Source organism: Medicago sativa, chromosome 6, assembly GCF_051527215.1.
Source record: "Medicago sativa cultivar Bolivia chromosome 6, Bolivia_mono, whole genome shotgun sequence".
Classification (NCBI taxonomy): domain Eukaryota; kingdom Viridiplantae; phylum Streptophyta; class Magnoliopsida; order Fabales; family Fabaceae; genus Medicago; species Medicago sativa.
Window position 1 is genome coordinate 57,069,582 of NC_140754.1, and position 144,179 is coordinate 57,213,760.

Consider the following 144,179-nt stretch of genomic DNA (forward strand, 5'->3'; position numbering starts at 1 on the left):
ACTCTTGCACTACCTGCGAATCGCCAACTCCTTTCTCACTACTTTCCTTCAACGATGCAAACATCATGAACACACTAGCTTCACCGTCCAAAGACTTCTTCACCTGCTCCGCGGTTAAATACTTCCCACCTACCTCAGCTACTGGCTTAGAAAACGTTATACTCTTGGTTAAACAATTAATGCTAACACCAAAAGACAACATCCAGTCCATACCAAAAATCACGTCCATATGCTTCAACGGAAGACACACAAGATCCAACCCAAAATAAACATTACCAAAGTTAACGGGACACTTAGCACACACCAAGGAAGTAGTCACCGAGCCACTAACGGGGGTGTCGATGACCACCCCTCGCAACAACGGAGTTGCAACCAGATTCAAAAATTCAACACAAATAAACGAGATAAAAAAATGAGTAGCACCGATATCAATAATTGCAATCAAAGGAGTACTATTGATAAAACACATATCTCGGACGAGATTATCCGGCTGCTCCACGTCCTCTGCATTCAAAGCAAACACCTTACCCGTCGCCTTCTTCGGCTTGGTACACTTAGTACTGACATGACCCACTTCACCACAGTCGTAACGAGTAATATCATTATTGCACTCAAAAGACTTGTGACCTTTCTTCCCACAATTGTAGAAACTCTCTTCCTTCTTACAATCATTAGCAAAATGACCCAAAGTTCCACATTTGTAGCATCTCACCTCAACAACATTCGGCTTAGAGCCTCCACCAGATTCTTTCTTCTTTCCCTTGTCCTTGTTGTACGATTTTCCAAATCCATGACCCTTTCCTTTCTTATCATTCATCGCCATGTAATGGTTCACCTTGGCCTTTCCGGCATCATCAAATATGCGACACTTATGCACCAAAGTATTGAAATCTCTGATCTCCTGAACACACATGTACTGGTAAATCTCTGGCCTCAGACCACTCTCAAACTTCACACACTTCGAGACCATCGTATCTTCGGCGTTGATGTATGGATAAAACCTCGAAAGCTCCTTAAACTTAACAGCATACTCAGCAACAGACAAGTTCTCCTGCTTCAAGTTCGAGAACTCTACTTTCTTCTTGGTCCTCAAATCCTCTGGAAAACACTTCCTCAAAAATTCACTCTTGAACCTTGCCCAAGTCACGACCTCTCCACCAGCTTCAAGTCTCCCCTTAACATTCGTCCACCAGTACTCAGCTTCCTCAGCAAGCATGTGGGTAGTCAACCTAACCTTCTGATCATCACTAGTCACCATAGCACGGAAGATCCTCTCCATGCCATGCATCCAGGTTTGAGCTCCCTCCGGGTCAAACTACCCTTGAACATCAGCGGATTGTTTCCCAAGAAAAGATAGAGCTTCCGCTCGTCAGTTTCTCCATGATCCCGATGACCAGCCGTCGCTTGCTCGTTGGCTTGAGCCAACACCTGTGCCATTGCAGCTAAAGCCTCTGCAATCGCAACATCATCTCTACCACCAGTCATCTTGGTTCTACACAAACCAACCAACATATAAGAACAACAGCACAACAAAGCGAGTATCAAAGGTAACTCAATACCATTCGCATACAAATAGGAAAAATCACTCGGTTTTGGTTTGGACAAGACTGACATGGCTTTGATACCAACTTATAACGCCCTACATCTAATACAGTGATAAAACACGCGAATAATATAAATATTCAAGAAATAGACGTCACGTCTCCAAAACTGATGATGACTGTTTTTATGGGGAAAGATGAATTTGGTACGGTAAAGGGAGGAGAGAGAAAAAAGTAGCAGGAGGGAAAGAGAAAAGGCGGAGTTGACATTTTTAACATTGCCTTGCAGTTAATAGCGAAACAAAACCACTTTTAGGTTAGCATTAAATTCTAGAGATATGGAAGGATCCTAATAGAAGTAAATAATCATTTTATAAATGAATTATTTAATTCATAGAGAATGAAAGTTCTGAACACCTTTATCAGATGCAAACATTCTGAACTTTGCAAACATTCTGAATTTTGTTGAACTTTCTGATTTTAGATCAGAGAGCATCAAGGGGGTTGGTCTAAGGCCCTTAGTGTTACAGTGATCAACCTTTGTTGGGATTTTTCATGATTAACAATTTCTCTTTAATAAAATTGAATCTATCCTCAACTAATGGTTTTGTAAAAACGTCAGCTAATTGATTTTCAGTATCAACAAAGCTTAATGCAATATCCTTTTTCTGAACATGGTCTCTAATGAAATAATGCTTAATTTCAATATTCTTAGACCTAGAATGTTGAATTGGATTTTTAGAAAGATTTATAGCACTTATGTTATCACATATAATAGGAATATTTGTGTACCTTAGTGAATAATCTTCCTTCTGATTTCTGATCCACAAAACTTGAGAGCAACAACTAGCTGCAGAGACATACCCAGCTTCAGTTTTGGAGAGTGCAAAGTTGTTTTGCTTTCTGAAAGACCATCCAATCAATGCTTGTGCCAAGAATTGACAGGTTCCACTTGTACTCTTTCTCTCAACTTTGTCTCCAGCATAATCAGCATCACAATAGGCTACAAGTTCAAAACTAGAACCTTTTCTATACCAAAGACCAAGATCAATAGTACCTACTAGATATCTAAAAATCTTTTTAACTGCGGTTAAGTGTGATTCTTTTGCACATGTTTGAAATCTAGCACATAAACCTACTGCAAACACTATGTCAGGTCTGCTACTAGTTAAATACAATAATGGTCCTATCATGCCTCTATATTCCTTTTCAGAAATAGATTTTCCATTTTCATCCCTATCTAAACTTGCAGATGGATGCATGGGGGTGACCATGATTTTTGCCTCATTCATTTTGTATTTTTTAAGAATGTCTTTAACATACTTTTCTTGACTGATGAAAATTCCATTTGGATGTTGCTTGATTTGTAAACCAAGGAAAAAACCAAGTTCACCCATCATGCTCATCTCAAATTCACTATGCATGAGGTTGGAGAAATCTTCACACAATTTTATTTTGGTATCACCAAAAATGATATCATCTACATACACTTGGACAATAAGTAAGTCTGAGTTATGAGTTTTTCTAAAAAGTGTGGTATCTATTTTTCCTCTTGAAAAACCATTTTTAATTAAAAATGTGCTAAGTCTGTCATACCAAGCTCTAGGAGCTTGTTTAAGACCATAAAGTGCTTTAGTTAGTTTAAAAACATGATTAGGTTTTTCTTCATTTACGAAGCCAGAAGGTTGACTCACATAAACTTCCTCATTTAAAAAAACCATTTAAAAATGCACTCTGAAATTCTGGCACGTTAGACTTAATATGTTCTAAGAGATGTTTCAACACGAAACACAGAAAAACAGATGTTGTATATGATGTTTAGAACATTAAGCTAACCAACATAATAAAACAAAATAACAGACAAGAAATAAAAGAGGCACAAAGAAATTGTTAACCCAGTTCGGTGCAACGTCACCTACTCTGGGGGCTACCAAGCCAGGAAGGAAATCTACTAGTGCAGTCCGTATTCAAAAGCTCTCAGCAAACCACGTTTGCACTTATGACCTAGGACCTACCCCAACAAGACTTCAACCTAGGAACTCCTAGATCTTAGATCCCATCTCACTCCCTTACAATCTGATCACAAACCCCTGTGATACCCAAATTACAGACTCAAGTAAAATGAGGTTACCCTGAAAAATAACAACATGCAACCTTGCTTAAAAGCTTGAATGCAGTTCAAAATCTACCTAGCTCATTGCTTAAAAGCTTCGGAGTAGTGCACAATTTACAACTCAAAGTACAATCCTAAACATGCATCAAGATGATACACGAAAGGCTCACAATCAAAAGACTCATAACCTAAATAAACTCTGTTTTTTAGAATGATGTCTTGAATGATTCTTTAGGTCTTGCAACCTCCTTTTTATACTGAAGCAAACACGTCATCAACTCCATCAATCAGGCTTCAGATCACACCAGTGACTTATTACACAATCAACATGGCCGGATAAGGAAACTCCTAGAAAGTAGGCACATTAAAAGTCACATTATCATCACCTTAAAAACTTTCCTAAGTCATTAACATTCCCTTAGGAAATCACATCGTTCTGATCTTCTCATAACTGCACACGGTTTAGACCAACACATGCTGGCGTGGATTCCTTCAATCAAGCGAACGCGTGCATAAACATAGGCAAGGCACAGAACGTACATAATAGGCCTGGATGTTGGAACATTGCGTTCCACATCAGAAGTGAATATTTGTTTTAGGCAAAAGTGAAGCCAACATACAAATATCCAACACACTCTTCACATCCATTTGAAAAAGGTTAATGCTTTTATGTGCAGCACATGCAAGAAGAATTCTGATAGCTTCTAACCTTGCTACTGGTGCAAAGGTTTCATGATAGTCAATACCTTCTTGTTGGATGTATCCTTGAGCAACTAACCTTGCTTTGTTTTTGACAACTTTGCCATCTTCATCAAGCTTGTTTTTGAAAACTCGTCATGTTCCAATTATGGTTTTACTTTGATTATTTGGAACTAGATTCCAAACTTTGTTTCTTTCAAACTGAGAAAGTTCATCTTTCATGGCCTCAATCATTGGTTGACTTAGGTTCCATTTGAGAAATCATTGTCATGTTGTTTCCTTGAAAGGACATTCTGGTTCTAACACCATCAGTTGTGCTTTCAATGATTTGATCTCTAGGGTGATCTCCTACCATTCTCCAACTTTTAGGTGGACTTTGGAGTGATAGATCTTGATCATTTTGATCATCTTCTTTCTCTACTGTACTTACAGTATTTTGATTGGTAACATTATGAAGTGTTGGTACTTTAGGATCTTTACTTTCTTGAGGTTGAGGATGTTCGTCATATTCATCAAATATGACATGCATACTAATTTCAACTGTCTAGGTTTTTAGATTGTACAATCTATAACCTTTAGAAGTTGTAGAGTATCCAAAAAAGATAGCTTTATCTAATTTAGGATCAAACTTATCCAATTTTTCTTTATTATTCAGAATGTAGCAATAGCAGTCAAATATGTGAAAATAAGATATGCTAGGTTTGATATTTTTCCAGAGTTCATATGGGGTTTTATTAAGAACCTTTCTTATTGAAACTCTATTCAAAATGTAACAAGATGTGTTTATGGCTTCTACCCAAAAATAATCTTCAACATTTGATGCATTTAACATTGTTCTAGCCATTTCTTGTAAAGTTCTATTTTTTCTTTCAACAACTCCATTTTGTAGTGGAGTTCTTGCATAAGAGAAATTATGTTTAATACCATTTTCATCAAAGAATGTTTTGAAGAATGCATTTTCAAATTCACCTCCATGGTCACTCCTTACTGTGATGATATTAGAACTTTTTTCATTTTGAACTCTTTTACAAAAGTTTTGATATGCTTCAAAAGATTCATCTTTATGTTTTAGAAATATAACCCATGTAAATCTGGAAATGTCATCAACAATAACAAAACCATATCTTTTTCCTGTTAGACTTGCAGTTTGAACTGGACCTAAAAGGTCAATGTGAAGAAGCTCTAAAGGTTTCTGAGTTGAAATAAATTCAATTATTTTAAAACTGCTTTTGACTTGTTTTCCTTTAACACAAGCTTCACAAATCTTATCCTTTTCAAAGATAATCTTAGGCAAACCACTAACTAGATCAAGTTGAGAAAGTTTAGCAATAGTTTTCATGCTTATATGACCAGGTCTTTTGTGCCAAATCCATTTCTCTTTTTAAAGAGACATAAAACATGATTTAGCTGGCATATCATTTAGATCTAATACATATAAGTTCTTTTTCTTTGATCCAGAGAAATATAATTTGTTAGAGGAGGTTTGTCTTACTTCACATATGTTATGTTTAAAAATAACTTCAAATCCACTATCACACAATTGACTTATGCTAAGTAGATTGTGTTTTAAACCTTCTACATACTGAACATTTTCTATCTTCGCAAAGTTAAGTTTACCTATAGTACCTTTACCTCTGATTTTACCTTTGTCATTGTTTCCAAAAGTCACTAGTCCTCCACCATTCTTTTCAAAGGTTAGAAAACAGTTCCTGTCACCTGTCATGTGTCTAGAACAACCACTATCCAAGTACATGGCTCTATTTTTGCACCCTGAGGCCGGACCTACATTTGATAAGACAAAAATTTTAGGTACCCATGCAATGTAGGGTCCTTGAGGGTTAGTTCTTCTAAGAGATCTTTTCTTATTGTAACATTCTATCTTGGTTTTTCGGGTGTCAAACATTGATTAAGTTTGAACCTTTTTAACCTTTGATATCTCATTTTTTCTTGGGAAGGAAAAAATAAGAAAAAAACCCTTGAGAATCGAGGTCCGGGAGTTGTTTTCGTCATGGGAAGGTGTTAGGCACCCATAACGACTATAGTATCCTATAGGAACCGTCTTTACTTTCTACGCATGCGCTTTATTTTTAAATGCTATTTGAAAATGTTATTTACACCTAAGGGTTTGCTAGGTTAAGAATTAGAGGGAGAAGAATGTGTTTGAATTTTTGTTTTATTGGAATTGGAGAAGTTTTGACTTCTTGCCTACATACCCTTTTAAAGGATCAAAATCCATGTAGTTCTCTTCCAAAAATGTTTTTGTTTTTGTTGGTTGATTTTAAGTTTGAAAAATGGAATTTTTGAAGAATAGAAAGAGGCCTCAAGGGCATGAGATTGGAAAAGAGTGAGGTTGGTCAACTTATTTAAAAACTTTAGTCAAAGTATTTAGCAATTGTTTTATCATTTATTAAGAAAATAAAAGGGAAAATTCAATGGGATTTTGATCCCAAGGTTTCTTTGGAAAATTATTTGAGTGAAGTTGTTCACATTTTTTGGAAAAGAGAATTTTCTAAGTATCGTGATTCCTAAGAATACATCTAAAGCATACATCCCTTAAGCATACATGTGATGTGTGTGCATGTGTCGGTGAGTGTCGGTGTACATCTTTAGTGTCCATTGTCCGTTTACATCATTGGCCTAGATACACAATACTATCCTTGCGAGAACTTAATCTCGCATAAAAATGAACCATAACGAAAGGTGCAAGAAATTAAAGTGAAGAAGGGGATGAGATATGGAATGCTTATGGTGTATGAAACATGAAAAAAAAGGGTTAGTAGCACATGATAATATCAAGAAATAAAAGCAAGGAAACATCACTATAGAAAAATTAAGAAAAAATACCACAAAACATGGCAAAAATAGTGCAAAATAGGTCTAAAGATTCATCAGCAATGCAAGGCTTGAACAAGACCTATAATCCTCATGTTTTAACAAGTTCCCAAAGAGTGTCAAATCAGTTTTTACAAGGAGGATTAAAGGAGTGTAACATGTCAAGCATTTAGGACAAAAGTTAAGCTTATTTCACATTATTTATTCACGCACAAAACTGGTAAAACAAGTAGTAAAGCACACAAATATTCACATGCAGTAGCATACACATTTAAACAGTAGACAAAAAATACAAAGTCACACATCATGGATCACAACTCTTCTCCTTATAGACCTCAGATGAATGGTGCAGTTGAGGCCGCTAACAAGAACATCAAGAAGATTGTTCAGAAGACAGTCACTACTTACAAAGACTGGCATGAGATGCTACCTTTTGCATTGCATGGTTATCGTACTACAGTGCGCAGTTCAACCGGGGCAACACCTTTTTCTCTTGTATATGGTATGGAAGCAGTTCTCCCTCTGGAAGTGGAGATTCCATCTCTTCGAGTGATCATCGAAGCAAAGTTGACTGAGGCTAAATGGTGTCAAAGTCGGTATGATCAGTTGAATTTGATTGAAGAGAAACACATGGGCGCTATGGCTCATGGACAGTTGTATCAAGTGTGAATGAAGAATGCTTTTGACAAGAAAGTTCGACCTCGTGAGTTCAGGGAAGGTGAACTTGTATTGAAAAGGAGGATAAGCCAGCAACCCGACCCATAGGGCAAGTGGACACCTAACTATGAAGGTCCTTATGTTGTCAAGAAGGCTTTCTCTGGTGGTGCTATGATTCTTACACACATGGATGGTGTTGAACTTCCGAATCCTGTAAATGCCGATATAGTCAAGAAATACTTTGTCTAAATATGAAAAGAACAGTGTGGTAGGTCGAAAACCCGAAAGGGCGGCCTAGGCAAAAATGCGCTTCCCGGTGGATCGAAAACCCGAAAGGGCGATCCAGGCAAAAGTTAGGGACAAAAAAAATGAATATGAAAAAGCTCGCTGAGATTGTACACAACTCAGGCAAGAATGAGCGTCTCGATGAGCCGAAAACCCAAAAGGGCGGTTCATGCAAAAATGAGATTGATAGCGAAAGACAAGTAACTATATCTGGCAAATCACCATCACCCCTTGGGGCATCTGCAGCTGTCAATGATCGTCTTCATCAGAAGCTTCTGTACTTGTGAATCCAAAACTTCTATGAAATGTAGCGGTCATCGTGTTCAATGTACCATCAACCAATAAAATTACCATTTTCCAAACTTTGTGAATCCGTGGAGTTATGCCTTTGGCTGACTTTCACTCTTCTACATCAATTTGAGCTTGTGCTTTTGTTTGAAGTTCTATTTTCTTTCTATTTTCAATGCTATATACAAAATATTTTCTTTCTATTTGATAATGTCAATGTCTGAAACAAACATCTTTGAAAATTGAAAAACCTTTTTTCTGTCTATTTTTTGAAAGCAAACCTGAGCAATATGGTACATTCCAGTGAAACATGCATGAATAAATGTGTGTCAATGTCCATTTCAATACATGTTACAAGCAGATTGTTCCCCAGGATGATCTGTGGTCAATGGCAAGAATGAAAAACATAATGAAAATGAAAAAAATGAAAAATGCAAATGAAAAGCTCGCTAAGTCAAAAACCCAAAAGGGAGGCTTAGGCAAAAATGAGCACCCCGCTGATTGACAACCTATGAAGGCAATTCAGGCAAAAATGGGGCAATGAAAAGAATGTATTCCCGGTGGATTGAAAACCCGAAAGGGCGGTTCAGGCAAAAATGGGATTGAAAATGAAAGAATGAAAAATGAAAATGATATGAAAAGCATTGACCACAGATGCGAACATCCAATGTTTACCCAGCACTGACACGCCTAGCAACAGCGACATGTATCAAAGATTCTTCCAGGGTTCCCTCTTCTGCAAGTTTGGTATATGTGATGTGATATATGGCCCTCAGCCATGGTTTCGATACGTCTCTCAACGACGGTCTCTCTAGGGAGGATTTCCATGTGTATATGTTATAGCACGAGCCACTGCGTGCCCAATCTTCCAATGTTTTGTCTGTCTCTGTGAAACTTTCTCGCCAAGTTGAAAACCAATCATGCATCTCCAAGCATTCATACATGCATAATCATGCATTCTATGTGCTCATGCATTTGTAAAACTGTTATACCATACATACATGTTGCATTTCCAATCTCAATTCAACTCAATCCTATCCCAACTCCCAATACAATTCAATCTCAATTCAATGTCTATGTCTATGTCTATGTCTATGTCTATGTCTATGCCTATGTCTATGTTTGATTCTATGTCTATGTCTATATTTGTGTCTCTGATTATCTTCAACTTCAATGTCTCTTTCAATATCAACTTTCAATTCAATTCAAAGTCTCCGTCAATGTTGATCCACACTCAATTTGCTTTTGGGCCAATGATAATGGTCATGTCTATCCTCAAATCAAGTCGATGTCGATTTACCCTCAATTTGTATCTTGCTAAATTCGGCTTCCCATGTATCTTGCTATATGTTTTGTTATTGGTCAAGTGGCTAGTTCGATCCAAAGAACAGCTTGTACCTGCTTATATGCATGTGTTTTCGGTCAAACGACAAGTTCGATCCAAAGAACAGTTTGTGCCCGGCTTATGTTTTGTTAATCGCTCAAACAGCAAGTTCGATCCAAAGAACAGTTTGCACCTGCCTGCATGTTGTGTTATTGATCAAGTAGCAAGTTCGATCCAAAGAACAGCTTGTATCTGCCTATATGTCTATGTTTCCGGTCAAGTGACAAGTTCGATCCAAAGAACAGCTTGTACCCATCTTTTGTTTGTATTACCCGGTCAAGTAGCAAGTTCGATCCGAAGAACAGCTTGTACCCACCTTTTGTTTGTATTACTTGGTCAAGTGGCTAGTTCACTCCAAAGAACAGCTTGAACCCACCTTTTGTCCCCTGGCTTGTCTACCCTGTTAATGTCTACCTAGATCCCCAGTGATATGACATGCTCCGTAGACTCCAGTTGTTTGTCTTGCATTCATAACGAAAATGTTGCATGGCATGCATGGTTTTGAAAATGTGAAAGCGTATTTTTATGTCCAAAAACAGTGTAATGTTAATGTTTAAGTATCTTCGTCCCGTCAAATCAAAGACTTCGTCTCGTGACCCTCCGGACAAAGAAACTTAAATAGGGGCAGCTGTTATACGCTAATTTTGGACCTAAAAATACTTGCTCAAAAATGTTTTTTCATCTCTGATAAAGTGCCAATTTGCTATTGTTTTACCCTGATATTTTACCTTGCTTTATTTGCAATTTTTACTGTCTTTGTTTTGAAGATATTTTGTCTGTGTTTTCTTGCATTTAAAACCATCCAAAGGTCTTTTCTTGCATCTCAAGTCATTTGAAATTGTCTCTAACCAACTGCATATTTCTCTGCATTTTATTTCAATCTTATTTGCAAAAATCATGAAAAAGGGCATTTTAGTCATTTCATGCATTCAAACTCATTTTAATCCCTGAAAATTCTCTCTGAGTCTTTTCATCTAGTTTGTATAAATCCTTGCTTTAATTCTATGATAAAATTCATTTCAAGAATTGCATTTGAGTCATTTCGAGTCAATTTAGTCCCTAGGGGCATTTTGGTCATTTCACATAAAATTTTGACAGAGAGAGGTTACTTTAAAGTACCTCATGTTGTAGTTGGTTCATTTTAGTCCTTTTGTTGATTTTATTTTTGTTTCACTTTACGTTATCTTCATTTTACCAATTTTAATTCATTTTTATTATTTGTCATTTTTGTCCTTTTCTTTTTAGTCCTTTTAGTTTTGAAAATTGCATTTTGGTCCTCTTTGTCCATTTTGCACTTTGTCCTTTATTTTCAATAATTGCAGAATAGTCCTTCTAGTTCATTATTTGTAGAGAGGTCCCTAAATCAATTTTAGGCCAAGGCCGAGCCATTTCAGTCCCAATCCAAGTGTCAACATATCATTGGGTCACAAGTACACATGTCAGCCTATAAAAGGCCACCTAATCAATGCAATAGTGACAATCACCATTCACACAGTGCCAACTCACAAACACTTTCACATTTCTCTCTCCCGAATCAAAGAATCAAAATCCAGAAAAATCTCAAGAACACGATGAAGGTTTGAAGAATCTTCAAACCGTAACCGTTTCCAGAACCTCAAATTCACATCAAATCCTCACCAATTCAACACTGAAACCACCAATTCACAACTATCTCCATCTCAATTCATCACAAAACAACGAAAACAACAACAAATTCATAGAATTTCACGAAAGTCGCGAAGAAGAAGAAGAGTGAAAAGATCGATTTATTTTCGGTCTTTGAAGCTGCGAATTCACCAAAAGCAAGGAACGAAACTCTATTTCAAGCTTCTCTGTTCGAATCTGCAAATTTACAACGAGGTAATACCTCAATCTCTTCCTCTTTTCGTAATCTTTCCTGCATGCGTGTTCATCTTTGCAAACCGACGTAGATCTAGGTTTTTGAAAAGTTTCACTTCGAGTTTTTGTTCGAAAAGTTTTGAAAGATTGAAAACCGAGAAGATTGAAGCTAGATCTACGCTGTTTTGCAAGGTTTTTGTGGATTTTGTTTGAGAATTCGTGTTTAGGGTTAAAAAACGAGCAATATAGGCTTTAGATCGGAGCGTTTTGAGGATTCCGGTGCCGGAATCTTCATCGGCGGCGGTGTAACCCGCCGGAGAAGACGACCGGAGATTTAGAGAGAAGGGAGAGAGGTCTGTGATGTAGAGAGAGAAAGTGTCATACCCTAATTTTGGACCTAAAAATACTTGTTCAAAATGTTTTCCATCTTTGATATATGTCTATTACTCTTGAGAGATTGCCAATTTGATATTGTTTTACCCTGATATTTTACCATGCTTTATCTGCATATGTTACTGTCTTTGTTTTGAAAATATTTTCAACTGTGATTTTGTCTGTGGTTTTCTTGCATTTCAAGCCATCCAAAAGGGTTTTCTTGCATTCCAAGTCATTTGAAGTTGTCTCTGATCAATTGCATATTTCTCTGCATTTTATTTCAGCTTTATTTGCAAAAATCATGAAAAAGGGCATTTTAGTCATTTCCTATATTAAAACCCATTTTAGTCCTTGGAAATTGTCTCTGAGTCTTTTCAATTAGTTTGTATAAATCCTTGCTTTAATTCCATGTTCAAATCCATTTCAAAAATTGCATTAGAGTCATTCTGAGTCAGTTTAGTCCATAGGGGCATTTTGGTCTTTTCACATGAAATTTTGACAGAGAGAGGTTACTTTAAAGTACCTCATTTTGTAGTTGGTTCATTTTAGTCCTTTTGTTGATTTTATTTTTGTTTCACTTTACGTTATTTTCAAATTACCAATTTTAACAAATTTTATTGTAATTTTCATTTTAGTCCCTATTTTCTGTTATTTTCATTTTAGTCCTCCAAGTTGTTAAAATTGCATTTTTTAGTCCTTTTTCTTAATTGGAGTTTAGTCCTTCAATTTTTCTATTTTGCAGAAAGGTCCCTAAGTCCAAATCAGTCCAAGGCCGAGTTTGTTAAGGTCTAAGCACAGGTGGCATCTCCTGATTGGTCCAATGGTACACATGTCAGCTATATAAAGGCCAAGTCACTGATTACACAGTAACCACACCCATTCATTCAGTGCCACATCACAACCACAATCAGAAACACAAATCCACATTTCTCTCTCTTCCAAAACCGATCAAAATCCAGGAAATGGTGAAGAACATGATGAATCTTCATCAAGTTCATCATCAAGCTCATCTCCAGAAAATACAGTAACTGAATCAATCAAGAAACATTCAACAAAATCAAATGAAACTCAACAGAGATTCGAAGCAAGTTCATCAAGATCGAACTGATTTCGCCAGAATCAATCAAGAAACATTCAACAAAATCAAAGCGAAGTCCAATTTGAGCCAATCCAAAACCCTAGTGTTTCGAATCAAACATCGAATCAGAAGTTCAGCAACGAAAGAGTTTCAAACCTGCAAAGGAAGGAAACGGTTAGAGTTTGAACTTTCTTCAGAGAATCAAAGGAAGAAGAAGAAACCGCTCGATTTTCGTCAAGAACTCATCGTCGCAAACTAATTCGGTATCATTCCTTCCTTTCTCAACTTGATATGTGCGTGTTTGCGTAGTTTTGCATCTGTTACTGTGTTTTTGCCTCTTTTATGTTCGAAGGACCGAATCTATGTATTTTAAGATCTAGCAAAACCTGAGAGGTTCTTGAGTGTTTGAACGTCAGAAACTGGAATAGGAGAGGAAGACGATCCTTTCTATGAAATTAGTTTTGAAAACGGCGTCAGGTCGTCGGAGAAGATGAAGATTCCGATGAATCTTCATCTTCCTCCGCCGTCTACCACCGTCCTCCGCCTCCATTCCCAGTTTCTGACGAGGGTTCTAAGGTTAGAGAGAGGGAAGAACGTTTTAAGGTTAGAGAGAGAAAGAGTGTTTGCAAATGAAGAAAACCGGTCCTTGTGCCTTATATAGACGCCTGAACCAGACCGGTTCACAAGAACCAGTCCGGTTCAGGCTCCCTAGCGCTCTCAACCATCAGATCTAGGGTTGATCCATCTGGATCAATCCTGTGGCTCTGGTTCCATACGCCGTGGACCTGGATCTTGTATGTATGGGCCTGGATCTGTCTCGTCTCTTCTTTCTTCTTTCCCTTCACTTTTTGCTATGCACACCACTGGATCTTGCTTTTTATACCCTCTGCATGTTAAAATTTTGTGCAAAAATTCCTATCAAATTTCTATGAATTCTTGATAATTTTATTGGTGTTTTATGATATTTTTGCATGATAAAATTTGATAAGCAAATATGTGTGTTGTTTCTTGCTATTTGTTTACTTTCTTGTTAATTTTTGAGAAATTTTACTATGTCTTTGATCATGATGCCTTGATGCATGATATTGGTACTTGATGTGATCTTGTGATGTGCCTATCACTGATTTTTGTATTCACTCCACTGTTTTGGAGTTGATTTGGTAGTTTCTTGTTTTACAAGTCATGTTAATACTTGAAATAAATGTAAAATAGGTCAAAAATGCATTCATAATTGTATAGATTGATACTTTCCTCTAAACCTCATTGTTAAAACTGAATCGAAACCTTTGAAAATTTGTTGAAATGGGAGGATTAGGAGTCATGTATTAGCTTTGCTTTTGTGATTAATTTTTAGGTATATTTTACCTTTGTTTTTGGTATATTTTGAAGTCTTTTTTGTGATGTTTACTTGCTTATATTTTTCACCATACTACACCTTGTGCTACTAATCTTCTACTTCTTGTTTCATACACTCCATAAGCATCTCATCCTCCATCTTATATTCTTAGATTTTATTTCTTACACTTTAAATTTTGCCAAGACTTAGCATGTGAAGACTTAGGGATTTTGAAATTTCCTTTATGCTTTTAATTTCTTGCAAGGAGTAGTATGTAAACTAGGACCCGATGTAAAGGACAATGGACTCCAATGATGTACACCGACACAAGCACCGACACAAGCACCGACACATGCACACACATCATATGGATACTTTAGATGTATGCTTAGGGAATGTATGCTTTAGATGTATGCTTAGGAATCAAAATACTTAGAAAAATTCTCTTTTCCAAAAAACATGAACAACTTCACTCAAATAATTTTCCAAAGAAACCTTGGGATCAAAATCCCATTGAATTTCCCTTTATTTTCTTAAACAAAAACCTTAATGAATTTTAATCATGCTTAGACTTTCTTTTTGCAAAATGACTAATCCACCTCACATTTTCCAAATCTTATGCCCTTGAGGCCTCTCTCTTTATTCTTCAAAATTCGATTTTCAAAATTAAAATCAACCAACAAAAACAAAAACATTTTTTGGAAGAGAACTACATGGAGTTTGATCCCTTAAAAGGGTATGTAGGCAAGAAGTCAAAAACTTCTCCAAGTCCAATAAAATAAAAATCCAATCACATTCTTCTCCCTCCAATTCTTAACCTAGCAAACCCTTAGGTGTAAATAACACTTTCAAATAGCATTTAAAAATAAAGCACGCGCGTAGAAAGTAAAGACGGTTCCTATAGGATACTATAGTCGTTGTGGGTGCCTAACACCTTCCCATGACGAAAACAACTCCCGAACATCGATTCTCAAGGGTTTTTCTTATTTTTCCCTTCCCAAGAAAAAATGAGATATCGAAGGTTAAAAGGGTTCAAACTTAATCAATGTTTGACACCTGAAAAACCAAGATAAAACAGCTGGCGACTCCACTGGGGAATTCGAGAGTTACGCCTAGTCTTTATTTTCACGCTTGCGCTTTTTGTTTTTACTTACTTCTTTTATTTGCTTTCTTATGTGAATAAATGTTTAAATTCATGCAAAACGTGTGGGGGTGAGAATATTAAAGCCCTACACCCGGGCAGAGTGAATTTAGGATTTAGGGGGGATATAATCGACAATTCAATCCGGGGGTTGCCTCGTGTATTAGATTATGCGATCAATCCCACATAGCTGAGGCATTTTGGGGGTAATGTTGTCGGTGCGTGTTTGTCGCGTTTAGGCACTTTGCTTCCAATTGTTTTATGACGCTATGGACCGTAGATAACCGAACCCATCCATGGCCATTTTCTAGGATGTAGTGCGGAGGCTAAACCGAGTGTTTGTCTCAAGTTTTAGTTGTCACGCGATACTACACTCAAGTTAGACCTTCTTACGAATAATCATGGAGCGAGTGTTTGTCTCGTGGCACCATGGTATACGTGGGAGAGGTTGCGACTTGGGGACCTTTTAGAACCCGGTTAATATTACCCAAAGCCTTAGTTTCACCGGACACCGTGTCCACCCATGACTCCTTGACTTTAAACTTTAACCCGCCATGTTCTCTCCGTACTTGAATGTGATCATGCATACATGCATAAACCTTTTTTTCACGCATTTATCGAAGGGCTTAGACAAATTGAATTTGTAAACATTGTAGGAATGGGGAAGACTAAGTCCTACAAATTCATGGAGGTTGATTTGGCTAGTTTGAGAGATTTGGCACTCAAGGTCAAGGATCCGACCGGTCTCCGTCGTCGTTACGGGGACTTGCTTACTCTTCTCCGGACTAATGTGGATGAGAAGCTTGTACACACTCTAGTGCAGTTTTATGATCGGGACTATCGGTGCTTCACTTTTCCCGACTTTCAGTTGGTGCCCACACTGGAGGCTTATTCTTGCTTGATGGATCTATCTATTGCCAAGGGGACACCTTTCACGGGTCTCGAGCATCCCCCTACTCCTTTGGTTATTGCCCGTGATCTCTATCTCAAGACCTCCGATGTTTCCACGAATCTTGTCACTAAGGCTCACATCCGAGGGTTCACTTTGAAGTATCTACTTGAGAAAGCCAATCTCAAAACCACTTGTCAAGACACTCTTGAGGCTATTCTTGCACTACTCATCTATGGGCTTATCCTCTTTCCAAATCTTGATGACTTCGTGGATATGAATGCTATTATGATCTTTCGCTCCAAGAATTCGGTTCCTACTTTGCTGGCTGACACATACCATGCTATCCACGATCGATCTGGCAAGGGTCGTGGATACATTCTGTGCTTAGTACCTCTCCTCTACAGGTGGTTTATTTCGCACCTTCCGAAGTCTTTCCATGATAATCCAGAGAATTGGACTATTTCACAACGAATTACGGCTCTCACCCCTAACGAAGTGGTTTGGCTCACTCCCGCCGCTAGAGTCAAAGAAATTATCTTCGGTGGTGGAAAGTTTCTTAATGTGCCTCTTCTTGGTACTCGGGGTGGAATCAACTATAACCCGGAGCTCGCCTTGCGATAATTTGGTTTCCCGATGAAAGAGAAGCCCATCTATCTTGCTACATCTCCTTATTTCTTCCATTACTTTAATGCTCGTACAGGAATAGGAGAAGATTTCATAGAGGCTTGGTCCAAGATTCGGAAGAAAGATGTGAAGCATATGGGTGTGAGGTCCGGTATTGCTCATGAGGCCAATACTCAATGGGTAATAAACCAGGTTGAGAATATTGGCATGCCTTACCCCGCCATGAGATATGTGTCCGCATCTATTCCAACCATGCCTTTACCTCTACCTCCGCCTACTCAGGAGATGTATCAGGAGCATCTAGCTATGGAGAGCCAAGAGAAGCATCGGTGGAAGACTAGATACTATGAGGCTGAGAATCTAATCATGACTTTGGATGGAAAAGATGAACAGAAGACTCATGAGGTTTTGATGTTGAAGAGGGAGTTGGCTAAGGCTAGAAAAGAAATTGAAGAAAAGGATAAGTTGCTTATGAGGGATTCCAAGAGGGCTAGGGGTGCCAGTGACTTCTATGCCTGATATTGCAGCTACGAGTCTGAGTCTGAGGATGATCCTTCCACTTCCTACGCTTGAGGATTTCTGTTTCTTGTTGTTTCCAGTTGTTGTTTATGTTGTTTTACATTCCAAAGTCTATCCCTTGGCTTAGTATTTCAAAGGGAATTATCTTGTAAGACCTTGTGATGGTTGAATGTTTCGTCTGGTTATGATGTTTCAGTTGTTTAGTAATGTTTACAAATTTCTAATTTGTCTAAAACCCTTCGATAACACAAAAAAGAGTCTTTTTTGCATATGCATTTACACATCTCATGCATCATATGCATTCATTGGTCACAAAAAAAAACTTCCCTCGTGCTCATTGCCTCCTAGTTTTTCCGCTGCAGTCTGAAAGGTGGCTCGTGCATGCAAGATTCACCAACCAGCTAGAGTTCATCAGACAAGATTGTACAAGAGAAGAAACATGGCTAACTTTGAAGAAGAGAATGCTCAGCTCCGCGCCGAATTGGCTGCTATGAAAGAAGACTTGGCTAAGGCTCATGACACTATGTCTACTCTGATGGCTGCACAAGAACAACCAGCCACGTCTGTTCCAGTTACTACCGTAATGATTCCATCCATCCCATTATCCACTGTGGCTTCTGATGCTCGGTTTGTTAGGCTCAATGGACGCCCTTATGGACTCTCAGCTTTCTATGCTCCTAACGCTGCAGCTGGTATTCCTGGTATTGGCAATCAAGGACAGATTCCTGCAACAGCTTTTGCTTCTACATCTACCTCTATGCCTTAAGTGACTACTGTTGTTACCGATCCTGTTGTGCATACTGTGCAACAGGTAATCGATGTTGACACTCTGCGTGGATAGGACCCCATAATGGAGGCCATGAGAGAATAGTTAAGAGAGCTAGCTGCAGAGCTCCGCGAGGTCAAAGCTAGCAGTGGGAACGGTGTTTCTGCTAAGGCTCGTGATCTATGCCTGATATCCCGATTTGAGGTTCCTAAGAAGTTCAAAGTGACAGATTTTGACAAATACAATGGATCTTCTTGTCCACATAGCCACGTCATTCGGTACGTCTGAAAGATGGCCAACTACGCAGATAATGATGCGCTAATGATCCACTGCTTCCAGGATAGCCTGACAGAAGATGCGGCAGACTGGTACACTGGCTTGAGTAAAGACAATATCCATACTTTTGAGGAACTCGCTGCTGCTTTTGAGAATCATTATGAGTTCAACACCTGTTTGAAGCCGAATAGGGATTCTCTTAAGTCTTTGTCTCAGAAGTCAAACGAAATCTTCCGTGAATATGCTCAGAGATGGAGAGGGGCAGCCGCCCGTATTTCTCCTCGGCTTGATGAGGAAGAACTGACACAGACATTTCTGAAAACTTTGAAGAAAGAATATGTTGAAAGGATGATAGTCTCTGCACCAAATAATTTCTCCGACATGGTTACTATGGGAACTCGTCTAGAGGATGCTGTCAGAGAAGGCATCATTATTCTTGAAAAAGGTGAGTCCTCAGCTAGTGTACCAAAGAAGTATGGTAACGGCCACCATAAGAAGAAGGAATCTGAAGTAGGGATGGTATCCGGTAACCAGTCCACAGCTGCTGTCGCTCCTATTAATGCTGCTCAGTTACCCCTACCCTACCAATATATGCAGTACTCTCAACATCCTTTCTTCCCACCATTCTACCAGCAATATCCTCGGCCACCGGGTCAACCACCAGTACCCATTAATGCCAATGCTCAGCAGGTACAACAGCAGCCTCCTGCTCAACAGCAACAACTGCAACAACAGGGTCCTCGGTCGAGGCCTTATTTTCCACCAATACCAATGCGGTATGCTGATCTGCTCCCAACTCTACTTGCTAAAGGACATTGCGTCACCAGACCAGGCAATCCTCCGCCTACGCCTTTGCCACCCAGGTTTCGACAGGATCTCAGATGTGAATTCCATGAGGGCGCTCAGGGCCACGATTGACTTTTGAAAATAGTGTTCCACACGTTCTTGACAATCCACTTCCATACCATGCAGCTCTTAACATGATTGGGGCTTTTGATAAAGTTGAAACATCTCGGGTTCCTCGAAAGGCTCCCGTTTTAGATCTCCATAATGTTGCTACTCCTCTGGTCCCGCTACATGTCAAGCTCTACCAAGCTTTCTTGTTCAGTCATGATCATGCTTCCTGTTCTGAGTGTCTCCAAGATCCTATGGGCTGTTGTACGGTGCAGGGTGACATACAGAGCTTAATGGATAATAAGCATTTGGTTGCTAGTGACGTTTGTGTGATTGTGCCAGTGTTTCATGATTTCCCTACCAAAAGTGTACCTCAGACAAGGAAAGACGAACCCTTGGGGATCAGGCTACCTGGTCCGGTATCTTATGCCTCTACTAAGGCAATCACTTACAAGTATGATGCAACTATGATTGAGAATGGAGTGGAAGTGCCTCTGGTATCCCCAGCCGCGGTTGATAACATTGCTGAAGAAACTACAACTCTGAGGAGTGGAAGGGTCCGTCCACCCTTGTTCCAGAAGAAGGTTGTTACACCTGCTGCCACAGTAACTCCACCGGTTGCTCCTCCTGTTGACAAGAATGCCAGCCCATCGGGCCAGTCTATTGAAGAATCCTATCTGGATGAGATTTTGAGGCTTATTAAAAAGAGTGATTATAAGATTGTAGACCAGCTGCTGCAAACTCCGTCAAAAATATCCATCTTGTCTTTGCTCCTGAGCTCGGAAGCGCACAGGAAAGCGCTGATGAAGGTGCTGGAACAGGCCTATGTTGATCATGAAGTCTCCGTGGATCAGTTCGATGGAATAGTGGGTAACATTACTGCTTGTAATAACTTGTGGTTTGGTGACGATGAACTCCCCGAAGCAGGGAAATACCACAACTTAGCTTTGCATATCTCAGTGCATTGTAAGTCTGACATGATATCCAATGTGTTGGTGGACACTTGATCATCCTTAAATGTAATGCCTGAGTCTACACTGAGACAGTTGAGTCATCGTGGAATTTCTCTAAGGGGAAGCAGTTATTTGGTTAAGGCTTTTGACGGATCTCGTAAAGATGTTCTTGGAGAGGTAGATCTGCCAATTACCATTGGACCGGAGACGTTCCAGGTCACTTTTCAAATCATGGACATCAACGCCTCTTACAGTTGCCTCCTCGGAAGACCGTGGATTCACGATGCTGGGGCAGTAACTTCCACTCTGCATCAAAAGCTCAAGTTTGTGACGAATGGTAAGCTTGTCACTGTGCATGGTGAAGAAGCGTATCTGGTTAGCCAAGTGTCATCTTTCTCTTGTGTTGAAGCAGGGTCCGCTGAAGGGACGTCATTTCAAGGCTTGACTGTTGAAGGTGCGGAACCCCGGAGAGCTAGTGCTACTATGGCTTCATTGAAAGACGCTCAGAAAGCTGTTCAAGAAGGGCAAGCTGTTGGCTGGGGCAAAGTGATACAGATTTTGGAGAATAAGCGCAGAGAAGGCCTTGGCTTCTCCCCGACCTCGGGCGTTTCAACATGAACTTTCTATAGTGCTGGGTTTGTCAACGCTATTGCCGAGGATGCTGCTGAGAATAGTTATGTGCATGTGTTTGTTGTACTAGGAGGCACCGTGAGAAATTGGGAGGCCATTGATATTCCTTAAGTCATGCATACTTCCATGTAATGTGTCTTGGTGCTCACGCTTTTCTTTGTTTTCAAAATAACAATCCTTTCGCTCTGCCCAAGGCGAAAGTGAAGTCTTTGTAAGGGCATGTTTATTTCGGCATTGCCGTTGTCAATATAAGTTGTCGTCTTTTCCGCGACTCTTTGTTTTTTTACTTTTTAGTGCCTTTTTTCTTGGAAATAATGGTAATGCCAGAAAAAACCAAAACATCTGTGTCTTCTTATTAATTTCAAAAATCTGCATAAAAAAACATTTTTCTAAAATCATCCCAATCATATTATGCAGATTGAACCATAATAATAAACCCGTTGAACACAGTGACCCTACGGTTCCTCCAAATTTTGAATTCCCTGTATATGAAGCCGAAGATGAGGATGGTGATGAAGAGATACTGTATGAGATCACTCTACTGCTTGAGCAAGAAAGAAGAGCCATTCAGCCTCACCAGGAAGAAATTGAGCTCGTCAACCTGGGCACTGAAGAGAACAAGCGAGAGATCAGAATTGGTGCTGCACTTGAGCCATAAGTAAAAAAGAAGATTACTCAGCTTCTCTGTGATTATCCAGATGTCTTTGCAAGGTCCTATGAAGATATGTTGGGTCTGGATCCCAAGATTGTGGAGCATCGGATACCGACAAGAACTAAATGCCCTCCCGTCAAGCAGAAATTGAGGAGGTCTCGTCCAGACATGGCTCTTAAGATTAAGGCTGAGGTGCAAAAGCAAATTGATGCGGGTTTTCTCATGACGGCTGAATATCCTGAGTGGATCGCCAACATTGTACCAGTGCCAAAGAAAGATGGGAAAGTGCGAATGTGTGTTGATTACAGAGATTTGAACAAAGTCAGTCCAAAAGATAACTTCCCATTGCCTCATATTGATGTACTCGTTGACAGTACTGCTCAATCCAAAGTGTTCTCCTTTATGGATGGTTTCTCTGGCTATAACCAGATACGGATGTCACCTGAAGATAGAGAAAAAACTTCTTTCGTTACTCCATGGGGAACATTCTGTTATAAAGTGATGCCTTTCAGCTTGATAAATGCTGGTGCTACCTATCAAAGGGGTATGACTACTCTGTTTCATGATATGATTCACAAAGAGATTGAAGTATATGTTGATGACATGATTGTGAAGTCAAGTGATGAAGAGCAGCATGTTGTGTATTTGAAAAAGATGTTTGAAAGATTAAGAAAGTACAAACTGCGGTTGAATCCCAACAAATGTACATTCGGTGTAAGATCTGGAAAGCTGCTAGGCTTCATTGTCAGCCAAAGAGGCATTGAAGTTGATCTTGACAAAGTCCGAGCCATCAGAGAGATGCCGGTCCCTCAAACTGAAAAGCAAGTCAGAGGCTTCCTCGGACGCCTGAATTACATTTCAAGATTTTTATCTCACATGACTGCTACCTGTGGACCAATCTTCAAATTGCTCATAAAGAACCAGCCTGTTGTATGGAATGATGAATGCTAGGAAGCTTTTGATAGCATCAAAGAATACCTGTTGGAATCACCCATCCTTGTCCCGCCAGTGGAAGGAAGACCTTTGATTATGTATCTGTCAGTGTTAGATGAATCCATGGGTTGTGTTCTCAGTCAACAAGACGAGACTGGAAGGAAAGTACATGCTATCTACTATCTGAGCAAGAAATTCACTGACTGTGAGACTTGGTATACAATGCTTGAAAAGACTTGTTGTGCTTTAGCTTGGGCTGCCAAACGCCTGCGCCATTATATGGTGAATCATATAACTTGGTTGATATCCCGAATGGATCCGATCAAGACTCGCTACTATGACAGGGCGGTACGCTCTGCTCTCTCGCGACCACTACTCTAACAAGTAAACAAGTAAACTACCTTTTGTCTTTGAAAAGCATGATGTTACTAGAAAGGTTGCGCGTTGGCAAATGTGGTTGTCTGAATATGATATTGTGTATAAAGCTCAAAAAGCAATCAAAGGAAGTATCCTTGCTAAGCATCTTGCCTGTCAACCTCTTGATGATTACCAGCCGATTAAATTTGAGTTCCCTGATGAAGAGATTATGTATCTGAAAGCAAAAGACTGTGAGGAACCATTGATTGATGAAGGGCCGGACCCCAACAGTAAATGGGGGTTGGTATTTTATGGCGCTGTCAATGCTTATGGTAAAGGGATTGGGGCCATTATTGTAACTCCGCAGGGGCACCACATTCCTTTCACTGCTCGAATAACTTTTGAATGCACGAACAATATGTCTTAATATGTAGCGTGTATCTTGGGAATTGAAGAAGCCATTGACATGAGAATCAAGCATCTTGACATCTACGGTGATTCTGCGCTTGTTATTAATCGGATAAAAGGTGAATGGGAGACTCATCATGAGAATCTGATCCCTTACCGTGACTATGCAAGACGTCTGTTGACATACTTTACGATGGTTGAGCTACACCACATCCCTCGGGATGAAAATCAGATGGTTGATGCCCTTGCTACTTTGTCTTCCATGTTTCGTGTGAACCACTGGAATGACATGCCCATAATCAAAGTGCAGCTTCTTGATAGACCCGCTCATGTGTTTACTATTGAAAAAGTACCTAGTCAGACTGATGAAGATGTGAATGATGGAAAACCTTAGTATTATAATATCAAACAGTTCTTGCAGAATCATGAATATCCACTGGTGCTTCCAATAGGGATAAAAAGACCCTGATGAGATGGGCTAGTAGGTTCCTTCTGGACGGAGAAATATTATACAAGAGGAACTATGATATGGTCTTGTTGAGATGTGTTGATGAACAAGAAGCTGAGAAATTGATGCATGATGTACATGACGGTACTTTTGGGACCCATGCTACGGGTCACACTATGTCAAGAAAACTGTTAAGAGCCGGCTATTACTGGATGACCATGGAGCGTGACTGCTACAAACATGCCAAGAGATGCCACAAATGTCAAATCTATGCTGACAAAATTCATGTGCCTCCACATGCCCTCAATGTTATCTCTTCCCCATGGCCTTTCTCTATGTGGGACATCGACGTGATCGGAAGAATTGAACCAAAAGCTTCCAATGGTCATCGTTTCATTTTAGTGACAATTGACTATTTCACCAAGTGGGTTGAAGCTGCTTCCTATGCTAATGTGACCAAGCAAGTGGTAGTGAAGTTTATCAAGAATAACATTATCTGCGATACGGCGTTCCCAGCAAGATCATCACTGACAATGGTTCCAATCTGAACAATAACTTGATGCGAGCTTTATATGAAGAATTCAAGATTGAACATCACAACTCTTCTCCTTACAGACCTCAGATGAATGGTGCAGTTGAGGCTGCTAACAAGAACATCAAGAAAATTGTTTAGAAGATGGTCACTACTTACAAAGACTGGCATGAGATGTGTTGGATATTTGTATGTTGGCTTCAGTTTTGCCTAAAACAAATATTCACTTCAGATGTGGAACACAATGTTCCAACATCAAGAGTTGTTCTGTACGTTCTGGGCCTGACCTATGTTTACGCACGCGCATGCTTGATTGAAGGAATCCACACCAGCATGTGTTGGTATGAACCGTGTGCAATTATGAAGAGATCAGAACATATGTGATTTCTTAAGGAATTGATGAAATGACCTAGGAAAGTATTTTTATGTGACTTTTAATAAGCCTATTTTATAGGAGTTTCTATATCCGTCCATTGCTTAATGAAGAAGTCACTGATCCGATCTGAAGCATGATTGAAGGAATGACACGCCTTGCTTCAGTATATAAAAGGCTGCAAGACCTGAAGATATTCACTCAAGACATTGGTTTACAAATAGAGTTTTGTTTAGGTTTTGAGTCATACATATTGTGAGCCTTTCGTGTATCATCTTGATACATGTTTAGGATTGTGCTTTGAGTTGTAATATTGTACACTACTCCGAAGCTTTTAAGCAAGGAGCTAAGTAGATTGTGGACTACATCTAAGCTTTTAAGCAAGGTTGCAAGTTGTTGTTTTTCGAGGGTAACCTCATTTGGATTGAGTCTGTAATTTGGGAATCACAGGGGATTGTGATCTGTTGTAAGGGAGTGAAATGGGATCTCAAATCTAGGAGTTCCTAGGTTGAAGTCTAGTTGGGGTATGTCCTAGGTCTTAAGTGCAAACATGGTTTGCTGAGAGCTTTTGAATACGGACTGCACTAGTGGATTTCCTTCCTGGCTTGCTAGCTTAATGTTCTAAACATCATATACAACATCTGCTTTTCTGTGTTCTGTGTTGGAACATCGTTTGGAACATCGTAAGTCTAACGTGCCAGAATAACAATTGGCATCAGAGCGGGCACCCTGTCTGTTATTGGGTGAGATCCAGAGGAGATCTATTCTGGCCATATGGAAAAAGAAGGAGGTTTCGTTAACAGGCAACCGTTACTAGATGAAACAAACTATGACTACTGGAAGTCACGCATGAGTGCCTATCTCAAGTCTATTGACAACAAGACTTGGAAGGCTGTGATGAAAGGTTGGGAACATCCAGTTGTTCTTGACAAAGATGGCAATAAAACCACGGTTTTGAAACCAGAAGATGACTGGACACTGCCTGAAGATGAACTGCTCTTGCAAACTCCAAGGCCCTAAATGCCCTTTTCAATGGAGTGGACAAAAATATGCTCAGACTAATTAAAAAATGTGATGTTGCCAAAGATGCTTGGGACATCCTAAAGACCGCTCATGAAGGTACCTCCAAGGTGAAGAGCTCAAGGATTCAACTCCTGACAACCAAATTTGAAAGCCTAAGAATGCAATAGGATGAGACTATACAGGATTACTACATGAATGTCCTTGACATTGCCAATTCATTTGATTCTCTTGGAGAAAAACTATCAGATGAAAAGTTGGTAAGGAAAATTCTCAGATCTCTACCAAAGAGATTTGACATGAAGGTCACGGCCATTGAGGAAGCCCAAGATGTATCCAACATGCAGGTGGAAGAGCTCATAGGTTCTCTTCAAAACTTTGAGCTTGTGGTTGATAACAGATCTGAGAAGAAGGGAAAAGGCATAGCCTTCATAGCAAACACTGCTGATGATGAAGGACTGGAAGAAGGCATGGAGGATGAGAATCTGCCAGAGGACTTTGTGATGCTAGGAAGACAGTTTAACGAAATTCTCAAACAAGTAAATAGCAGATCCAGAGGGAATGGGCGGAACATCAGATGGAACACTGACAGGCAACAAGCTAATCAAAAGTATGAGAAAAATGATGAGAAAAACAGTCGATACAAAGGCGTGCAATGCCATGAGTGCGAAGGTTATGGTCACATCAGAACTGAATGTACAACTTTCTCAAGAAGCAAAAGAAAAGAATGATTGTGTCCTGGTCTGATGATGAAGGAACAGATGGAGATGTTGATAGTGATGCTGCTAAACGTGTCAGTGCTATGACTGGGAGAGTGGAACCTGAATCTGAAAATGAAGATTCTGATTCTGAGAAAGTAACTGTGTCTTGTGGTCAAGACATTCATGAGCACAGCACTTCCAGGCGTATGATGAAGCAGGAAGAAATCATTGTTCATCTCCAGGAAGAAAGGATTGGTCATCTGACTAAAATCTCTGACCTAAACAAAGAGGTAATGTTACTAAATACTCAACTTGATAATGTCCTCAAACAAGTTAGAATGATGACCACTGGAACTGATGTTCTAGATAGGATGTTAGAAGGTCAAGTGATAGGTAAACCAAATGGCATAGGCTTTACACATGAACACCTGAAACAGGAACAACAAAATAGTAGCTATATTCAGGCCTTAGAACACTATCATAAGGCCAAGAAGGGAAAGCCTGTTAAGAAAATTAAGTTTGTAGCCTCAGTTAAAGTAGATACCATCACTGATAGAGGTCCAATGTTTGAACATGTGGTACAACATCCTAAAACTGACTCTGTAAAAGAGAATCTCCCTTGGAAGTGTCATTTTTGTCATAGACAGGGTCATAAAACATCTGTTTGTTTTGATCTGTATGGTGTACCTAGACACTTTCAACCTAGTTCAACCTGGAAAGGGGTCAAGAAAGAGTGGAAACCTAAATGCGTAGGTCTAATAGCCCATACCTCCTTGAGCGCATCCTCCAGTGAAGATTGATACTTTGATAGTGGGTGTTCTCGTCACATGACATGAATGGACAATTTTCTAGGAAATGTCAGACCTTATTCCAAAAGTTATGTCACATTTAGAGATGGTGCTAAAGGAAAAATTGTGGGGATTGGAGATTTAGTTAGTAAAGGATCACCAAGACTGAATAATGTCTTGTTGGTCAAAGGGGTGGCTGCAAATCTGATTAGTATTAGTCAACTATGTGATCAGGGCCTAAGTGTAAATTTTAGTAAAACTGAGTGTCAGATCATAGATGAAAAAGGTAAGGTGAGTATGAATGGTACTAGGTCTAAGGACAACTGCTATTTATGGACTTCTCAAGAACAGGCTCTCATATCTTCATGCATGCTGAGCAAAGCTGAAGAGGTAACACTGTGGCATCAAAAACTAGGTCACTTGAATATGCAAGGAATAAAGAAAGCTATCTCTCTAGAAGCAATCAGAGGTATACCCAAACTGGAAATCACTGATGGAAATATTTGTGGTGAATGTCAAGTTGGTAAACAGACTCGGATGTCCCATCCTAGGTTGGAACATCATTGAACCACAAAAACGCTTGAGCTTCTTCATATTGATTTAATGGGACCCATGCAAGTAGCTAGCATTGGTGGAAAGAAGTATGTTCTGGTGGTTGTTGATGACTTTTCAATATTTACCTGGATGAACTTCATCAGAGAAAAATCTGATACCTTTGACTCACTCAAGGAACTCTGTATCCAACTACAAAGAGAGAAAATAGAGGTATTGTCAGGATAAAAAGTGATCATGGAACAGAATTTGAAAACTCCAGGTTTCATGAATTTTGTACAGAAGAAGGAATCAGACATGAATTCTCATCTCCCATAACACCTCAACAGAATGGAGTGGTGGAAAGGAAGAATAGGACTCTACAAGAATCTGCTAGAGTCATGTTACATGCTAAACACCTACCTCTTTATTTCTGGGCTGAAGCTATGAATACAGCTTGTCATGTTCATAACAGAGTCACACTAAGAACAGGTACTACAACTACCTTGTATGAGCTATGGAAGGAGAGAAAGCCTACTGTAAATTACTTTCATGTCTTTGGTAGCAAATGTTACATTCTAGCAGACAGAGACTACAGAAGGAAAATGGATCCAAAGAGTGATGTAGGAGTTTTTCTTGGTTACTCTACTAACAGCAGAGCCTATAGAGTGTTTAATAACAGAACTCAAGTTGTTATGGAATCCATCAATGTAGTGGTAGATGATATGGTTAAAGAACCAATGCTTGAAGTTGTACCTGGTGTTGAAGCATATCCTGAAACATCTGTTCAAGAGAAAGTAAGGCCTGAAGCTGATGAAGAACCTCAGACTAACTCTGAAGATATAGATCTAGAGAATGCAGAATCAAGTAAAGGACCTTCAATCAGAGTTCAGAAGAATCATCCTCAAGAGCTCATTATTGGAGATCCAGATCAGGGAATCAGAACCAGGAGATCTAATGAGGTTGTCTCCAATTCTTGATTTGTGTCAAAATTTGAACCGAAAAATGTTAAGGAAGCTCTCACTGATGATTGCTGGATTGAAGCCATGCAAGAGGAACTCAACCAGTTTAAAAGAAGTGAAGTATGGGATCTGGTGCCTAGACCAAATGACATAAATGTCATTGGGACAAAATGGATCTACAAAAACAAGTCAGATGAAAATGGGACTGTTACCAGAAACAAGGCAAAACTGGTAGCACAAGGTTACACACAAGTAGAAGGGTTAGACTTTGATTAAACATTTGCACCTGTGGTCAGATTGGAATCTATTAGACTACTTTTGGGAGTGGCGTGTATCCTGAAGTTCAAATTGTTTCAGATGGATGTGAAGAGTGCTTTTTTAAATGGATATCTCCATGAATATTATGAAGCAAGTATGCCAAGAATATTAAAGCAAGTATGCCAAGAATATTATGAAGAAGTTCGGGCTAGATAATGCCAGTCATAAAAGAACACCAGCAGCCACTCATGTAAAGCTATCCAAAGATGAAAATGGTGTAGATGTTGATCAAAGCCTGTACAGAAGCATGATTGGAAGTCTCCTATATCTTACAGCGAGCAGACCTGACATAACTTTTGTTGTAGGGGTTTGTGCTAGATATCAAGCAGATCCTAAAATGAGTCATCTTGTTCAAGTTAAAAGGATTCTGAAGTACATAAACGACACCACATACTATGGGATTCTCTATTCTCACGGTGGAAGTTGCAGGTTGATTGCCTATTGTGATGCAGATTGGGCAGGTAGTGCAGATGACAGAAAAAGTACTTCAGGAGGTTGTTTCTTCCTTGGAAACAATTTGGTGTCTTGGTTCAGCAAGAAACAAAATTCAGTGTCTCTATCAACCGCAGAGGCAGAATATATTGCTGCAGGTAGTAGCTGCTCTCAGTTAGTCTGGATGAAGCAAATGCTGGAAGAGTATGATGTTCAACAAAATGTTCTAACATTGTACTGTGACAATCTAAGTGCTATCAACATTTCCAAAAATCCTATACAACATAGCAGAACAAAGCACATTGACATCCGGCATCACTTCATTAGGGATCTTGTTGAAGACAAAATTGTAACTCTGGAGCATGTAACAACTGATGAACAATTGGCTGACATCTTCACAAAAGCCTTAGATATCAAGTAATTTGAGAATCTACGAAGCAAGTTGGGTGTTTGCATCCATGAGGAATAGCAACCACTGTTCAAAATGTCAGGTACTTTTAGCTGTAATTTATGCTTTTATCACATCTCAATTTGGCATATTTTATGGCTGAAAAGGGGGAGTAGGTATATCCTTGCTGTATGTTACCTGACTATGTGCTTGAGGATGTTGAGACATCCGATTCTGGCCTTCTGGTTATTTTATTTTTCTTGTATTCGTGCTGGTTTAAAAAAAAAAAATTTGTGCATATATTCACGGGGAGTAAAGAATATATGTTTGTACTCCTTGAGGGGGAGTAAGCCTCTGTGTCCCTGAATGTTCCTGTGGATGTTGGAACATCCTGATGATTTGAGCTACTGAGTACTATATTCCTATTTATCTAAGTAGCGTGTTGTGACAGTTGACTGTCTGTTTAGGATGTACAGGAATTTATTTTTCCTTATACGTCCTCTGTTGCAAGACTCTGATTTTCTCTCTGATACCTTATAATTCTCTTGTCTGCTTAATTCCATATGTTAATTGTTGTGTGAAAATAATGGAAGCAGTATCTGAGACCTGTAATATAATTCTTCTAGTCCTGAAGATCATGTGTGAAGACTGAAGAACTATATTTTTGGTATCTTTTGGAAGTCTGAGAATGTGAACCTTTCTTCAAGGAAGATTGAAGGAAAGGTTGCGTGTGCTATCTCTCTATTTTTAACAGGTGTGGGCTGAATTTGTTTTAGCCAAAAATTTACCAAAGGGGGAGATTGTTGGATATTTGTATGTTGGGTTCACTTTTGCCTAAAACAAATATTAACTTCAGATGTGGAACACAATGTTCCAACATCAAGAGTTGTTCTGTACGTTCTGGGCCTGACCTATGTTTACGCACGCGCATGCTTGATTGAAGGAATCCACACCAGCATGTGTTGGTATGAACCGTGTGCAATTTTATAGGAGTTTCTATATCCGTCCATTGCTTAATGAAGAAGTCACTGATCCGATCTGAAGCATGATTGAAGGAATGACACGCCTTGCTTCAGTATATAAAAGGCTGCAAGACCTGAAGATATTCACTCAAGACATTGGTTTACAAATAGAGTTTTGTTTAGGTTTTGAGTCATACATATTGTGAGCCTTTCGTGTATCATCTTGATACATGTTTAGAACTGTGCTTTAAGTTGTAATCTTGTGCACTACTACGAAGCTTTTAAGCAAGGAGCTAGGTAGATTGTGGACTGCATCTAAGCTTTTAAGAAAGGTTGCAAGTTGTTGTTTTTCGAGGGTAACCTCATTTGGATTGAGTCTGTAATTTGGGAATCACAGGGGATTGTGATCTGCTGTAAGGGAGTGAGATGGGATCTCAAATCTAGGAGTTCCTAGGTTGAAGTCTAGTTGGGGTAGGTCCTAGGTCTTAAGTGCAAACGTGGTTTGCTGAGAGCTTTTGAATACGGACTGCACTAGTGGATTTCCTTCCTGGCTTGGTAGCCCCCAAATGTAGGTGATGTTGCACCGAACTGGGTTAACAATTTCTCTGTGCCTCTTTTCTTTCCTGTTTATTATTTGCATTGTATCTGTTAGCTTAATGTTCTAAACATCATATACAACATCTTCTTTTCTGTGTTCTGTGTTGGAACATCGTTTGGATCATCGTAAGTCTAACGTGCCAGAATAACAAGATGCTACCTTTTGCCTTGCATGGTTACCGTACTACAGTGCGCAGTTCAACCGAGGCAACTCCCTTTTCTCTGGTATATGGTATGGAAGCAGTTCTCCCCCTGGAAGTGGAGATTCCATCTCTTCGAGTGATCATGGACGCAAAGTTGACTAAGGCTGAATGGTGTCAAAGTCGGTATGATCAGTTGAATTTGATTGAAGAGAAACGCATGGATGCTATGGCTCATGGACAATTGTATCAAGTGTGAATGAAGAATGCTTTTGACAAGAAAGTCCGGCCTCATGAATTCAAGGAAGGCAAACTTGTATTGAAAAGAAGGATAAGTCAGCAACCCGACCCAAGGGGCAAGTGGACACCTAACTATGAAGGTCCTTATGTTGTCAAGAAGGCCTTCTCTGGTGGTGCTTTGATCCTTACACACATGGATGGTGTTGAACTTCCGAATCTTGTAAATGCCGATATAGTCAAGAAATACTTTGTCTAAAAATATGAAAAGAACAGCATGGTAGGTCGAAAACCCGAAAGGGCGGCCTAGGCAAAAATGCGCTTCCCGGTGGATCGAAAACCCGAAAGGGCGATCCAGGCAAAAGTTAGGGACGAAAAAATGAATGTGAAAAAGCTCACTAAGATTGTAGGCAACTCAGGCAAAAATGTGAAGGAAAATCGAATGGAAGAATGGAGTAGAAGCAGCGGAAAATTTTCGATTTTCATTCCTTGGATCATTACGAAATTCAAACATGAATCAGTGATTCGATTGTTACCTTGAACTGTGGAATCTGAAAGCTGGAACTGGAAACTGGAATCTCGATCACATCCAAGCAAGCAGCAAGCAGCAAAGCCTCTAGCAAGTCCACACGAACAGTTCTCCTCCAAAACTCGGTGCTAGCCAATGAATTGGAAGTGCAGAGAAGAAAGGGGTTGCTTCAAAACTTGTAACCAAAAACTTCAGCACCAGAGTTCTATTTATAGAACTTCTAGTGTGCTCTGCAAGTTCTAAGTCACTATTGGGCTTCAGTAAGCCCAACAACGAGTTTAGTAATTTTGCTAACTAATTAGCGTTATTTACTAAACGCACTCCTTATATAAGTCATACTTACATATTTCTCTTTTGACTGTTCTTTGTGTGTGACCCTATAGGTTCTAGTCACGTTGGCAATAATATTAAATCTAATATTAAATATTATAAACAATGAGCGGTATCTAGCAACACATCATTGCTACCCAAGTGACAAGAATGTCAAGTGATCTGACGAAACCTTTCCATGATAATACTCATGTGTACACTTACTCCTTTGTCTCGATATCTTTATTGATCCCAAGGCATAGATATTGTCACCCTTGTATAGATCAATGTTTATATTCCTTGATTCCGAAATATACTGAATAACGAATAAGTCTAATATCTTATATTGACTTAGTTCGGCATGGCCATGCAATTTTACAGTCATATTTCATCAAGAGGCCTAAAGATATATCTCCTGTTTATGAGGAGGGACACATCCCATCTAGGACACTCATGTCCCTCAGCATGATTCATCAAGTACCCATCAACCAACGTTATGGTTATCCTTTTACAGACAACGTTAGAATGGCAACAAAGCACTTGAGTCCACATCTAGGGATCATAGTGGTTTCAGGTCTAAGAGCGATATACACTATTATCATTGTGAGAATATCTTATGACATTTTCATAACATACTATGTAGTATTCTCACGGTGGGTCAATCCAGTATAAATATTACTCCTAATATTTATACCTATGTATAGACTTAATATCTCAATATCAATGACCCATGAGATGCGGTCATCAGTCTACATACATAATAGTCTTTATGCTTTATTATTATCCCAATTCATATTAAAGATTGACAATGGATATGTTTAAGAATAGCGTTCTTTACGTAATGTAATCTCATGATTAAGTCACACTTAATATTCCATTACATGAAGTATCTATTCTAGGGACTTTATTATTTTGAAACATAACAAAATCAATAAAGAAATGCCTTATTATTATATATATTCACAATATATATTTATATCAATATCATGATACAAAGCCAAACTCAATCAATATAGATTGGCTATTAGGGCTTACTCCAACAATCTCCCACTAGCACTAAAAGCCAATCAATATTAACTCAATATCTATTGGTCAAGTGTTAGCATCAAGCACGCTATGGACAAGATACTCTACTAGCAGATAAGGAACTCTTTCCTATGTTGGTGGGTCAAACTTTTTTCAATTTCCACTTTCGATCTTCTATCGAAAAAAAATTGAAGTGTCAAAATATACATTTGGATCATTGGTGAGATAAAGTTTTCATTGCTCGCAAGATTTAAACCAATTTTACCTCAGACGAGATCAATGGAATCCGCAATGCATGAAACACATGCTTTCACTCAATTATGAGCTAAACAATCCAAATCATATATATTTGACATCTGTAATAGAAACAACAACTATATGAAGCTTGTACTTTTACAAATTTCATAGGTTATATCCTAGCATATATTGTACACTGATATGAAAGTCAACAGCATTGTAACTCATTTACAACGTTTCTTTCATCCGTGTTCAAGAAACAATCAAATATCCTTTAAGACATCCAAGGATATTCTTGAAGGTATTCTAGTGTCGAACACTATAATCAATTTTGGTACATATTAGAAATAATTTTCTAACCATGTCTTACATGTGTAGATGAATTGTTTTGGTGACTAGTATGTCATCTACATACTCCACCAAACTAATATAAATGCTCCCACTAATTTACTTGTGTGCACAAGATTTCTTTATTAATCATAGTTTTCATAAAACTTCATTAATAAAATAAACAATTCAACTTCGAGAAGTTTTCTCTAATTCATAAATGAATTTGATAATACATCTACCTTTCTAGTATCCTTTGGATTAACGAAATCCTACATATGTCAAATACATATATAAGGTTATTCCAATTAAGGAATACAATCTCGTTATCCATCTTCTAGAACATGTATTATACAACAACGGGAATTTGGGATCGATAGATTTAAGCATTACAATGATGTAATAGTTTCGTCATGATTTGCATCACGAGTTGCAAGAAACCTTCTACAATCAATCACATCTTAAAGGTATTTATAATACCATCCATGTCAGTTTTCTAAAAGAAAACTCACATTCCAATATCCATATATGGTCTGTGTACGTAGATTCTTTATAAGATCGCATGGCATATAGCCACTTCTCAAAGTTCATGCCATTTAGATCTTGTGCTACTCAAACTGGTGATTTAACAACAACCCTTTGTTGAATCAACTCGTGTTCCATTCTTAGAGAGATGTGTATTTTGTGTTACTTGACTTAATTCAAGTTCTACATCACTCCCACTGGCTCTTGCAAAGCTATATTCCTTGAAAAGGAATACTTCAGTTCTAGCGACAAACAACTTTTGTCAAGGGAGAAGATGTAGAAATAGTATCCTCTAGTTTCCTAAGAGAACCTCCACAAGTATACATTCATTTAATTTTAAGTTTAGTTTATCTAGTAAACCATATAACCTCAAATTATCATAAAGTCAAGACTAGGTACTCTTACCTCCATATCTAATAGGGTGCCTTTATGATTACTCAATTAGAACTAGTTGTGGGTGAAGAATAACTGTAATTTAATTAATTTCAAGAGTCTTTGAGCTATAATCTAATTATTTTAGATCAAGTCCTGTCAAACATGAAACGATATAAATAATTATACTCATTAATCAAGCATTTACCATCACGACTTACTCGTATAGTCTTTATACTTTTCAAACTTATTCCTTTTACTGCATTGTTAAAATCTTTGAACAATTTCAAAGTCTTCTTGAATCGTGTCAAATACACTTTTCTTCTCTACTAAATGATTTAGTAATGCTAGATGAAGTAATAGAAACAATATCTAGCAAATATGTTTAGTTCTCCATATACATCTCATATGTATATAAACTCAAATAAATTACGTGCCCTTTCACCTTTGTTGGTGACCAGTGTACTAATCTATTTTTGAAAAGTGGGGCTCACATCCTTCAAATGATATTAAATCAAATGACTCAAATAGTCCATATCCATGGATTTTGGAAATGTGAATCACACTTGTTTGTACTAAACGTTGATGCCAAAAATCTACAAAAGGTTCAAATCTCATTTGATCCTCTTTTCACATAAGTTATAGACCAGCTTATCAAGATCATGGAACTCAATTCCATTACTTGATTAACACACTTGTATAGAAAACATTATTTGGATAATAGGACAACATTTGTCTTTTTATTCAACTACACAATCATTCACTTGTCAATGCAAGATATATGATTTGATGCTTCTATTTTATATGGAATTTAATAACAATTATTTGGTTCCATATCAAGTTAAATTTAAGTCCAAGCATTAGCTCCTATGTCAATAAAACAATTTGTTTCATTCTAGACGTAAGTGGACTTCACTTATAGTTAATCTCCCGCTTCTTTAGAACTCTCTATATTTCAACAAATATGAGACTAATCATCAAATATCATATACTTATGATGCAGAAGTAGAAATTTAACTTTCTATAACTATATGGGTAGATAAGAAGTCTTACTTCTATCTTATATTTTGACCCTTTCAAAACTACGAGCAATTTTTGTTTTTCAACTTTTGAAATAATTGCTTCCCCTTTTTGCAACCGTGTTTAACCTTTCAAAGGTAGAAAAACAGAATTTGAATTTTATTCTTATCCATGTACATCTACTTGATAGGCTTAAACTATTCATCTTATAACATTGAGGTTGAATGATCATATCATTCTCCATCGTCGTTACCACTATGAGATATCCTATATCTACTCATTTGACCCAATGCTTCTGATAAGCGTTGTTTTTCAAATATAGACATAGAAAGTTGCTAGGAAATAACTGCTCGAGAATATACAGTTTTTCTCATTCTTAAGAACAATTCTTAAATTTTGTACCAATTCAGAAACTCTTTTCTGAAAATTTTATTCTTCATAAGAACTTTTAACAGTATAATAAAATTTATATGCTAAAGAAATTCTAAATACAGAAAATAAATAAAATAAATGTATCATGATTTAAAACATATTTAAATAGGTCTTTAATTAAATACGCTCCCACTATTTTACTCAAAACAAATGACCTTCAACATTTGAATCGGAAAATCACATTGGAAGATTTTCTAGTGGGTTGAAATCCATATTTCACCTTGCTTTAAGTCAACGGGGGCTGTACTCAAAACTCAGTTATTTAGGTAGGAACTCCTTCCAATTGTATCTCATACAACTTTCAAATCATTTGAGTGAATAACTCCTTACTCTAATCTATCATATAGATGTTCCCAAACATTGCATCTAAATTTATTTTAATCTTATTAAAATTAATTTAGTTAAGTTAAACCCAAAAGAATAACACTTGGGTAAATTGGATTACCGCACCGCAACTTACTAGTATAGAAAGTGCACCTCGCGGAGGCGAAACCTACACATTTCGATATTAGTCTTGAAGGGTGTTAAACTTTTGGAAAGCATTAAACTTAATATTTTGAATTGAAGGATTTTCATTAAGTTTGATCTCACCTCACCACGGCTTATATATCATATATATTCGCACTCCAATCATAACATGCATAACGATTATACAATAATAAAAGTGACATGATTATGACCATCCTAACGCTATGACTCTCTCAAGCCAATGAGAGAATCTAAACTAATCCTAGAAACGACCTTGCTTCTCCAAGCTTGACCTCCAGGACTATCCTAACGTCATGAGCCCTATTACTTCTTTGCATTCTATTTACATTACATATGAAAGAAACTCGTTTTACATAAGAGGGAGTGGATGAGAAGAGAATGTACAATAGAGATATAAGAGAGTGACACGACACGCAGGCCGTATTTTAATATCCAAAAGAAATAAAATAAGAGGACTAAGGCCATAATCATTCACATGATAATAATAACAAACACACTTTTATTATTATTAATTATACCGTATAATTAAATAAATTAAATTAAAATTTGACATATGATCACCCTATGCAGATTAGCTGGGGGTTTAATTGAGTACCAAAATATATTATATTGAGTACAAAAATATATTATATTAAGTACAAAAATATCTCAAATTATGTACCAAAATATATTTTATTGAGTACCAAAATATATTATATTATGTACCAAAATATATTTCAGATCAAGTACTAAAATATATTAGATTGCATACCAAAATGTCTCAGATTGTGTTCCAAAATATTCTAGATTGTGTATTTCGCATCAACACTTGACACGTTTATGAACACCCAAATCGTTTCGGCAAATATTATGATCAAATCCAAAAGATCATATATGATATTGAAACTCTTTCAAATCATTTTCATACCCTAATTTTGGACCTAAAAATACTAATCAATTTTTCTTTTCTTGCATTTTAAGTCATTTGATATGTCTCTGATCAATGGCATCTTTCTCTGCATTTTATTTCAATGTTATTTGCAAAATTTACATGCAAGGGTATTTTAGTCGTTTCCTATGACAAGTGTCTCTCAGTCTTTCAAAATTTTGTTTGAAGTCCTTTTAAATAGTTTGAATAAGTCTTCATTTCATTCTATGTCAAAATCCATTTTAAAAAAATTGCCTTTGAAGTCATTTTGAGTCAGTTTTGCCCCTAGGGACATTTTAGTCCTTTCAAGTGTCAAAACTCTGTTTAAACTCTTAAAATTGTCTCTGAGTCTTTCAAGTTGGTTTAAATAAACTGTTGTTTCATTTCTCTGTTAAAAATCCATTTTAAAGTTTGCATCTGAGTCATTTTCAGTCGTTTTAGCCCTAGGGGCATTTTAGTCATTTCACACGAAATTTCGGCAGAGAGGTACTTTAAAGTACCTCATTTAGGCCATTTGTTCGTTTTAGTCCGTTTTTGTGTTTTTTATCGGTTTCACTTTACGTTTAGTCAAAATTACCAATTTTATGCCAATTTTATTATTCTTTTTTCTTTTGTTTCATTTTTGGTCCTTTTATTTTTTTTACTATTGCATTTTAGTCCTTTTTGTCCAAGTCATCAGGTCTGTACACATGTCAGTTTCTCATTTGTCCATTTGTCCAAGAGTTTGTTACAAAGTTGTGCCACAGGTCATTTTTTTATTCGTCCAGATTGCACAAGTCATCACTTATAAAAAGCCAACTCATCACAGAGACCCACACACACAGTGCCACATCACAACAGAATCAAAAACAGAAATTCCATTCCTCTCTCCACCACAGAAAGATCAAAACGCAGAATAGCTCAAGAACATGATGAACAAACTCATCATCTTCAAACCCTAACCGTTTCTCAACAACACAATCCACACAAATTCGCTTAGAATTCCTCATCCACTACACCATTCAACAACAAATTTCACCAAAAAAACGAATCAAACAGTCTCAAATTCGCAATCAATTGCAACAGAATCCAACGATTTCAACAAGTTTGAAGCAGGTTCTCAGAGATTTCTTACGAAATCATCATCATCGAATCCATAAGCTCTGCAATTCAAGCGCAATTTCGCCATTAGATTAACGAATTACACGATCACAGAGCAGTTTGGGAGAGAAGGAGAAGGAACAAAGAAGATTCGAATCAGAGAAAGAGAAGAGGAAGTTCATTGATTCAGTTCAACAAATCATTCACCAGAAGCTCAAAGGAAGTATTCACGAAGATCCTCGTCACATCATCGCTTGAATCTCCAGGTAAATTCTCAAAAACCTTCTCGTTTTGGTTTCGAATCATCATCGAAGGTTCATAAGCATGTATAAACGGTGAATCAAAGCGGAATTTCCAAAAGATTCGAAAAGATTTGAAACCGAAACCCTAGAAATGCAATCTGTGAAGATCCACCGTTTATTTCGCAAATTCAAGTGCATAATCGTAATCAGTGAGGAAAATAGTATAGATTAGGGTTTCAGTTCAAAGTGTTTCGAAAATCTTTAAAAATCTGAAGAACCGTAGGATTCGAACCTAGATCTACTCCGATCTAAACCTTCCTTGCGAAAAATAGTTTCAAAACCGTAAAGAGGAGGAGAAGACGAGTTCAAGGATGTAAAAAGCTTTGAAAAACTCCACCGGTACGGCGGCGCCACCGGCGGACCACCGTACCGGCATGTTTGAACTCGCCGGAAGAAGATCGGAGAAGAAGACTCATTGTTGCAGAGCTTCTCTCTCTAACTTATGTTAGAGAGAGAAAGGTATGTGTATTGTGTCTCTCTCTTTCTGCAAACCGCTTATATACCCTGCTTTTGATCCCACGCGCTCGCGTGTTGTGTTCGTTCTGTGCTCCTTCATGTTAAGACCGTTAGATCCGTCTTGTTATGAGTTGTATGGTCCTGATGCGTGCCTGATTTGATCCCCTTTGTCTTGTGCGTCTTCAGCCCTTGGATCTTGGTCAAGATTGGACCTGGATCAATCTAAAGGCTGTAGAGCCAATGGATGATCCAGGATCCATCAAGGACCATGGGCCTGGGTCTCTGTTGCTGAATTTCGCTTTCTTGCTAATTTATTGCTATTTTACACACTGTTTCCACTTTTTACACCTCCTGCATGATAAAAATTTCTTCAAGAAATTCCAAATAATTTTCCACATTTTTTTGTTAATTTTCTTGATGCTTCATAACCTTGTTTCACAATAAAACTTGATAAAAAAAATATGTGTGACTTTTTCACCATTCTTGATTAAAACTAGCAATTTCCTTATATTTATAGCTTAAAAAACCTTTAAAAAATTCCAAAAAATTCATGTAGGCTTCTTGATATTTTTGTAGCATTTTGTGATGATTTTCATATGTTAAAATTGGTTAAAAAATAAGGTGTTAATTTTCTTGCTATTTTTGTCATATTTTGTGCTAAAAATGAATGAAACTTTGCTTGATTTCAATCCTATTGCTTGATGAACACTTGTGACCTATGCCACTTGATTTGAGGGAGTTTTAACTGCTGTTTGTGTTGATATTAATGCATGAGTATGAATCTTGATTAGTTACTTAGCTTACAAGTTAATTGTGTAGTTAAATAATGTAAATATGCTTAAAATTTGTTCCAAAATGCCAAGTAACTCATGTTGCCTTAATTTCCATTCCAAGACTTGTCTCTAAACCTTTAAAAATGCATTGGAATGTGAGAATTATAGGTCATATGGTTCTTGCATTCTATGAACAAATTTTAGCCATGTTTGCACTCATTTTCTATCCTTTATGTTCTAATGTTTCTCTTGCTTTATTTCCTTTGATATTGTCATGTGCTACTAACTCTTTTCATTTCATGTTTCATCATTTCATAAGCATCTCCATTTCATCCCATATTCATCTCTATTTCTTTCTTGCAATTGAATTAGTATCAAAATTAGAATGTAAACACTTAGGAGTTTTGTAATATTTTTCCTTTGTGCACTTTTAATTTTCTTGGCAAAGAGGCCATAGAATGTATCTAGGGTATGATGTGAAGGACAACGGACTCTAATGATGTACACCGACACAAGCACCGACACATGCACACACATCACTTTAGGTATATAGCTAGAATATGCATGTTTAGATGTATGTCTAGGATTGTATGCTTAGATGTATGCCTAGGATTTATACTTAGAAAAAAATCATTTTCCAAAAAATATGAACAAACTTCACCCAAATCTTTTTCACAATAAACTTTGGGGTCAAGACCCCATTGATTTTTCTTTTCATTTTCTTAATCAAATTTCAACAAACTTTAATCATACTTTGACTTGTTTTTGCAAATGACTAATCCAACCTCACAATTTCCCAATCTCATGCCCTTGAGGCCTCTTTCTATTCTTCAAACTCCAATTTTCAAACTTAAAATCAACCAACAAAAACAAAAAACATTTTTTGAGAGAGAACTACGGTGGATTTGATCCCTTAATCGGGTACGTAGGCAAGGAACAAAATTCCTTCAATTCAACTAAAATAAAAATCCAAAAACATTCTTCTCCCTCCAATTCTTCACTTAGAACGTTCTTAGGTCTAATAAACACTTTCAAATAGCATTTAAAAATAAAGCGCGCGCGTAGAAATTAAAGACGGTTCCTATAGGATACTATAGTCGTTATGGGTGCCTAACACCTTCCCGTAGCGAAAACAACTCCCGGACCTCGATTCTCAAGGGTTTTGCTTACTTTTTCCCTTCCCAAGAAAAAATAAGATATCACCGGTTTAAAAGGTTCAAACGTAATCAATGTTTGACACCCGAAAACCAAGATAAAACAATCATGATTCTTTTAAATTATAAACAAATCAAGTTAAAGTCATGCAAATCGATTAAATAATTTTAAAAGATCATATATGACATTGAAACTATTTCAAATCATGATCTTTTAAATTAACTATCAATTCAAGATCGTTTATTACCTTTCAAACAACTTTTGAAAAACAATCCAAAAGGTAGAATTTTTATTTACTTAATTATAGTAATATTGACACTCAATAATTATTATAATTAAATCTGCTTTATTTAGGCAATCAATTTGTTTCCAAAACAAATTACAGGGCTAAAATTAAGCAAATATTTTATTACCAAATTCAAAAATCATATCTGATATTGAAACTCTTTCAAAATCATGATCTTTTAAATTTACTACCTTTCTCCAATTAAATAAATTAATTAAACATAAATATTTTCAAGGATTGTTTGTTTAGCATGAACAACCGGATCTATGATGCTTCACCAGATTCGGATATTGAAGCTCACTCTCAGGAATTGTTCAAATTCACAACAATCTCTTTGAAAACAATTGATCGAATGATACAACCATAATAATACAACGCTTGTATAGTTAGGTATCCTAATACAACAATCAAACATCAATAGTTTTAACAATTGTTTGTTCAGTATGGACAACCGGATCTTTGATGCTTCACTAGAATCGGTATTCGAAGCTCAATCTCACGAGTTGACTGCAAATTCACAATCAATTATATAAAACCTATTGAACGAATGATATCATCAATATATCACATATAATGATGTTGTATTAAAATCATATATCACATATATGATATTGATCAATCAATTTTAATTAATATTTAAATTTAAATAATAAAATATTAACACTTAATATTCTATTTTATTAACAGATTTGCATTCCAAATTAATTCCTTATAGAATATCAAAATATTAGCAAATCAAATATTTGCGAAAATATTATTATCTCTTAAAACAATTTTAAAAGATAATCTAATTTGATTTGTTTCCAATCATGTTCCCATCGATATGTATAATCGATATGTCGATACTTCACCAGAAACGGTTTCTGAAACATCAAACAAATCGAAAAGCCATGCACAGAAAACATGATACGATGCCAATTTTAATTCTCTTTATTATTTAATTCCGATTCAAAATGTTTAATCATATTAAAACATAAAGCAGTAACAAAGCAATCCGATTCATGGTTTCGTAATTGGCTATGATACCTCTGAAGGAAAATCGAATAGAAGAATGGAGTAGAAGTAGCGGAAAATTTTCGATTTTCATTCCTTGGATCATTACGAAATTCAAACATGAATCAGTGATTCGATTGTTACCTTGAACTGTGGAATCTGAAAGCTGGAACTGGAAACTGGAATCTCGATCACAGCCAAGCAAGCAGCAAGCAGCAAAGCCTCTAGCAAGTCCACACGAACAGTGCTCCTCCAAAACTCGGTGCTAGCCAATGAATTGGAAGTGCAGAGAAGAAAGGGGTTGCTTCAAAACGTGTAACCAAAAACTTCAGCACCAGAGTTCTATTTATAGAACTTCTAGTGTGCTCTGCAAGTCATAAGACACTATTGGGCTTCAGTAAGCCCAACAACGAGTTTAGTAATTTTGCTAACTAATTAGCGTTATTTACTAAATGCACCCCTTATATAAGTCATACTTATATATTTCTCTTTTGACTGTTCTTTGTGTGTGACCCTATAGGTTCTAGTCACGTTGGCAATAATATTAAATCTAATATTTAATATTATAAACAATGAGCGGTATCTAGCAACACATCATTGCTACCCAAGTGACAAGAATGTCAAGTGATCTGACGAAACCTTTCCATGATAATACTCATGTGTACACTTACTCCTTTGTCTCGATATCTTTATTGATCCCAAGGCATAGATATTGTCACCCTTGTATAGATCAATGTTTATATTCCTTGATTCTGAAATATACTGAATAACGAATAAGTCCAATATCTTATATTGACTTAGTTCCGCATGGCCATGCAATTTTACAGTCATATTTCATCAAGAGGCCTAAAGATATATCTCCTGTTTATGAGGAGGGACACATCCCATCTAGGACACTCATGTCCCTCAGCATGATTCATCAAGTACCCATCAACCAACGTTATGGTTATCCTTTTACAGACAACGTTAGAATGGCAACAAAGCACTTGAGTCCACATCTAGGGATCATAGTGGTTTCAGGTCTAAGAGCGATATACACTATTATCATTGTGAGAATATCTTATGACATTTTCATAACATACTATGTAGTATTCTCACGGTGGGTCAATCCAGTATAAATATTACTCCTAATATTTATACCTATGTATAGACTTAATATCTCAATATCAATGACCCATGAGATGCGGTCATCAGTCTACATACATAATAGTCGTTATGCTTTATTATTATCCCAATTCATATTAAAGCTTGACTATGGATATGTTTAAGAATAGCGTTCTTTACGTAATGTAATCTCATGATTAAGTCACACTTAATATTCCATTACATGAACTATCTATTCTAGGGACTTTATTATTTTGAAACATAACAAAATCAATAAAGAAATGCCTTATTATTATATATATTCACAATATATATTTATATCAATATCATGATACAAAGCCAAACCCAATCAATATAGATTTGCTATTAGGGCTTACTCCAACAAAATGAGCGTCTCGATGAGCCGAAAACCCGAAAGGGCGGTTCATGCAAAAATGAGATTGATAATGAAAGACAAGTAACTATATTCGGCAAATCACCATCACCCCTTGGGGCATCTGCAACTGTCAATGATCGTCTTCATCAGAAGCTTCTGTACTTGTGAATTTAAAATTTCTATGAAATGTAGTGGTCATCGTGTTCAATGTACCACCAACCAATAAAATTACCATTTTCCAAGCTTTGTAAATCTGTGGAGTTATGTCTTTGGCTGACTTTCACTCTTCTGCATCAATTTGAGCCTGTGCTTTTGTTTAATTTCTATTTTCTTTCTATTTTCAACGCTATATACAAAATATTTTCTTTCTATTTGACAATGCCAATGTCTGAAACAAACATCTTTGAAAATTGAAAATCCTTTTTCTGTCTATTTTGAAAGCAAACCTGAGCAATAGGGTACATTTCAGTCAAACATGCATGAATAAATGTGTGTCAATGTCTATTTCAATACATGTTACAAGCAGGTTGTTCCCTAGGATGATCTGTCGTCAATGGCAAGAATGAAAAAACAGAATAAAAAATGAAAAATGGAAAATGGGAAAATGCAAATAGAAAGCTCGCTAAGTCGAAAACCCGAAAGGGCGGCTTAGTCAAAAATGAGCACCCCGCTGATTGACAACCTGTGAAGGCAATTCAGGCAAAAATGGGGCAATGAAAAGAATTTATTCCCGGTGAATCGAAAACCCGAAAGGGCGGTTCAGGCAAAAATGGGATTGAAAAATGAAAGAATGAAAAATGAAAGAATGAAAAATGATATGAAAAGCATTGACCACAGATGCGAACATCCAATGTTTACCCAGCACTGACACGCCTAGCAATGGCGACCTGTATCAAAGAATCTTCCAAGGTTCCCTCTTCTGCAAGTTTTGTGTATGTGATATGATATATTGCCCTCAGCCATGGTTTCGATACGTCTCTCAACAACGGTCTCTCCAAGGAGGATTTCTATGTTTATATGTTATAGCACGAGCCACCATGTGCCCAATCTTCCAATGTTTTGTCTGTCTCTTTGAAACTTCTCTGCCAAATTGTAAACCAATCATGCATTTCCAAGCATTCATACATGCATAATCATGCATTCTATGTGCTCATGCATTTGTAAAATTGTTACACTATACATACATGTTGCATCTTTTATCTCAATTTTCAAATCAATTCAATGTCTATGTCTATTTCAATCTCAATTTTCAATTCATTGTCTCTGTTAATGCCTCTGTTATTGTCTCTGTTAAAGTCTCTGTTTATGTCTGTGAAAACTCTTGTGAAATCTCTGTGAGCCAACGTTACTTGGCCATATCTCTACCTGCAAATTTGATGTCTATGATTAAATCCCTGTGAAAGTTCCTTCTGGGCCAATGATAATGGTCATGTCAATCTTCAAATCAAGTCAAGGTCGATCTACTCTCAATGTGTATCTTGCTAAATCAAGTTTCCCATGTATCCTGCTATATGTTTTGTTATTGGTCAAGTGGCTAGTTCGATCCAAAGAACAGCTTGTACCTGCTTATATGCCTGTGTTTCCGGTCAGACGACAAGTTCGATCCAAAGAACAGTTTGTACCCTGCTTATGTTTTGTTATCGGTCAAACAGCAAGTTCGATCCAAAGAACAGTTTGTACCTGCCTGCATGTTGTGATATTGATCAAGTAGCAAGTTCGATCCGAAGAACAGCTTGTATCTGCCTATATGTCTATGTTTCCGGTCAAGTTACAAGTTCGATCCAAAGAACAGCTTGTACCTGTCTTGTACTTCTATCCCCAGTCAAGTAGCAAGTTCGATCCAAAGAATAGCTTGTACCCACCTTTTGTTCGTATTACTTGGTCAAGTGGCTAGTTTGCTCCAAAGAACAGCTTGTACCTACCTTTTGTCTCCTGGATTGTCTACCCTGTTAATGTCTACCTTGATCCCCATTGATATGACATGCTCTGTAGACTCCAGTTGTCTGTCTTGCATTCATAATCAAAATGTTGTATGGCATTCATGTTTTTGAAAATGTAAGAGTGTATTTTTATGTCCAAAAACAGTGCAAACGTTAATATTTAAGTATCTTCGTCCCGTCAAATCAAAGACTTCGTCTCTTGACCCTCGGGACGAAGAAACTTAAATAGGGGCAGCTGTCATACCCTAATTTTGGACCTAAAAATACTTGTTCAAAAAGTTTTCCATCTTTGATATATGTCTATTACTCTTGAGAGATTGCCAATTTGATATTGTTTTACCCTGATATTTCACCATGCTTTATCTGCATATGTTACTGTCTTTGTTTTGAAAATATTTTCAACTGTGATTTTGTCTGTGGTTTTCTTGCATTTCAAGCCATCCAAAAGGGTTTCCTTGCATTCCAAGTCATTTGAAGTTGTCTTTGATCAATTGCATATTTCTCTGCATTTTATTTCAGCTTTATTTGCAAAAATCATGAAAAAGGGCATTTTAGTCATTTCCTGTATTAAAACCCATTTTAGTCCTTGGAAATTGGCTCTGAGTCTTTTCAATTAGTTTGTATAAATCCTTGCTTTAATTCCATGTTCAAATCCATTTCAAAAATTGCATTAGAGTCATTCTGAGTCAGTTTAGTCCCTAGGGGCATTTTGGTCTTTTCACATGAAATTTTGACAGAGAGAGGTTACTTTAAAGTACCTCATTTTGTAGTTGGTTCATTTTAGTCCTTTTGTTGATTTTATTTTTGTTTCACTTTACGTTATTTTCAAATTACCAATTTTAACAAATTTTATTGTTATTTTCATTTTAGTCCCTATTTTCTGTTATTTTCATTTTAGTCCTCCAAGTTGTTAAAATTGCATTTTTAGTACTTTTTCTTAATTGCAGTTTAGTCCTTCAATTTTTCTATTTTGCAGAAAGGTCCCTAAGTCCAAATCAGTCCAAGGCCGAGTTTGTTAAGGTCTAAGCACAGGTGGCATCTCCTGATTGGTCCAATGGTACACATGTCAGCTATATAAAGGCCAAGTCACTGATTACACAGTAACCACACCCATTCATTCAGTGCCACATCACAACCACAATCAGAAACACAAATCCACATTTCTCTCTCTTCCAAAACCGATCAAAATCAAGGAAATGGTGAAGAACATGATGAATCTTCATCAAGTTCATCATCAAGCTCATCTCCAGAAAATACAGTAACTGAATCAATCAAGAAACATTCAACAAAATCAAATCAAACTCAATAGAGATTCGAAGCAAGTTCATCAAGATCGAACTAATTTCGCCAGAATCAATCAAGAAACATTCAACAAAATCAAAGTGAAGTCCAATTCGAGCCAATCCAAAACCTTAGGGTTTCGAATCAAACATCGAATCAGAAGTTCAGCAACGAAAGAGTTTTAAACCTGCAAAGGAAGGAAACGGTTAGAGTTTGAACTTTCTTCAGAGAATCAAAGGACGAAGAAGAAACCGCTCGATTTTCGTCAAGAACTCATCGTCGCAAACTAATTCGGTATCATTCCTTCCTTTCTCAACTTGATATGTGCGTGTTTGCGTAGTTTTGCATCTGTTACTGTGTTTTTGCCTCTTTTATGTTCGAAGGACCGAATCTATGTATTTTAAGATCTAGCAAAACCTGAGAGGTTCTTGAGTGTTTGAACGTCAAAAACGGGAATAGGAGAGGAAGACGATCCTTTCTATGTAATTAGTTTTGAAAACGGCGTCAGGTCGTCGGAGAAGATGAAGATTCCGATGAATCTTCATCTTCCTCCGCCGTCTACCACCGTCCTCCGCCTCCATTCCCAGTTTCCGACGAGGCTTCTAAGGTTAGAGAGAGGGAAGAACGTTTTAAGGTTAGAGAGAGAAAGAGTGTTTTCAAATGAAGAAAACCGGTCCCTGTGCCTTATATAGACGCCTGAACCAGACCAGTTCACAAGAACCAGTCCGGTTCAGGCTCCCTAGCGCTCTCAACCATCAGATCTAGGGTTGATCCATCTGGATCAATCATGTGGCTCTGGTTCCATACGCCCTGGACCTGGATCTTGTATGTATGGGCCTGGATCTGTCTCGTCTCTTCTTTCTTCTTTCCCTTCACTTTTTGCTATGCACACCACTGGATCTTGCTTTTTATACCCTCTGCATGTTAAAATTTTGTGCAAAAATTCCTATCAAATTTCTATGAATTCTTGATAATTTTATTGGTGTTTTATGATATTTTTGCATGATAAAATTTGATAAGCAAATATGTGTGTTGTTTCTTGCTATTTGTTTACTTTCTTGTTAATTTTTGAGAAATTTTACAATGTCTTTGATCATGATGCCTTGATGCATGATATTGGTACTTGATGTGATTTTGTGATGTGCCTATCACTGATTTTTGTATTCACTCCACTGTTTTGGAGTTGATTTGGTAGTTTCTTGTTTTACAAGTCATGTTAATACTTGAAATAAATGTAAAATAGGTCAAAAATGCATTCATAATTGTGTAGATTGATACTTTCCTCTAATCCTCATTGTTAAAACTGAATCGAAACCTTTGAAAATTTGTTGAAATGGGAGGATTAGGAGTCATGTATTGGCTTTGCTTTTGTGATTAATTTTTAGGTATATTTTACCTTTGTTTTTGGTATATTTTGAAGTCTTTTTTGTGATGTTTACTTGCTTATATTTTTCACCATATTACACCTTGTGCTACTAATCTTCTACTTCTTGTTTCATACACTCCATAAGCATCTCATCCTCCATCTTATATTCTTAGATTTTATTTCTTGCACTTTAAATTTCGCCAAGACTTAGCATGTGAAGACTTAGGGATTTTGTAATTTTCTTTATGCTTTTAATTTCTTGCAAGGAGTAGTATGTAAACTAGGACCCGATGTAAAGGACAATGGACTCCAATGATGTACACCGACACAAGCACCGACACATGCACACACATCATATGGATACTTTAGATGTATGCTTAGGGAATGTATGCTTTAGATGTATGCTTAGGAATCACGATACTTAGAAAAATTCTCTTTTCCAAAAAACATGAACAACTTCACTCAAATAATTTTCCAAAGAAACCTTGGGATTAAAATCCCATTGAATTTCCCTTTATTTTCTTAAACAAAAACCTTAATGAATTTTAATCATGCTTAGACTTTCTTTTTGCAAAATGACTAATTCCACCTCACATTTTCCAAATCTTATGCCCTTGAGGCCTCTCTCTTTATTCTTCAAAATTCCATTTTCAAAATTAAAATCAACCAACAAAAACAAAAACATTTTTTGGAAGAGAACTACATGGAGTTTGATCCCTTAAAAGGGTATGTAGGCAAGAAGTCAAAAACTTCTCCAAGTCCAATAAAATAAAAATCCAATCACATTCTTCTCCCTCCAATTCTTAACCTAGCAAACCCTTAGGTGTAAATAACACTTTCAAATAGCATTTAAAAATAAAGCGCGCGCGTAGAAAGTAAAGACGGTTCCTATAGGATACTATAGTCGTTGTGGGTGCCTAACACCTTCCCGTGACGAAAACAACTCCCGAACCTCGATTCTCAAGGGTTTTTCTTATTTTTCCCTTCCCAAGAAAAAATGAGATATCAAAGGTTAAAAGGGTTCAAACTTAATCAATGTTTGACACCCGAAAAACCAAGATAAAACAGAAAGGAGATGGAATAATGAAAAGAAAACCGGCTCACACTCTTTTATACAGCGTGAACCGGACCGGTTCGTACGAACCAGTTCGGTTCACACTTGGTTCGGTTTCCTTTTCATTTTCCACCGTTAGATTCAATTTGTCATGATGTGTACGCCCAGGATCTGTTGTTACCATGTGTTAGCCTTGTCTTATGGTGCGCCTGTTGTTTTTAGCCGTGAGATTTAGGGTTTTGATGAAACCGGATCCATCCAACGCCTCTGAGGCGTTTGGATTATCCGGATCCATCAAGATCCTAGGCTTGGGCTTTGGCTTCTGATTTTCTTTTGTTCGGAGTGTTTTTCTTGCTATTTTGAAATGCTATTTTGCTATTTCCACCCCTGCCATGCCTAAAACGTTTTAGAAAATTCCATAAAGATTCATAGTTCTTCCTTGATAATTTTGTGATGTTTTATGATAATCTTGTACTGAAAAACTTGATAAAAAAATAATGTGTTAGTTTCTTGTGTTAATTTTGAAGTTTTATGTTAAAAAACTTGTGAAAATTGCTTGATTTCAATTCCAATGCTTGATATGTGTTTGTGATCCATGATGTGTGACTTTGTGATATTTTTTTTCTACTGTTTAAATGTGTATGCTACTGCATGTGAATATTTGTGTGCTTTACTACTTGTTTTACCAGTTTTGTGCGTGAATAAATAATGTGAAATAAGCCTAAATTTTGTCCTAAATGCTTGACATGTTACACTCCTTTAATCCTCCTTGTGAAAACTGATTTGACACTCTTTGGGAACTTGTTAAAACATGAGGATTATAGGTCTTGTTCAAGCCTTGCATTGATGATGAATCTTTAGGCCTATTTTGCACTATTTTTGCCATGTTTTGTGGTATTTTTTCTTACTTTTGCTATAGTGATGTTTCCTTGCTTTTATTTCTTGATATTATCATGTGCTACTAACCCTTTTTTTTCATGTTTCATACACCATAAGCATTCCATATCTCATCCCCTTCTTCACTTTAATTTCTTGCACCTTTCTTTATGGTTCATTTTTATGCGAGATTAAGTTCTCGTAAGGATAGTAGTGTGTATCTAGGCCAATGATGTAAACGGACAATGGACTCTAAAGATGTACACCGACACTCAGCGACACATGCACACACATCACATGTATGCTTTAGATGTATGCTTAAGGGATGTATGCTTTAGATGTATTCTTAGGAATCACGATACTTAGAAAATTCTCTTTTCCAAAAAATGTGAACAACTTCACTCAAATAATTTTCCAAAGAAACCTTGGGATCAAAATCCCATTGAATTTTCCCTTTTATTTTCTTAATAAATAATAAAACAATCGCTAAATACTTTGACTAAAGTTTTTAAATAAGTTGACCAACCTCACTCTTTTCCAATCTCATGCCTTTGAGGCCTCTTTCTATTCTTCAAAAATTCCATTTTTCAAACTTAAAATCAACCAACAAAAGCAAAAACATTTTTGGAAGAGTTCAGGACCAACTTGTTATAGGCAAGCTTGGGGGCGAGTTGAAAAACCTTTTTCAAAATATAGAGACTCGTCCTGTGGTTCTGCGGTATCATTACAGACTCAGTTTTAAAATGATTTTGTTTTAGTCATGTATCTATCCGTTCCAAGAACCTATGTACCAATGTTTAGAGATTCCTCGAAGCAAATGCTAGAATGGGTATCGTTATTACCTAACAAGAAGTGGTGCTTGAAAGTATGCAAGTACTATGGAGGTAAGGCTTCATGAAGAAACAGCAATGTCCGTGTCGTACCAAAAGCATTCGGGATGCACGGAATTTTGTTAAGAATGTTCAAGTGCAAGTGCAAATGGACTTAGTAGAAAGTTTCAAGAGCATGTGAACCGCAAGCAAGACAGGTTAATAGATTGTCGGATGAATCGGTGTAGTTGATTTCGCTTCTTCATGTCAAGTTAGACAACTTACCCATGAATTCGGGTACAAGGAGATCGTGAAAATATAGAAAAGTTTCTTAAGACTTTGAAACGAGACAAGAGATTTGTAGAATCATCAAGATAAGTAACATAAGTAAGAGGCATAAGTCGCAAGGTGCGATAAGATAGATTATGTATGCATGATGAGATGTATACATGATAAGATGTTTTAGATGCAAGTGAGCACTGCAGGGCAAACCTGGATTCCAGTAAGACCCCAGTTTAAAGACAAATCTTGAGTGTCATAGTTAATGTATGGTTCATGCTAAGTGGATAAGTTATAGATTCAAGATAACCAATTCGCATGCAGTAAAAAGGTAAGTTTCAATCACGAAGTTCGTAGATAGTTCTATGATTTTGAGTAAGATATTAAGATCGAAGAGACTATAATTGTTTATGCGGATTAAGGAAGAATAATGAGATACATGTTTGAAGAGAAAGGTATGCTTCGAACTCCTTGGAGTAGTTTTGATCAGATATTGTATAACTGAAACCGAAGGAGGCAGTTTTTTGTCGCAGTAGTTGGTAGATGATTACTAAATTTCGAGGACGAAATTTCTTTAAGTGGGTAGAATGTAATATCCCGCCTGTCAGTATCAGAATATTACCAGACGATCATGCCAGAGGATTTAAGTTCACGGAAAATAAGTGTGATGGAAATATTTTATATGATGTCAGCTTAATACGAGTTAAGTATCAGTGTCGTATTAAACACGCTTGGAGCAAGGGCAATTTAGTAATTGCACGTTTAAGAGATATTTATTAAATTTTGGCTCAAAATATCTCACTTTCCAATCTTCTTTCTCTCTCTAGGTTTTGGCAAGAGATTCTTCTCCTCCTTCTCTCCTCTTTCACGCCTTCCTCTCTTCTCCTTGCCATCCAAGAATTTGATTCCATCTTTATACTTACTTGAGCAAGGCTTCTTCAAGATCATAGTGAAGAATGGAAGCTTGGTTTGGATTGTTACCACTACTCTTTCTTTTCACCAAGAGAACCTCAAGAGGATAAGGTCTTGGTTATGTTGGAAGTAGAAGCATGATTTTGTGCATGATGTGGTTCTTCATGATCAAGAAACTAAGAGAAAGATGGAAGAAGTGGGATTGATGAGCTAAAGCCATGGATTTATGTTGAACCAAGATCTAGGTTTTCGGTATGCTTGAGCTTAGGACTTGGAGGCTTTGGGAATCAAGTGCAATCTTATTTAGGTGAGTTCCATAGATAGATATCTTACCTTTGGGTTTGTTCAATCTTGTGAAGAAATCATGATTTATGTTAGTTTAGCTTTTATGAAACTTTAGAATCCCCAAAGTAATGCTTGTTAATTATATGTTAAAATTGCCTTGAAATATGTTTAATATAGTCAATACATGTTGTTGGATGTATTTGGTGCATTACAGGGTCGAATTGGATGAGTTTTGGATCGAAAATGGCGAAAACCCGCGACCGCAACACGTGAAAACGCATGTTACAGAGCGTTGTGCCTGTACAAGGGAGCTAGGCGCCCGCATGTCAGTGCGCCAGGCGCCCCAGACAGGACAACGTTCGCGTTATTTTACGTTCGGGTGCGTGGGGGCAGTCGTGTGGGGGTCCGTAGCGATCGTTTCAAAGTATTCTTTTGCTGTTTTCACTTATTTTTCTACTAGAACAAACTTGGCTTTATCAAATCTTAGAATTTATAAACGGCTTGAAACTTGGGTTTATGGCATTTTCGGTCTTCAGAAATTAAATGAAATATGCACATAACATCAAATGATTCTTGAATCAAAAATCATGGCAATCTTAGCATGTATCACAAGGATGGCTCAAGAGAGTTTAAGCATGATGGGGTAGTGAAGAACTAAGATGGGGAATAAAGGTAGAGCCTTCACATTGCTTGTCAAGAACTAGAATAGCATATAAAGAAATAGAATGCTAGACATGAGTTTTATGCTTGGTTAGACGCGAAGTGATGTAGAATATTCTCTTCATATAGAAGCTAGAGAGCCATACGAGAATGGAAAGACGTGAATCGATTAGATATCTATTCTCAAAGTAAGTTAAGCAAGTATTAAGTTTACCTCTAGTGGGATCGTAAAGGATCCGAGGTAAAAGATATAACATGTTTAAGTTTAACTTTCATGTATGCATAAGACTAAGACTTTAAAGAAGCAAGTGTCATGTCTCTTGCTATCCACATTAGGTTGGATACAAGGGGTTTTCATGATGGGAACAGTTAAGTCGTAAGGGAGCCGCAAGTCACTAAGTAAGCAAAAGTAGGTGTCGTGTCTTTTGTATTCCACACTAGGTTGGGTACAAGAGGTTCTCTAAGGGGAACGGGATAAGCCGTAAGGGACCCGCACGCCACTCAGGGAGTCCGGTGTGCCTTAACTAGGTTATTCACCGGTAGTAAGGGATTAACTTCTGGGGTTACTCCACCCGGGACTAATCCATAAAATGAACCCAGATAATGTTTGTTTGTTAAATGCTAACATAATCAATGAATCTGACTATTCATATTTATTAGACATGTATATGTTATTTCATAGAGCCTTGTCGTAGATCGTTGATAGGGCCAAACCGCAAGTGCACGGCCTATCGAAGTAATAGTAGTAAGTAGAGTTATCGTTCCGCTAGGGAGTTGGTCAATCTAATTAACTTTTAGAAAATGATTAGAGGAGAAAGAAATAAGAAGTTGGAGAGTGCAGTTTTTGAAAGTAAATAACAATAATATTAAAAAGCCTCAAGATCATTGGTTCATCATAATAACGAATCTTTTCACAAGCAAGCCTTAAACTTATAATTATACGTTAATCTTAATTACTAAGGACAAGTTTCTCTTTAGCATATCACAGCTCCTCTCGAAGTCAGTGAGTGTATCCCTCCAACAACCACACCTATTCTCATGGGTGATTGCCTTTGGGACCCTTGAAGATCGAAACTTTATGTGTCCCAAGGTTTGCTAGACTATTCTCATGTTTCGCAAACCTTGTCTAAATTCACTTGATCGGATATCAAAGCTCCGCATTCGCTTTATGAATTGATATCTGTGATGATGAATTAACCATTATCAAACCCTCCGCGTTCGCTTCCATAGTTTGATAATAATTAATTCATGTTAAAACGGTGAATTTAGATTAGGAATTAAGGTAACAAATAATTAGGGTTTAAGGCTTGGCTTGATCCGGATTACGTCATTAGACTTATCCAACGATCCCAAGACAAAGAAGTCTACTCACTCATGTTCATCGTAGACATTGGGGAAGAAGAGAGAATGCGATAAAAGTAAATTGTAAAGGAAGTAAAAGGAAATAAAGACTTTTTATTGAAATAACGCTTGAAATAAAAAAAGTAAAAGGTGAATGTTTATGGTGGAGAGCTACTCTATTTATAGCTTTACAATCGACTTAGAAACTAAGCAACCAAAAGGGTAAAACAGTAAAGCTGCAACAGGGTAACTTGGGCCCGAAGAAAAAGCAGCAAAAGGGGCTTCTGGAGGTGGCACGGACGTGCCACATGTTGGCACTGGCCGTGCCAAGCTTCTGACTTGGTGGGAACATATTTTTGTTCCGTATCTTCGTATTTTCGCACTGTATTTGCTCCAGTCCTCTTTCTTTTGCTCCAAGACACCTTCCACCATATATTCGATCCTAAAATAAAATAAAAGACAATTTAAAGTAAAATATTCTAAAAGGAAATAAAATGCAATATAATTAAATCAATTCTTATTTAAAAGTAAACTAAATAAAGCATTAAAATATACTAATCTATGACTCATCAAACTCCCCCACACTTGAATCTTTGCTTGTCCTCAAGCAAAAGGCAATAGACATAGCAGCAACAAGAAAGATTAAACCATGGCAACACAATTAAAAACACAAGTCTCTCCTAAGGTTTTGTTTCAAGTGGACTAATTACGACTTCAAGTATTCTTTGTGAACCTATTCAACCCAACAACAAGTCTTAAGTGAGTGTGTGTGTGCAGTCCAACCTTTTTCTTGCTCCTGTATAAGACAGATATTATGAGGAATAGGTTCTATCCTTAGTGCTAAAGTAACCGAGAAAAGTCCTTTCTTCATTTCATATAAGAGTGATGGGAATTTAAGTTAAAATTAGATTAGATTAACAATTAAGCACAAGGGGCTGCAGATGCTTAGGGGCTATCTATCCTCGTAGGAAGTCTTCTCGGATGTAATTGTCCTTTCCCCCTAGATTCAAAATCACCCTAAGCAGTGCTGCAAAATTTTATTTGTTTCATCTCCGCGTAGGAAGTCTTTTTGGATGTAATTGTCCTTTCCCCTAGCATTGATGAATTTGTTTCACTTTAAGTTCAAATTAGGGAGTCACCACCACAATTAGGAAGTTAGAGATTGTCCTTTCCCCCACATGTTGGTGCCATTCTCCCGCCCCATTTAACTTTAACAATTAAAGAATATAACAATAAGGCACAATTGATTAATTTCCCACACAAACTTATAGTACTTTTACTATTAAGACTTTAAAGGATTTAAGTTAACACTAAAGCTAGAACATGTTCCTTAAAATACCTATTCATACATTTGCTCAAGGATTGCAACCGGATGCTTTTCTCATTGGAGAATTTCACAATAAAACAAGACATGCGTATAGCAAGAACATAAGAAACACAAGAAACTACTTTTATGTACAAGAAGCGACCTGAAGAAGAGACAAAACAAAAAATTTCATGCCATTTTTTACATTAAAACAAGCTACTAGTCATGCCTCTTGCTATAAAAACAAAACAAAAAGAATAAATTTCAAGGGAGTTTGGGACACTACGACTCTAGACACTTTAATAGGCCCCCCCCACACTTAGGGGAAGCATTGTCCTCAATGATTCAAAAGAAAAAGAAATTAAAAGAGAAGAATAAGTAGAGGAAGAAGAAAGAAGGAGTAGAAGAAGAGTAGTAGAGAGAGAAGAAGGGAAGAGAGGAAGAGGAAAGCTCACATGGTATTGAGGTCCATAAGGAGGACCTTGAAGTTGGAGGTGTTGCATCATCCGACGGAGCATCTCATTATTTTCATCATTGACACGGTGATCATCCTCTCGATTTCATTGTGAATCCATGTCCATCTTTTATTTTCATTAAGCTCACCGGCTTCATGGCCATGGTGCCCCTCTTGGTGCAAGTTAGCACCATCTCCTTCATCATGGTGCAAGTTAGCACCTTCTCCCTCACCATCATCTTGCTCATCAAGAACCTGCACATCATCAACATACAACCAATTTTCTTCCACCTCGGTGGTAGTCCGAGGTGGGTTAGGCAATAAAAACATGATTGGCACATTAAGCTCAAGTTGGTAATGGAGTGGTGGACGATGTTTAATGAAATTCATAGCAATGAGGGCTTCCTGGTTAAGCTTGTTGTTTCCCTCAATTGGTTTGATCCCCTCATCCTCACTCACACCAAAACACCTAGCTATGTATGTAATGATGCCACCCACCACTATGTCTCCCCTACCGGCTGGTCTAGTAGCTACAAAGTCTAGGTAATCAATCAAATAAAAGCCAGTGTTGACGGGGTGGTTGTAGAGCATTGCCCATAACATGAACAACTCATCGGTTCTAGTGTTTCCTAGCTTGGTTCTACCCCAAATAGTGCAAGCCACAACCCTCTGAAGGTACCTAAGTACGGGGTTGTGAATGTTGCTAGCTTTGTTGGCTCTAGGGACATAGTTATCAAGGCCGGTGATACGGTTCCAAAAGGCAGCTGGGTCATAGTTATCCAGTTTTAGACTATCATCCCAATGATCATGAATATACCCCTCATTGACAAAACCTAAGGCTTCACAAAAGTGCTGAAGAGACATATTATAATCAATGTTCATTAACCGGAAAACAACTCTATGATTAGGGTTGTCAAAATTCAACTTATCTTTGGTAAAAACAAGTGAGCTTAAAAATTCATAAGTAAAATTCTCATAACCCCTCATAGGTGTTAGCATATCAGTCCAACCTAGCCTACCCATCAATCTAAAAACATCATCTCTAAGCCCTAGCACTTGCAAATCATAGGAATCAGGATATCTAGAGGGATGTAAGGTTTTAGAAGTAAGAATTTTGTACCTGTTCCTTTGTTTGTTGTCTTTGAACTGAATTCCATGATTCTTAACTTGTGTTTGCTTCTTTGGGGGAGGACCGGAAGAACTTGCTGGCTCCTTTCCACTTCTTCTTCTTGAAGCCATTTGACCTTGGTTATGGTTGGTATGAAGGTTTGGGGTTTGGGAAGATCTTTGGTGGAAAGGATTGGTTTAGGGTTGGGGTGGATGTTTAAGTAAGGTTTATGGGTTTAGTTATGGAGATTGGTTGAGGTTTTGTGGTGTTTGGGTTAGGTTTTGAAAGATTAGGGTTTTGGTGAATTATAGGTTTGGATGGATGAAAGATGTTTTTGATTGGTGGGTTTTGTTTTGGATGAAGTTTAGGAATGATTGGTGAAAGAATTGAGTTGATTGGGTGAGTTTTGAAGAAGATAGGAAGGTTTGAAGGTTTGAAGGTTATGGAGGTTTAGAGAGAAGTTTATAAGATGAAAGAGGTTTGTGATTTAGAATGAATGGAGAAGAAGAAGAAGAAAAATTGGGTTATAGTTGGGTAGAAATCGGGCACGGCCGTGCCACCCTTGGCACGGGCCGTGCCAACACTCTGTGGTTCAGGTCCAATTTTTACTTCAAATGCATGGCACGGCCGTGCCAACCTCAGCACGGGCCATGCCAACCTTCTGGTTAAGAGGGACTTCAAAAAATTTCAATTTCGTGATTTTTTTCGAATCACACTTGGACAATTACCTACAAAACAACTCAAAACAAAGAAAAACAAAACAAAAGCAATTAAATGCGTGGGTTTCCTCCCACGAAGCGCTCTTTTAATGTCATTAGCTTGACGGTTAAAAAGAGTCCTTAGAATGGATCAATGATATCATATTGTGTAGATGACGCTATAAAACGTTCTTTCACAACATGATCGTTAAGCCTGCAACAAGAGTAAAGAGCGGGACCCTTCATAACATTTTCCAACTCATATCCTACCATCTTATCACTCACTTGAAAGACTATCCTACCAAGTTTAACATCAATGAGAGCTCCCGCAGTTGCGAGGAAAGGTCTACCTAGGATTATAGGGACGTCATCGTCCTCTTCAATGTCAACGACTACAAAATCAGTGGGGATGTATATCCCCTCTGTCTTAATAGGTATGTCCTCGACAAATCCTACAAGTTTCATGGTAGAACGGTCAGCTAACTTTAATTCCATTTCGGTAGGTTTCAACTCTCATATCCCTATCCTTTTAAGAAGAGACAAAGGCAGCAAACTAACACTAGCTCCTAAGTCACATAAGGCTTTGTTTATGGTTTCATTCCCAATTTCACACGGTATGGCAAAGCTACCTGGATCTCTAAGCTTAGGGGGTGCTTCTTGGATGATTGCACTAGTTTCCTTAGCCAAGGCTATTGTCTCATTATGCTCTATAGCCCTTTTCTTTGAAAAAATTTCCTTTAAAAACTTGGCATATAGGGGCATCCTAGACAAAGCTTCAGCAAAGGGAAGTTTAATGCAAATTTTCCTAAGTATGTTAACAAATTTTTCAAACTTACCCTCTAGTTTAAGCTTATCAAGATTTAAGGGGGATGGAGTTTTGTTTTCTTCAAGCGGTTTTGCATCTTCTATCACAATTTTATCACCTAAAGGCTTGACACTTTCTTTCCCAATGTTTTTAACCTTAACAAAAGTTTCGCCTAACTTACTACCCCCAAAAGATATGACATTAACTTGGGCTTTGGGATTGGCTTCGGTTTGACCAGGAAAGACTCCCGGTGTTTGGGAAGAGGTAGCCACTTGTTGGGCTATTTGAGCAGTTTGAGTTTCAAGCATTTTAGAGTGAGTAGCAATAGAATCAACCTTGGTATTGAGCTTGGAAAGAGAATCATTCAGAAATCCGGTTTGGTTTTTAAGTTCTTGAAGTTGTTTGGTTTGGTTGGCAATAGAGTTTTCCAACAAAATTTCCAAATTGGATTTCTGAGTGAATCTTTGGTTGTTTGCATAACCGGGTGGTGCTACTTGTCCATAGGGATTTTGGTTTTTATAAAAATTTTGATTTTGTCGCATCCCTTGGTTGTATTGAGCATAATTCATTTGCTCAACACCATTAATAGCACTACCTAGTTGGCAATCAACACCAGCATGACCAGTTATACCACATATTTCACAAGAAGGAGTAAAAGCAGAATTGATAGCACTAACATTGAGTTTTTCAAGTTTTTCAGTTAGTGTATCAATTTTAGAAGCAAGGTGGCCATAGTTAGAGACTTCGTACATATCTGCCTCCTTTTTGGAGGATGAAGAACTAGTGGTGGCTCTCTCGTCGGTCCATTTGTAATGATTTTGAGCCATGTCTTCAATCAAGGCATACACCTCCATGTAGTTCTTGTTCATAAGTGCTCCACCTGCAGCTGCATCAACAGACATCTTAGTGGTATAAGACAAGCCATTATAAAAAGTGTGGACTATAAGCCACTTCTCTAGGCCATGGTGGGGACAAAGTCTTAGCATTTCTTTGAAACGCTCCCACGCATCATAGAGAGATTCCCCATCTTTTTGGTTGAACCGCGTGATTTGGTCTCTAAGTTTAGCGGTTTTAGATGGTGGAAAGAAACAGGCAAGGAATGCTTGCCTCATCTGATCCCATGAAGTAATGGAACCGACTTCGAGGGAATGGAACCAAGCGCTAGCTCTATCCTTTAAGGAAAAGGGAAAGAGATGAAGTCTTACGGCTTCTTGGTTCTCCTTCATGGTTCCACTAATTCGTAGAAAAACAGAGATGTGAAGATTGGGATCCTCAGTGGGGGATCCCGAGAATTGGTTTTGCTGCACCAAGTTAAGTAGAGCACGCTTAATTTCAAAATTGTCATCCTCAACTGTTAGGTACACAATAACAGCTTGTGGCTCAGCCGTAGACGGCGTTGCATACTCTTTGAGAGTGCGATTGGCTATGGCGGTGTTATTTTGTGCTGCTCTCCTTCTTCTATGTAAGAACCTTTCGATCTCGGGTATGAATACTGCTTGATTTCTAGTTCTTCGCATAAAAGGTTGAGAACCCAAGAAGTTAACGATAACAGAAAAATAAAAAGTTAAAAATAAAAAGAAAAGAGAATTCTAATCACTAAGAAAAAGCTAATTAAATTAGTTAACTCCCCGGCAACGGCGCCAAAAACTTGATAGGGCCAAACCGCAAGTGCACGGCCTATCGAAGTAATAGTTGTAAGTAGAGTTATCGTTCTGCTAGGGAGTTGGTCAATCTAATTAACTTTTAGAAAATGATTAGAGGAGAAAGAAATAAGAAGTTGGAGAGTGCAGTTTTTGAAAGTAAATAACAATAATATTAAAAAGCCTCGGGATCATTGGTTCATCATAATAACGAATCTTTTCACAAGCAAGCCTTAAACTTATAATTATACGTTAATCTTAATTACTAAGGACAAGTTTCTCTTTAGCATATCACAGCTCCTCTCGAAGTCAGTGAGTGTATCCCTCCAACAACCACACCTATTCTCATGGGTGATTGCCTTTGGGACCCTTGAAGATCGAAACTTTATGTGTCCCAAGGTTTGCTAGACTATTCTCATGTTTCACAAACCTTGTCTAAATTCACTTGATCCGATATCAAAGCTCCGCGTTCGCATTATGAATTGATATTTGTGATGATGAATTAACCATTATCAAACCCTCCGCGTTCGCTTCCACAGTTTGATAATAATTAATTCATGTTAAAACGGTGAATTTAGATTAGGAATTAAGGTAACAAATAATTAGGGTTTAAGGCTTGGCTTGATCCGGATTACGTCATTAGACTTATCCAACGATCCCAAGACAAAGAAGTCTACTCACTCATGTTCATCGTAGACATGGGGGAAGAAGAGAGAATGCGATAAAAGTAAATTGCAAAGGAAGTAAAAGGAAATAAAGACTTTTTATTGAAATAATGCTTGAAATAAACAAAGTAAAAGGTGAATGTTTATGGTGGAGAGCTACTCTATTTATAGCTTTACAATCGACTTAGAAACTAAGCAACCAAAAGGGTAAAACAGTAAAGCTGCAACAGGGTAACTTGGGCCCGAAGAAAAAGCAGCAAAAGGGGCTTCTGGAGGTGGCACGGCCGTGCCACATGTTGGCACTGGCCGTGCCAAGCTTCTGACTTGGTGGGAACATATTTTTGTTCCGTATCTTCGTATTTTCGCACTGTATTTGCTCCAGTCCTCTTTCTTTTGCTCCAAGACACCTTCCACCAAATATTCGTTCCTAAAATAAAATAAAAGACAATTTAAAGTAAAATATTCTAAAAGGAAATAAAATTCAATATAATTAAATCAAATCTTATTTAAAACTAAACTAAATAACGCATTAAAATATACTAATCTATGACTCATCAATCGTCAAGAACTAGTAAGCTAGCAAGAATCACTTTTTGTGATAAGAAATGATATGTTGTTAGATACAACATATTCAAGCAAGTAGAAGCAAGCAAAGAAAGACATGTCGATGAAGATCTTAGGGTTCCCTTAATCGTCCGGTTTAGAACCGTGTTTTGATTATGTTATATCTAGGCCTCGATGCGTAGAGCGTATTCTTGGCATTGTGGTTTTAGTTTCCCCTTAAGCGCCATGACACGTATAAGAAGAGATGCCTATAACAATTTAAGATGAGGCTATGATGGCCCTTCTATGCACGATCGTTTAGGAAAGCAAGTCCCCACACAAGTATAATCAACCGGCAGGTTGTATTGTAGACACGTCATGACCGTAGGTTTCCCCCGAGGTTACCTATAGCGTAGGATTAGGTGGAACTCACTGAGACATTATGTCTCATCCCAATCCTTATTTCTTTCAGATATCAGGATGGATTAGCAAGCTAGTAGCCGAATGGATGATTCAGCAAGTGTTCGTTCGTACCGCTGCAGGAGGATATGGATATTCAAGGATGCATTTATTATACTTTAGAAAAGTTAAGTTCTAATCTTATTGTATGAACACATTTGTTGTATAAGAATTTCATTCGAAGTTGTAACGTTGTAAATGTTTAATGTATCCAATACTAAACTAACGCACATGCTAGACTTTCTAGATACGTCTAGTATGGGTGTTACATTTTAAATCTTTGGCCTAAGTGATTGCAGTGACCACAAGTCTCCACATACTTGGAAGAAATCTCAATATTTTTTTGATTCTCTCTTGAGTGGAATATGCCTTTCCAAGAGATCTCATTTCATTTACTATTGTAGTAAATCTGGCATACATCTCATCAATGGTTTCATTCTCACTCATTTCAAAGACTTCAAACTTTCTGACACCAATGTCAATTCTAGTTTCTTTGACATGAGATGTACCTTCATGATGTACTCTCAAAGTATCCCATACCTCTTTAGCATTCTTACATTCATCAACTCTTTCACTTTCTTCCATGGTTAGTGCACAAGATAGAAAAAATCTAGCTTTGGAGTTTAATAATTCCTGAGCTTTTTCATCTGTTGACCATGCACTCTTTTCTTTGATGATTCCTTCTTTGGTCTTTGGAACAAAGTCTCCATCTGTGATTACTGCCCACATATCATTGTCTTGAGATCTGAGAAAAAGTTCCATCTTGCCTTTCCAGAAGTAGTAGTAGTTTGAGCCATCAAAAAGTGGTGGTCTGTTTGATGATCCTCATTCAGCTATGTATTTTACTTTAGACATACTTCCTGACTCTTTTCTTTAACACTTGTTTAAGTGTTCAAACCCTTAGAACCGCGCTCTGATGCCAATTGAAGTAAATAAAATAGTCACAAGGAAGGGGGTTTGAATTGTGACCCTTTAAAAATTAAACCTGTAACTTAAAAGTTATTTTCAATTTGTAAACTTTGAATGGTTAAGTTAACAGACAGACTTCAGAACATTGTGAAGTGTTAGTGTAAAAACAGTTTAAATAATTGAATGTGTTTGTGTGTGTAGTGTTTACTGAATGTAAATAGTAAAGAGAAGAGGAACACACAGAAATTTATAGGGGTTCACCAAATGTGGGTTAGTCCACTCCTCACAATTTTTTGAGATTTTCCACTATGATGCTTAAGATAACTTCTCAAATCCTGCACCTTACAACCTTGTTCACCTGAACAATAACAACTGTATTCTCTAAGCCTCAACAAGCTTACACCTTTCTTGCTAAGTTACCCACTTAGACTTTACACCTTTTTGCTCAAACTAACACTTTAATAACCCTAAAGCTAGATGATACTTTGTTTACAATTTGTATGGAGTTTGAATGATTTAAATCAGACAATAGAAGAATAGAGGGAGAGATTTATCTTTAAAAAGATAAGAGAAATATTGATGCACACGTTTAAAGACTTCTTGGAATCTTTGTGAGATCAAAATATTTTGCTAAAGCTTCAAACACTCTTATGTTGTTTTCTTGTATGCTTTGCAAAGGTGTATGTAATGCTGAACCTTCCACTTCTAATTATAGAGTTTCTTGAGCTCTTGTAGCCGTTGGAGAGTGACCAATGGTCTTGTGCCACGTGTCCTGGGACCCTCCAACTTTTACTTGAAATTCTGGGCAAACTGAAGTACTTCAGAATGTTGTTGTGTTCTTGAGAATAAAGTGGAACTGTCACTTCAAGTCCATGCTTTAGGGGATTTGGTTAGCTTTGAATAGTACCAATTCCATTATGTGTCAAATTCCTGTTGAATAAGACCTGATCTTGCTTTTAGATTTGCTTTTCACTTTCCAACCACTGTACTGTTCATGTCAGAAAAAGCATGGAGCGAGATCGAACTTTCTGAACTCAGAGGACTTCAGAATGTTCCTTTTGTTTCACTTAGGATGATTTGTAAGACTCTTATTTGATGTAATCAAATTCTAATAGTGAAACATCAATGAAGTGCAGTATGAAAAACATCTAGGATGATATTCCTAATGGAATATTCCTATTGTTTTGTACTACAAATGTTCATGGTCTTGAATGAACATTGAAGATACCCTTTTTGACTTTAATCAAATAAATGCCTTTATTTCTTGATTGATCTTAGTCAATGTACTTTACTGGACTTTTATTTATGTCACGTGAACCTTGCATGTTCTTCATTTGGTTCATGAACTTTTGGGCTTGGTTCTTGATGTTCATCAGAACATCCTTCTGAACTCTGTCCAACCTTCTGAACACTTTTAACTTTCTGAACTCTGACTGAGTTCTTAAGTCTTTATGTCCTTTGATTTCTTGTTTATTGGTATGAATTAAACTTTGTTCATGTCTTAATTAAACACTCAAGAGCACAAGTTAAATACCAACAAATTAATCAAAGTCCATTAATTCCTTAATCATCAAGGTTTGTTATCTTTAAAATTAATTAGGGATTTTTCCTCAACAATACCAAGTTTCAAATTATTGGGTTACATTATTGACGCACATTTTCTCTTTTTATGTGGAATTGCATTGAATAGGAAACAAATCTTCAATAGTAACCGACATATCAAGACAATGAGTGGATGGGATTCTTACAGAAGATGTGCCATGGTGGTAAGTATATATTATATAATGATTATTAGCACTAAATGAACACAAAGAGAAGTGCATTATAACTAACTGGTGTTTTTTGGGGTAACAGAAGAACCACATAGGTAAAAACCAACTTGTATCATGCATGAAAACATTCAAAGACTTTCTTCCTTGGTTGTGGTAATCACATCACTCTATCATATCTCCAACTCAGATACTCAGTCCTTTTGAGCTGCAATTATTATTATTTCTTTTGAATGAAATTCCCAACTCTAAATGCCCTCGAACTGGTGTTTTTATTTATTAATTTCAAATTTTTCAAGTATAAGTATGTCTTTTGAAGATGTTGTTGGATTTGAACATGATTTAGTTTCTTATCTGTTATGAAATCCAATGTGATTTGAACATGATATAATTCATTGCCATTATTTTGAGGGTAGCAAGATTTGAGACCCTAACAAACGCAACTTGCTTGAAACGGATTGAAGAGTATTATTATCTAACTGCAGAACCTTATTTACAAGGAACATAGAGGAAATGAAGATATTGCGAATTGTTAAAAGCAAAATTAGATGATTTTGTTATTTTGGGTAAATGAGAATAGAAAAATTAATTTTAAACATAATGGATGAATTATCTTCTTTCTTGCCACCTTTCTCTTCAAGGTCTTATTCTTAACATAATAGATGAATTTCCATTGAATTGATAATTCTTTCTATAAGCCATAACAAATTAACTAATTGAAGTGTGTATAGTTAAAGAAACTTAAAATTACTACTTTTTTTTTATACATCTAATTTTTTTTTATTTAATATGTGAAGTTATTATAGTTTTTTTATACTCTTTAAGAAAGGAGTTTCTTTATTTCATAGGTAACCTCTTCCTTGAGTTCCAACCCCTTAACTTATATAAACTCAAATAATATCATGATATTGAATTGCTGTGAACAATGAGGTATCATGGCCTCTATGATGTAATTGATGCTGCCATGTTAGACTTTGCACACAAGAGAGGTTGATGGAATTGGTTAGATAAATTTAATCATGTTGGATTGACATTTTATATACGTGACTTTTTGGTTTTAATTTGTGTGTTTTTCTTGCATTCACCTTACTCCATTTATCTGAGTTCATCCCCTCTTACCTCAATCTATTATACCTTTGTAGGTTCATGTGATTACTTTTGTCATTTCTTTTCTAAATTAGGCCTTATTATTTTCATCTTCTAACTTAGAAAGTGCTAATGGAGTTTAAATCATGCAGGACTTCATTTAAGATTCCGACAGAGAAAATTGAAAATATTTTAAGGTAAAAAAAATGCCCTCCTATGAAGTTTTTCATTCAAAAAAAATGCTCTTCGTGATAATCTATTTGATGTTATGCCAACCCCTTTTATGCATGATGAGATGAATTTCCAATTGTCTTACGAGAAGACTCTGACTTCAGACGAAGTTAATTCTGGCTTTTTGGTAAGCGATCTCTTTTGTTAAATCATTATAATCTTTTTTAATCACCGTATATTAAATATCCATTTAGTTTTTGTAGATCCTTACTTACCAAGGGTTTTGTCAAATGGGATTGGACAGAAAAACTACTTTGTTGAAGTGTTGATGAGTGTGGCAACACGTGGGATTGCGCACTCCTTTTTTAAGACGTCGATATCTTCAATTTAAGATTTGGTGGTGGGTGGAATCGAATGGTTATGGTGCGAAGGATTCATGAAACCATATTTTTTTTCTTTACCATTTTTTGCTTTTAGGAAGTATGAGATGTAGTTTGGGGGGCATTGATTTATGGAGAAGCATTTTTAAAGATGACTGTTTTGGTTTATGTATTACTGCGAAAGGTATTTGTACCAACTATTTTGGTTTAATCTTTTGTTCTAATTTGTAGCGAGCTTAAGCAGCCACTAAATTTTGGAGATATCTAATCCTAGCATCTACTATTACACACCTCAAACAAAGGTATCAAAGGCAGATTAACCATGGCTAACTTAAACATTCAAAGCTTGCCTTCATACCATTCTTTGACTGGTAAGGTTTTTACGCCATATTATCCATAGTGTTTCGTATATTATCATGTTTGAACTAATCATTAACGTGAATCCTCTTAATTTTGCAGCACCACTTGATCCCAACCCTGTTTTCAAAATCGATGTCGTTATCAATAAGCTTCGCAAGAAATACAGAACATACGTTGTTGAGTTCGATGTGGAATATGTAGGTTTGATTTTGTTTTTGTTTATCATTCTGGTGTGATGTCGACCGCAGATGTTTAACAATTTGTTTTTTCATTTTCCAGGCTTCTGTTCGTCTTCCAAACATGTTTGCGCATCACTTAGGTAGCCAGATTGGTTGGTACGCAGCGTTGGTTGATCATAATGACAACCTGTTTGAAGTTTTGGTCGAGAGAAACAATAATGGCATATATCTGACGAAGGATTTTCTCGTGCTTCGGGTCATATCCAAGGTTTCGCTTGGTGCTTGGGTGGAATTAGTGTTTGTTGGTTTGAGCAAGTTTCAGATAAGATTTAGGGATAGGTTTGGGAAGAAGATGTGTGTCCCTCAATTTACACCGCCAACGAAGTTTGAAATAGATAGAAATTTCCTTCCTTTTTTCCACAACAATGTTGTTCTAATTCCCTTTGTTTATGACCAGATGAATTTCTAGTTTTCTTACGAGAAAAAATTGGATGGTGATGAGGTTGATTCTGGCTGGTTGGTGAGCCTAACACAATTGGCGTATTGTTTGTTGTTAGAATAATGTTGTGCTAAATTATGATTACATGTTTTACTATTGATGTAGATGCTTGCTTACAGAGTTTTTTGTCAGCTGACATTGAATAAGAGTAATAATTCCTTAAAGATGGTGGACGAGTGTGGCAGTAGATGGATGTGCAGTCTGGTTTATGGTACAAGACCATATGAACACTTCAAAATAGGTGGCGGGTGGAAAAGGATGGTTGATGCAAGAAGACTTTGCAGAGGTGCAGATGTCATGGTTGGTACCCCTACTGCTGAAGACAACAGAACAATATATTTTAGGGTTATTCGCTATTAGGAGATGGCTGTAATTGTTTTAATGGGGATATGTAATCTTTTAGTTGATGTTTAAGTTTTTTGTCTTGGCTTTATGATTAGAAATTTGAAAATCTGATCATGTTACCTTTTTGATAGAGAGAAACAATATGCAACCTTTTTGTATTGGTCATCTTTAAAACAATTATCAGTTTTCATTCATGCTATGTGATTCGATGCAAATGGTCATTCGATTTGATGTTCTTTTTGTTTGTATGTGGTATAAGTTTATGTGTTCATCAAATCAATTTTATACACCTTATGAGTTTGATTCACATCTGTTCCATTTAGAATATTTTGTGTTTTTCATATATTTCAGTAACATTCATCTTGCACACATGGTGAAAAAAACATGATTCTGTATGTGCAATTTCAATGACTTAGTGTTGTAAAATCAATATACTGTTGGTGTAAGCCCTAGAGGCCAATAGTTTATGTTAAACTTATCTTATGTATCATCACTTTTATTATCGAATAATATATGGCACTCTTTATTATATTTATAATAATGTTAATAAAGTCCCTAGAATAGATAGTTCATGTAATAATATATTAAGTATGACTTAATCATGAGATTACATTATCATAAAGAACGCTATTCTTAAATGTATCCGTAGTCAAGCTTTAATATGAATTAGGATAGTAATAAAGCGTCGAGACTATTATGTATGTAAATTGATGACCGCATCTCATGGGTCATAGATATGAGATATTAAGTCTATACATAAATATAAATATTAGGAGTAATATTTATACTGGATTGACCCACCGTGAGAATACTACATAGTATGTTATGAAATTGTCATAAGATATTCTCACATTGATAATAGTGTATATCGCTCTTAGACCTGAAACCACTATAATCCTTAGATGTGGACTCAAGTGCTTTGTTGCCATTCTAACGTTGTATGTAAAAGGATAACCATAACGTTGGTTGATGGGTACTTGATGAATCATGCTGAGGGACATGAGTGTCCTAGATGAGATTTGTCCCTTGTAACGACCTAATTCTATTAAAGAAATAAAACATGCGAATATAGCAAATATTCAAGAATTTGACGCTACGTCTAAACAAAATCCAACAGACATGCATATAAAATTCTCAACAGTCACAGCAGAATACAAATCATACAAGCAACATTAATTCCCAAAATATTCAAGAATTAGACGCTACGTCTAAACCACAATTTACATCTCATAAAACAACATAGGTCATAAATGAATCTCCGAAAAATACGACAATGGATAACTCCTCAGCAGTAGTCAATACATAAAATCCAAAACAACAGACACCTCATCAGAGCCTAAGATCTAGACTCGACAAACGACGACGAGACAACTCCCGCCATCTAAGCATCAACTCACCGAAGCAACTAATCCTGCAAGGCGTCTACCCATCCATACAGACAGGTAGGCGGCAAAAACCACTGGAGGTTAGCTTTACATTAATCATAATCAATAATTAAATAATTGACATCAATTAAATTCTCAAATAGTTGCATAATTAATTAACATCCATATACATATATATACATACATTCATCCAGCAAAATCGATCATCACAAGTATATATTCAACAAACACACTTATCACCACGCTCATCATTCAATGCAACAATTCAAGACTCATGCAAATATGATATGCGCCTATGCTCGTCTGATATATGCATGTGGTACCAAGTCACCTTCAGGTCGTCACCCATGATGCAACAAAAACATCATAATCACCTTAATTGGATATAAAATCCACCACCATCAGTCATGAATGCATGAACATATGACTCGAATACAACTGCATATGTTCACACAAACAAATTCACCTCACCATCACCAACCACTAGTATATATGCATTGAACAACAATTCGCCACCACTTAACATATATACAATCACCAACAACATTCACAATTCAATCCACCTATAATTATCATGGATATACATCAATCAACTTCACATAACCACTCACATATCCTCAATTAAACATATAAAACCATTCATGAAAGAGTTACAATGTAATTGGTACAAAATCACCATTGTCAATCAAGTTCGACTATCGTTTCATGAATTCACAATAATTGAAGTTATTGAACCAAAACCAAGTAAACAAGATTCAATGCCTCAACTAAGTATGTCTCTAGACTACATATAAGTGCAGTAGAGCATACATTCACGTTTCACCGGCTAAAAGCGACTAGATCATGAAATTCACAAAGTTCGTCTCTATTTATCACTTTTCCAAAAGAATGCAATTCTCAAAGCAAAACAAGTTAAAACTTGATGAAACCAATCAAAACCATTTCTAGAAAGCCCGGATTGGTCCCCAAGTACACGAAACAAAGATCAAAGGTGGCTGAAAAAGGTGTTTCTCGCTTAAGCGATGGACTGCTCGCTTAAGCGACCAAGCTCCAGTAAGTCCTGGGCTTGCTCGCTTGGAGCTCGCTTGCGGCTCGCTTAAGCGAACTGGGTCCAGAACGTTCTGGGCACGCTCGCTTAGAGCTCGCTTGGAGCTCGCTTAAGCGAAGCTTCATAATTCCTGTTAAAAATGTTTCGGGTTCCAACCCCTTTTGTCCCAAAATCCCAATTTTGATCATCCCAAACCCCAAAACTTAATCCCAAAGATGATTATAGGTCATATATGCTTCAAAACACTTAAACATGCATAAGTTTTGAAATTGAACATCAATTTAACAAAATTCACCACTTCACCAACACTTCCTCAACTTTCAACAACAACAACAAAATTTCATCACCAATTCACCAAATTCATGATACCCAATGCATCAATCCAACAACAACACATCTAACAACAACAACAATAACATTGGAACATGAATTCATCATCAATCTAGCAACCACAACATTATCCATCCTCAATTTCATACAAAAACTCATCGTGTTCATAACTACCCATTTTAACATACAAATTCAACAACAACAACACAATTATCATTCAATTCATGTATATAATCATACCATCATAATTAAGCACGAATTTCTACCACTAAATTCAAATTAACCACTTAATGAAAGAATTAGGGTAAAATCTACAACTATTAATTATGATTAAAGTCTAACCCCTTTACCTTAATTCTTCAAAATCAACACTAAGGCTTCACTTTAGCTCCCAAAGCTTGAATCTCTAGCCTCCTCTAGCCCTCTCTAGATCTTCCTCTTCAACCCTTATCTTCTCTCTATCTCGATCTCTTCTCAATTGTGAAAATGTTGGTAAAAACCCTATTTTCTCTACAAACAAGAGTTTATATATGTCCTATCTAATTGAGCTCGACTCACAACACCTTAATGGGCCTAATCCATTTCTATTCTAACCAAAAATGTTAATACTCACTTAACGGTAAAATGTAATACTAACGGTCACTCACCGGTAATAAAATAAATTACTACAACTCCCTAGCACTTAGTAAAATAACCACTCTCACTAAGCACTAAAAATAATCCTCATCAAAATTACTAGAGTACCCCTACTCATAAAATGACCAAAATACCCCTTAGTCCAAAATGACTAAAATACCCTTCTAACACCAAATTCTATAAATCCTAACCAAAAATATACACAGAGGCAAATAATCACATACGAGCACATACAAGCACACATAAAAGCAATTAAACAAATAATAAAATAAATCTAGCGAAAAATCGGGCTGTTACAACTCTCCTCCACTAAAAAGAATTTTCGCCCTCGAAAATTACCTGAAGGAAACAACTCTGGATACGAAACCCTCATCCTACTCTCCGATTCCGAAGTGGCACTCTCACCAGTCGGTCCAACCCAAATCACTTTAACCAAAACGATCTCCTTGCCACGCAAACGATTCACCTCTCGATCCTCAATCCTAACTGGCCAAGTCTCAATGGTCAAATTATCTCTTACTTCCAAATCATCCACTTGAACCAAATGAGACGCATCGTACACATACTTCCGCAACTGTGACACATGAAACACATCATAAAGATTCGACAAAGATGGCGGTAACGCAATCCGATACGCTACAACCCCAACCTTCTCAACAATCTCAAACGGTCCAACAAAACGAGGAGTTAACTTCCGACACTTCAAAGCACGACCAACACCGGTTACAAGATTCACTCTCAAAAACACATGATCACCAACCTGAAACTCAATGTCGTTCCTCCTCTTATCATGACAACTCTTCTGCCTACTCTGAGACGCTCTCATCTTCTCTTGCATCATCTTAACCTTTTCCATAGTCTCTTGCACAACTTTCGGTCCTAACAAAGTACTTTCACCTGACTCATACCAACTAACGGAGTCCTACACCTTTGACCATACAAAGCCTCAAACGGTGCCATTCCGATACTAGAATGAAAACTGTTGTTGTAAGTAAACTGAATCAACGGCAAACATTCGACCCAACTGACACCTTGCTCCAACACACAAGCTCTCAACAAAATCCATAAAGATACTATCTCACTTCCACTCTGGCACAAACAACGGTTGCATCAAACCCGAGGGTTTCTGATGTTCAATCTTAGACTTCTGACAAGCCAAACAAGCATACACAAACTCTGCGATCTCCTTCTTCATTCCAGGCCACCAAAACAACCTCTTCAAATCCTAATACATCTTACTTGCTTCTGGATGAATACTCAAACTACTTCTGTGACCTTCTTCCAAAATCCGTCTCTTAAGCTCAAGAACACTTGGTACACAAACACGATCACGAAACATCAAAACACCGTTCTCACCCAATCTGAAGTCTCCACCCTTGCCTTGGTTAACTAACACCACTCTGTCATACCCCAATTTTTGACCTAAAATCCCATTTCATTTGTCTTTTGGCCCGGAATATTTTTTTCCTTTTAGGAAAAATTTCGGCAGAAACATATTTTAAAATACCTCATTTTTGGTTCGCTTTTTTACCTCTATTTTTAGTCATTTTATTCTAGTCCTTTTTGTTATTATTATTATTATTATTATTATTATTATTATTATTATTATTATTATCATCGTCATCATCATCATTTTTATTATGTTGTTTGTTTTTATTTTTATTAAAAAGGCATAAAATGAAAATTCATCAAGAATAGCCTACCAGAACGTTATCCAGAACGTTCTGGTCGTACTACGAGTGAAACAAGGTGACCTCATTATGTCCCATGAAGTATGCCACTAGATTACAGCTGCACAACACCACACGTTTTGCTTCAAAAGTGCATGGAACAAAAAGAATATTCATTTTCAAAAGGCCAAAGACTCACGTGAGTCTTAAAAGAAAGAAGAAAATCTAAGTTTACACAAGAAGAACATTCTCAAGAATGGTCTGCTGAAGTTACAACAAGATAAGGACGTCATCCTAATGCCACCATATCACAGCTGGCCTATAGTCACGCATGTGCTCTTTCCAAAACAGCTGGAACACAAAGAATGTCCTGAAGAAGGTTCTGCAACTCACAAAGATTTCATTTTTGAATACTCTTGCATGCCAAGCATCAAACAACATAAGCACTGAAGGAAAATCGAATAGAAGAATGGAGTAGAAGCAGCGGAAAATTTTTGATTTTCATTCCTTGGATCATTACGAAATTCAAACATGAATCAGTGATTCGATTGTTACCTTGAACTGTGGAATCTGAAAGCTAGAACTGGAAACTGGAATCTCGATCACAGCCAAGCAAGCAGCAAGCAGCAAAGCCTCTAGCAAGTCCACACGAACAGTGCTCCTCCAAAACTCGGTGCTAGCCAATGAATTGGAAGTGCAGAGAAGAAAGGGATTGCTTCAAAACGTGTAACCAAAGACTTCAGCACCAGAGTTCTATTTATAGAACTTCTAGTGTGCTCTGCAAGTCATAAGTCACTATTGGGCTTCAGTAAGCCCAACAACGAGTTTAGTAATTTTGCTAACTAATTAGCGTTATTTACTAAACGCACCCCTTATATAAGTCATACTTATATATTTCTCTTTTGACTGTTCTTTGTGTGTGACCCTATAGGTTCTAGTCACGTTGGCAATAATATTAAATCTAATATTTAATATTATAAACAATGAGCGGTATCTAGCAACACATCATTGCTACCCAAGTGACAAGAATGTCAAGTGATCTGACGAAACCTTTCCATGATAATACTCATGTGTACACTTACTCCTTTGTCTCGATATCTTTATTGATCCCAAGGCATAGATATTGTCACCCTTGTATAGATCAATGTTCATATTCCTTGATTCCGAAATATACTGAATAACGAATAAGTCCAATATCTTATATTGACTTAGTTCGGCATGGCCATGCAGTTTTACAGTCATATTTCATCAAGAGGCCTAAAGATATATCTCTCGTTTATAAGGAGGGACAAATCCCATCTAGGACACTCATGTCCCTCAGCATGCTTCATCAAGTACCCATCAACCAACGTTATGGTTATCCTTTTACAGACAACGTTAGAATGGCAACAAAGCACTTGAGTCCACATCTAGGGATCATAGTGGTTTCAGGTCTAAGAGCGATATACACTATTATCATTGTGAGTATATCTTATGACAATTGCATAACTTACTATGTAATATTCTCACGGTGGGTCAATCCAATATAAATATTACTCCTAATATTTATATCTATGTGAAGACTTGATAACTCTTTATCCATGATCTGTGAGATGTGATCATCAGTCTACCCACATAATAGTCTCTAAGCTTTAATGATATCCCACTTCTCAATAAAGCTTGACTACGGATACTTTTAGAATAGTTTCCTTATGTTTAACGGGGTCTCACAATTAAGTTATACTTAATGTTCCATTAAACGGACTAACTATTCTAGGGACTTTATTATTTTGAAACAAATCAAAATCAATAAAGAAACGCCTTATAATTTATATTTTCACAATATATATATTTATATCAATATCATGATACAAAGCCAAACCCAATCAATATAGATTGGCTATTAGGGCTTACTCCAACAAGCACATGGGATGTTTTTAAAGGAAAACACAGCTCTCTTTGTCTCTAAAGCTTCAAGACATAAGCTTCTATAAATACAAACACACATCCTTGTTAAACGGCAGCAACACAGACACAAAAACAAATAGCCAATTTTTCACACACACAACAATTTTCACCCCACTTTCTTTTTTTTTGATCCAAACCTGCAATCACAACCAAAAAAGACACAAAAACAGCCAAAAATTCAACTCACAACCTGCAAAAGTTTCAACGCACAACAACAATTTTATCAAAAAAAATCAAAACCTTACAAACTAGCACCAACATCATTGTACAACAACATCTTCGCCGAAACCACCACAACACAGTCGTATCAACACAAAACACCGACAGATCCAAACAGCCATCAAAACAACACCGCAATCATCAATCCATAACCGAACCTCGAATCAAAATCGAACCACACCAACATCCACGAATCCGAACCGTTCACAAATCTGATCCAGACCCCCAAGAAAATCAGTACCGAATCCATTAACCCAAAGGTATAAACTTTTGTTTTGATCTAGGTCACCCCTTTTTTTTATTTTTTTTTATTGTTTTGAAAAAGAAAAAAGATGTAGAAAGAAGAAGATAGAAAGAAGAACGAGAGAAGGAAAAGAGAATTAAGAAGAGGAGAGAGAAAGCGGAGAGCAGAATGAAAAACGTGAATGGAATTTCAATCAATATAACCCTTTAATCGTGTGTGCAAGGGTGTATGGTTTACCATACACCTCCTCTCTCTCTCCCCTTGGATTTTAATCTGAAGGCCCCGGTTGCCTAGATCTATGATTTGATCTGGGCTGTCTGATTCCAATCGGACGGCCCTGATCTAATCTTAAAGCCCCTTTTCTTATTTTCTATTCTATTTTATTTTTATGTCTTTCATGCATTTTTATTTTATTTTTGCATTACATTCAATCGTTTACTATTATCATATGCATATTTAAATTTTACCATTTATTTTATTGCATAGATTTAGAATGTATATAGGTCAAATGTAAATACAATATAAATGAGAAAAAGTGTGTGTGTGTGTGTGTGTGTAATTCAAGGTAAATCAAGGTTTAATTTTCATTAATATTCAAAAACAACAAAAACATTCAAAATATCAAAAATTCACAAAAAAATATTTTCATGATAAACCTTGATTTTCAATCAAGTGATCGTTCTCTCTATTTTCTTTCTTAATCAAATTTCAAATCATTTTTTAATTCTACTTTGAGTCTACTTTCTTTCAATATAAAAACTACAAACAAATTCCAATTTGCCACTTGGTTTTTTATTTCAAACCTTTTTTTCAAAACTAATAAAAAAACACTCAACCAATCAAACGTCAATTTCTACCCCGAACTACGAGGTTTTGATCCCTCACGGGTACGTAGGCAAAGGACATGTGTCCTTCCAAATCAATAAAAATATAGATAAATTAGGTCTCATTTTTTTTCATCATTTCAAATTCCATTTCTTAAAGCAAGCAAGTTTATAGCACAAAAGTTAAATAAAATCAAGAGGTTCTCGTAGAGTACTACGAATATTTAGGGTGCTTAACACCTTCCATAAATATAACCAACCCCGAACCCTTAATCCCTAAAAAATGTGGTATTTGAACCTTTTACCACTTTCTTTTGAAAAGAATTAAATGTTCAGTCGTGAAATAAAATTAGTGAGTCTCCGCTAATCAAATAGCTTTGACCCCTCCGAAAAAATGACACGACAGAAATGGCGACTTCACTGGGGAGCCCCCTCCTAAGAGGGTTGAGCCTAACTTGGCTTTATTTAAATTTTGTGTTATAACTTGCTTAAAAAATAAAATAAAAAAAAATAAAAATAAAAGATGGAAATGCATGTATATATGTCCTTTCTTCTTTCTTTCTTTTTTCTAACGTGAGTGGTGAGATAAGTCCTACACCCGGGCTTGAGGGAACATTTAGATAGGATCATTGTATAATCATAGTGCCTTGCCAAGAGTGAATTTTGGTTTGTGGCACATGTGATAACCCCATCAACTCAGGGATCTTGGAAACATAATATGTTGGCATGAGCATTCGTGTTTGGCATGTCATTTTCAAGTGACCGCTAAAAGTTGAGAACCTTTAGTCACCTTTAACCCCTCTTAGCCTTTTAGGATGTAGTGCGGTGGCTAATCATGAGTAATCTTGGTTTAGTTGATACGCGATACTACACTGAGACGAGACTTTCTTACGAACATTGTTGGACCGGAAGTATTTTCGCAACCCGACGACATTCGGAAGCCTTTAAAAACTCTGAGGACTTGGTAGAACCGGTGATATAGGTACAGATGAAACCATAGTCCCTACCATGTGGCGTGTTTACCCTTGACTCCAACATTATGGAACTAAACCACACCATGTTTTCTCTGTTTCTTCAGCATATTCATGCATACATGCATTCATCCATAAAACAACTTTTTTCCATCAAATATCGAAGGATTTAGACAAGTTTTTTGCAAATATCATAGATGAACGGACCTTGTAAGAAAGAGCAACAAGAAATACAACTTCAAAAATCTTAACTAAGCTTTAGCTTTTGTTATACTTTTTTCCTTGGTTTCGTTCTTACTTTTGAAAAAGGAACCGATTGCAATATCTTTACAATTTTCAAATAAACCTTGTTCCTCTGCAAATGTTCACAATTCACTTTGACAAGTCCTTCGATAAAAAAAAAATATACGTTTTTTTTTGCATAAGCATCATGCATCATTTTACATTCATAGTTTCGAGTTCGGGTCTCACACGTTTGTTTTTCCAATCAAAAGGGTCAATCCATCTCAAAGTATCCCAATATCCTTGTCCGAAGCCAAATCGCACGTACAACACTCGCGCAAACGAAAAGGGTGAACGTATCAGTTTGAAATCCACAAGCATTCGTGAATCGGTAACAACACTCCGGGCCGAGTTAGAGAGACTAAGTACCCTGGTGGCTTCACTGGTAGCTTCGCTGAATCAGCCGCAGTTTCAGCAAAGGACTGAACTCCAACAACAACCTTGACAACAGGCTCCAAGGATGCAGTTTGACCCAATCCCAATGATATATGTGGAGTTGCTTCCCATCTTGCTCATGAAGAACCTTGTCCAAACTAGAAAGCCTCCTCGAGTGCCTAACGAGTTGCCGGTTTGGTATCAACCTGACCTCTCATGTGCCTTCCATCAAGGAGCACCCGGCCATGACATCGAGCACTGTTTCTCTTTAAGTTTGAAGTCCAGTAGCTGATTAGAGCCAATATCTTGCTTTTCGAAGATTGAATTCGGAAATGCAAGTCAATCCGCTACCGGATCATGATACCTAGTGTTTGTGGCACATGGAGTGGATAGCCGCAATTAGGTCGCTTTTGATGTTCCTTTTACTACTTATCTATTCAATTAAAGTGTTGGTTTGTTGTTTGCTGCTTTTCAAAAAAAAAATCCTTTCGAGACGAAAGCGAGCTTGTGTAGAGTTTTTGCTTCGTGTTCCGTCATTAATAAAAAGTCGCTTCGATCCCGACTTTGCTTTTTATTTTATGCTTTTTCTAGAAAAAATGGTGATACAAAAAAAAACCAATTTTCTTTTATTTCTCAAATATCTGCATAATCATAACTTATACTTGTCAAAATCAATAATCAAATCATGCATTAATAAACCCGTTGAATACAATAACCATGTACTCTCTTCCAACTTTGAGTTCTTTGTGTCCGAAGATGAAGAAGAGGAAAACAAAGAGACTCCCGTTGAGATATCTCGCATACTGGGCATTTTTAGCCGTCAAAACTGCAAACCAAAAAAGAAGATTGCCCAAAAGATGACAGTCACTTACAAAGACTGGTGTGAGATGTTACCGTTACTTTACATGAGTATCGTGCTTCAGTACACATTTTAATAGGGGCAACCCCCCCTCATTCCCTCAATATACAACATGGAGGTCGTGCTTCCCGTGGAGGTCGAAGTCCCGTGGATAGGAGTTCTGCCCAAGTCCAGACTTGATTGAACTTACAATGCATGACGACCTTGTACAACTATGTCAAAAGAGGTTGAAACAAACTTCCAACAAAAAGGTTCATCCCTGTAAATTTCAAGAAAGAGACCTTGTGCTCAAAAAGACAAAATCTTTTCAACTAGACTCCTGGGGCAAGTGGACGCCTAACTATGAAGGCTCGTGTGCAATGACTTTTCCAACTACAAATGGTAACAAACACGCACGTCCTGTGAATACCGGTGCAGTCAAGAAATACTCTGTCAAAAATAAAAGCTCGATAAGTCGCAAACCTGAAAAGGTGACTTAGGCAAAAATGAGCGTCTCGGTGGACTAAAAACCCGAAAGGGCGGTCTAACCAAAATTAGAGACATGAACAAAAATGATCATCCTGATAGATTGAAAACCCGCAAGGGCGATCTATGCAAAAGTTAAGGATCATGACAAAGTAACTGCATTAGTCAGCACAATCCACTTGGGGCATCCAGTTATCAAAAGACCTCCGATTCGAAGCATCTGCATATCTAAGACTCAGAACAGGGGCATTCAAGGTTGTTGGGAAGTATGACAGTTATTGTGTTCAACGTACCTTCCCATATATTTACTATTTTCCAAAATTTTTCAAAGATCCATGGAGCCACGCCATTGGTAGGCCACCACTCAATTCATCAAGTTTGAGCATGTACCCATTTATTTGGAACTCTCATTTATTCTATTTGCAAAATTTCTTCTATTTTTGATGACAATACTTGAAGCAAAATTTTCAAAAAAATACAAAACTTTTTATTTTATATCTTTTGAAAAGTGTGAACAACAAACACACTCTCTTTGAGCTCGTGAGTAGGTGAAGCGTACATCAGCACCCGCCTCGAGAACAGTTACACTGCGGAAGAGAAACATGGCTAAGCACTATGGAGAGGACCTCTTTTTTGAGCAAGATGCAGTCACAATCCAAAAATACAAAAATAATCAAAGCTCGCTAAGTTGAAAACCTGATAAGGCGGCTTAGGCAACAGAGAGCGTCCCGGTGGACTGAAAACCCAAAAGGGGTCTAGGTAAAAATTAGAGGCATCAAAAGGAATATACGCTCGGTGGACTGAAAACCCGAAAGGGCGGTCCAAGCAAAAGTTAGGGATTTTCAAAGGAAAAAAAAGCATGACTGCTGAAGCATGCAATGAAGGAACACTCTGCGCTGGTCTACAAATGACAACTTCTTCCAGACTTCTCGTCAACAATGGGATTTATCCCCAAAAGGCATCAGTTGCTACCTTGTGCCAGGTTTTACACCGTCAACGGCTCTATTTGCTCACAATAGTATCAACTCCAAGGAAGTTTGCCGAGTGTTTGAATTGCTTCGTCAGTCCGCCTCCCATCTTACATGTCTTGTCTCGTTTCACCGAGCCACCTGTCGTATACATTTCATACAGTCATACAAATTACATTCATACATTTATATATTCATACATTCATGCATTAATACTTTCGCATATTAGTACACAGTATATCCACCATATCATCCATACATGGTCGCATTGATCACCCAGAAGTTTGTTTAGCTGTGTCCTCTCAGTCTGGTTCTCATTTATCGCAATGTCGAATAGTAAGTTCTGTAATAGTTGACAATTATCTTTTAAAGGTGTCATCCCCAGCTTAGCTGTTCAAGATGATGTCACCAATCAATTTCAAGTTCAATAGTGTCATCCCCAGCTTAGCTGTTCAAGATGATGTCACTAATCAATTTCAAATTTCAAATAGTGTCATCTGTAACACCCCGTTTTCCCAACATAAAAATTTCTTAATAAAAATCAAAATTTAACAACTTAAATGGAATGCTACACTTCTTAAAAATCATAAAATGGAATAAATAACAATTTATCCTTCAAAGTTATTCAACATAAATATTCAAACTCGCAGCGAATTTAATTCAACAATTAAAATAGTCTTGGCACGCAGGCCTCATCATAAAAATCTCATAAAGTCTTTATTCATCAATTATTCATAAAAATTCATAAGCAATACATAAGGAATAGAAAGTAAGTCAAATTCCCATCCCGTTACGTATCAGAGCACCTAAGACACACGTGTGAGGAGTCCACTCACGACCGCAACTAATCTTTTTTACCTGCAAGTTACCCATACGAAGAGAAACATTTTCAAGCAGAAGGGGTGAGATTTCATAAACAATATATTAAGCATATAATTCATCAAAATATATTTAACAACATAAAACATCATAACATCATCAAAAATAATCATTTAGCATCATATCATCATCATCATCATAAACAACTTCATAATCAAATTCATAATCGACTTAACACTTGACTCGACAATGCAACTTAACTCCTCTATGCGACTCTTATCTTCTTAAATCATCTTAAACATCTTGACAATGCAAATGCATGTGGTACCATTTCAGGGCATCAACCCCCAACGTATTTGAGCGTAAAACGGCTCCAGGGCATCAAGCCCCCAACATAAGTGAGCAAAAGCTCCAGGGCACCAAGCCCCCAACGTAGTTGAGCAAAAGCTCCAGGGCATCAAGCCCCCAAATTTAATGAGTATGCAATGAACTCAACATCTTACATCTTAAAACATCATGCACTTCTTAATTGACTCCAACAAATTGGACAACTTCTAACATCTTTACAACTTAGACCGATGTTTACAACTTGTGACATTAAATGGTCAACAACAGCAAAACAGCAACAAATGCAGCATATAACAGTGCTTAAATATGATATCATCATTAAAGAATAATTCATATCAACTTAATCATCAAGAATAGCCACATAGAGCATATATATCAATATCACATTAATCTTAATCTTAATCATCTGAATTCAGGCTTGCTGGAAAGCTTCTAATATTCTAAACAACCTTCATTCTTACCTCTAGGATCAACTCATAACTACACGTGCGAAAGAATCACAAGGGAAACAATTTTGGGCAACTAACACTCTTGCTCGCGAGGCGAGTGCCTTTGCTCGTGAGGGCGAGCAAAACATGCTCTCTGGAACTCCTAAAATCACCTGCTCGCTGTGGCGAGTGTTCTGGGTTTGCTCGCTGTGGCGAGCGATCTTGCTCGCGAGGTGAGCGATCTTTCTCGCGAGGCGAGCGATGAACTTCATCACTCGCGAGGCGAGCTACGCTGCTCGCGGTGGCGAGCGATGAATGTCAGCTCAGGCAGAATTCTGATTTTCTCAAATTTTCACCTAATCTCATTAACCTCAAAACAACTTCTAATAATCACCCTATGGATTATCTAAGGTTTGTACACAATTTCTACATCAATTCAACAAGTTTTCGTCATCTAATCATCAAAACCGCTCTCTAAACCCTAATTCTCAATCCTCACAAACTCAACCTACATCATGCTAAATCTATTCATTAGAATCATAGACTTAATAATATTGAAAGTTAGTCTCACCCTTACCTTAATATGCAGAAATCGCAGCTCTCTCTTGCTTCTCCTCTTCTCTTGACTTTTCTCCCTTTTTACCAAAAACTGGTCGTACGTTTGTAAAACTTTTCTAAACCTAACTTCTTCTATTTATAGCCCCACATCTAATTTATATTATTTCTTCTTTCTAGCACAAAACTCCCTAAATTCACAAAATAACCCCACAACTTAATATTTATTTTATTTTACAATCTTATTTTATTAAATAATAAAATAAGTCACAACATCTCTTAAAATCTCTAAAAATCATATAACTCACATAAATCTTATAAATCACATTAAATCACATATAAATCGCATAAGTCTCATAAATCACATAAATCATATAAATATATGCTAAAACTCATTAAAATAATTAAATAATTAGGACGGGCGTTACAACTCTCCCCAACTAATAGAATTTTCGTCCTCGAAAATTTACCTCAAGCAAACAATTCTGGATAAGACTCCAGCATCTTACTCTCTAACAACCATGTCAAGCTTTCACCAGTCGCTCCGTCCCAAACGACTTTCACAAGAGGTATCTCTTTGCCTCTCAACTACGCCACTTCGTGATCTTCGATCTTCACTGGTAAGGTCTCCACCGTATGGTTATCTCTAACTTGCACATCATCTCTTTGGATTACATGAGATGGATCCGGAACATACTTCCGAAGTTGCGACACATGAAACACATCATGCAAATTCGAAAGATGCGGTGGTAAACCCACTCGGTAAGCTACCGTTCCAACTCTTTTCGATATCTGATATGAACCAATAAACTCAGGAGTCAACTTCTTAGACTTCAATGCACGACCAACACCGGTCATGGGAGTAACTCTTAAGAATACATGATCTCCCTCTTGAAACTCAAGGTCTTTCCTACGCATATCATGATAACTCTTTTGTCGACTTTGCGACGCTTTCATCTTTACCTGAATCATCTTTACCTTCTCAGTAGTCTGTTGAACAATTTCTGGTCCTAAAACCACATTTTCACCTGACTCAAACCAACACAACGGAGTTCTATATCTCCGACCATACAAAGCCTCGAATGGGGCCATTCCAATACTAGAATGATAACTATTATTATATGTGAACTCTATCAATGGTAGATGACTATCCCAAGTTCCTCCTTGCTCAAGTACACAAACTCTCAATAAGTCTTCCAACGACTAAATCATTCTTTTCGACTGACCATCTATCTGAGGATGATAAGCCGAACTCAACCTCAACTTAGAACCTAAAGCCTCTTGCAAACTCTTCCAAAATCTAGAAGTAAACCTTAGATCTCTATCTGACACAATGCTCGAAGGAACACCATGAAGCTTCACAATGTCTCGAATATAAATCTCTTCCAACTGAGCTACAGGAAAACTAATATTGATCGGAATAAAGTGCGCCGACTTCGTCAATCTATCAACAATCACCCAAATCGTATCGTTCCCCTTCGGAGTATTCGGCAAACTCATCACAAAATCCATGGATATTCTATCCCATTTCCACTCTAGAACATCTAAAGGTGTCATCAACCCAATAGGTTTCTGATGAACTTTCGACTTCTGACAAATCAAACAAGAATACACAATCTATGCCACATCACGTTTCATTCCAGACCACCAAAACAACTTCTTCAAGTCATGATGCATCTTTGTAGCTCCTGGATGAATACTCAAGCTACTTCTATGACTCTCTTCAAGAATCATCTTCTTCATCTCGTCATTGTCTGGTATACAAATTCTACCTCGAAATCTCAGCACACCTTGATCATCGACCTTTAAGTCACTATCTTCAGTCTGATTACTAGCAACAAACAAGTCCACAAACTTAACATCAACTTTCTGCGCCTTTTTAATACTTTTCAAGAAATCACTATCGATCTTCAGCATTCCCAGCTTTACACTCTGAGGTGACAATTCACAGACTAAGCTCAAATCTCTAAACTGTTCCAGCAACTCAAACTCTTTAGCCATCATGGCAGACATATGTAAAGTCTTCCTACTTAATGCGTCTGCAACAACATTAGCTTTACCCGGATGATAATTCAAACTAAAGTCGTAATCTTTCTACAACTCAAGCCACCTTCGCTGCCTCATATTCAATTCCTTCTAATCAAACAAATACTTTAAGCTCTTGTGATCACTAAACACTTCAAATCTCGAACTATACAAGTAATGTCTCCAAATCTTAAGCACGAATACCACTGCAGCTAATTCAAGATCATGAGTAGGATAATTTCGTTCATGAATTCTCAACTGTCTTGATGCATAAGCAACCACTTTACCATCTTGCATAAGCACACCTCCTAAGCCCAACTTGGACGCATCACAATACACTACAAAAGGTTCATCGGGCTTTGGCAAAATCAAAACTGGGGCCGTCGTCAATTGTAACAGCCCGATTCTTAGTCAGTTTTATTTTATTATTTATTTAATTGTTTATTTATGTGTGATATGTTCTCATATGAGATTTTTTTTGCCTCTGTGTGTGTTTTGGTGGGAATTTGTAGAATTCGGAATTAGAAGGGTATTTTAGTCATTTTGGACTTAGGGGCATTTTGGTCATTTTATGAGTGGGGGTAATTTTGTAATTTTGATAAAGATTGTTTTTAGTGTTTAGTGAGAGTGGTTATTTTATCGGTAGTTGACCGTTAGTATTACATTTTACCGTTAAGTTAAGTGAGTAGTAACATTTGGGTAAGAATAGAAATGGGTTATTCCCATTAAGGTGTTTAAGCCCAATTATGTGAACCTATATAAACTCTTGTTAGTAGAAGAATAGGGTTTTTCACCAACATTTGCAATTGAGAAGAGATAGAGGTAGAGAGAAAGAAAGGGTTTGAAGAGAAGAATCTAGAGAAAGCTAGAGGGAGGTCAAGCTTCAAGGATTGGAGCTAGGATTGGAGCTAAAGTGAAGCCTTAGTTGGTGTTGAGAAGAATTAAGGTAAGGGGGTTAGAATTCAAGCATAATCAATAGTTGTAGTTTATCCCTAATTCTTTGCTTAAGTTGTTAATTGGGATTTTGATGTAGAAATTCGTGTTTAATTATGATGATATAGTTATATGCATGAATGGAATGATAATTGTGTTGTTGTTGTTGAATTTACATGACAAAATGGGTTTATATGCATATATCATGTTCTTGAGTGAAATTGATGATGAATAATGTTGTGGTTGATAAATTGAGGATGAATTCATGATTGGTTGTTGTTGTTGTTGATGTTGTGAGGTGTTGTTGTTGATGAATGGAACCTTAAGTAACCATAATCTTTGAGCTTGTGATGATTTGTGTTGTCTATTTTTGAAGTTTATGAAAATGGGTCAAATGGTGAATTTTGTTGGGAGAATGTTTTGGGTCAAATTTCATATCAATTTAAGTGTCTTTTCATGTTTGGAAATGTTTAGACAAACCTTGGGATCAAATTTGGGCATTGGGAAGTCAAAATTGGGGTTTTGGGGTGAAAATGGAGGTATTCCTAAGACTGATCTGTCATAACTTGCCACCGCACTCGTGAGGCGAGTTGGACGCGAGTAAGGAGGGCTCCCTGGAGCTTACTCGCCTGGCGAGTAAAGTTACTCGCAACGGCGAGTTACACAGGGCAGCACCCCCTGTTTCGCGTTCTTGCGTCTTTTTCCCTCGTTTCTGTTTTGATTTGGTTTTTGGTGTAAACATAGAAGTTTTAGTAATCTTGTTATCTTTCCAAAGGCTCTGGTTTAACTTGAAATTGATTCTTGGATTGTAAGTTATGAGGAAAACACTCTAAGGATGTCTTAGAGAAATTTTACGAAAACTCCGCATAACCACCTTTAAGTCGACCTAAACCTTATGGATTGTTTCCTACTTTCAAAATTGGGTTCTATAAGTTCAATTATGGTTTTCAAACTTTGATGTGTTTGGTCTAACTTGTTTTGCTTAGAAAATTGAAAATTTCTTGAAAAGTGTTTCGGTGAGACGAACTTTGTGATTTTCGTAAATTTGTCGTGTTTAGCCGCTGAAACGCCAAGGTATCCTCTACTGCACCCACATGTGGCCTAGAGGTATACTTAGTTGAGGCATTGGACTTGTTTACTTGGTTTTGGCTTAAATGCTCAATTATTTATAAAGTCGTGATTTTTAGAGACGAAATTTGTTGGAAATGTTTTTAAGAACCGATTGCCTTATGAATCCTTGTGGATAGTTGATATAATTTACGTGTTGATGTTTGATGATGTATATATGTGACAACTACATGTTGATTGAATTATGGATGTTGTTGGTAATTGTATATATGATGGTGAAATGTTGTTGATTGCATATATACTAAATGTTGGTAATTGTATATGTGTCAAGTGGTGGTGAATTATTGTCGATTGCATATATACTAAATGTCGGTGTTGGTGAGGTGATTAGTTTGTGTGAACATATGCATTGTAGTCGAGTCATATGTTCATGAATTCATGACTGATGGTGGCGGATTTTATATCCAATTGAGGTGATTACGATGTTTTTGTTGCATCGAAGGTGACGACCTTGAGGTGAATTGGTACCACATGCATGTATGAGTCGAGTTTAGGCATATCACATTGCATGAGTCTTAATTGTTGTATTGAATGATGAATGTGGATGATGAGTGTGCTAAATGATCATATAATTGTAATGATTGAGGTTGTTATATGAATGTGGATGTGGAGGTTAAATGTTCATGATGATTTATTGAGAATTGAACTGTTTTATCTAAATCAAGTTTTTATATATTGATTATGATTGATGTAATTCTAACCTCCAGTGGTTTTGACCGCCTACCTGTCTGTATAGATGGGAAGATGCTGTGCATGAGTAGTCTGCTTGCGGTGAGCGATTGGATAGCTGGAGTTAGCATCCACTATCACTTTGGAGTTATAGTTTAGGGCTCTGATTAGGTCGAGTCGGTGTCCCTTTACTTTTGTTGGATTTTATTTATGTTGAGATGTACTCATTGTTGAGACTTTGGAGAATTTTCTTATGATGATGTATTTGACCATGGTATATGTATGGTTTTGATATGGAGATGTATGATTTTATGTCCGCTGCGATTGTTGAGATTTATATATATATATATATAAATATGCATGCAAGTTGTTGTTTAGTTGAGACGTAGCGTCTAATTCTTGAATATTTGCTATATTCACATGTTTTATTGCTTTAATAGAATTAGGGCGTTACATCAAACGCTTCTTCAATTCATTAAAACTGTTCTCACAATGAACATCCCACACAAAGGTTTTACCTTTACAAGTCAACTGCGTTAACGGAAGTGCCAACTTAGAAAATCCTTCTATAAATCTTCGGTAATAACCTGCCGGTCCCAAAAAGCTTCTAATCTCTGTGACCAACTTAGGAGTCTCCCATTGTGACACTGCATCAACTTTAGACGGATCTACTGCAATACCACTGCCAGAATTAACATGGCCAAGAAAACTTACCTCTTTCAACCAGAATTCACACTTTGACAATTTAGCATATAGCTTCTTCTCTTTCAGCACTTGCAATACGATCTTCAAATGCTCAACATGTTCTTCTTTAGACTTGGAGTAAATCAAAATATCGTCGATGAACACAACCATGAAGCGATCCAAATATGCATGAAAAATACGATTCATATACTCCATAAGCACACCTGGCGCATTACTAACAACAAAAGGCATCACTTTATATTCATAATGCCCATATCGCGTCCTAAAAGCTGTCTTCTGCATATCTTCATCTTTCACTTTAATCTGGTGATAACCCGATCTCAAGTCAATCTTACTAAACACATGCGCACCCACTAACTGATCCATCAGGTCGTCAATTCTTGGAAGTGGATACCAATTCTTTATAGTTACTTTATTCAACTGTCGATAATCGATGCACAACCTCATACTTCCATCTTTCTTCTTAACCAATAATATCGGCGCTCCCCAAGGTGAAACACTCGGTCTAATAAACTTCTTGTCAAGCAGTTCCTCCAACTGTTTCTTCAACTCAGCCAACTCAGAAGCTGACATATGGTAAGGTGTCATAGACACAGGCTTCGTTCCCGGAATAAGATCAATTGAAAATTCAACTTCTCTTTCTGGAGGCACATCAGGAATTTCATCAGCAAAAACCTCAGGGAAATCGTATACCACTTGTAGCCTATCGATCATTGCTTGATTCTCCATAGATAAGGACGCCATTAATGAAAACATCAAAATTCTGTTCCACTTTCTTCTTCAACAGAAGGAAAGTAAACTGACTTACCAAAACAATTAATGTGAGCATGGTTGTACTCTAACCAGTTCATACCAAGAATTACATCCATTCCACTCAAAGGTAGACAAACTAAATCAATTTCAAGTCTCGACCAAACATAGACAAAGGACATCTTAAAAAAACAAGAGAAGTAGTCACCGAACTCTTAGCTGGAGTTTCGACAACCATCTCTCCATTCGTATCAAACATAGCAAGACCCAACTTAGAAGCACAATCAATAGTAATAAAACAATGCGTAGCACCAGTATCAATAATAGCAACTAAAGGAGTATTACCAATGTAACATGTACCTCTGATCAAACGATCCTCATTCTCCGTCTGAGTACCAAACAAAGCAAAAACTCTCCCAGTAGTCTGAGTCTTCTTTGGTTTCTTGCATTGAGACCCAATATGACCTTCTTCATTACAATTAAAGCACACAGAATCCTCATGTTTACACTCTGCAAGCGAATGTCCTTTCTTGCCACAATGGAAACACCGTTTCTCATCCTTAGTGCAGGCATTACTCTTATGACCTTTCTCGCCATAAGTGAAACAAACAATCTCAGTAACAACATTATTCTTTCTCGGCCTCCTCTCATCATTAACTCTTTGTTTTCCTTTATCAGCAAGAGCACTGTAAGGCTTTGGACGACTTTGCTGACCCTTACCTCTCTTCTCATTCACAATCTTGTAATGAGCTTTAGTATCCTCTTCATAGATTCTGCAGCTGCTCACTAGTTCAGAAAAGTCACGAATCTGTTGATAACCAATGGCCCGCTTGATGTCAGCACGCAAACCATTCTCAAACTTGATACACTTGGAAAACTCAACATTCTCAGCGGTGTAGTGCGGATAAAACTTACCTATCTCCACAAACTTTGCAGCATACTCTACCATAGTCATGTTACCTTGCTTCAGCTCAAGGAATTCAATCTTTATCCTTTCGTGAACATCCTCCGGAAAGTATTTGTTTAGAAACTCTCTCCCAAACACAGCCCAAGTAACAACCACAACGTCTTGCTCTAAGGTAGGTAAAAGACTCACCCACCAGTCATCAGCTTCCTCAGCCAGCATGTGCATACCAAAACACACCTTCTGATCGTCCGTACATTGAATGACACGGAAGGCTCTCTCAATCTCTTTGAGGCACGTCTGAGCTCCATCAGGGTCGTACCTTCCTTTGAAAGTAGGGGGATGATTCCTCAGAAAAGTCTCCAACATCCTCACTTCAGCATTAGCACCAGTACCAGCATTAAGATGTTGTCCCACAGCTTGAGCTACAGCTTCCAACGCAGCAGCGATTGCAGCATCATTTCTTCCGGCCATCTTAGTTCTCTGAACAACACACAACAATCAGAATAACATAATAACGGTATTCCAATTGTTACATGACATGACTCGACTCAACTACTTGGCCAGACGGACCGACCTGCTCTGATACCAATTGTAACACCCTGTTTTCCCAACATAAAAATTTCTTAATAAAAATCAAAATTCAACAACTTAAACGGAATGCTACACTTCTTAAAAATCATAAAATGGAATAAATAACAATTTATCCTTCAAAGTTATTCAACATAAATATTCAAACTTGCAGCGGATTTAATTCAACAATAGATATAGTCTTGGCACGCAGGCCTTATCATAAAAATCTCATAAAGTCTTTATTCATCAATTATTCATAAAAATTCATAAGCAATACGTAAGGAATATAAAGTAAGTCAAATTCCCATCCCGTTACGTATCAGAGCACCTAAGACACACGTGTGAGGAGTCCACTCACGACCGCAACTAATCTTTTTTACCTGCAAGTTCCCATACGAAGAGCAACATTTTCAAGCAGAAGGGGTGAGATTTCACAAACAATATGTTGGGTATTTGTGTTGGCTGCATTATTGCTAAAACAAATATCCTCGTTCTGTAAGTTGGAACTAATGTTCTAACATGTGGATAGGCATCTCTGTAAGATGCTGGATAAATGTGCTGGATGATGATTCAACATGTCCATTTTGCGGTTGTGTTATTTTTCTTCATGGTCGTGCATTGAAGAAAAGTATATGTGGTATCTCTCTACCTTGTCTGTATGGCCTCAATTTGTTTTATCAACGAATAAATCCAAAGGGGGAGATTGTTGGGTATTTGAGTATTGGCTTCATTGTTGCTAAAACAAATATCCATGTTGGTGTTGTTTTAGGCATTCTTGTAAGATGTTGGATACGATGTTCCAACATCCTGACACGGTTCAGTGTGCCTGGTTTTATGCCTATTTGTACGCGCGCCTGTTCTTATTAAGGAAACCTCGTTTTCATATCTTAGTGGCTAAGCAACGCGCATATCTGTACAGAATTAGATCATTTGTGATTTCCTAAGATTGTGCTATTTTATTAGGAAAGTTTTGGAGGTGATCAGGATGTTCCTAATTATGTGCCTACATATTAGGAGTTTCCTTTTCTGGTTCTGTTGTTCGTGAAATGGATCACCGGTTTGTTCTGAAGCCCAACAAGTTGTTCTGACCCGTATTGCTTCAGTATATATAGAAGACTACAAGACCTAATTCATTCACCGAAGCCGCCGCACTAAAAATGTAGACTTTTAGGGTTTTGAGTCTTTGTGAGTTCTACTCTTGTATCATGTTGATGCAAGTTTAGTTCTGATCTATTGTGAGCCTTTCGTGTATCATCTTGATGTATGTTTAGGACTGTGCTTTGAGTTGTAATACTGTGTACTACTCCGAAGCTTTTAAGCAAGGAGCTAGGTAGATTGTGAACTGCATCTAAGCTTTTAAGCAAGGTTGCATGTTGTTATTTTTGAGGGTAACCTCATTTGATTTGAGTCTGTAATTTGGGAATCACAGGGGATTGTGATCTATTGTAAGGGAGTGAGATGGGATCTCAGATCTAGGAGTTCCTAGGTTGAAGTCTAGACGGGTAGGTCCTAGGTCATATAGTGCAAACGTGGTTTGCTGAGAGCTATTGAATATGGACTACACTAGTGGATTTCCTTCCTGGCTTGGTAGCCCCCAGATGTAGGTAAGTTGTGCCGAACTGGGTTAACAATCCTTATGTGCCTTTTACCTTCTTGTCTTTTATTTTGCTGTTCGTTTATGTTTACTGCTAACACGATGTTGGAACATTAAACGGAACATCTGCTTTCTGCGCATCTAGAATTAAAGACAGCTTCTAACTGTCACGCTAAAATTCAACATCTGTTATATTTGTCTTGATCTGTCTGTTTTCTGCTAGCTCGATGTTAAAACATCTTACTCTACATTATGTTCGTATCTGATGTTGAAACATCGTGTAAAACATGAGAAAGCTAGCCTGCCAGAATAACACAATATATTAAGCATGTAATTCATCAAAATATATTTAACAACATAAAACATCATAACATCATCAACAATAATCATTTAGCATCATATCATCATCATAAACAACTTCATAATCAAATTCATAATCAAATTCATAATCGACTTAACACTTGACTCGACAATGCAACTCAACTCGTCTATGCGACTCTTATCTTCTTAAATCATCTTATACATCTTGACAATGCAAATGCATGTGGTACCATTTCAGGGCATCAAGCCCCCAACGTATTTGAGCGTAAAAAGGCTCCAGGGCATCAAACCCCCAACATAAGTGAGCAAAAGCTCCAGGGCATCAACCCCCCACCTTTAATGAGTATGCAATGGACTCAACATCTTACATCTTAAAACATCATGAACTTCTTAATTGACTCCAACAAATTGGACAACTTCTTACATCTTTACAACTTAGACCGACGTTTACAATTTGTGACAATAAATGGTCAACAACAGCAAAACAGCAACAAATGCAGCATACAACAGTGCTTAAATATCATATCATCATTAAAGAATAATTCACATCAACTTAATCATCAAGAATAGCCACATAGAACATATATATCAATATCACATTAATCTTAATCTTAATCATCTTAATTCAGGCTTTCTGGACAAATTCTAATATTCTAAACAACCTTCATTCTTACCTCTAGGATCAACTCATAACTACACGTGCGAAAGAATCGCGAGGGAGAGCAAAACATGCTCTCTGGAACTCCTAAAATCACCTGCTCGAGGTGGCGAGCGTTCTGGGTTTGCTAGCTGTGGCGAGCGATCTTGCTCGCGAGGCGAGCGATGAACTTCATCACTCGCGAAACGAGCTACGCTGCTCGCTGTGAGCTCCAGAAAGCCTGATGTTGAAACATCGTGTAAAACATGAGAAAGCTAACCTGCCAGAATAACAATTGGTATCAGAGCAGGCACCCGACCTGCTACTGGGTGAGCTCCAGGGAAGATAAATTCTGGACTCATGGACAGATTCAAGGAAGGAGGTAATTGAGTTGTTTATTATTTATATATGCCTATTAAAGGGAAGTATTACCTGAGGAGGAGCATTATCTTAAACTAGTTTGATGATGTCATGATGCTAGTTTATGTGATTAATGTATGGATGGATGTGGGTCTGTTATGTTTTTGGTGTACTGATGTCTTACCAAATGTTTTGACATCCTATTGTGAGAATTTATTTTTCTCTAAAGTTGGTTACCTGTGAGAGTTCATTTCTCCTTGCTTTATTTTGGTGGGAGTTTATTTCTCCTTTGGATTCTCTGTGAGGCTGGGTTTTTTCTCTATTCTGCTGCTGTATATTCCACTGATGCTCTTGGAAATGTTCCAGCTTGTCCAACTATGCATTACTATTATTTTTGAAGATGTTCTTTTGAGGTAATGCTGAAGTTTGTTACTTTCTTTCAAGATGAGTTCGTGTGTTTAAATGAAAGAAGGTATGATTATATTCCACTAGTTGTCTATATGATCTCATATTGTTCTATTCAAGAAATAATCAAATCTCTTTGTTTATGAGAATCATTGTTATGTATCCCAATCCAATGATGGATCTGAGTACACAACAGCTGGTGGCAGTTTTTCTAACCTTGTATAAATGAAGGAAAGAAAGCTGATGTAGGAACTTCTGCAAGTTTCATGGGGTTGAAGAAATCAATATAGCTAAGCTAGAGGTGACTGATAATCAGGTTTGCAAGGAGATCTCTACCAATCAGGTCCAAGTATTGCCTAAGAAGAAAAAGATTTCCTCTGCAAATTGTCTGTGAACTATGCTATTCTCAACATGATTACTACAACAAACTGGTTCCCTACCACTCATTCCACTGATATTGCCACATGGTTGGGTAAGTTTGTTCATGTTTTAGTTTCTAAGACTAAAATGGATTTTTGTGCTTATATCTTAGAACAAACTGTTAAGCATATCGAACCTGACGTTGTTAAGTACCCCATAGCTTTCCTGCCTTGTTAAGTAGTATTATTTTAGATCAGCACCTTAGTATTAAGACTGCCAATGTTATTGCTGAGAAGAGGGAATCTCCTCTCATGTTGCACTATAAGTTGTGTGGTGTGGATTATGTTCCAGAATTTGTTGGAACATCTGGAAGTGCTCTTGCTGCAGGTCTGATATCTTCTGGAAGTAGATTGTTGAAAGTATTCTGTTATGTCAATTCTGCATTTATGTTACATGGTAGTATTCTATCTGTATGCACTCTGGAACATTCATATTTTTCCTGATGCCATACTAATGTGCCCAATGAAGTTGAAACATCTCATCTGTCTAAATTTCATTTTGGCTCATGAAGTTCTTCCTGTAACATATCCTTTGTCTATATTCCTTATGGTATTCTGTACTTTGATTGGCCTTCTGGTTCTGTTCATTTCTTGGACGATATGGTATTATTCTAATTTGTGGACTTCTGGTACCTCCTGAAGTATATATACATGAAGAACTTAAGAAGGACTTACAAAATTCTTGATCAATGAAGGATACAGAAAAGAAGGGATGACAAGACTTTGTTTTTCAAGGAAGAAAAGGGGAGACTTATGATAACCCCGATATATGTAGATGATATTGTGTTTGGAGGAATGTCGAACCAGATGGTCCAACATTTTGATCATCAAATGCAATCTGAATTTGAATGAGTCTTGTGGGAGAGCTAACTTACTATCTGGGTCTACAAGTCAAACAGATGAAAGACACCAAATTTATTTCCCAGAGTAAAGAAGTTTAGCATGGACAACACTAGTCACAAGAGAACACCAGCCGCCACTCACTTGAAGTTGTCAAAAGATGTAAAAGGGGTTGATGTTGATCAAATCATGTACTGAAGCATGATTGGTAGTATGTTATATCTCACTTCGAGCATCAAATCATGTACTGTAGCATGATTGGAAGTCTGTTATATCTCACTTCAAGCATCAAATCATGTACTGAAGCATGATTGGAAGTCTGTTAGATCTCACTACAAGCAGACCTGATATAACCTTTGATGTAGGGGTTTGTGCCAGATAACAAGCTGAGCTGAAAGATGAGTCATCTGAAGCACATCAATGGGACAAGTGACTATGACATTCTATAAGTGAAAATTCCAAATTAATTGGATATTGTGATGCTGACTAGGCAGACAGTGCAGATGACAGAGAAAGTACTCCTAGGGGTTTATTCAAGACTCTGGTATTGTTGGCATATTTTGTGGCTAAAAAGGGGGTGAAAAATGGTATATCTATACTCTTTATATGCCTGTATATGTGTTGTGCTATTCCGCATGTATCTATGTCTGCATTTATTTTGCAGATTTGCCTGTTATGCCTGTATTCTCTGGTGTTGCATTTATTTTGCAACTATCTCAGGTTGTGTGCAGATGTTGAGACTCATGATGCAACATCTTGGTGTTCTTAATACTAATCTGAGAATCTATGCTCAGTACTTTTATATTGTACATGGTCACTAGAAAGTTGGAACATGTCTGTGAGACTTTGTGAAGATGTTGTGATGTTTTGCTTTGAGAATTTGCTTTTCTCAGAATTTCTGTTGTACATGTTCCCTGCTGATGTTCTCTAAAATACTGGAACATGTCTATGAAGACTTATGTAGATGTTGGCACTGAAGCTGCAACATTTTGATGCTGATCTGAGAATTTCTTTTTCTCAGTATTTCTGATGTACATGTTTCCTACTGATGTGCTATAATATGATGGAACATGTCTCTGTGCATGACTTGTAAAAGTCTTGGAGAATTTGTGTGACCCTTGATAGGTCTGCTAGCACATATCTGTTGATAGGTCTGCTGGTTGGGGGAGTAATGGAATATTCATGTAAGTAGTCACTCATAAGTTCATATATTCAGGGGGGGTGATACTTATATGTGTGTTTGTGCTAGACCAAGCTGGGTGAAGGATGTTGAGCCAGAAGTTTAGACATATGTGTCTGTCACTTATATGGGAATTTATTTTTCCCTTGCTTCTTTATATGGTTGGTGATAGTACTCTGAAGGCATCCATGTTTGTCACTCTGTAAGTATAGGAATTTATTTTTCCTGTGCTTCTATGGTTGGTTGGTGACAGTACTCTGTAGGTATGGGAAATTTATTTATTTCCCTTGCCTCTATGTGTGGCAGGTTCTCCTGTCTGATGTTATGAAGGAGGTTGAAACATCCGATCTCTGTGTGGGAATTCTCTGACCTTGTCTGTAGCATAAGAATTTATTTTTCCTCTGCTCTATGTGCTGAAGAATGTTGAACCATCCTCTGTACAGGAACTTATGTTCCCTAGTTGTAGCTTAGGAATTTATTTTTCCTTTGCTCTTGAGACTATGCTATATATCTGATCCGCTGCTGCATGTCTCTGATAAAGTGTAATACCTCTACCAGCTGAAGCCGTGATTGAAGACTCGTGAGGTATTCTATGTATGCATGTTCTCGTGTTGCACTAGGAGTTTGAACATATTGAGGATTTTTGTCTAGTATGCATGTATTCAGGGGGAGTAATAGATATGTTGTTTGTGCTCCTTGAGGGGGAGTAAACTTCTATGTCCCTGAATGTTCCTGTGGATGTTGGAACATCCTGCTGGTTTGAGCTACTAAATATTGTTTGTCTATAATTCTCTAAGTAGCGTGTTGTGACAGTTGACTGTCTGTTTAGGATGTACAGGAATTTATTTTTCCTTATACGTCCTCTGCTGCAAGACTCTGATTTTCTCTCTGATACCTTTTAGTTTCTCTTGTCTGCATAATTCCATATGGTAATTGTTGTGTGAAAATAATGGAAGCAGAATCTGAGACCTGTAATATAATTCTTCTAGTCCTGAAGATTATGTGTGATGACTGGAGAACTATATTTTGGTATCTTTTAGAAGTCTGAGAACGTGAACCTTTCTTCAAGGAAGAGTTTAATTGTGAAGATTGAAGGAAAGGTTGTGTGTGCTATCTCTCTGTTTTAACAGGTGTGGGCTGAATTTGTTTTAGCCAAAAATTTACCAAAGGGGGAGATTGTTGGGTATTTGTGTTGGCTGCATTATTGCTAAAACAAATATCCTCGTTCTGTAAGTTGGAACTAATGTTCTAACATGTGGATAGGCATCTCTGTAAGATGCTGGATAAATGTATTGGATGATGATTCAACATGTCCATTTTGCGGTTGTGTTATTTTTCTTCATGGTCGTGCATTGAAGAAAAGTATATGTGGTATCTCTCTACCTTGTCTGTATGACCTCAATTTGTTTTATCAACGAATAAATCCAAAGGGGGAGATTGTTGGGTATTTGAGTATTGGCTTCATTGTTGCTAAAACAAATATCCATGTTGGTGTTGTTTTAGGCATTCTTGTAAGATGTTGGATACGATGTTCCAACATCCTGACACGGTTCAGTGTGCCTGGTTTTATGCCTATTTGTACGCGTGCCTGTTCTTATTAAGGAAACCTCGTTTTCATATCTTAGTGGCTAAGCAACGCGCATATCTGTACAGAATCAGATCATATGTGATTTCCTAAGATTGTGCTATTTAATTAGGAAAGTTTTGGAGGTGATCAGGATGTTCCTAATTATATGCCTACATATTAGGAGTTTCCTTTTCTGGTTCTGTTGTTCGTGAAATGGATCACCGGTTTGTTCTGAAGCCCAACAAGTTGTTCTGACCCGTATTGCTTCAGTATATATAGAAGACTACAAGACCTAATTCATTCACCGAAGCCGCCGCACTAAAAATGTAGACTTTTAGGGTTTTGAGTCTTTGTGAGTTCTACTCTTGTATCATGTTGATGCAAGTTTAGTTCTGATCTATTGTGAGCCTTTCGTGTATCATCTTGATGCATGTTTAGGATTGTGCTTTGAGTTGTAATATTGTGTACTATTCCGAAGCTTTTAAGCAAGGAGCTAGGTAGATTGTGAACTGCATCTAAGCTTTTAAGCAAGGTTGCATGTTGTTATTTTTGAGGGTAACCTCATTTGATTTGAGTCTGTAATTTGGGAATCACAGGGGATTGTGATCTATTGTAAGGGAGTGAGATGGGATCTCAGATCTAGGAGTTCCTAGGTTGAAGTCTAGACGGGTAGGTCCTAGGTCATATAGTGCAAACGTGGTTTGCTGAGAGCTATTGAATATGGACTACACTAGTGGATTTCCTTCCTGGCTTGGTAGCCCCCAGATGTAGGTAAGTTGTGCCGAACTGGGTTAACAATCCTTATGTGCCTTTTACCTTCCTGTCTTTTATTTTGCTGTTCGTTTATGTTTACTGCTAACACTATGTTAGAATATTAAACGGAACATCTGCTTTCTGCGCATCTAGAATTAAAGACAGCTTCTAACTGTCACGCTAAAATTCAACATCTGTTATATTTGTCTTGATCTGTCTGTTTTCTGCTAGCTCGATGTTAAAACATCTTACTCTACATTATGTTCGTATCTGATGTTGAAACATCGTGTAAAACATGAGAAAGCTAGCCTGCCAGAATAACACAATATATTAAGCATGTAATTCATCAAAATATATTTAACAACATAAAACATCATAACATCATCAACAATAATCATTTAGCATCATATCATCATCATAAACAACTTCATAATCAAATTCATAATCAAATTCATAATCGACTTAACACTTGACTCGACAATGCAACTCAACTCGTCTATGCGACTCTTATCTTCTTAAATCATCTTATACATCTTGACAATGCAAATGCATGTGGTACCATTTCAGGGCATCAAGCCCCCAACGTATTTGAGCGTAAAAAGGCTCCAGGGCATCAAACCCCCAACATAAGTGAGCAAAAGCTCCAGGGCATCAACCCCCCACCTTTAATGAGTATGCAATGGACTCAACATCTTACATCTTAAAACATCATGAACTTCTTAATTGACTCCAACAAATTGGACAACTTCTTACATCTTTACAACTTAGACCGACGTTTACAATTTGTGACAATAAATGGTCAACAACAGCAAAACAGCAACAAATGCAGCATACAACAGTGCTTAAATATCATATCATCATTAAAGAATAATTCACATCAACTTAATCATCAAGAATAGCCACATAGAACATATATATCAATATCACATTAATCTTAATCTTAATCATCTTAATTCAGGCTTTCTGGACAAATTCTAATATTCTAAACAACCTTCATTCTTACCTCTAGGATCAACTCATAACTACACGTGCGAAAGAATCGCGAGGGAGAGCAAAACATGCTCTCTGGAACTCCTAAAATCACCTGCTCGAGGTGGCGAGCGTTCTGGGTTTGCTAGCTGTGGCGAGCGATCTTGCTCGCGAGGCGAGCGATGAACTTCATCACTCGCGAAACGAGCTACGCTGCTCGCGGTGGTGAGAGATGAATGTCAGCTCGTGCAGAATTCTGATTTTCTCAAATTTGCACCTAATCTCATACTTCTAACCTCAAAACAGCTTCTAATAATCACCATATGGATTATCTAAGGTCTGTACACAATTTCTACATCAATTCAACAAGTTTTCATCATCTAATCATCAAAACCGCTCTCTAAACCCTAATTCTCAATCCTCACAAACTCAACCTGCATCATGCTAAATATATTCATCAGAATCATAGACTTAATAATATTGAAAGTTAGTCTCACCCTTACCTTAATATGCAAAAATCACAGCTCTCTCTTCCTTCTCCTCTTCTCTTGACTTTCCTCCCTTTTTACAAAAAACTGATCTTACGTTTGTAAAACTTTTCTAAACCTAATTTTTCTATTTATAGCCCCACATCTAATTTATCTTATTTCTTCTTTCTACCATAAAACTCCCTAAATTCACAAAATAACCCCACAATTTAATATTTATTTTATTTTCCAATCTTATTTTATTAAATAATAAAATAAGTCACAACATCTCTTAAAATCTCTAAAAATCATATAACTCACATAAATCTTATAAATCACATATAAATCGCATAAGTCTCATAAATCACATAAATCATATAATTATATGCTAAAACTCATTAAAATAATTAAATAATTAAGACGGGCGTTACATCATCCCCAGCTTAGCTGTTCAAGATTGTGTCACTAATCAATTTCAATCTCAAATAGTGTCATCCCCAGCTTAGCTGTTCAAGATGATGTCACTAATCAATCAATTTCAATAGTGTCATCCCCAGCTTATAGTTGTCCAAGTTGATGTCACTAATCAATTTCAATTTCAATAGTGTCATCCCCAACTTAGCTGTTCAAGTAGATGTCACTATTCAATCAATTTCAAAAAGTGTCATCCCCAGCTTAGCTGTTTAAGTAGGTGTCACTAATCAATTTCAATTTCAAATAGTGTCATCCCCAGCTTAGCTGTTCAAGATGGTGTCATTAATCAATCAATTTCAATAGTGTCATCCCCAGCTTAGCTGTCCAAGTTGATGTCACTAATCAATTTCAATTTCAATAGTGTCATCCCCAGCTTAGCTGTTCAAGTAGATGTCACTAATCAATCAATTTCAAATAGTGTCATCCCTAGCTTAGCTGTTCAAGTAGGTGTCACTAATCAATTTCAATTTCAAATAGTGTCATCCCCAGCTTAGATGTTCAAGATCATGTCACTAATTAATCAATTTCAACGATGTCATCCCCCAGCGTAGCTGTTCAAGTGATGTCACTAATCAATTTCAATTTCAATGGTGTCATCCCCAGTATATCTGTTCCAGAGATGTCACTAATTAATTTCAAGTGTTTGGTTCCCAACAAAAGGACAACTTGAACCCTTTCAAAAGTGTTATCCTCAATATATATGTTCCAGAGATGTCACTAATCAATCATTTATGGTCGCTAGTCCACCAACGGGCCGCTTGAGTGTGCCTTTTTATCTTTGTTTCAAGTTACCAGTCCACCAACGGACCGCTTGAGTTCACCTTTTTATCTTTTGTTTCAAGTTACCAGTCCACCAACGGACCGCTTGAGTTCGCCTTTTTATCTTGTTTCAAATTACCAGTCCACCAACGGACCTCTTGAGTTTACCCTTTTTATCTTGTTTCAAGCTACCAGTCCACCAACAGACCGCTTGAGTTTACCTTTTTATCTTGTTTCAAGCTACCAGTCCACCAACGAACCGCTTGAGTTTACCTTTCATCATGTTTCAAACGGCCAGTTCCAACCAATGAACAGTTTGAAATCACATTTTATTTTCTCGAAAGTGTCATCCCCCAGTGTGTCGGGTTGAGAGGTGTCACTAAAAAGTTTTGTCCCCGTTTAAACTATCGTTTCAAAACAGTGCGATCACAGACAATCTTTTTCCCCCAGTAAAACTACATTCCCCTAGCGGAGTGGGATCCCTCTCTTCAACGAACTTCGGTATCCCGTTGTTGTTTCTCGTCTTAGTCAAAATCATCTTTGTCATACTGCATTCATAACTACATCACGAGCATTCATAACATCTTAGGTCAAAATTGGTGCACTTTTGTATTTAAGTCTCTTCGGCCCGTCAAATCAAAGATTTCATCTCCAAAATCTCCGGACGAAGAAACTTAAATAGGGGCATCTATCATTTCATTTGTCTTTTGGCCCGGAATATTTTTTCCTTTTAGGTAAAAATTTCGGCATAAACATATTTTAAAATACCTCATTTTTGGTTTGCTTTTTTACCACTCTTTTTAGTCATTTTACTAGTCCTTTTTGTTTTTATTATTATTATTATTATTATTATTATTAGTATTATTATTACTATTATTACTATTATTATTATTATTATTATTATTATTATTATTATTATTATTATTATTATTATTATTATTATTATTATTATTATTATTATCATCATCATTTTTATTATGTTGTTTGTTTTTTTTTTTTATTAAAAAGGCATAAAATGAAAATTCATCAAGAATAGCCTACCAGAACGTACTCCAGAACGTTCTGGTCGTAACACGAGTGAAACAAAGTGATCTCATTATGTCCCATCAAGTACGCCACTAGATTACAGCTGCACAACACCACACGTTTTGCTTCATAAGTGCATGGAACAAAAAGAATATTCATTGTCAAAAGGCCAAAGGCTCACGTGAGTCTTAAAAGAAAGAAGAAAATCTAATTTTACACAAGAAGAACATTCTCAAGAATGGTCTGCTGAAGTTACAACAAGATAAGGATGTCATCCTAATGCCACCATATTACAGCTGGCCTACAGTCACGCATGTGCTCTTTCCAAAACAGCTGGAACACAAAGAATGTCCTGAAGAAGGTTCTGCAACTCACAAAGATTTCCTTTTTGAATACTCTTGCACGCCAAGCATCAAACAACATAAGCACATGGGATGTTTTTAAAGGACAACACAACTGTCTTTGTCTCTAAAGCTACAAGACATAAGCTTCTATAAATACAAGCACACATCCTTGTTAAAACGGCAGCAACACAAGCACAAAAACAAAGAGCCAATTTTTCACACACTCAACAATTTTCACCCCACTTTTTTTTTTTCCGATCCAAACCTGCAATCACAACAACAAAAGACACACAAAAACAGCCAAAAATCCAACTCACAACCTGCAAAAGTTTCAACGCACAACAACAATTTTATCAAAAAATCAAAACCTTACAAACTAGCACCAACATCATTGTACAACAACATCATCGGCGAAACCGCCACAACACAGCCGTATCAACACAAAACACCGATAGATCCGAACAGCCATCAAAACAACACCGCAGTCATCAATCCATAACCGAACCTCCAATCAAAATCGAACCACACCTGTAACGCCCTATTTCTATTAAAGCGATAAAACACGCAAATATAACAAATATTCAAGAAATAGACGCTACGTCTCATCTAAACAACAACCAACATGCATATATAACGACTATAGTATCCTATAGGAACCGTCTTTACTTTCTACGCGCGCGCTTTATTTTTAAATGCTATTTGAAAAGTGATATTTACACCTAAGAGTTTACTAAGTGGAGAATTGGAGGGAGAAGAATGTGTTTGAATTTTTATTTTATTTGAATTGAAGGAATTTTGATTCCTTGCCTACGTACCCTTTTAAGGGATCAAATCCACCATAGTTCTCTTCCAAAAAATGTTTTTGTTTTTATTGGTTGATTTTAAGTTTGAAAATTGGAATTTGAAGAATGAGAGAGAGAGGCCTAAAGGGCATAAGATTGTGAAATTGTGAGGTTTGATTAGTGATTTTGGAAAAAAGTCAAGTATGATTAATTTTCATTGAAATTTGATTAAGAAAATAAAAGGAAAATACAATGGGAGTTTGATCCCAAGGTTTATTTAGAAATGGATTTGAGTGATATTGTTCATATTTTTTTGGAAAATGATTTTTTCTATGTGTAAATCCTAGGCATTCATCTAAACATGCAATCCTAAACATACATCTAAACATGCATATCCTAGCCATACATCTAAAAATATCTATGTGATTTGTGTGCATGTGTCGGTGCTTGTGTCGGTGTACATCATTAGAGTCCATTGTCCTTTACATCATGCCCTAGTTACATTCTATGGTCTTGCAAGAATCTTAAAGGCATAAGATAAAGTACAAGAATTCCTAGGCTTTACATTCCAAATCTTGCATGAATTTTAAAGTGTAAGAAAGATAAAGACCAAGAATATAAGATGGAGGATGAAATGCTTATGAAATGTATGAAACATGAAGCAAAATGTGAAGGTGAGAAAAACACAAGAAGGGGGGGTTGAATTGTGTTTTGGAAAATTCTTCGTTTCTCCTAAAAACTGAACACACTGGTCAGAAGCTAAGTGAGACAGCTTCTGAAGTGATAATCAGAATCTAAATGCAGCGGAATAAAACAGAGAGAGAGAAGAAGAACGACACAAAGCAATTATACTGGTTCCTTCCACAATCCGGAAGTAGTCCAGTCCCCCTTGCACTTCCAAGGAGATTTCACTATGAGTAATATCTGATTACAAATGCTCAAGCACACAAGCAAGAGACTTCCTTTGCTCAAGCACACAAGCTAGAGACTTCCTTTGCTCAAGAACACAATCAAGAGACTTCCTGCTCAAGCACAACTGCAAGAGACTTCCTAACTAAACAAAATTACACAGAAAATTGTTTAAGGTTGAACACCTGATATACAATCAGAGGTGCTCACAATACAAATCAGATACAGACTCAATGGACTTAAGAATTTCGAAGATATGACTTTGAGACACAGAAATTCTAAGTGAATGCAGAACAATGTCAGCAGAGGTTTGGCACTTGTAATAATGTTGTGAGTCTTTTTTTCAGCATTAGCGTTCTTGCATTACCAAAACTCTAAGTCTTCACTCCTTTATATAGAGGTGTGAAAGAGACGTTGTGAAATTGTCAGCACACCAAAGAGTCGTTGTTTGAAGCTTGATCTTTCACCAATGATCTTTTGCCTGATTTGGTTGTTGTCCTATGAAGAACCAATTTGAAAACCATTCCTTATCCAAAGGAACATCTATGCAGGCGAAGCCGTATTCTGGAGTTGTTTTCTTGTCTTGTAGCGTGGACACAAAACAGAGTAGTGGAGAAGGTGGTTGTACAGTTCATACAATAGTACAATGTCAACGCTTTCGTCCAAATTGCAAGCACATGCCTTCAAACATCTTTGAAATGACCGTTGCAATGTTCCACTAATTTTCTGCTATGTTTTCGAATCCAATAGACAGCTTTTGCAGTGTAGATTCTTCAATCTTTGAATGTTTTGCAAATCCAGTTGATCTTCAGCTTCTGGTGAAATGACTTCTGATGAGGCAGCTTCTGATGATGCAGCTTCTGCAGCTTCTGATGATGCAGCTTCTTCAGCTTCTAATGTTGCAGCGTTTGATGATGCAGCTTCTGATAATGTGGCTTCTGGACCTCTTGTCTTCAGGAGCACTTTTACTATCTTCAGGAGCAGCTTGACTTCAGGAGCGCTTTCCACTTTCAGGAGCGTATTGCCTTCGGAATCGTCTAAGCTTCATTTTCTTTTGCTCTTTATTTGCTCATTCAGAACCAATTAATGATGTAACTTTTTTAACTGTGGTCCTGTACACTTGAACAAATATTAGCTAGTCCAATTTACAATTTTTAATACCTTGTTATCATCAAAACTCTTTGAGGTTCATTGTTAAACACATTTTGTTCCAACAAAATGGTTAGTGATAAAAGGCATGGTATAGAATGGGAATTGTTAGCAAAAAGAAATACCAAAAACAAAGTGCAATATTACCAAACATGAAGTAAAAGACTTAGTAAAAAAAAAAGTAGTAAAATATGCCTAATATGCATCATAATATCAAGGCAAGGCTATGTCCTATAATTCTCATGTTGTGACAAGTTTTTCAAAAGGCTTATTTCAACCACAACATGAAAACTACAAAGCAATGCCAAGCTCTTAAAGATTATGACTCATTATAAGCCTATTTTACCATTTATTCTCATATTAAAGTATACACATGACTTGTGAAACAAGCAATCAACAAGTCAACTCATCAAAACAACTGAGAATAGCATCAACTCAGGGGGATACAAATTATTAATTCAATAATATGCTTCAAGAATTAATATCAAGAACATGCCATTTTTCCCCAAGTTTTAACACTAAAAAGAAATCACAAAGAAGCAAGAAAAACTACCACATATTTCCCTTCAAGTTTGGACATCTAAAAATATCACAAAAATGTCCATAAAATTGTCAAGAATATGTAGGAAATTTTTTTAGGAATTTTCAAAGGATTTTTAGACTCAAAAATATACAAGAATTCACAAATTTTAACAAGAATAGTAAACAAATTAACAAGAAATGCTACATATATTTTCCTCAGGTTTTGACACACAATAACATCACAAAAAGGTCAAGAAAAATATCAAGAACATCTGAAAAAATTTATGGAATTTTTGAAAGAGTTTTAGGCAAAGCAGGGGGTGCCAATATCACAAGACAGTGTGGAAAATAGTAAAAAGGCAGCAAAAAACGAAATCTACAGCAACAGAGGCCCAAGCCCAAGGTCTTTGATGGATTCGGATCCTCCAAACGCCTCAGAGGCGTTGGATTGATCCATCTCCAACAAAACCCTAGATCTGAGGGCTAGGAACACGCAACAAATCATAAGACAGCTTAGGCACACCAAAAGAGCAAATTCACACCGTACACGTCATTGGAAAGCAGATCAAACGGTGAGGAAGGAAGAGAAGACGGTTTGGGGAGCGAACCAGACTGGTTCAGGTGAACCGGTCCGGTTCACTCCCTATAAAAGTTAATGAGCCGGTCCTTTCTTCATTTCAAACCATTTTTCTCTTTCTTCCTCTCATACTCCTCTTGTCCTCTCTAACTAAACCAAAAACGGCACCGGTGACATGAAGAAATGGCGATGAACACGTCGTAAACCTCAAAGAAGGACGGAATCTTCGTCTTCTCCGGTGAGAAAGACGGATTCCGTCCGTTCATCTTCTATCTTTTGCTAAAACGGAGGTTTATCGGTGTGTTTTCACTGTTCTTCGCTTTGTAACCCTAGATCTATGTGACGCGAAGCAATAAACGTAAAACAATAGTTTGGAAACAAGATTCGAAGGTTTAGGGTTTACCAGAAATTCAATCGGAGAAAAGAGAAGAGGAATACGTCGGAAACCTTCGTGTTAACCTCTTCGTGCCTTCTGGTAAGAACTTTCACCGAAAATAAATCGGTTATCTCTTCCTTCTTCTTTACCGGTCCCCTTTTTGCTTCAATCCTTCTTCTTACTTCTCTTGGAACTCTCTTTGTGATCTCATTGAGCTCGTCGCAATTGTTGACGGACTTACGATTGAATTGCAAGGAAAAATGGTTCGATGATGAAGATTCTTACAAAGAATCACTGAGAATCATTGCAAACTGATTGGATTTTGGTGAAGAACTGTTGAGTTTGGATCGGTTTGTGTTGTGAATTCTGGTGAATTTCTCGAAATTTGTGGCAGTTTGAGAGGTTGAAGACGAAGGTTGTTGAAGTTCTTCGATGAACTTCTTCAAACTTCTGGGCTTCAATTCGGTTAGAAGAGAGAGAATGTGCAGTTTTTGTTTGTGATGTGTTGGCACTCTCTTTGCTGAGTTGTTGCGTTCTGTTTGGGAATGTGATGATTGGGCCTTTATATAGGTGACATGTGTTATTGATAGCCAATAGGAGCTTGCCACGTGTTCTGGACTGATGACTTGGACGAAAGGGCTGGATTGCAATTTTTGAAAGTTAAAGGATCAATCTGCAATAATCAGAAAAAGGACTGGAGGACTAAAATGCAATAATAAGAAAAAAGACTTAAAATGAAATTACAAACATTTAAGGACCAAAATGTCAAAACTGTCAAGGGACTAAAATGCAAATTTGAAGATTTTAAGGACTACAATTAAAATAATAATAAAATTGGGTAAAAATTGGTAATTTTGACTAAACGTAAAGTGAAACGAAATAAAAAACACAAAAAGGACTAAAACGAACCAACTACTTGAATGAGGTACTTCAAAGTAACCTCTCTCAGATTGTCTTGGGCCTGGGCTTGTTTGTAGCGCAGATTGTCCTCTGGTTTGCTTTTTCTTGCTATTTCACACGTGGTTCTTGCTTCTTGTACCCCTTTCAACTCAAAATCTTTTGTAAAATCATCTAAAAATTTCTTGAGTGATTTGATGTGTTTCTTGATACTTTTATGAGTGTTTTACATATTAAAATTGGTAAAAATTTATATGTGATGTATCGTGTAGATAGTTTGTACTCTTGTTAAATCCTTGCAAGTTTTTTACTATGTTTTGGTGTGATTTCTTTGTCCAATTAGTGCATAGACTTATTGTGTGATCTTAGGATGTGTTGGTAACCAATTTGCATCTTTTCATTTACTGTTTGTGAATAGAAATTGTCAATTTCTTGTCTTGCAAGTAATGTTAGCGTAAAATAGGTCTAGGTTCACCTTGAAGTGTGAGGCTTACTATGACCCTTAGATTCTCATTTCTTTTAAGTCTTGAATTTCATATCTTAAAAATGTGTTGAACCATGGGAATTATAGGTCATAGTTAAGCCTTGCCTTGATGGGGAATTTTAGGTCTATTTTACATTACTTTTGCTTATTTCATATCCATTCTTTTCCTCCTTTTGGTTATAATAGCTTTACTTGCTTATATCTCTTCTCTTTATGCCTTATATTACTAACAATTTCCTCCATTGTGTTTCATACATCATGAGTATTTCTCTCCCCATCTCACATCTTCATTCTTTTATTTTTTCTACCCTTTATAATTCATGCCAAGTTTAGAATGTAAATACTTAGAAGTTTTGTAATATTTTACTTCCATGCTTTTAATTTCTTGGCAAAGAGGCCATAGAATGTATCTAGGGTATGATGTAAAGGACAATGGACTCTAATAATGTACACCGACACAAGCACCGACACACGCACACACATCACTATATAGCTAGAATATGCATGTTTAGATGTATGTTTAGGATTGTATGTTTAGATGAATGCCTAGGCCTTCTACTTAGAAAAAACCAATTTTCCAAACAAATGTGAACAACTTCACTCAAAGCTTTTCCAAATAAACCTTGGGATCCAACATCCCATTGTATTTTCTTTTCCATTTTCTTAATCAAATTTCAATGAACTCTAACCCTACTTTGACCATATTTTGCAATTCACTAATTCAACCTCACTATTTCATAAATCTCATGCCCTTGAGGCCTCTCAATCTCCATTCTTCAAAATTCCATTTTCAAACTTAAAATCAACCAACAAAAACAAAAGCATTTTTTTGAGAGAGAACTACGGTGGATTTGATCCCTTAAACGGGTACGTAGGCAAGGAACAAAATTCCTTCAATTCAACTAAAATAAAAATTCAAACACATTCTTCTCCCTCCAATTCTTCACTTAGAACATCCTTAGGTTAATAAACATTTTCAAAATAGCATTTAAAAATAAAGCGCGCGCGTAGAAGTTAAAGACGGTTCCTATAGGTTACTATAGTCGTTATGGGTGCCTAACACCTTCCCGTAGCGAAAACAACTCTCGGACCTCGATTCTCAAGGGTTTTGCTTACTTTTTCCCTTCCCAAGAAAAAATAAGATATCACCGGTTTAAAAGGTTCAAACGTAATCAATGTTTGACACCCGAAAACCAAGATAAAACAGCTGGCGACTTCACTGGGGAGTTTCGAGAAGTTACGCCTAGTCTTTATTTCCACGCTTGCGCTCTTTTTACTTGCTTCTTTTACTTGCTTTCCTATGTGAATAAATGTTTAATTTCTTGCAAACGTGTGGGGTGAGAATATCAAAAGTCCTGCACCCGGGCTGAGTGAACTTAGGATTTAGGAGGGATATAATCGACAATTCATTCCGGGGGTTGCCTCGTGTTTTGGATTATGCGATCAATCCCACATAGCTGAGGCATTTCGGGGGTGATGTTGTCGGCGCGTGTTGTCGCGTTTAGGCACTTTACTTCTAATTGTTCTATGACGCTATGAACCGTAGATAACCAAACCCATCCATGGCCATTTTTTAGGATGTAGTGCGGAGGCTAAACCGAGTGTTGTCTCGAGTTTTAGTCGTCACGCGATACTACACTCAAGTTAGACCTTCCGCGGATAATCATGGAGCGAGTGTTGTCTCGTGACACCGTGATATGCGTCGGAGAGGTTGCAACTTGGGAACCTTTTTAGAACCCGGTTACTATTTTCTAAAGCCCTAGTTTCACCGGACACCGTGTCCACCCATGACTCCTCGACTTTGAATCTCAACCCACTATGTTTTCTCCGAACTTGAACGTAATTGTGCATTCATGCATACATGCATACATGCATAAACAGTTTTCCATGCATTGTTATCGAAGGGCTTAGACAAGTTGAACTTGTAAACATTGTAGGAATGAAGATGACTAAGTCCTACAAGTTCAAGGAAGTGGATTTGGCTAGTTTGAGAGATTTGGCACTCAAGATTGAGGATCCGACTGGTTTCCGACACCGTTACGGGGCTTTACTTCCTATTCTCCATACTAATGTGGACGAGAAGCTTGTGCACACTCTAGTGCAATTCTATGATCCGGGGTATCGGTGCTTCACTTTCCCAGACTTTCAGTTGGTGCCTACTCTAGAGGCTTATTCTTCCTTGATGGGTTTATCTATTGCTAAGGGGATACCTTTCTCAGGACCTGAAAATCCTCCTCCTCCATTGGTTATTGCTAAAGATCTCTATCTCAAGACCACCGATGTCTCCAAGAATCTTGTTACTAAGGCACATATCCGAGGGTTCACTTCAGAGTATCTTCTTGGGAAAGCCAACCTCAATACCACTTGTCAGGGCACTCTCGAGGCTATTCTTGCACTTCTCATCTATGGGCTTATTCTCTTTCCGAATCTTGATGGCTTCGTGGACATGAATGCTATTATGATCTTCCACTCCAAGAATCCGGTTCCTACCTTGTTAGCTGACACATACCATGCTATTCACGATCGTTCCGACAAAGGTCGTGGATACATTCTTTGTTGTGTGCCTCTCCTCTATAGGTGGTTTATTTCGCACCTTCCGCAGTCTTTCCACGCCAATCCGGAGAATTGGTCTATTTCACAGAGAATTATGGCTCTCACTCCTAATGAAGTGGTTTGGCTTACTCCCGCTTCTAGGGTTAAGGAAATTATCTTTGGTGGTGGAAAGTTTCTTAATGTACCTCTTCTTGGTACCCGGGGTGGAATTAACTATAACCCGGAGCTTGCTTTGCGACAATTTGGTTTTCCGATGAAAGATAGGCCCATCAATCTTGCTACAGCTCCTTACTTCTTTCACTACTCCAATGCTCCCACCGGAATTAGAGAAGATTTCATGCAAGCTTGGACTAAGCTTCGGAAGAAAGAGGTGAAGCATATGGGTGTAAGGTCTGGTATTGCTCATGAGGCCTATACACAGTGGGTAATAAACCAAGCTGAGGAGATTGGTATGCCTTACCCCTCCATGAGATATGTGTCTGCAACTGTTCCTACCATGCCTTTGCCTCTACTCCCACCTACCCAGGAGATGTATCAGGAGCATCTAGCTATGGAGAGTCGGGAGAAGCATCAGTGGAGGGCTAGATACTATGAGGCTGAGAACTTGATCATGACTTTGGATGGAAAAGGTGAGCAGCAGACTCATGAGGTCTTGACACTGAAGAAAGAGCTAGCTAAGGCTAAAAGAGAGATTGAGGAGAAAGATAGATTGCTTATGAGGGACTCCAAGAGGGCTAGGGGTGCCCGTGACTTCTATGCACGATACTGCGACTATGAGTCCGACTCTGAGGACGACGCTTCCACTTCCTATGCTTGAGGATTTCCATTTCCTGTTGTTATTTCCATTTGTTCATGTTGGATTTGTCTTGTAAAACTATATGTTAGTTGTTTGATTCCCGTTTATGTTAATTGTTGTTTAGTAATGTTTACGAGTTTATAATTTGTCTAAAACCCTTCGGTAACACAAAAAGAGTCTTTTTTGCATATGCATTAACACATTTCATGCATCATATGCATTCATTGGTCACAAAAAACTTCTCTCGTGCTCATTGCCTCCTGGTTTTGTCCGCCGCAGTCTGAAAAGTGGCTCGTGTTCGCAAAGTCTACCAACCAGATAGAATTCATCAGACAAGATTTCGCAAGAGAAGGATAATGGCTAACTTTGAAGAAGAAAATGCTCAGCTCCGTGCCGAATTGGCCGCTATGAAAGAAGACTTGGCCAAGGCTCATGACGCTATGTCCGCTATGATGGCTTCACAAGAACAACCAGCCACATCTATTCCAGCTACTACTGAAATAATTCCCTCTATCCCATTGTCTACTGTGGCTACTGATGCTCGGTTTGTTATGCCCAACGGCCGTCCTTATGGCCTCTCAGCTTACTACTCTCCTAATACTGCTGCTGGTGTCTCTGGTTTTGCTAGTCAAGGACAGATTCCTGTGTCTACTGCTATGCCTCAAGTAACTACTGTTGTTACCGACCCTATTGTACACACTGTGCAACAGGTAATTGATGTCGATACTCCGCGCGGACAAGATCCCGCAATGGAAGCTATGAAGAGACAATTAAGGGAGTTGGCTGGAGAACTACGTGAGGTCAAGGCTAGCCGGGGAAACAATGGTGCTCCTGCTAAAACTCGTGATCTATGCTTGGTATCCCGATTTGAGGTTCCTAAGAAATTCAAAGAGCCAGAATTTGACAAGTACAATGGGACCTCTTGCCCACATAACCATGTTATCCGGTATGTCCGAAAGATGGCTAACTATGCCGACAATGATGCACTGATGATCCACTGCTTTCAGAGTAGCTTGACAGATGATGCAGCAGATTGGTACACTAGCCTGAGCAAAGATAACATCCATACTTTTGAGGAACTCGCTGCTGCTTTCGAAGGTCAATATGAGTTCAATACCCGTCTAAGGCCAAATAGGGACTCTCTTAAAGCCCTATCTCAGAAATCAGATGAGACCTTCCGTGAATATGCTCAGAGGTGGAGAGGGGCAGCTGCCCGTGTTTCTCCTCGACTTGATGAGGAAGAGTTAACACAGACATTCCTGAAGACTCTGAAGAAGGAATATAAGGAGAGAATGATAGTCTCTGCTCCTAACAACTTCTCTGATATGGTTACAATGGGAACCCGTCTAGAAGAGGCTGTCCGAGATGGTATTATTGTCCTTGAGAAGGGTGAATCTTCAAACAGTGCACCAAAGAAGTATGGTAATGGTCACCACAAGAGGAAAGAATCTGACGTAGGAATGGTGTCTGGTAACCCATCTGCAGCTGCTACACAATTACCTCTGCCTTATCACTACATGCAATACTCTCAACACCCTTTCTTCCCACCATTTTATCAGCAATATCCTCTACCACCGGGTCAACCACCAATGCCCGTCAATGCTATCCCTCAGCAAACACAACAATAGCCTCCTGCTCAACAGCAACGGCAGCAACAACAGGGTCCCCGACCCAAACCTTCTTTTCCAACAATACCAATGCGGTATGGTGAGCTGCTCCCAACTCTATTGGCTAAGGGACACTGTGTCACTAGACCAGGCAAGCCTCCGCCTAATCCATTGCCTCCCAGGTTCCGACAGGACCTAACATGTGAATTCCATCAGGGTGCTCAAGGCCATGATGTCGAAGGTTGCTTTGCTCTGAAATATATTGTGAAAGACCTGATAGAAAAAGGACGGTTGACTTTCGAGAACAGTGTTCCTCATGTCCTTGACAATCCGCTCCCAAACCATGCTGCTGTTAACATGATTGAGGCCTTTGAAAGGGTTCCCGTTCCTCAAGAGGATCCCATGTTGGATGTCCGCAATGTCGTTACTCCCTTGGTGCCATTACATGTCAAGCTTTGCCAGGCTTCTCTGTTCAAACATGATCATGATTCTTGTTCAGAATGTCTGCAGAATCCTATGGGCTGTTGTGTTGTGCAAAATGATATCCAGAGCCTGATGGATGACAAGTACTTGATTGCCAGTGATGTATGTGTGATTGTGCCAGTATTCCATGACTCTCCTGTTAAAAGTGTATCTCAGGTAAAGAATGTTGAGCCTTTGGTAATCAGGCTACCTGGTCCGGTATCTTATACCTCTACCAAAGCAATTCCCTACAAATACAATGCAACCATGATTGAGAACGGAGTGGAGATGCCTCTCGTATCCCCAGCTACAGTTGATAATGTTGCTAGTGAAGTTACAACTCTGAGAAGTGGAAAAGTCCGTCCACCCTTGTTTCAAAAGAAGGTGGTGACACCTATTGCCACGGTAACTCCACCAGTTGCTCCCCCTGTTGACAAGAACACCGGCCCAGCAGGCCAATCTATTGAAGAGTCCAATCTGGACGAAATCCTGAGACTTATCAAGAAAAGTGACTATAAGATTGTTGACCAGCTGCTACAGACTCCTTCAAAGATATCCATCCTGTCTCTGCTCATGAGCTCAGAGGCTCATAGGAAAGTGTTAATGAAGATACTCGAGCAAGCTTATGTTGACCACGAGGTCTCTGTGGAGCAATTCAATGGAATAGTGGGTAATATCACTGCTTGCAACAGTTTGGGATTCGGTGATGATGAACTCCCCGAAGCAGGGAAGCGCCACAACTTGGCTCTACATATCTCGGTGCACTGTGGATCTGATATGATATCCAACGTGTTGGTGGACACTGGATCATCGTTGAATGTAATGCCTGAGTCCACACTAAGGCAATTAAGTCATCACGGAATTTCCCTGAGGGGTAGTAGCTATCTGGTTAAAGCTTTTGATGGATCCCGCAAGGATGTTCTCGGAGAGGTAGACTTGCCAATTACCATTGGTCCAGAGACGTTCCAAATCACTTTCCAAGTTATGGACATCAATGCCTCTTACAGCTGTCTCCTCGGAAGACCGTGGATCCACGACGCTGGAGCGGTAACTTCCACTTTGCATCAGAAGCTCAAGTTCATGAGGAATGGTAAGACTGTCACTGTGCATGGTGAAGAGGCATTTCTAGTTAGCCAAGTATCATCCTTCTCTTGTGTTGAAGCAGGGTCCGCTGAAGGGACATCGTTTCAAGGCTTGACTGTCGAGGGCGCAGAGCCCCGGAGGGCTGGTACTAGCATGGCTTCACTGAAGGACGCCCAGAAGGCTGTTCAAGCAGGGCAAGCTGCTGGCTGGGGCAAAGTGATTCAGATTCTGGAAAACAAGCGTAAAGAGGGCCTTGGGTTCTCCCCGACATCTGCTGTTTCAAAGGGAACTTTCTACAGTGCTGGGTTCATCAATGCTATTACTGAAGATGCTGCTGAAGGTGGTCACGTGCCTGCATTTGTTATACCAGGAGGCACTGTGAGAAATTGGGAAGCCATTGATGTTCCTTTAGTCATGCATGCTTCCATGTAATGTGTTTTGTTGCTCATGTTTCTTGTTTTCAAAATAACAATCCTTTCGCTCTGCCCAAGGCGAAAGTGATATCTTTGTAAGGGCGTGTTTGTTTCGGCATTGCCGTTAATCAATAAAAAGGTGTCGTCTTTCTCACGACTCTTTGTTTTTTACTTTTTTAGTGCCTTTTTCTTGGAAATAATGGTAATGCCAGAAAAAACCAAAATATCTGTATTTTCTTATTAATTTCAAAAATCTGCATGAAAAACTTTTTCTAAAATCATCCCAATCATATTATGCAGATTGAACCATAATAAACCCGTTGAACACAGTGACCCTATGGTTCCTCCAAATTTTGAATTCCCTGTATATGAAGCTGAAGATGAGGATGATGATGAAGAGATACCGTATGAGATCACTCGACTGCTTGAGCAAGAAAGAAGAGCCATTCAGCCTCACCAGGAAGAGATTGAACTCATCAACCTGGGTACTGAAGAGAACAAGCGAGAGATCAAGATTGGTGCTGCATTTGAGCCAGAGGTGAAAAAGAAGATCATCCAGCTTCTCCATGATTATCCAGATGTCTTTGCATGGTCCTATGAAGATATGCCGGGACTAGATCCCAAGATTGTGGAACATCGGATACCGACAAGACCTGAGTGTCCTCCTGTCAAACAGAAATTGAGAAGGTCTCGTCCAGACATGGCTCTTAAGATCAAGGCTGAAGTACAAAAACAAATTGATGCGGGTTTCCTCATGACAGCTGAATACCCTGAGTGGATTGCCAACATCGTACCAGTACCAAAGAAAGATGGGAAAGTTCGAATGTGTGTTGATTACAGAGATCTGAATAAAGCCAGTCCAAAGGATAACTTCCCATTGCCTCATATTGATGTGCTTGTTGACAGTACTGCTCAATCCAAAGTATTCTCCTTCATGGATGGTTTCTCTGGTTATAATCAGATACGGATGTCTCCTGAAGATAGAGAAAAGACGTCCTTCATCACTCCATGGGGAACGTTCTGTTATAAAGTAATGCCGTTTGGTTTGATAAATGCCGGTGCTACCTATCAAAGGGGTATGACAACTTTGTTCCATGATATGATTCACAAAGAAATTGAAGTATATGTTGATGATATGATTGTGAAGTCAAGTGATGAAGAGCAGCATCTTGTGTATTTGAAAAAGATGTTTGAAAGACTGAGAAAGTACAAGCTGCGGTTGAATCCTAACAAGTGCACATTTGGTGTAAGATCTGGAAAGTTGCTAGGCTTCATTGTCAGTCAAAGAGGCATTGAAGTTGATCCTGACAAAGTCCGAGCCATCAGAGAAATGCCGGCCCCTCAAACTGAGAAGCAAGTCAGAGGTTTCCTCGGACGTCTGAATTACATTTCAAGATTCATATCCCACATGACTACTACTTGTGGTCCAATTTTCAAATTGCTCAGAAAGAATCAGCCTGTTGTATGGAATGATGAATGTCAGGAAGCTTTTGATAGCATTAAAGAATACCTGTTGGAACCACCTATCCTTGTCCCGCCAGTGGAAGGGAGGCCTTTGATTATGTATCTGTCAGTGTTAGACGATTCAGTGGGCTGTGTTCTCGGTCAACAAGATGAGACTGGTAAGAAAGAGCATGCTATCTACTATCTGAGCAAGAAGTTCACCGACTGCGAGACTCGGTATACGATGCTTGAAAAGACTTGTTGTGCTTTAGCCTGGGCTGCCAAACGCCTGCGTCATTATATGGTGAATCATACAACTTGGTTGATATCCCGAATGGATCCAATCAAGTACATCTTTGAAAAGCCTGCTGTTACTGGAAAGATCGCACGTTGGCAGATGTTGTTGTCTGAATATGACATTGTATACAAAGCTCAGAAAGCAATCAAAGGAAGTGTCCTTGCTGAGCATCTTGCTTGCCAACCTCTTGATGATTACCAGCCGATTAAGTTTGATTTCCCTGATGAAGAGATTATGTATCTGAAAGCAAAAGACTGTGAAGAGCCACTGATCAATGAAGGGCCGGATCCCAATAGCAAATGGGGATTGGTGTTTGATGGTGCTGTTAATGCTTACGGTAAAGGAATTGGAGCCATCATTGTAACTCCGCAGGGGCACCACATTCCTTTCACCGCTCGAATAACCTTTGAATGCACAAACAACATAGCTGAATATGAAGCATGCATCTTGGGCATCGAAGAAGCCCTTGATCTGAGAATTAAGCACCTTGATATCTATGGAGATTCTGCACTTGTTATTAATCAGATAAAGGGTGAATGGGAGACTCATCATGAGAAGCTGATCCCATACCGTGACTATGCAAGACGGCTGTTGACGTATTTTACCAAGGTTGAGCTACACCACATCCCTCGGGATGAAAATCAGATGGCTGACGCTCTTGCTACTCTGTCTTCCATGTTTCGGGTGAACCATTGGAATGATGTGCCTGTAATCAAAGTGCAGCGTCTTGATAGACCCGCTCATGTGTTTACCATTGAAAATATGCCAGATCAAGCTGATGGAGATGTGAATGATAAAAAGCCTTGGTATTACAACATCAAACGATTCTTGCAAAATCGTGAATATCCACCTGGTGCTTCCAACAGGGATAAAAAGACTTTGAGAAGATGGGCTAGCAAATTCTTTCTGGACGGAGAAATCCTATACAAGAGGAACTATGACATGGTCTTGCTAAGATGTGTTGACAAACAAGAAGCTGAGAAGTTGATGCATGATGTACATGATGGCACCTTTGGGACCCATGCTTCGGGCCACACCATGTCAAGAAAACTGTTAAGAGCCGGCTATTACTGGATAACTATGGAACATGACTGCAACAGACATGCTAAAAGATGTCACAAATGTCAAATTTATGCTGACAAGATTCATGTGCCTCCACACGCTCTCAATGTTATATCTTCCCCGTGGCCTTTCTCTATGTGGGGCATTGACATGATAGGAAGAATCGAACCAAAGGCTTCCAATGGACATCGTTTCATTCTGGTGGCAATTGATTATTTCACCAAGTGGGTTGAAGTTGCTTCCTACGCAAATGTGACCAAGCAAGTTGTTGTGAAGTTTATCAAGAATAACATCATCTGTCGATATGGTGTTCCCAACAAGATCATCACTGACAATGGTTCCAATTTGAACAATAGCATGATGCAAGCTTTATGTGAAGAATTCAAAATTGAACATCACAACTCTTCTCCTTATAGACCTCAGATGAATGGTGCAGTTGAGGCCGCTAACAAGAACATCAAGAAGATTGTTCAGAAGATGGTCACTACTTACAAAGACTGGCACGAAATGCTACCGTTTGCCTTGCATGGTTACCGTACTACAGTGCGCAGTTCAACCGGGGCAACTCCCTTCTCTCTTGTGTATGGCATGGAAGCAGTTCTCCCTCTGGAAGTGGAGATTCCATCTCTTCGAGTGATCATGGAAGCAAAGTTAACTGAGGCTGAATGGTGTCAAAGTCGGTATGATCAATTGAATCTGATTGAAGAGAAACGTATGGATGCTATGACTCATGGACAGTTGTATCAAGTGCGTATGAAGAATGCTTTTGACAAGAAAGTCCGACCTCGAGAATTCAAGGAAGGCGAACTTGTATTGAAAAGAAGAATAAGTCAGCAACCCGACCCAAGGGGCAAGTGGACACCTAACTATGAAGGTCCTTATGTTGTCAAGAAGGCCTTCTCTGGTGGTGCTCTGATTCTCACACACATGGATGGTGTTGAACTCCCAAATCCTGTTAATGCCGATATAGTCAAGAAATACTTTGTCTAGAAAGAAAAGAACAGCGTGGTAGGTCGAAAACCCGAAAGGGCGGCCTAGGCAAAAATGCGCTTCCCGGTGGATCGAAAACCCGAAAGGGCGATCCAGGCAAAAGTTAGGGACAAAAAAATGAATATGAAAAAGCTCGCTGAGATTGTACGCAACTCAGGCAAGAATGAGCGCCTCGATGAGCCGAAAACCCGAGAGGGCGGTTCATGCAAAAATGAGGTTGACAATAAAAGACAAGTAACTATATCTGGCAAACCACCATCACCCCTTGGGGCATCTGCAACTGTCAATGATCATCTTCATCAGAGGCTTCTGTACTTGTGAATTCAAAATTTCTATGAAATGTAGCGGTCACCGTGTTCAATGTATCACCAACCAATAAAATTACCATTTTCCAAGCTTTGTAAATCCGTGAAGTCATGCCTTTGGCTGACTGTCACTCTTCTACATCAGTTTGAGCCTGTGCTATTGTTTGAAACTCTATTTTTCTTTCTATTTTCAATGCTATGTACAAAATATTTTCTTTCTATATTGATAATGTTAATGTCTGAAACAAACATCTTTTGAAAATTGAAAAATCTTTTTTCTGTCTATTTTGAAAGCAAACCTGAGCAACAGGGTACATTTCAATGAAACATGCATGAATAAATGAATGTCAATGTCTATTTCAATACATGTTACAAGCAGGTTACTCCCCAGGATGATCTGTGGTCAATGGCAAGAATGAAAAAACAGAATGAAAGTGAAAAATGAAAAATGCAAATAAAAAGCTCGCTAAGCTGAAAACCCGAAAGGGCGGCTTAGGCAAAAATGAGCACCCCGCTGATTGACAACCTATGAAGGCAATTCAGGCAAAAATGGGGCAATGAAAAGAATCTTATTCCCCGGTGAATCGAAAACCCGAAAGGGCGGTTCAGGCAAAAATGGGTTTGAAAATGAAAAATGAAAGAATGAAATATTGAAAAAGCATTGACCACAGATGCGAACATCCAATGTTTACCCAGCACTGACACGCCTAGCAACGGCGACCTGTATCCAAGGACTTTCCAAGGGTCCCTCCTCTACAAGTTTTATTGCCCTCAGCCATGGTTTTGATACGTCTCTCAACGACGGTCTCTCCAAAGAGGTTTTCCCCTGTGAATATGTTGCAGCACGAGCCACTACGTGCCCAATCTTCCAATGTCTTGTCTGCCTTTGTGAAATTTCTCTGCCAAATTGCCAACCAATCATGCATTTCAAGCATTCATACATGCATAATCATGCATTTTATGTGGCCATACATCCAACGATCTTGCTATACCATGCATACATGTTGCATATCCAACTTTCAACTGTCAAATTCAATTCAATTTTTGACTGTCAAAGTCAAAGTCAATTCCAATTTCAATTCCAACTGTCAAATCCAATTCAATGTCAAACTGTCAAATTCGAAGCAATTTCCAATTTCAATGTCAAACTGTCAAATTCGAAGCAATTTCCAATCTCAATTTCAATTTCAACTGTCAAATTCGAAGCAATCTCATGTCCAATTCCAATGTCAATATCCAATGACAATTCCAATGTCAATCTCCAATTTCAATCCAATGTCAATGCCAAATTTCCAATCTCCAATTCCAATTCCAATTTTCAATGTCGAACTCCAATGACAATATCCAATGTCAATGTCAATCTCCAATTTCAATTCCAATTTCAATGTCAATCTCCAATGACAATCTCCAAGGACAATCTCCAATGTCAATGTCAATGTCAATGTCAATGTCAATTTCAATTTCCAAGCCAATGTCTATGTCTATGTCTATGCTCAATCTCAACTCCCAACCCTTCTTCCAATGTCAATTTTCAACTCAAATCAATGTCAATTTACTCTCAATTCACTTTTGGGCCAACAAAAATGGTCATGTCTATTTCCAAATCAAGTCAATAACAATTTACCCTCAATTGGTATCTTGTTAAGCCAGACTCTCAATTTGTATCTTGTTACTGGTCAAGTGCCAGGTTCGATCCAAAAAAGAACCACTTGTACCTACTTGTATACCTATGCTTCCGGACAAACGGCAAGTTCGATTTGAAGAACAGTTTGTACCTAGCTCATGCCCTGTTATCAGTCAAACGACAAGTTCATTCTAAGAGAACAGTCTGCACTCTCCCACATGATGTGGTGATAATCCAACAAGCAAGTTCGATCCAAAGAAACGGCTTGTATCAACCCTTTTGTCTATGTCTCCAGCCAAACGGCCAGTTCAATCCAAAAAGAACAGTTTGTGTCTGTCTATCTGTTTGTATCTTCAACCAAGTGTCAAGTTCGATCCAAAGAACAGCTCATATCTGCCTATGTGTCTATGTTTCCGGTCAAGTGCCAAGTTCAATCTCAAGAACAACTTGTACCTATCTCTTGTTTTGTATTCATTGGTCAAGTGACTAGTTCGACCCAAAGAACAACTTGCACCTTATCCTCTACTCCCTGGTTTGTCTACCCTGCCAATGTCTATCTGAATCCCCAGTGACATGACAGGTTCCATAGACTCCAGTTGTTTGTCTTGCATTCATAATCAAAGTATTGCATAACATTCATGTTTTTGAAAATCTGAAAACGTATTTTTATGTCCAAAAGCAGTGCAAATGTTAATATTTAAGTATCTTCGTCCCGTCAACTCTAAGACTTCGTCTCTTGACTCTCCGGACAAAGAAACTTAAATAGGGGCAGCTGTTATACCCTAATTTTCGACCTAAAAATACCAACTCAATTCTTTACAAGCCATTTGAACTGTCTCTGATCAACTGCATCTTTCTCTGCATTTTATTTCAATATTGTTTGCAAAATTCACAACAGAAGGGTATTTCAGTCATTTCCTATGGAAAGACTTCTTTCAATCTTTTAAAATTTTGTTTGAGTCCTTTCAAGTAGCTTGAATAAGTCTCTGTTCCATTCTACGTCAAAATCCATTTTAAAAATTGCATTTGAAGTCATTTTGAGTCAGTTTTGCCCCTAGGGGCATTTTAGTCTTTTCATGTGTTAAAGCCCTGTTTAAATCCTAAAAATTGTCTCTGAGTCTTTTAATTTTGCTTGTATGAGTCTTTGATTCAATTTCTGTTAAAAATCCATTTTTTAATTGCATCTGAGTCATTTTTAGTCGTTTTAAGCCCTAGGGGCATTTTGGTCATTTCACACGAAATTTTGGCAGAGAGAGGTTACTTTAAAGTACCTCATTTAGGCCATTGGTTCGTTTTAGTCCGTTTTGTCAAATTTTAGACGTTTCACTTTACGTTTAGTCAAATTACCATTTTTTATTCCAATTTTATTTTTTAGTTTTTTTTTTAAGTCCAAAGTGTCCAAAATTGCATCCAAGTCCTTTTTAATTTTCTTTTTAGGCCTTTTAATTTCGCACTTTTGGCATAATAGTTTTTTTTGTTGTTTCAATTTTCTTTCTTAAGTTTTTTATTAAAATTGCAGTCCAGTCCTCTAAATTCCCTAAATTGCAGGTTGGTCCTTTAGTTCTTAATTTTGCAGGAAGGCCCTTGGGTCCAAAATTGGTCCAGTTTCGAATCAGAGCAAGTCCAGTGCCACATGTCATGTCCATATTGGTCCAGTCATTACACTTGGCGCCTATAAATAAGGGCCAACTCATCATTGCACAAAAAAATCACCATACATCAGATTACACATCATCAACAACACAGTCACATTTCTCTCTCTCTTCCAACTCTCTCCACCGTAACAAACTATTACGGCCACCACAGTCACCACCGTAACCGAATTAAACCACCATAACAAACATTCAAATTAGCATCAATTTTCCATCAAATTCATACAGAAAATCACTACGAATCCTCAGAAAAACCAAGACTGAAGCATCCAATTCGAAGAAGTATTTCTTAGAATTAAGTTTGTTCTCAGTTGATTTTCCACGAAAATCATCATCATCGAACGTTTTTTCGCATCTTCTTGCAATTCAAGCTAGAAACGATCACAAGAAGAATTGAACCAGTCAAGAGAGAGAAGAAGAAGAACTGAAGAAGAATTGAACCGGTCAAGAGAGAGAAGAAGATTCACCGATTTATTTTCGGTCCAAGAGGCTTCGAATACTCACCAGAATAATCAAGAACGAACGCAGGATCTCTTTTGTTCGAATCTCCAAACAAATCCAGGTAAACTCATGTAAACCTTCTCGTTTAGTTTGTAAATCATCATCGAAGGTTCTGATTGAAAGATTAAACGGTGAATTGAAGTGGAAACTCGAAAAGATTCGAAAAAACGGAAACGAAACCCTAATTTCAAAAAATCATGAAGATTCACCATTTATTCTTCGAAATAAAGCATAGATTCATCATCAGCATGTAAAAAAAGTCAAGATAGGGTTTAGTTTCGAAAAGATTGAAGAAAATTTTTGAAACCCTAAAACGTAGAAACAAGCGTAAATCTGTTCAAATCCGTGCCTTATTTTGAAAAACGAGTGCAAGAATCGTAAAGAGGAGACTCAAATGAACACGGTGGTGCAAAAAGTTTCGAAAAATGTCCAGGTGTGGTGGCGCCGCCGGCGAACCACCACACCTCCGCCGTCATGTTCATCGGAGAAGATGAAGAGAGATTGCAGAGCATCTCTCTCTAGAACTTTGTAGTGAGAGAAGGGGAAGGAAGAAATGAATTGGACCGGTTTCATTGTGCTTATATAGGCACGTGAACCGGTCTGGTTCAATTCGGTTCATTCCATCTCCCAATTTCCTTCGTTAGATCCATATTCCCTTGGGCCTGGGCTTGTTTGTAGCGCAGATTGTCCTCTGGTTTGCTTTTTCTTGCTATTTCACACGTGGTTCTTGCTTCTTGTACCCCTTTCAACTCAAAATCTTTTGTAAAAACATCTAAAAATTTCTTGAGTGATTTGATGTGTTTCTTGATACTTTTATGAGTGTTTTACATATTAAAATTGGTAAAAATTTATATGTGATGTATCGTGTAGATAGTTTGTACTCTTGTTAAATCCTTGCAAGTTTTTTACTATGTTTTGGTGTGATTTCTTTGTCCAATTAGTGCATAGACTTATTGTGTGATCTTAGGATGTGTTGGTAACCAATTTGCATCTTTTCATTTACTGTTTGTGAATAGAAATTGTCAATTTCTTGTCTTGCAAGTAATGTTAGCGTAAAATAGGTCTAGGTTCACCTTGAAGTGTGAGGCTTACTATGACCCTTAGATTCTCATTTCTTTTAAGTCTTGAATTTCATATCTTAAAAATGTGTTGAACCATGGGAATTATAGGTCATAGTTAAGCCTTGCCTTGATGGGGAATTTTAGGTCTATTTTACATTACTTTTGCTTATTTCATATCCATTCTTTTCCTCCTTTTGGTTATAATAGCTTTACTTGCTTATATCTCTTCTCTTTATGCCTTATATTACTAACAATTTCCTCCATTGTGTTTCATACATCATGAGTATTTCTCTCCCCATCTCACATCTTCATTCTTTTATTTTTTCTACCCTTTATAATTCATGCCAAGTTTAGAATGTAAATACTTAGAAGTTTTGTAATATTTTACTTCCATGCTTTTAATTTCTTGGCAAAGAGGCCATAGAATGTATCTAGGGTATGATGTAAAGGACAATGGACTCTAATAATGTACACCGACACAAGCACCGACACACGCACACACATCACTATATAGCTAGAATATGCATGTTTAGATGTATGTTTAGGATTGTATGTTTAGATGAATGCCTAGGCCTTCTACTTAGAAAAAACCAATTTTCCAAACAAATGTGAACAACTTCACTCAAAGCTTTTCCAAATAAACCTTGGGATCCAACATCCCATTGTATTTTCTTTTCCATTTTCTTAATCAAATTTCAATGAACTCTAACCCTACTTTGACCATATTTTGCAATTCACTAATTCAACCTCACTATTTCATAAATCTCATGCCCTTGAGGCCTCTCAATCTCCATTCTTCAAAATTCCATTTTCAAACTTAAAATCAACCAACAAAAACAAAAGCATTTTTTTGAGAGAGAACTACGGTGGATTTGATCCCTTAAACGGGTACGTAGGCAAGGAACAAAATTCCTTCAATTCAACTAAAATAAAAATTCAAACACATTCTTCTCCCTCCAATTCTTCACTTAGAACATCCTTAGGTTAATAAACATTTTCAAAATAGCATTTAAAAATAAAGCGCGCGCGTAGAAGTTAAAGACGGTTCCTATAGGTTACTATAGTCGTTATGGGTGCCTAACACCTTCCCGTAGCGAAAACAACTCCCGGACCTCGATTCTCAAGGGTTTTGCTTACTTTTTCCCTTCCCAAGAAAAAATAAGATATCACCGGTTTAAAAGGTTCAAACGTAATCAATGTTTGACACCCGAAAACCAAGATAAAACATCATGAATTTTGCAAATACATTGAAATAAGATGCAGAGAAAGATGCAATTAATCAGGGATAATTTCAAATGACTTGGAATGTAAGAAAAATATTTTGAATGACTTGAAATGCAAGAAAAGAAGAATTGAGCTAGTATTTTTAGGTCCAAAATTAGGGTATAACAGCTGCCCCTATTTAAGTTTCTTTGTCCGGAGAGTCAGGAGACGAAGTCTTTGATTTGACGGGACGAAGATACTTAAATATTAACATTTGCAATGTTTTTGGACATAAAAATACGCTCTCAGATTTTCAACATATGAATGCCATGCAACGTTTTGATTATGAATGCAAGACAAACGAACTGGAGTCTACAGAGCATGTCATATCACTGGGGATTTAGGTAGACATTGTCAGGGTAGACAAACCAGGGGACAAAAGATAGGTACAAGCTGTTCTTTGGATCGAACTCGCCACTTGACCAAGAGATACAAACAAGAGATGGGTACAAGTTGTTCTTTGGATCGAACTTGCCGCTTGACTGGGAATAGAAATACAATACAGGTACAAGCTGTTCTTTGGATCGAACTTGGCACTTGACCGGAAACATAGACATATAGAGAGATACAAGCTGTTCTTTGGATCGAACTTGTCGCTTGACTGAAAACATAAACAGATAGGCGGGTACAAACTGTTCTTTGGATCGAACTTGCCATTTGACCTAGAGACATAGACAAAAGAATGATACAAGTTGTTCTTTGGATCGAACTTGCTGCTTGATCAATATCACAACATGTAGGTTGGTGCAAACTGTTCTTTGGATCGAACTTGTCGTTTGACCGATAAAAAAACATAAGCAGGGTACAAACTGTTCTTTGGATCGAACTTGCCGTTTGACCGAAAATATAGGCATATAAGCAGGTACAAGCTGTTCTTTGGATCGAACTAGCCACTTGACCGATAACAAGACATAAATTGGAAGTTGGATTTAACAAGATACAAATTGAGGGTAAATTGACATTGACCTGATTTGAAAATAGACATGACCATTATTGTTGGCCCAAAGGCAAATTGAGAGTGAATTAACATTGACAAAGACATTGAATTGGAAGTTTGAGATTGAAAATTGAGATTAATCAGAGACATAGACGTTGAATTGGAGAGTTGAAATTGAGTTGAACTGGAGATTGAAATTGAGCTGAATTGGAGATTGAAACTGAGTTGTATTGGAAATTGAAACTGAGTTAAATTGGCATTGAGATTGGATTTGAAAGTTGAGATTGAATTGAATTTGACAGTTGAAATTGAATTGGATTGAAATTGAGATTGGATTGAAATTGGAGATTGAGTTGAATTTGAAAGTTGAGATCGGGAATGCAACATGTATGTATGGTATAACAAGATCATTAAATGTATGAGCACATAAAATGCATGATTATGCATGTATGAATGCTTGAAAATGCATTATTGGTTTGTAGTTTGACAGAGAAGTTTCACGGAGACAGACGAAACATTGGAAGATTGGGCACGTAGTGGCTCGTGCTATAATATATTCGCATTGAAATCCTCTTTGGAGAGACCGTCGTTGAAAGACGTATCAAAACCATGGCTGAGGGCAATAAAACTTGTAGAGGAGGGACCCTTGGAAGGTTCTTGGATACAGGTCGCCGTTGTTAGGCGTGTCAGTGCTGGGTAAACATTGGATGTTCGCATCTGTGGTCAATGCTTTTCATTCTTTCGTTCTTTCATTCTTTCATTTTTCAATCCCATTTCTGCTTGAACCGCCCTTTCGGGTTTTCGATTCACCAGGAATAAATTCTTTTTCATTGCCCCATTCTTGCCTGAATTGCCTTCATAGGTTGTCAATCAGCGGGGTGCTAATTTTTGCCTAAGCCGCCCTTTCGGGTTTTCAGCTTAGCGAGCTTTTTATTTTGTGTTTTTTTTTTCAAATTTCATTCTGTTTTTTCATTCTTGCCATTGACCACAGATCATCCTGGGGAGTAACCTGCTCGTAACATGTATTGAAACGGACATTGACACTCATTTATTCATGCATGTTTCACTGAAATGTACCCTATTGCTCAGGTTTGCTTTCAAAAATAGACAGGAAAAGATTTTTCAATTTTCAAAAATGTTTGTTTCATACATTGACATTATCAAATAGAAAGAAAATGTTTTGTATATAGCATTGAAACTAGAAAGAAGATAGAGTTTCAAACAACAGCACAGGCTCAAATTGATGTAGAAGAGTGAGAGTCAGCCAAAGGCACGACTTCACGGATTTACAAAGCTTGGAAAATGGTAATTTTATTGGTTGGTGATACATTGAACACGATGACCGCTACATTTCATAGAAATTTTGAATTCACAAGTACAGAAGCTTCTGATGAAGACGATCATTGACAGTTGCAGATGCCCCAATGAGTGATGCTGATTTGCCAGATATAGTTACTTGTCTTTTATTATCAATCTCATTTTTGCATGAACCGCCCTTTCTGGTTTTCGGCTCATCGAGACGCTCATTCTTGCCTGAGTTGCGTACAATCTCAGCGAGCTTTTCCATATTCATTTTTTTTTGTCCCTAACTTTTGCCTGGATCGCCCTTTCGGGTTTCCGATCCACCGGGAAGCGCATTGACAGGATTCGGAAGTTCGACACCATCCATGTGTGTAAGAATCAAAGCACCACCAGAGAAAGCCTTTTTGACAACATAAGGACCTTCGTAGTTAGGAGTCCACTTTCCCCTTGGGTCGGGTTGCTGGCTTATCCTTCTTTTCAATACAAGTTCGCCTTCCTTGAATTCTCGAGGTCGGACTTTCTTGTCAAAAGCATTCTTCATTCGCACTTGATACAACTGTCCATGAGCCATAGCATCCATACGTTTCTCTTCAATCAAATTCAACTGATCATACCGACTTTGACACCATTCAGCCTCAGTTAATTTTGCTTCCATGATCACTCGAAGAGAAAGGAGTTGCCCTGGTTGAACTACGCACCGTAGTACGGTAACCATGCAAGGCAAACGGTAGCATCTCATGCCAGTCTTTATAAGTAGTGACCATCTTCTGAACGATCTTCTTGATATTCTTGTTAGCAGCCTCAACTGCACCATTCATCTGAGGTCTATAAGGAGAAGAGTTGTGATGTTCAATTTTGAATTCTTCACATAAAGCTTGCATCATGCTATTGTTCAGATTGGAACCATTGTCAGTGATGATCTTGTTGGGAACACCATATCGACAGATGATGTTACTCTTGATAAACTTCACTACCACTTGCTTGGTCACATTGGCATAGGAAGCAGCTTCAACCCACTTGGTGAAATAGTCAATTGCCACTAGAATGAAACGATGTCCGTTGGAAGCTTTTGGTTCAATTCTTCCGATCATGTCAATACCCCACATAGAGAAAGGCCATGGGGAAGAGATAACATTGAGAACATGTGGAGGCACATGAATCTTATCAGCATAAATTTGACATTTGTGGCATCTCTTAGCATGTTTGTGGCAGTCACGTTCCATAGTTATCCAGTAATAGCCGGCTCTTAATAGTTTCCTCGACATAGTGTGACCTGTACCATGGGTCTCAAAGGTGCCGTCATGTACCTCATGCATCAATTTCTCAGCTTCTTGTTTATCAACACATCTCAACAAGACCATGTCATAGTTCCTTTTGAATAGGATTTCTCCGTCCAGAAGGAACCTACTAGCCCATCTTCTCAAGGTCTTTTTATCCCTGTTGGAAGCACCAGGTGGATATTCATGATTCTGCAAGTACTGTTTGATGTTATAATACCAAGGTTTTCCATTATTCACATCTTCATCAGCTCGATCTGGCATATTTTCAATAGTAAACACATGAGCGGGTCTATCAAGACGCTGTACTTTGATTACGGGCACGTCATTCTGATGGTTCACACGAAACATGGAAGACAAAGTAGCAAGGGCATCAGCCATCTGGTTTTCATCCCGGGGGATGTGGTGCAGCTCAACCTTGGTAAAGTATGTCAACAGACATCTTGCATAGTCACGGTAAGGGATCAACTTCTCATGATGAGTCTCCCATTCCCCTTTTATCTGATTAATAACAAGTGCAGAATCTCCATAGACATCAAGGTGCTTAATTCTCATATCAATGGCTTCTTCAATGCCCAAGATGCATGCTTCATATTCAGCTATGTTGTTCGTGCATTCAAAGGTTATTCGAGCAGTGAAAGGAATGTGGTGCCCCTGCGGAGTGACAATGATGGCCCCAATTCCTTTACCATAAGCATTAACAGCACCATCAAACACCAATCCCCATTTGCTATTAGGATCTGGCCCTTCAGTGATCAGTGGCTCTTCACAATCTTTTGCTTTTAGATACATAATATCTTCATCGGGAAAATCAAACTTAATCGGCTGGTAATCATCAAGAGGTTGACAAGCAAGATGCTCAGCAAGGATGCTTCCTTTGATTGCTTTCTGAGCTTTGTACACAATATCATATTCAGACAACCACATTTGCCAACGTGCAATCTTTCCAGTAATAGCAGGCTTCTCAAAGATGTACTTGATTGGATCCATTCGGGATATCAACCAGGTTGTATGATTCACCATATAATGACGCAGGCGTTTGGCAGCCCAAGCTAAAGCACAACAAGTCTTTTCAAGCATTCTATACCGAGTCTTACAGTCAGTGAATTTTTTGCTCAGATAGTAGATAGCATGTTCTTTCTTTCCAGTCTCGTCTTGTTGACCGAGAACACAACCCACGGAATCATCTAACATTGACAGATACATAATCAAGGGCCTTCCTTCCACTAGCGGGACAAGGATAGGGGGTTCTAACAGGTATTCTTTAATGCTATCGAAAGCTTCCTGGCATTCATCATTCCATACAACAGGCTGATTCTTTCTGAGCAATTTGAAAATTAGTCCACAGGTAGTAGTCATGTGAGATATGAATCTTGAAATATAATTCAGACGCCCGAGGAAACCCCTGACTTGCTTTTCAGTTTGAGGAGCCGGCATCTCTCTGATGGCTCGGACTTTGTCAGGATCAACTTCAATGCCCCTTTGACTGACAATGAAGCCTAGCAACTTTCCAGATCGTACACCAAATGTGCATTTGTTGGGATTCAACCGCAACTTGTACTTTCTCAATCTTTCAAACATCTTTTTCAAATACACAATATGCTGCTCCTCATCATTCGACTTCACAATCATATCATCAACATATACTTCAATCTCTTTGTGAATCATATCATGAAACAGAGTGGTCATACCCCTTTGATAGGTAGCACCAGCATTTATCAAGCCGAACGGCATCACTTTATAGCAGAATGTTCCCCACAGAGTGATGAAGGACGTCTTTTCTCTATCTTCAGGTGACATTCATATCTGATTGTAACCTGAGAAACCATCCATAAAAGAGAACACTTTAGACTGAGCAGTGCTGTCAACAAGCACATCAATATGAGGCAATGGGAAGTTATCTTTTGGACTGGCTTGATTCAGATCTCTGTAATCAACACATATTCAAACTTTCCCATCCTTCTTTGGTACTGGTACAATGTTGGCAATCCACTCAGGATATTCAGCTGTCATGAGGAAACCCGCATCAATTTGCTTCTGTACCTCAGCCTTGATCTTAAGAGCCATGTCTGGACGAGACCTTCGCAATTTCTGTTTGACAGGAGGACATTCAGGTCTTGTCGGTATCCGATGTTCCACGATCTTTGGATCTAGACCTGGCATATCTTCATAGGACCATGCAAAGACATCTGGATAATCATGGAGAAGCTGAGTGATCTTCTTTTTCACTTCTGGCTCGAGTGCAGCACCAATCTTGATCTCTCGCTTGTTCTCTTCAGTACCCAGGTTGATAAGCTCAATCTCTTCTTGGTGAGGCTGAATGACTCTTCTTTCTTGCTCAAGTAGTCGAGTGATCTCATACGGTATCTCTTCATCATCTTCCTCATCTTCAGCTTCATATACAGGGAACTCAAAATTTGGAGGAACCATAGGGTCACTGTGTTCAACGGGTTTATTATGGTTCAATCTGCATAATATGATTGGGATGATTTTAGAAAAAATGTTCTTCATGCAGATTTTTGAAATTAATAAGAAAATACAGATGTTTTGGTTTTTTCTGGCATTACCATTATTTCCAAGAAAAAGACACTAAAAAGTTAAAAAACAAAGAGTCGTGAGAAAGACGACAACTTTTATTGATAACGGCAATGCCGAAACAAACATGCCCTTACAATGATATCACTTTCGCCTTGGGCAGAGCGAAAGGATTGTTATTTTGAAAACAAAGAAAAACATGAGCAACAAGACACATTACATGGAAGCATGCATGACTAAAGGAACATCAATGGCCTCCCAATTTCTCACGGTGCCTCCTGGTACAACAAATGTAGGCACATAGCTACTCTTAGCAGCATCTTCAGCAATAGCATTGATAAACCCAGCACTATAGAAAGTTCCTGTTGAAATGCCTGAGGTCGGGGAGAATCCTAGGCCCTCTTTACGCTTGTTTTCCAAAATCTGTATCACTTTGCCCCAGCCAGTAGCCTGCCCTTCTTGAACAGCTTTCTGGGCGTCTTTCAATGAAGCCATGCTAGCACTAGCTCTCCGGGGTTCTGTACCTTCAACAGTCAAGCCTTGAAATGACGTCCCTTCAGCGGACCCTGCTTCAACATAAGAGAAAGATGACACATGGCTAACCAGATATGCTTCTTCACCATGTACTGTGACAAGCTTACCATTCCTCACGAACTTGAGTTTCTGATGCAAAGTAGAAGTTACTGCTCCAGCGTCGTGAATCCACGGTCTTCCGAGGAGACAACTGTAAGAAGCATTGATTTCCATGACCTGGAAAGTGATCTGAAATGTCTCAGGACCAATGGTAATTGGTAGATCTACCTCCCCAAGAACATCATTGCGAGATCCGTCAAAAGCCTTAACCACATAGCTACTTCCCCTTAGGGAGAGTCCATGATGACTCAACTGTCTCAGTGTAGACTCAGGCATTACGTTTAAGGACGATCCAGTGTCCACCAACACATTGGATATCATGTCAGACTTACAGTGTACTGAGATATGCAAAGCCAAGTTGTGGTATTTCCCTGCTTCGGAGAGCTCATCATCACCAAACCCCAAGTTATCGCAAGCAGTAATGTTACTCACTATTCCATTGAACTGATCCACAGAGACTTCATGATCAACATAGGCATGTTCCAGTACCTTCATCAACACTTTCCTGTGAGCTTCTGAGCTCAAGAGCAGAGACAATATGGATATTTTTGACGGAGTTTGCAGCAGTTGGTCTACAATCTTATAATCGCTCTTTTTGATAAGCCTTAGAATTTCGTCCATATTAGACTCTTCAATAGACTGGCCTGATGGGCTGGCATTCTTGTCAATAGGAGGAGCAACTGGTGGAGTTATTGTAGCAACAGGTGTAACCACCTTCTTTTGGAACAAGGGTGGACGGACTTTTCCGCTTCTCAGAGCTGTAATTTCATCGGCAACATTATCAACCGTAACTGAGGATACTAGAGGCACTTCCACTCCATTCTCAATCATGGTTGCATCATACTTGTAAGGGATTGCCTTTGTAGAGGCATAAGATACTGGGCCGGGTAACATGATCACCAAAGGTTCAACATTCCTTGTCTGAGATGTACTTTCAGCCAGAGAATCATGGAACACTGGCACAATCACACAAACATCACTGGCGATCAAGTGTTTATCATCCATCAGGCTTTGTATATCACCTTGTACCACACAACAACCCATAGGGTTTTGAAGACATTCTGAACAAGAAGCATGATTGTGATTGAACAAAGAAGCCTGGCAAAGTTTGACATGTAGCGGCACCAAAGGAGTAGCAACATTACGGACATCTAAAGCGGGAGCCTCTCTAGGAACAGGAATTCCTTCGAAAGCCTCGATCATGTTAACAGCAGCATGATTTGGAAGTGGGTTGTCAAGAACATGAGGAACACTATTTTCAAAAGTCAACCACCCTCTGTCTATCAGATCCTTCACAACATATTTCAGAGCATAGCAACCTTCAACATCGTGGCCTTGAGCGCCCTGATGGAATTCACATGTGAGATCCTGTCGGAACCTATGAGGCAATGGTGTAGGCGGAGGCTTGCCTAGTCTGGTGACGCAGTGGCCTTTAGCAAGTAGGGTTGGGAGCAGATCAGCATACCGCATTGGTATTGGTGGAAAATAAGTCTTGGGTCGAGGACCCTATTGTTGCTGCTGTTGCTGTTGAGCAGGAGGCTGTTGTTGTATTTGCTGAGCAATGGCATTAACAAGCACTAGTGGCTGACCCGGTGGCAGAGGATATTGCTGGTGGAATGGCGGAAAGAAGGGATGTTGAGAGTACTGCATATATTGGTAGGGTAGAGGTAATTGAGTAGCAGCTGTGGACTGGTTACCAGATACCATCCCTACTTCAGATTCTTTCTTCTTATGGTGGCCATTACCGTACTTCTTAGGTGCGCTAGCTGAAGATTCTCCCTTTTCAAGAACAATGATACCCTCTCTGACAGCCTCCTCTAGACGAGTTCCCATAGTAACCATGTCGGAGAAATTATTTGGAGCAGAGACTATCATTCTTTCAACATATTCCTTCTTTAAAGTTTTCAGGAATGTCTGTGTTAGCTCTTCCTCATCAAGCCGGGGAGAAACACGGGCAGCTGCCCCTCTCCATCTCTGAGCATATTCACGGAAGGTTTCATCTAACTTTTGAGACAAAGATTTAAGAGAATCCCTATTTGGCTTCAAGCGGGTGTTAAACTCATAGTGATTTTCAAAAGCAACAGCAAGTTCCTCAAAAGTATGGATATTGACTTTGCTCAAACCAGTGTACTAGTCTGCCGCATCTTCCATCAAGATATCCTGGAAGCAGTGGATCATCAGTGCATCATTATCCGCGTAGTTGGCCATCTTTCGGACATACCGAATGACATGGCTATGTGGACAAGAAGATCCATTGTATTTGTCAAAATCTGGCACTTTGAATTTCTTAGGAACCTCAAATCGGGACACCAGGCATAGATCACGAGCCTTAGCAGAAACACCGTTCCCACGGCTAGCTTTGACCTCACGGAGTTCTCCAGCCAATTCTCTTAACTGTCTCCTCATAGCTTCCATTATAGGATCTTGTCCACGCGGAGTATCAACATCAATTACCTGTTGCACAGTGTGTACAACAGGGTCGGTAACAACAGTAGTCACTTGAGGCATATAAGTAGGTGTAGTGGCAAAAGTTGTCACCGGAATCTGTCCTTGATTGCCAATACTAGAAATACCAGCCGCAGTATTAGGAGCATAGAAAGCTGGGAGTCCATAAGGGTGTCCATTGGGCATAACAAACCGAGCATCAGACATTACAGTAGACAGTGGGATAGATAGAATCACTTCAGTAGAAACTGGAGCAGATGTGGCTGGTTGTTCTTGTGCAGCCATCATAGTGGACATAGCGTCATGAGCCTTAGCCAAGTCTTCTTTCATAGAAGCCAATTCGGCACGGAGTTGAGCATTTTCTTCTTCAAAGTTAGCCATGTTTCTTCTCTTGTACAATCTTGTTTGATGAACTCTATTTGGTTGGTAAACCTTACGAGCACGAGCCACTTTTCAGACTGCGGAGGAAAAAACCAGGAGGCATTGAGCAAGAGAGAAGTTTTTTGTGACCAGTGAATGCATATGATGCATGAAATGTGTTAATGCATATGCTAAAAGACTCTTTTTGTGTTATCGAAGGGTTTTAGACAAATTAGAAATTTGTAAACATTACTAAACAATCAAAAAAACAATCAAACATCATAGAGTCTTACAAGATGATTCCCTTTGAAATACTAAGCCAAGGGATAGACTTTGAAATGTAAAGCAATAATAACAACTGGAAATAACAACAGGAAACAGAAATCCTCAAGCGTAGGAAGTGGAAGTATCATCCTCAGACTCAGACTCATAACTGCAGTATCGGGTATAGAAGTTACGGGCACCCTAGCCCTCTTGGAATCCCTCATAAGCAACTTATCCTTTTCTTCAATTTCCTTCCTAGCTTTAGCCAACTCTTTCTTCAGTGTTAACACCTCATGAGTCTTCTGTTCATCTTTTCCATCCAAAGTCATAATCAAGTTCTCAGCCTCATAGTATCTAGTCCTCCACTGATGCTTCTCTCGACTCTCCATAGCTAGATGCTCCTGATACATCTCCTGAGTAGGTGGAAGTAGAGGCAAAGGCATGGTTGGAATAGATGCAGACACATATCTCATGGCAGGGTAAGGCATACCAATCTTCTCAACTTGGTTTATTACCCACTGTGTATAGGCCTCATGAGCAACACCGGACCTTACACCCATATGCTTCACCTCTTTCTTCCGAAGTTTAGACCAAGCCTCTATGAAATCTTCTCTTATTCCTATGGGTGCATTGGATTAGTGGAAGAAGTAAGGAGATGTAGCAAGATTGATGGGCTTTTCTTTCATCGGAAAACCAAATTGTCGCAAGGCGAGCTCCGGGTTATAGTTGATTCCACCCCGGGTACCAAGAAGAGGTACATTAAGAAACTTCCCACCACCGAAGATGATTTCCTTGACTCTAGAAGCTGGGGTGAGCCAAACCACTTCATTAGGGGTGAGAGCCATGATCCGGTGTGAAATAGACCAATTCTCCGAATTATCATGGAAAGACTTCGGAAGGTGCGAAATAAACCACCTATAGAGAAGAGATACACAGCAAAGAACGTATCCGCGACCCTTGCCGGATCGATCGTGAATAGCATGGCATGTGTCAGCTAGCAAAGTAGGAACCGGATTCTTGGAGTCGAAGATCATAATAGCATTCATGTCCACGAAGTCATCAAGATTTGGAAAGAGAATAAGCCCATAGATGAGAAGTGCAAGAATAGCCTCAAGAGTGTCCTGACAAGTGGTCTTGAGGTTGGCTTTCTCAAGTAGATACTTCGAAGTGAACCCTCGGATGTGAGCCTTAGTGACAAGATTCTTGGAAACATCGGTGGTCTTGAGATAGAGATCTTTAGCAATAACCAATGGAGTAGGAGGATTTTCAAGTCCTGCGAAGGGTACCCCCTTGGCAATAGATAGACCCATCAAGCAAGAATAAGCCTCTAAAGTGGGCACCAACTGAAAGTCGGGAAAAGTAAAGCACCGATACTCCTGATCATAGAATTGCACTAGAGTGTGCACAAGCTTCTCATCCACATTAGTCTGGAGAATAGTAAGTAAAGCCCCGTAACGATGTCGGAAACCAGTCGGATCCTCGATCTTGAATGCCAAATCTCTCAAACTAGCCAAATCCACTTCCTTGAACTTGTAGGACTTAGTCTTCCCCATTCCTACAATGTTTACAAATTCAAATTGTCTAAGCCCTTCGATAAATGAATGGAAGAAGTTTATGCATGTATGCATGTATGCATGATTACGTTCAAGTGCGGAGAAAACATGGTGGGTTGAAATTCAAAGTCAAGGAGTCAGGGGTGGACACGGTGTCCGGTGAAACTAGGGTTTTAGGAGATAGTAACCGGGTTCTAAAAAGGTTCCCAAGTTGTAACCTCTCCGACGTATATCATGGTGCCACGAGACAAACACTCGCTCCATGATTATCCGTAAGAAGGTCTAACTTGAGTGTAGTATCGCGTGACGACTAAAACTCAAGACAACACTCGGTTTAGCCTCCGCACTACATCCTAGAAAATGGCCATGGATGGGTTTGGTTATCTACGGTTCATAGCGTCATAGAACAATTAGAAGTAAAGTGCCTAAACGCGACAACACGCGCCGACAACATCACTCCCAAAATGCCTCAGTTATGTGGGATTGATCGCATAATCCAAAACACGAGGCAACCCCCGGAATGAATTGTCGATTATATCCCCCCTAAGTCCTAAGTTCACTCAGCCCGGGTGTAGGACTTTTGATATTCTCACCCCACACGTTTGCAAGAATTTAAACATTTATTCACATAGGAAAGCAAAAAAGAAGCAAGTAAAAACGAAAGCGCAAGCGTGGAAATAAAGACTAGGCGTAACTCTCGAATCTCCCCAGTGAAGTCGCCAGCTGTTTTATCTTGGTTTTCGGGTGTCAAACATTGATTACGTTTGAACCTCTTTAACCTTTGATATCTCATTTTTTCTTGGGAAGGGAAAAAATAAGCAAAACCCTTGAGAATCGAGGTCCGGGAGTTGTTTTCGCTACGGGAAGGTGTTAGGCACCCATAACGACTATAGTATCCTATAGGAACCGTCTTTACTTTCTACACGCGCGCTTTATTTTTAAATGCTATTTGAAAAGTGATATTTACACCTAAGAGTTTACTAAGTGGAAAATTGGAGGGAGAAGAATGTGTTTGAATTTTTATTTTATTTGAATTGAAGGAATTTTGATTCCTTGCCTACGTACCCTTTTAAGGGATCAAATCCACCGTAGTTCTCTTCCAAAAAATGTTTTTGTTTTTATTGGTTGATTTTAAGTTTGAAAATTGGAATTTGAAGAATGAGAGAGAGAGGCCTCAAGGGCATAAGATTGTGATATTGTGAGGTTTGATTAGTGATTTTGGAAAAAAGTCAAGTATGATTAATTTTCATTGAAATTTGATTAAGAAAATAAAAGGAAAATACAATGGGAGTTTGATCCCAAGGTTTATTTAGAAATTGATTTGAGTGATATTGTTCATATTTTTTTGGAAAATGATTTTTTCTAAGTGTAAATCCTAGGCATTCATCTAAACATGCAATCCTAAACATACATCTAAACATGCATATCCTAGCCATACATCTAAAAATATATGTGTGATTTGTGTGCATGTGTCGGTGCTTGTGTCGGTGTACATCATTAGAGTCCATTGTCCTTTACATCATGCCCTAGTTACATTCTATGGTCTTGCAAGAATCTTAAAGGCATAAGATAAAGTACAAGAATTCCTAGGCTTTACATTCTAAATCTTGCATGAATTTTAAAGTGTAAGAAAGATAAAGACCAAGAATATAAGATGGAGGATGAAATGCTTATGAAATGTATGAAACATGAAGCAAAATGGTTAGTGATAAAAGGCATGGTATAGAATGGGAATTGTAAGCAAAAAGAAATACTAAAACAAAGTACAATATTACCAAACATGAAGTAAAAGACTTAGTAAAAAAAAAAGTAGTAAAATATGCCTAATATGCATCATAATATCAAGGCAAGGCTATGTCCTATAATTCTCATGTTGTGACAAGTTTTTCAAAAGGCTTATTTCAACCACAACATGAAAACTACAAAGCAATGCCAAGCTCTTAAAGATTATGACTCATTATAAGCCTATTTTACCATTTATTCTCATATTAAAGTATACACATGACTTGTGAAACAAGCAATCAACAAGTCAACTCATCAAAACAACAGAGAATAGCATCAACTCAGGGGGATACAAATTATTAATTCAATAATATGCTTCAAGAATTAGCATCAAGAACATGCCATTTTTCCCCAAGTTTTAACACTAAAAAGAAATCACAAAGAAGCAAGAAAAACTACCACATATTTCCCTTCAAGTTTTGACATCTAAATATATCACAAAAATGTCCATAAAATTGTCAAGAACATGTAGGAAATTTTTTTAGGAATTTTCAAAGGATTTTTAGACTCAAAAATATACAAGAATTCACAAATTTTAACAAGAATAGTAAACAAATTAACAAGAAATACTACATATATTTTCCTCAGGTTTTGACACATAATAACATCACAAAAAGGTCAAGAAAAATATCAAGAACATCTGAAAAAATTTATGGAATTTTTGCAAGAGTTTTAGGCAAGGCAGGGGGTGCCAATATCACAAGACAGTGTGGAAAATAGCAAAAAGGCAGCAAAAAACGAAATCTACAGCAACAGAGGCCCAAGTCCAAGGTCTTTGATGGATTCGGATCCTCCAAACGCCTCAGAGGCGTTGGATTGATCCATCTCCAACAAAACCCTAGATCTGAGGGCTAGGAACACGCAACACATCATAAGACAGCTTAGGCACACCAAAAGAGCAAATCCACACCGTACACGTCATTGGAAAGCAGATCAAACGGTGAGGAAGGAAGAGAAGACGGTTTGGGGAGCGAACCAGACTGGTTCAGGTGAACCGGTCCGGTTCACTCCCTATAAAAGTTAATGAGCCGGTCCTTTCTTCATTTCAAACCATTTTTCTCTTTCTTCCTCTCATACTCCTCTCGTCCTCTCTAACTAAACCTAAAACGACACCGGTGACATGAAGAAATGGCGATGAACACGCCGTAAACCTCAAAGAAGGACGGAATCTTCGTCTTCTCCGGTGAGAAAGACGGATTCCGTCCGTTCATCTTCTATCTTTTGCTAAAACGGAGGTTTATCGGTGTGTTTTCACTGTTCTTCGCTTTGTAACCCTAGATCTATGTGATGCGAAGCAATAACCGTAAAACAACAGTTTGGAAACAAGATTCGAAGGTTTAGGGTTTACCAGAAATTCAATCGGAGAAAAGAGAAGAGGAATACGTCGGAAACCTTCGTGTTAACCTCTTCGTGCCTTCTGGTAAGAACTTTCACCGAAAATAAATCGCTTATCTCTTACTTCTTCTTCACCGGTCCCGTTTTTGCTTCAATCCTTCTTCTTACTTCTCTCGAAACTCTCTTTGTGATCTCGTTGAGCTCGTCGCAATTGTTGACTGACTTACGATTGAATTGCAAGGAAAAATGGTTCGATGATGAAGATTCTTACAAAGAATCACTGAGAATCATTGCAAACTGATTGGATTTTGGTGAAGAACTGTTAAGTTTGGATCGGTTTGTGTTGTGAATTCTGGTGAATTTCTGGAAATTTGTGGCAGTTTGAGAGGTTGAAGACGAAGGTTGTTGAAGTTCTTCGATGAACTTCTTCAAACTTCTGGGCTTCAATTCGGTTAGAAGAGAGAGAATGTGCAGTTTTTGTTTGTGATGTGTTGGCACTCTCTTTGCTGAGTTGTTGCGTTCTGTTTGGGACTGTGATGATTGGGCCTTTATATAGGTGACATGTGTTACTGATAGCCAATAGGAGCTTGCCACGTGTTCTGGACTGATGACTTGGACGAAAGGACTGGATTGCAATTTTTGAAAGTTAAAGGATCAATCTGCAATAATCAGAAAAAGGACTGGAGGACTAAAATGCAATAATAAGAAAAAAGACTTAAAATGAAATTACAAACATTTAAGGACCAAAATGTGAAAACTGTCAAGGGACTAAAATGCAAATTTGAAGATTTTAAGGACTACAATTAAAATAATAATAAAATTGGGTAAAAATTGGTAATTTTGACTAAACGTAAAGTGAAACGAAATAAAAAACACAAAAAGGACTAAAACGAACCAACAACTTAAATGAGGTACTTCAAAGTAACCTCTCTCTGTCGAAATTTTGTGTGAAATGACTAAAATGCCCCTAGGGACTAAAATGACTCAAAGCAATTTTAAAATGGTTTTTTAACAGGGAAATAAAGCAAGAGTTTATACAAGCAAATTAAAAGACTCAGAGACAATTTTTAAGGATTTTGAAAGAGTTTTTGATGCTGGAAATGACTAAAATGCCCCTAGGGGCTAAACTGACTCAAAACGACTTTAAATGTAATTTTTGAAATGGATTTTGACATGGAATTAAACAAGAATTTATACAAGCCAGATGAAAAGACTCAAACAACTTTCAAAGACTAAAATGAGTTGAATGCAGGAAATGACTAAAATACCCTTTTTCATGAATTTTGCAAATACATTGAAATAAGATGCAGAGAAAGATGCAATTAATCAGGGATAATTTCAAATGACTTGGAATGTAAGAAAAATATTTTGAATGACTTGAAATGCAAGAAAAGAAGAATTGAGCTAGTATTTTTAGGTCCAAAATTAGGGTATAACATACATAACCATCCCTCCTAGAATACTAGCATCACATGATTAATATCCCCCATTACTTGCACCTCAAGCTATCATAGCATAACCGACATATTCAATCTCTAATCAAGACATCGACACAAGCTCATCATTTATCAATAACAATCAACGAAAGGATTACTCACCTCATTCTTCACTTAGCATACTTAACTCAACAAGTACAGTTCATCATTTCAAAGTTATAAGCAAGTAATCATCATCATCAAGGAAATCACCACATCATATGCGTATATACATATACAAATCTCACATCATCATTATTATCAAAATAATTATCTTCAATTGATTCACCAAGTGTATAAGCACAAACAAGTAATACATGCAGTTAGAGCATAATTCAATTATTCACAACCGTAAACAAATCCACCAATGTACATATACACCAATCCACATAATCACAACATTCAACTATCTCACCAATGCACAAATTCACCAAGTCACATATTCAAATATGACACGACTCATCAACTAATCAAATGCATGCAATGTTCTAGACTCTTCTAGATGCATGTGGTACCAAACTCCTCCAAGGTCGTCACCTTATGATGCAACAAAAACATCATTATCAACGGCTATAATCAACGGAAATATGGATACAAGTATCCGGTCAACGGCAATATGGATATAACATCCGACACGACATATGATGCATGAACATATGACTCAATCCACAATGCATATGTTCACAACAATTTAACGGCTATAATCAACGGCTATATGTATATACACGCATTCATAACCAATCACATCAAAACTAGCATGTATAAACTCACCACCAACAATCAACGTCATTTTCATATAATGATTCAACAACATAATTCATCATCATGATTTAGCATATATGCATTCACCAATAATATCACCATCAATTACCATATATGCAAGTAATCAACATCAACAACATCATTACAACTCAACAACTCCATATAATTTATCGCAATTCAAATAAAGGAGAAAATACAACACATTATGATAACCATCATATTCAAGACCTAACAACCATTCACACATCTTCATATAATCATATCAAACTATCCACAAAAGATTTTCCAAGTAGTTGGACTTCAAGATTATTTTTGACAAGTTCGTCTCTAGTTTCACCATTTTAAAATAATTGAAGCAATTAAACCAAAACCAAGTAAACAAGATTCAATGCCTCAACTAAGTATACCTCTAGGCTACTTATATGTACAGTAGAGGATACAATTATGTTTCACAGGCCAAATGCGACGAAATCATGAAAATCACAAAGTTCGTCTCACTTTATCACTTTTCAAAAAATTTCCATTTTCGAATCAAAACAAGTTAGATCCATCACACCATAGTTTAAAATACCATTAAACACCTTAATTGAACATAGAGAACATAAGTTTGAAGTTAAGAAACATTCCATAAAGTTTGGGTTGCTTTGAAATAGTTATGCGGAATTTTCGTAAAATTTTCCTAAGACCTCCTTGGTGTATTTTGCTCATAACTCACAAACCAAAAATCATTTTCAAGTCAAACCATAGCCTCTGGAAAGCTAACAAAATTATCTACAACTTTCATGTTTACGTCAAAAGCCAAATCAAAACAGAAATGTGAGAAAAAGACGCAAGAACACAGAACAGGCGTGCTGTCTGAACAGTAGCTTCTGATGAACAGTGCGCTTCTGATGAACAGTGCTGTTCAGAAATTAAACTTTTGGTTTTTAACCCATTTTCACCCAAAAATCCCAATTTTGATCATTCCAAACCCCAAAACTTAATCCCAAAGATGTTTATAGGTCATATAACATTCAAAACACTTAAACATACACAAAATTTGTGATTAAAACATCAACACATCAAAATTCATCAAATCACCAAACTTCCACAACTTTCAACAACAACAACAATTCTCATCACCAATTCATCAATTCATGATACCCAATGCATCAATTCATCAACAACACATGTTATAACAACAACAACAACATTTGAACATGAATTCTTCAACAATTCAACAACCACAACTTCATTCATCATCAATTTCATACAAAATCATGTCAATTACCATTTATTTTATTGACATATAAATTCAACACAATTAACATTCAATTCATGTACATAATCATGTCAACAAAATTAAGCACGAAATTCTACAACCAAAATCAAATTAAGCACTTAACCACAATTATGCAAAGAATTAGGGTAGAATTAAACTAAAGGATTATGATTAAAGCCTAACCCCCTTACCTCAATTCTTCTCAACACCAACTAAGGCTTCACTTTAGCTCCAATCCTAGCCCCAATCCTTGAAGCTTGACCTCCCTCTAGCCTTCTCTAGATCTCCTCTTCAAACCCTTGTCTTCTCACTATCTCTATCTCTATCTCTTCTCAATTGAAAATGAAAATGTTGGCAAAACCCTATTTCCTCTACCAACTAGAGCTTATATAGGTTCCATCCAATTGGGCTCAACTCACAACATCTAAATGGGCCTAACGCATTTCACTTCTAACAAAAAATGTTACTACTCACTTAACAGTAAAATGTAACACTA

At 37.8% G+C, this 144,179-nt stretch overlaps 3 protein-coding genes, 1 long non-coding RNA gene, 1 other non-coding gene and 1 pseudogene across 5 annotated transcripts; 4 read left to right on the forward strand and 2 right to left on the reverse strand.

Annotated features, from left to right (window-relative positions):
• The first annotated feature begins 29,392 nt into the window (after positions 1 to 29,392).
• LOC146915848 (secreted RxLR effector protein 161 pseudogene) lies at positions 29,393 to 30,046 on the forward strand (annotated as a pseudogene).
• A 30,684-nt stretch (positions 30,047 to 60,730) lies between these two features.
• LOC146915849 (small nucleolar RNA R71) lies at positions 60,731 to 60,837 on the forward strand. Its single transcript, XR_015017043.1, has one exon. It is a non-coding gene; the product is annotated as a small nucleolar RNA R71 (small nucleolar RNA).
• A 2,528-nt stretch (positions 60,838 to 63,365) lies between these two features.
• LOC146915850 (uncharacterized) lies at positions 63,366 to 63,842 on the reverse strand. Its single transcript, XM_085721457.1, has one exon. The coding sequence runs from the start codon at positions 63,840 to 63,842 to the stop codon at positions 63,366 to 63,368; it is 477 nt and encodes a 158-aa protein (XP_085577583.1).
• A 3,223-nt stretch (positions 63,843 to 67,065) lies between these two features.
• Positions 67,066 to 67,624, forward strand: LOC146915851 (uncharacterized). Its single transcript, XR_015013592.1, has 2 exons — positions 67,066 to 67,202; positions 67,279 to 67,624. It is a non-coding gene; the product is annotated as an uncharacterized LOC146915851 (long non-coding RNA).
• A 93-nt stretch (positions 67,625 to 67,717) lies between these two features.
• On the forward strand, positions 67,718 to 68,793 carry LOC146915852 (uncharacterized). The gene is made up of 5 exons (XM_085721458.1): positions 67,718 to 67,766; positions 67,855 to 67,952; positions 68,035 to 68,292; positions 68,404 to 68,454; positions 68,539 to 68,793. The coding sequence occupies exons 1-5, from the start codon at positions 67,718 to 67,720 to the stop codon at positions 68,791 to 68,793; spliced, it is 711 nt and encodes a 236-aa protein (XP_085577584.1).
• Positions 68,794 to 89,366: 20,573 nt separating this feature from the next.
• Positions 89,367 to 90,739, reverse strand: LOC146915853 (uncharacterized). The gene is made up of 3 exons (XM_085721459.1): positions 90,661 to 90,739; positions 89,575 to 90,591; positions 89,367 to 89,449 (listed from the first exon to the last, which is right to left on the reverse strand). Exons 1-3 carry the CDS (start codon positions 90,737 to 90,739, stop codon positions 89,367 to 89,369), a joined length of 1,179 nt encoding a protein of 392 aa, XP_085577585.1.
• Between the last annotated feature and the right edge of the window lie 53,440 nt (positions 90,740 to 144,179).

Coding starts and splice junctions, on each gene's coding strand:
- LOC146915850 (XM_085721457.1), bottom strand. CDS start 63,842: ATGGAACTTTTTCTCAGATCTCAAGACAATGATATGTGGGCAGTAATC.
- LOC146915852 (XM_085721458.1), top strand. CDS start 67,718: ATGGCTAACTTAAACATTCAAAGCTTGCCTTCATACCATTCTTTGACT. Junction 67,767..67,854: donor TTCATACCATTCTTTGACTG/GTAAGGTTTTTA, acceptor TTAATTTTGCAG/CACCACTTGATCCCAACCCT. Junction 68,455..68,538: donor AGGTTGATTCTGGCTGGTTG/GTGAGCCTAACA, acceptor CTATTGATGTAG/ATGCTTGCTTACAGAGTTTT.
- LOC146915853 (XM_085721459.1), bottom strand. CDS start 90,739: ATGGCCGGAAGAAATGATGCTGCAATCGCTGCTGCGTTGGAAGCTGTA. Junction 90,592..90,660: donor GGGACAACATCTTAATGCTG/GTACTGGTGCTA, acceptor CTACTTTCAAAG/GAAGGTACGACCCTGATGGA. Junction 89,450..89,574: donor TGTCGAAACTCCAGCTAAGA/GTTCGGTGACTA, acceptor TGAACTGGTTAG/AGTACAACCATGCTCACATT.